Source organism: Heterodontus francisci, chromosome 20 (genome assembly GCF_036365525.1).
Source record: "Heterodontus francisci isolate sHetFra1 chromosome 20, sHetFra1.hap1, whole genome shotgun sequence".
In the NCBI taxonomy this organism is placed as follows: domain Eukaryota; kingdom Metazoa; phylum Chordata; class Chondrichthyes; order Heterodontiformes; family Heterodontidae; genus Heterodontus; species Heterodontus francisci.
Genome location: NC_090390.1, coordinates 60629353 through 60773531, shown reverse-complemented (window position 1 = coordinate 60773531; position 144179 = coordinate 60629353). Strand labels below are relative to the sequence as shown.

At 41.8% G+C, this 144179-nt stretch overlaps 2 protein-coding genes and 1 long non-coding RNA gene across 4 annotated transcripts; 1 reads left to right on the top strand and 2 right to left on the bottom strand.

Moving 5' to 3' along the window:
* Positions 1 to 45225: 45225 nt before the first annotated feature.
* LOC137380952 (uncharacterized) lies at positions 45226 to 47409 on the bottom strand. Its single transcript, XR_010977096.1, has 2 exons — positions 47370 to 47409; positions 45226 to 46323 (listed from the first exon to the last, which is right to left on the bottom strand). It is a non-coding gene; the product is annotated as an uncharacterized lncRNA (long non-coding RNA).
* Positions 47410 to 58000: 10591 nt separating this feature from the next.
* tial1 (TIA1 cytotoxic granule-associated RNA binding protein-like 1) lies at positions 58001 to 93134 on the bottom strand. Of its 2 annotated transcripts, XM_068052897.1 has the most exons (12): positions 93024 to 93134; positions 91545 to 91641; positions 82560 to 82709; positions 78561 to 78615; positions 74994 to 75081; positions 69620 to 69695; positions 64515 to 64623; positions 61819 to 61914; positions 61618 to 61702; positions 60243 to 60366; positions 59981 to 60123; positions 58001 to 59667 (listed from the first exon to the last, which is right to left on the bottom strand). In XM_068052897.1, exons 1-12 carry the CDS (start codon positions 93050 to 93052, stop codon positions 59547 to 59549), a joined length of 1173 nt encoding a protein of 390 aa, XP_067908998.1. In that variant the 5' UTR covers positions 93053 to 93134; the 3' UTR covers positions 58001 to 59546. The 2 variants fall into 2 exon arrangements, with proteins under 2 accessions (XP_067908998.1, XP_067908999.1); XM_068052898.1 differs by lacking the exons at positions 74994 to 75081; positions 78561 to 78615; positions 82560 to 82709; positions 91545 to 91641; positions 93024 to 93134 and adding an exon at positions 70156 to 70234.
* Positions 93135 to 110512: 17378 nt separating this feature from the next.
* On the top strand, positions 110513 to 124716 carry bag3 (BCL2 associated athanogene 3). Its single transcript, XM_068052896.1, has 4 exons — positions 110513 to 110888; positions 116047 to 116430; positions 117078 to 117590; positions 119539 to 124716. The coding sequence occupies exons 1-4, from the start codon at positions 110709 to 110711 to the stop codon at positions 120235 to 120237; spliced, it is 1776 nt and encodes a 591-aa protein (XP_067908997.1). The 5' UTR covers positions 110513 to 110708; the 3' UTR covers positions 120238 to 124716.
* The last annotated feature ends 19463 nt before the right edge of the window (positions 124717 to 144179 follow it).

The following is a 144179-nucleotide window of genomic DNA, read 5'->3' as shown; positions in this document are numbered from 1 at the left end:
TACCTCCTGTAAGGACTCCATTCCATTCTCCCAGTTTCTCCGTCTCCGACGCATCTGCTCTGATGATGCTACCTTCCATGACGGTGCTTCTGATATTATAAGCCCACCGACTCCCACAGCTACCTCGACTACACTTCTTCACACCCTACCTCCTGTAAGGACTCCATTCCATTCTCCCAGTTTCTCCGTCTCCGACGCATCTGCTCTGATGATGCTACCTTTCATGACGGTGCTTCTGATATTATAAGCCCACTGACTCCCACAGCTACCTCGACTACACTTCTTCACACCCTACCTCCTGTAAGGACTCCATTCCATTCTCCCAGATTCTCCGTCTCCGACGCATCTGCTCTGATGATGCTACCTTCCATGACGGTGCTTCTGATATTATAAGCCCACTGACTCCCACAGCTACCTCGACTACACTTCTTCACACCCTACCTCCTGTCAGGACTCCATTCCATTCTCCCAGTTTCTCCGTCTCCGACGCATCTGCTCTGATGATGCTACCTTCCATGACGGTGCTTCTGATATGTATCCAAAGGATCATCCTCCGCCATTTTCGCCACCTCCAGCGTGATGCCACAACCAGTCGCATCTTCCCCTCCCTTCCCCTGTCAGCATTCCGAAGGGATCGTTCCCTCTGCGACACCCTGGTCCACTCCTCCATTACCCCCACCACCTCGTCCCCGTCCCAGGGCACCTTCCCTTGCAATCGCAGGAGGTGTAATACCTGCCCATTTACCTCCTCTCTCCTCACTATCCCAGGCCCCAAACACTCCTTTCAGGTGAAGCAGCGATTTACTTGTACTTCTTTCAATGTAGTATACTGTATTCGCTGCTCACAGTGTGGTCTCCTCTACATTGGGGAGACCAAGCGCAGACTGGGTGACCGCTTTGCGGAACATCTCCGCTCAGTCCGCAAGCAGGACCCTGAGCTTCCGGTTGCTTGCCATTTCAACACTCCCCCCTGCTCTCATGCTCACATCTCTGTCCTGGGATTGCTGCAGTGTTCCAGTGAACATCAACGCAAGCTCGAGGAACAGCATCTCATCTACCGATTAGGCACACTACAGCCTGCCGGACTGAACATTGAGTTCAATAATTTCAGAGCATGACAGCCCCCCACTTTACTTTCTTTTTCAGTCATTTTTAGTTATTTTTTCTTCCTTTTTTTTGCATTCCTTTTTACATTTTTTACAATCTTTTTTTGCATTTATTTCATTTCATCTTAGTTTGTTCAGTTTGCTTACCCACTGTTTTTTTCAGGTTGTTTTTCTTCAGGTTTGCACTTGCTGATGTTCAATATTCAGTATATTCACACCTAATCTGTACTAATGCTTTGTCTTTCAACACACCATTAACATATTGTTTGCCTTTGCTCCGTGACCTTTTGGTCAGCTATGTGGCCTGGTCCAATCTGCACCTTCTCCTTTGTTATCTCTTGCCCAACCCCCACCTCACTTGTTTATAATCTGTGACTTTTCTAATATTTGTCAGTTCCGAAGAAGGGTCACTGACCCGAAACGTTAACTCTGCTTCTCTTTCCACAGATGCTGCCAGACCTGCTGAGTGAATCCAGCATTTCTTGTTTTTGTACCTAGTATTAGTAATAAGGATGGTTGGGTTTGGGTAGGAACTGTGTCCACATTGATGAGTAACGTATTTTTCTAATTTTGTAGGACACACCTTGACCTACTGGAGCCCAAATAAGTACACGCCCTGCACCCATGCAAAACTGGCATTATTAAAAAAAGCTTAATTCCTGGACCTGTGCTGCAGCAGATTGCAGTCAAACTATATAAAGCATGGTGCATGCCTCAGCAGAGGCCGAAAGGCATTGTGGATGCATCACTGCATCAAGAACTGGCTAAATTATGCCAGATTACTTCCCATTCTCAATCTTGAAAGGTACCTGCAACATAATATTTTAGGACTCTCATCATTTTAAGTGTCTGTTTAGCTCACAAGAACAGCTGGTTGTGCATTTTATCCTGAACTATAAGGGGATCTTCATCAGTATAAACTGTGATGTAAAGCAATACATAATTTATCAGCTTTTTTCAAAATGCACACCCACACATACATATTTGAAAATCAACTTTCATCCTAATATGGTTAAACATGCTACAAGAATTTTCAATAGGAAGGTGATTCATGTGTGCATGTTTCATCATTATTATTGTCAGCAAAAGTATACGATTCTATATACTTTATTGATTTTGCTAAACCATGATTATTGTTGAGGATCTTGTAGGCCTCTTATTTATAGTGAATTGTGAGTGAAAGAGAAGGAGATATGGTTGGTTGATTTTTTTTTAATACTATACTTCAGTGATACAAAATAGTGTAAAGTGAATAATACTAGAAACATTTTTCATCAGTAAGCTAATGGAATAAACTGAGACATATAATTAAAATTCAATAATTGAACTGGCCTTGTATTTTTGCCAGAATTCCATCCAAGTGAACAATGAGAAGACCAACCCCTAAAGATGTATATACAAAAATAACAAATGCTTTACTACATATCTCTCACAATAAATTATGTCAATTGTACTTGATGCTTATATATCTGAGTGAAAACAAATATTATGTATTTACTTGTGTACTATATCTGATTATTTCATTAATTAGCTTTTTATTCCACTTCTTGTTTTGTGTCCTTTCATCCATGCCAGTTTTTTGTTTCCGTTTCATATATAGCTTGTAATTCTGCACCATGGCACTTTGTAAGATGCAAACTTCACAACTTCTGAAATTTCCTACCTCATATGATTTCCATTCATCATCCACACCTGCTTTTATAATGGATTTGCCATATCAAAAATATATATTCTTTGACAATTCTGCAAGAATACGTTACCCTTCTGTAGTGAAAACCTTGCAGAAATGTGGAATAATTCAAGTAGGGTTGTTAGAAATATTAGATAAGCCAGTAGTGTTGCTGCAGCTTATACAAAATCTATCACCATATTGAACTGTTCGAAGAGTGTCATACAGTGCAGGTGGAGTAGAAAATTTTCATTGAAAAGGTGCACCTGCCATCGTATTGACATACTAGATCGGGCTCAATGGGCTGATTGACCCACTCCTGCTCCTATAGGTGAAGATATTTATTTCAGAAAAATATGCCATACTTAATTTAGTTGGATCTGCTCCCTAAGAATGGCCTGAACTGATGTTTTAATCTCAGCGTTCACCACCGTGTTAAATCAATTTTGGAAATACTTATTTGAAACTAATAATACCGAATAAATATAAATAACAAGGGGGAAAATCTTCTCTGAGCTCTGTGGATAACAAATCATAAACCCAGAACTTTTACCATTTTGTTGCACAAAGCACATCTGGGGCAGGATTTTTTCCTGCAGACTTCTGAACCCTACCATCAGGCTCAAATTGGGGTCAGAAGCCCACACTCTGTGGGAAACAGTCACTCAGTGTAATTTTCCACACAGCTGCCAATTAATGGCCAGCGGGCAGGCTCGCTATCTAATTGAGGACGACAAGCGAGCTCTCAAGGCTGGAGGGACAATCAGAGGCCTTCCAACTTGAAAGCGGCAGTAGGATGCCATGGCAGGTTAGTGAGGGAGAGGGCACTTGCAGTCTCTGGCTGCTGCTGTTTCCAGGCAGGCAGAGAGCCCCTTTAAGCCTGCCTGGAGTGCTGGCCACATCCCAGTCTGCTGCCGGGAGGCTGCCTCCAGGTAGCTGAACTGTCTCCTGCCACCTGGAGGCTGACTGGAAAGTCCCAGTCGGCCTCCGTTACAGGCCTAATAAGCCTTTAATTGGTTCAATTAGCTACCCGCCACTTGTGGGGGCGAGATGGAACTGGGGAACAGCAGGCAGACCAGCGGCACACAATTCTGCGCCTGCTCATCTCCATTTCTGGCCCCGACAGGGACTAAAAATCCAGCCCGTGAAGTCCTCCAAGGTCTGTTTTTTTTCTGGTTGGACCAGGTCAACATAACATAGTACCTCCCCCTTGGTAATTACCATGAAATTCAGCTTGCTGCAACTCCAAAACTACAATGCAACAAAAAGGAGGTAAAAGTGGTACCTCCTTAGGTCACATTTCAATGACCCTGCTGTAATTATATTTGCTGTTCATAGAAATCATAGAAATTTACAGCACAGAAAGAGACCATTCAGCCCATCGTGTTCACTCCAGCTGACAAGAGCCATCCGGCCTAATCACACTTTCCAGCTCTTGGTACGTAGCCTTGTAGGTTATGATACTTCAAGTGCATATCCAAGTACCTTTTAAATGTTATGAGAGCTTCTGCCTCCACCATCCTTTCAGGCAGTGAGCTTCAGATTCCACCACCCTCAGGGTGAAAAGATTTCCCCTCGAGCCCCTCTAAACCTCCTACGTCTTACTTTAAAACTATGCCATTATAGACCCCTCAACCAAGGGGAATAGGGCCTTCCTATACACTCCATCTAGACCACTCATAATTTTATACACTTCAATTAGGACTCCACTCAGCCTCCTCTGTTTCAAAGAAAATACTCAATGACCCTGCCTCCATTGCTGTCTGTGGAAGAGAATTCCACAGACTAACAACCCGCTGAGAGAAAATATTTCCCTTCATCTCTGTCTTAAATGGGATAGCCATTATTTTTAAACCTGAATGTCAAGGGGAAATGGTTAGATTCTCTCTAGTTGGAGATGGTCATTGCCTGGCACTTTTCTGGCACGAATGTTACAATCTCATCTTCCCTCATAACTAAAATTCTCCAGTCCAGGCAACATCCTTGTCTGCACTGAGTGTGAAGAAGGGAGTTTGGTAAGTGAGTGAATTTTAAGGGTTAATCTCTCAAGACTAGTTCTTGTTTTGTTTTGTTTACATCTAGCAAGTAATTGAAATTCGTGTTTCAGTTAAGAGGTAAGTTGAGGTAAGAGGTTTCTTACAGTTTTAAACAGGGGTACACTAACACTCTGAGAGTAGCTGTAGCTAGTTAATTAGGTAGCTAGCTAAAACTGGTTCCTGAGCTCTAGCAGAGCTCTAACAGAGCTGACACAGCATTGTTTTCAGGGTATAAATTCAGGGGTCTCTCAGTGCTGCTTGTCTGCATTGAGTTTTGCTGGAGGGCACAGAGTGTTAAGAAGGGAGTTTGGTGATTGAGGGAGTTCAGTAAGGAGGGGAACTATAAATTAAGAAGAAAATAAATTTGAGTGCACAGAGTATAAAGTAGGAGTTTTGTGCATGAGGGAGGGGCTCCTTTTTCCTTTCTTTCTTTCTTCTACCTTTTTTCAGCCTCCAGTAGCTGCCTCTCTCTTCGGTACAGGGGAAGAAGTTGATTGGCGAGTAACTGGTAAGTTATTTTACTTCTCATTGTGATAAAAAGTTTTAAAAATTACATTATGGCAGGTCAGCTCCGCCAAGTAGAATGTACGTCCTGCAGTATGCGGGAAGTCATGGACGCATCACGTGTCCCTGACGAACACATCTGCCGGAAGTGTCACCGGGTGCAGAAGCTTGAGCTCCGGGTATCGGAACTCGAGCAGTGGCTGGAGTCACTGTTGTGCATCCGTGACGCAGAGGACTATGTTGATAGAACATTTAGGGAGGTGGTCACACTGCAGGTTAGGAGCATGCAGGCAAAGAGGGAATGGGTGACCGCCAGGCAGTCTAAGAGAACCAGGCAGGCAGTACAGGAGTCCCCTGAGGCTATCTTGCTTGCTAATCAGTTTTCCATTTTGGAAACTGGTGACAGCGATGGTTCCCCGGGGGAGTGCAACCAGAGCAAAGTCTGTGGCACCATGGGTGGCTCAGCTGCACAGGAGGGGAGGAAGAAGAGTGGAAGAGCAATAGTGATAAGGGATTTGATAGTCAGGGGATCAGACAGGCGTTTCATCGGCAGAAAAAGTGACTCCAGCATGGTGTGTTGCCTCCCTGGTGCCAGGGTCAAGGATGTCACGGAGTGGCTGCAGGACATCCTTCTGGGGGAGGGTGAACAGCCAGAGGTCGTGGTCCACATTGGGACCAATGATATAGGTAGGAAGAGGGATGAGGTCCTGAAAGCAGATTTTAGGGAGTTAGGAAGGAAATTAAAAAACAGGACCTCCAAAGCAGTAATCTCAGGATTACTCCCAGTGCCACGTGCAAGTGAGCATAGGAATAGGACTGATCAATTGAAGACATGGCTGGGGAATTGGTGTAGGAGGGAGGGCATCAGATTTCTGAGGTATTGGGACCGGTTATGGGGCAGGTGGGACCTGTACAAGATGCACGGTCTACACCTTAACAGGACCGGAACTAACATCCTCACAGGGAGATTTGCTAGTGCTCTTGGGGAGGGTTTAAACTAGCTTGTCAGGGGGATGGGAACCTGAGGGGTAGCTCATATTGGAAGGAAGCAAAGCTGGTAACAAGAGGTAGAAAAGTAGCCAGTGACATTAGAAGACAGGCGACACAAAGGCAAGCATCAACTAGGCTTAGAATGCAGAATGTCAAGAAGGCAAGCTTAAGGGAACTCTACCTGAATGCATGCAGCGTTCACAACAAGGTAGATAATTTAAAGGCCCAAATAGAGGTAAGTGGGTATGATCTCATTGCCGTAACAGAAATGTGGCTACAAGGTGACTAAGACTGGGAACTGAATATTCAAGGATATTTGACATTTAGGAAGGACAGGTAAAAAGGAAAGGTAGGTGGTGTTGTGCTGATAATAAGGAATGGGATCAGTACATTAGTCAGGGAGGATCTCAGATCGGAAGAACAAAATCTGGGATCTGTTTGGGTGGAGCTAAGAAACAGCACGGAGCAGCAAACATTGGTAGGAGTTGTTTATAGACCACCAAACAGTCATGGTAGTGTGGGGCATAGCATTAATCAGGAGATTAGGGAAGCATGTGGCATGGATAATACAGCAACCATAAGAGGATATGAGGATAGTGTGGGAAAAAGGCATTGAAGTGGAAGATCAGCCATGATCATATTGAATGGCGGGGCAGGTTCAATGGGCTGAATGGTCTACCTCTTTTCCTATGTTCCTAAATCTCCTCTGTACCCTCTCTAGTGCAATCACATCTTTCCTATAGTGCGGTGACCAGAACTGCATGCAGTACTCCGATCGTGGCCTTAATAGTGTTCTGTACAGTTCCAGCATAACACCCCCAACCTTTATATTCTATGCCTCAGCTAATAAAGGCAAGTATCCTGTATGCCTTCTGGTCCACCTTATCTACCAGTCCAGCCACCTTCCTGGATCTGTGGACATGCACTCCAAGGTCCCTGTGTTCCTCTACACTTCTCAGTATCCTAACATTTATTATGTATTCCCTTGCCTTGTTAGCTTTCCCCAAATGCATAACCTCCCTCTTCTCCAGATTGAACTCCATTTGCCGCTGTTCCACCCACCTGACTAGTCCATTGATATCTTCCTGCAGTTTACAGCAACACGGGCAATTTTTTATTGTCTGCAAACTTATTAGTCATGCCCCCTACATTCAAGTCCAAATCATTGATATAAACCACAAACAGCTGAGCCCTGCAGAACCCCACTGGAAACAGCCTTCCAGTCACACTCATTGACAATTACACTTTCCTTCCTGTCTCTGAGCCAATTTTGGATCCAACTTACCAATTTGCCTTGGATCCCATGGGTTTTTGCTTTTGTGACCAGTCTGCCATGTGGGACCTTATCAAAAGACTACATCAAATATACTACCCTCATCGACCCTCCTTGTTACCTCATCAAAAAATTCAATCATGTTAGTCAGATACAACTTTCCCTTAACAAATCCGTGCTGACTGTCTTTGATTAATCAATATCTCTTGAAATGAAGATTTATCCTGTCCCTCAGAACTTTTTCCAATAACTTTCCCATCACCGCAAGGTTAGGCTGACTGGCCTATAATTACTCAATCTATCCCTTTCTCACTCTTTAAACAATGGTACAATGTTAGCTGTCCTCCAGTCCTCTGGCACCACACTTGTAGCCAGAGAGGATTGGAAAATGATGGTCAGAGCCTCTGTTATTTCTTCTCTTGCTTCCTTTAGCAGCCTAGAATACATTTCACCCAGGGATGGGGATTTATCCACTTTTAAAGATATTAAACCCCTTAATACTTCCTCACTCACTATGTTAATTCCATCTAATATTTCACACTCCTCCTCCCTGATTGCAATGTCGGTATTGTCTCTCTCTTTTGTGGAAACAGCCACAAAGTATTCAGTGAGGCCCATACTAACGTTCTCCACCTCCATACACAGGTTACTCCTTTGGTCCCTAATAGGCCCTACTCTTTCTTTAGTTATCCTCTTGATTTTTATGTACTTATGAAAAATCTTTGGGTTTGCCTTGATTTTACTTCACAATATTTTTTTCATACCCTCTCTTTGTTTCCTAATGTTATGAAAATGCTTCTATTTTTTAATACTTTTTGAGGACTCGTGGTTGAAGATTGTAGAGATGGATTCCTTTGGAGGACTGAAGTGATTCCATGGATGCTGGACTTAGTTTTTTTTTAAATCACTGGAAGGACTTTGTTTAAAAACACTTACTTGAAGTCACATGTCTTCAGCTAAGTAAACAGCAGGTGTCTTCTGACTTTGGGAGTTGTTTACAGAGAAGTGGCATATCCAAAAGTGTGTCCTTTACAGTCAGAAACGGGGGAATTTATAATGGGGAACAAAGAAATGGCAGACCAATTAAATACATACTTTGGTTCTGTCTTCACAAAGGAGGACACAAATTACCTCCCAGAAATGTTGGGGAACATAGGGTCCAGTGAGAAGGAGGAATTGAATGAAATCATTATTAGTAGGGAAATGGTGTTAGGGAAGTTGATGGGATTGAAGGCCGATAAATCCCCAGGGCCTGATAATCTACATTCCAGAGTACTTAAGGAAGTGGCCCTAGAAATAATAGATGCATTGCTGGTCATTTTTCAAAATTCTGTAGACTCTGGAACAGTTCCAACAGATTGGAGGGTAGCTAATGTAACCCCACTATTTAAAAAAGGAGGGAAAGAGAAAACAGGGAATTATAGCCTGACATCAGTAGTGGGGAAAATGCTAGAGTCCATTATAAAAGATGTAATAGCAGAGCACTTGGAAAACAATGACAGGATCGGAGAAAGTCAACATGGATTTACGAAAGGGAAATCATGCTTGACGAATCTACTGGAATTTTTTGAGGATGTAACTTGTAGAATAGTTAAGGGAAAACCAGTGGATGTGGTGTATTTGGACTTTCAGAAGGCTTTCGATAAGGTCCCACATAAGAGATTAGCATGCAAAATTAAAGCACATGGGATTGGGGGTAAGGTACTGACATGGATAGAGAATAGTTGGCTGACTGGAAACAAAGAGTAGGAATAAACGAATCTTTTTCCGAGTGGCAGGCAGTGACTAGTGGGGTACTGCAGGGATCAGTGCTAGGACCCCAGCTATTCACAATATATATTAATGATACAGATGAAGGAATTAAATGTAATATATCCAAGTTTGCAGACAACACTAAGCTGGGTGGGAGTGTGAGCTGTGAGGAGGTTGCAGAGAAGCTCCAGTGTGATTTGGACAGGTTGAGTGAGTGGACAAATACATGGCAGATGCAGTCTTCTTTGGCCTCCTTGTCTTGAGAGACAATGGGTAAGTGCCTGGAGGTGGTCAGTGGTTTGTGGAGCAGCGCCTGGAATGGCTGTAAAGGCCAATACTAGAGTGACAGACTCTTCCACAGGTGCTGCAGAAAAAATTGATTGTCGGGGCTGTTACACAGTTGGCTCTCCCCTTGCGCTTCTGTCTTTTTTCCTGCCAACTGCTAAGTCTCTTCGACTCGCCACACTTTAACCCAGCCTTTATGGCTGCCTGCCAGCTCTAGCGATCGCTGGCAACTGACTCCCACAACATGTGATCAATGTTACAGGACTTCATGTCGCATTTGCAGACGTCTTTAAAGCGGAGACATGGACGGCCGGTAGGTCTGATACCAGTGGTGAGCTCGCTGTACAATGTGTCCTTGGGGATCCTGCCATCTTCCATGCAGCTCACATGGCCAAGCCATCTCAAGCGCCGCTGACTCAGTAGTGTGTATAAGCTGGGGATTTTGGCCGCCTCGAGGGCTACTGTGTTGGAGATGCGGTCCTGCCACCTGATGCCAAGGATTCTCCGGAGGGAGCGAAGATGGAATGAATTGAGACGTTGCTCTTGGCTGACATACGTTGTCCAGGCCTCGCTGCTGTAGAGCAAGGTACTGAGGACACAGGCTTGATACACTCGGACATTTGTGTTCCGTGTCAGAAACCCTTCTGGGTTCCGAAGAAGGGTCACTGACCCGAAACGTTAACTCTGCTTCTCTTTCCACAGATGCTGCCAGACCTGCTGAGTGAATCCAGCATTTCTTGTTTTTGTTTCAGATTTCCAGCATCCGCAGTATTTTGCTTTTATTATATAGAGGGGCATCTGTTGTTCGCAGCATTTCTCCTGTAGCTGACGAAGGGAGAACAGCATGTCAATGGTCGATCTCTCTGCTCGAAAGCCACACTGTGCCTCAGGGTAGACACGCTCGGCCAGCTTCTGGAGCCTGTTTAAAGCGACTCGAGCGAAGACTTTCCCCACTATGCTGAGCAGGGAGATTCCACGGTAGTTGTTGCAGTCACCGCGGTCACCTTTGTTTTTATAGAGGGTGATGATATTGGCATCCGCTATTCACAGTATATATTAATGATATAGATGAGGGAATTAAATGTAATATATCCAAGTTTGCAGACAACACTAAGCTGGGTGGGAGTGTGAGCTGTGAGGAGGATGCAGAGAAGCTCCAGCGTGATTTGGACAGGTTGAGTGAGTGGGCAAATACACGACAGATGCAGTATAATGTGGATAAATGTGAGGTTATCCACTTTGGTGGCAAAAACAGAAAGGCAGATTATTATCTGAGCGGCGATAGATTGGGAAAGGGGGGGCGGGGGGAGTGCAGCAAGACCTGGGTGTCCTTGTGCACCAGTCGCTGAAAGTAAGCATGCAGGTGCAGTAGGCAGTTTAGAAGGCAAATAATATGTTGGCCTTCATAGCGAGAGGATTCGAGTACAGCAGCAAGGATGTCTATCTGCAATTATACAAGGCCTTGGTGAGACCACATCTGGAGTATTATGTGCAGTTTTAGTCTCCTTATCTGAGGAAGAATGTTCTTGCTAGGGAGGGAGTGCAGTGAAGGTTTACCAGACTAATTCCTGGAATGGAAGGACTTACATGAAAAGAGATTGGGTTGATTAGCCTTGTATTCACTAGAGTTTAGAAGAATGAGAGGGGATCTCATAAAACCTACAAAATTCTAACAGGACTGGACAGGCTAGATGCAGGAAGGATGTTGCCAATGCGGGGGAGTCCAGGACCAGGGGTCACAGTCTAAGGATAAGGGATAAGCCATTTAGGACTGAGATGAGGAGGGATTTCTTCACCCAGAGAGTAGTGAACCTGTGGAATTCTCTACCACAGAAAACAGTTGAGGCCAAATCATTAAATATATCCAAGAAAGAGTTAGATATAGTTCTTAGGGCTAAAGGGATCAAGGGATACAGGGAGAAAGCGGGAACAGGGTACTGAGTTTGGATCATCAGCCATGATTGTATTGAATGGTGGAGCAGGCTCGAAGGGCCGAATGGCCTACTCCTGCTCCTATTTTTCTATGTATCTCTATCAAGATTTATGGTGGTCAAGAGTTGGTTTCATTTTGAACACTGTTTTGAGTCAGTTGGAGGTCAGCCTGCTAGGAGAGATCAGTTCATCAGTTATATTCTGTTTCAGAGAGATCAGTTCATCTTTTTACACCTCTCTGAGAAACCCTGCGAATCTAGTATGATAGCTGAAACCCCGATGCTGAATTTTTCCTGGAAAGCCTGCCAGATTAATCCTTGAGGCCGCCTGAAAAGAACTGCCCCAGAAAGATCCCAGTGACAGCCGTCTATGCGTATTTAGGATGCCAGAATAAAGGGACGATTGACAGCATTCCAAATCTTCTCCTTTTCCTTCAAAAGTTAACAAGTATTTGGCCAAAGTATTCTTTTTTCTCTTTTTGGGTAAAAAGATCTCTGCAGAGAAAATTTATATATGTGTGTGTGTGTTGGGTAAATAGAAGGGAATATATATATATATTTACTGTCATATTTCAAACTGTGTGTTAAAGCGTTGCATCTTTATTGACTAAGTCTTGTTTTATAATAAATTAATAATTTTATTGTTTATGAAAGAAACCTAGTTGTTGTATTTTATTCTGAAAGAGTATAATTGGCCATATTGGTAACTGGGTAAACATTTAAATATATGTTGTGACCTGTAGAGAAGTGGAACTAGAGAAAGACAGTGCACTCCTCCGCCTTGCTCATAACACTAATTTCCTTCTTAATTTCACCCCTACAGTTTTTATACTGCTCTCAGTTTTCAGCAGTATTGAATTCTTGATATCTGTCATAAGCGTCCCTTTTTTTTCTTTATCCTCTCCTTTAAACTCCTTGACATCCAGGGGTCTCTGGATTTGTTAGTCCCACTCTCTTTGTTTAAGTGAACATACTTGCTCCTCCTTGAATGCCTCCTATTGATCTGGCTCTGATTTCCAGTCCCCTTTAGCTAAATCACATCTCAGCTTAGTAAAATTAGCTTTTTCCCCAATTGAGAACTTTTATTCCTGGTCTATCTTTGTCCTTTTCCATAACTACCCTAAATCTAACTGAATTATGATTTCTTCCACCGAAGTGCTCCCCAACTGATACCCCTTCCACCTGCCCAGCTTCATTCCCTAAAACTAAGTCCAGAACCATTCCCTCTTTTGTTGGGTTCATATGAACATACAAATTAGGAGTAGGCCACTCAGCCCCGGCTTGCTACGTACTGGCTAAAAAAGTTCTCCTGAATGCATTTTAAGAATTCTGGTCCCTCTGTTAGCATTAATGGAAATCCCAAAGTTTTCTCCAGGCATATAAATAGTAAAAGGGTAGTAAAAAGAGGAATGGGGCTGATTAGAGACCAGAAAGGGGATTTATTCATGGAGACAGAGGCCATAGCTGAGGTATGAACTGAATACTTGCATCTTCTTCCTTGGTAAAGACAGATGCAACCCAGGCAATATTGAAAGAAGAGGTAAGTCAGATACCAGAGGGATTTAAAATTGATAAAGAGGAAGTATTAGATAAGCTGTCTGAACTTAAAGTGGATAAAGCACCAGGGCCAGATGAGATGCATCCAAGGATACTGAGGAAAGTGAGAGTGGAAATCGCAGAGGCACTGGCCATAATTTTTCAGTCTTCCTTAGACTCGGGGGTGGTGCCCAAGGAGTGTAAAGATAAGCCCAGCAACTACAGGCCAGTCAGTTTAACTTTGTTGGTGGGAAAACTTCTAGAAAAGATAATTCGGGACAAAATCACATGGACAAATGCGAGTTAACTAAGGAAAGCCAGCATGGATTTCTTAAGGGAAAATCATGTTTAACTAACTTGCTGGAGTTTTTTTGAGGAGGTGACTGAGAGGGTTGATGAGGGCAATGCTGTTGATGTAGTGTACGTGGACTTTCAAAAGACATTTGATACAATGCCACACAACAGATTTGTGTGCAAACTTGTAGCTCATGGAATAAAAGGGACAGTAACAACATGGGTATGAAATTGGCTGAGTGGCAGGAAACAATGAGTAGAGGTTCATGAGTGTTTTTTGGGCTGGAGGAAGGTTTGTAGAGGAGTTCCCAGGGATCAGTGTTGGGACCCTTGCTTTTCCTGATATATATTAATGACCTAGACCTTGATATACAGGGCACAATTTCAAAGTTTGCAGATGATTCGAAACCAGGAAGCATTGTGAACGGTGAGGAGGATAGCGTAGAACTTCAAAAGGACAAAGACAAGTTGGTGGAATGGGCGGGCAGGTGGCAGATGAAGTTCAATGCAGAGAAATATGAGGTGATTCATTTCGGTAGGAAGAACATGGAGAGACAATATAAAATAAAGGGAACAACTCTAAAGGGGGTGCAGGGGCAGAGGGACCTAGGTGTATATGTGCATAAGTTATTGAAGGTGGCAGGACAGGTTGAGAGAGCAGATAATAAAGCATAATAAAGCCTGGGCTTTATTAATAGGGGCATAGAGTACAGGAGCAAGGAAATTATGTTGAACTTGTATAAGACATTAGTTCGTCCTCAGCTGACGTATTGCGTCCAATTCTGGGCGCCACACTTGAGGAAAGACATGAGGGCATTGGAGAGAGTACAGAAGAGATTCACAAGAATGGTTCCAGGGATGAAGAATTTCAGTTATGAAGATAGATTGGAGAAGTTAGGACTGTTTTCCTTGGAGAAGAGAAGGCTGAGAGGTGATTTGATAGAGGTATTCAAAATCATGAGGGGTCTGGACAAAGTAGATAGAGAGACAATGTTCCCACTCATGAAAGGATCGAGAACGAGAGGGCACAGATTTAAAGTATTTGGTAAGAGAGGCAAAAGAGACATGAGGAAAACCTTTTTCACGCAGCGAGTGGTTAAGGTCTGGAATGCTCTGCCTGAGAACATGGTGGAGGCAGGTTCAATTGAAGCAATCAAAAAGGAATTATACAGTTATATGAAAAGGAAGAATGTGCAGGGTTATAGGGAGAAGGCAGGGGAATGGAACTGAAGGAGTTGCTCTTTCAGAGAGCTGGTGCGGGCATGATGGGCCGAATAGCCTCCTTCTGCACTGTAACAATTCTATGCCTTTCACACTAATTCTACCCCAGTTAATAATAGGGTAGTTGAAATCCTCCACTATTACTGCCCTATTGTTTTTGCACTTCTCAGAGATTTCCCTACATATTTTCTCTTCTATATCTCTCTGTTTTGGGGTCTATAGTATACTCCCAATAGTGTGATTGCCCCTTTTTTGTTCTTCAGTTCAACCCATATGGCCTCATTTGATGATCCTTCTACCATATCATCTATCCTCACTGCTGTAATTGTTTCTTTAGTCAATATTGTGAGCCCCCCCCCCTTTTCTATCCCCTTCTCTTTCTCGTCTGCAAACCCTGTAACCAGGAATGTTGAGCTGCCATTCCCGCCCTTCTTTCATCCATGTCTCATTAATGGTTATACCATTGTTACGGCCAGGTGAGAAAGGTGTCTAGGAGTCTTGTACTGTCTTCACCTGGTCTTATTGTAACAGGGTTTAATTTTTAAACTCACTGTGTTTTGAGCTCCCCCTTGGTGAATCCTTGTTCACCGCTTTCCAATTATAAGGCAAAAAAATGAGCACACCAGGTTTTCTTAGGTTTAAAGAGGAAAAGTGAAATTTATTAAAACTTAAACTCTAATACAGTTAACACCAACAGATATACGACGTGCCCACGCTAGCATGCAAACGTGATACACACATGAAAATAGGGACAGAAAAGAGCAGAAGAAAAATAAAGTAGAGAGGTTTGAGGCAATATCAGAAGAGTTTCTTGTTTACTGTGCTTCGAGCTCACTGTAGTCCTTTTGTAAGTAGTCTTGCTTTTCGTTGGGGCCCAGTATTCTTCTTAAACCTTGTTCACTATAGGAGACTTTTCTGTCTTGGGGTTTGTGTATCTTCAATGGTTTCCGAAGCTGGTGAGAGCAAGATGAGAGCAGACAGGAGAGAGGTCTTTTCTGTCCAGGAGTAAAGAGCTTTCTGAGTTTCCAACACTCTGTAGCAAGTTCAAATTCAAACAGCCAGTTAATCATGTGACTAAATTGGTCTGACCAGGTCTTCTGTGTATTGGGGAAGCAAGGACTGGGTCCTTTGTTCCAACACTGTCTGCCAGCATGCAAAAAAAGTCTTTCCAGCGAAGGGCCTGGCAATTCCTTGTGATAGGCCCTCTTTTCTTCCTAGTACCAATTTTAAGTTTTAATGTTCATGTGGCAAAATAATGTGTGCCTCATTCTTGGCAGGTCGGGGTCTGCATGACAGCCATACTCCACATACTCCCACATATCCCCTTGCCTCTGTACAATCAAACTTAACTTCTGTGACATTCATGGACAAGAGAGCTGATTGAGAATATATAGAATTTAGAGTACATTTTTGGGTCATTGACTGTGTAGGGCTTTTCCACCTTCTGCAAGGATGCCTACAGAAAACCTGTTACATAGGTTTGGCATTGCCAGTGGAAGTGGTCACATTAACCCTCTTTTGCCTGCAGCTGCTTATACGCATGCTGGATTGCTGGCCAATATGGATGGTACTCTGGAAAGCCAAAGAAGGTGATGTTGCTGATATCCACCTGGCACAGTAATAATGTTCACTTCACCAGCCATGAAAAGGGGGAGCCTCATCCTGCGCTAGTCTGTCCATAGATTCTGTTTCATATCTCTGCATCGGTTACCTTTCACGTTCAGTTTTTGCCTGGCACATTATTCCCCCATTTTTCCCCCAAAAAATATACTTTATACATAAAAAATTTGCAAAAAATACATAACAAAACAGTTCAATTTCACATTCCGGAAAGTACAATAGAGATCAGATTCCTTCGATACAGAACATGAGGTGCCTCACAACTCTTGCCATTCCATTTTGTATTCAATGTACATTTGCATTACACAGCAGATACATTTTCGGTGCATATAGCCCAAGGGGTTTTACACAAGTTCCAGCCCCTTGGTTCACTATGCTGGGAGGGCCTTAGTGGCCTTTCACCATTGAGCCTTTGCAACAGCTGCCCCAAGCTTTAGTGCATCCCTCAACACTTTGTCCTGGACCTTGGAATGTGCTAGTCTGCAACACTCAGTCATATATTCCCGCATTCCTTTTCAGACTTGCAGAGGTTGCCATTTGGTTAGAATGCCTTTTGGACCTTTCTAAAGGCTGTAAGAATATTTCCTCTTTTAAGTTGCTGCACCCCTTTAAATTTCATCTACATTGCAACCTTCCAATCGCTCCATTTGGCTTACTTTTCTGCATAAAGCAAAAGCTGCAGTGGTAGCTATTAATGCTTATAGAAATGCGTTGATCCAAGAAAGTCTGCCTGCAATCAGCACACTTCTGACTATATTTGCACAGAACATGGCCATTTGGGACTTAACCTCGCATTGACCCAAAAATCTGCCCTCCACAGTCTGTTTAACAAGCATTTGATCTACAAGTCCAAATGAAAAGTTAGACTTTCTTCTTTTTGGAAAGAATAGTCACACTGTTGCTTAATTATTTACTTAAATAAAATCTAATATGGTATTTTATAAACTAAATTGACTTTTTTCAAGATTTATTTTATTTTGTAGAACATTTCTGAAAGAAAAAGTAGAATTGTGAAGTTAAAATGAGGAGTTTGAAGTAATGCAATGGATGATTTCACCACTAGTATTCACTTCCTCTTTCAAGCAAAAACTTGCATTGGAACTCTCAGCAGTTTGTAAAATAGTTTCTGTGTAATTTCCCTCATAGTTTCACAGGGTATTATGGCATAGTAGAGTTGAGTTGATATGTTTATATATCCTTAAACGAATGACGAGCATTTCTGGTGCTCCTTTCTTTGAATTGTTTAGTTAAAAGATATTCTTGATGCCCTAGATGAGTCTTTTAATGCTTAATTCAATCTGTGTTTTAAACTAATTAGTTGCAGATGAGCTATGCAGAACTGTAACTGCAAAAGACAGATGAACCAAAATACTGGCAGTTTGATATCATTCAAAGAGTTTTCAAGTTTTGAATGTCTAGTTCAGGCTTGCTCAGCTCACAGAACAATGACACATAGACAGGAATGGCCGGACACATGGCAGATGAAATTTAATGCAGAGAAGTGTGAAGTGATACATTTTGGTCTGAAGAATGAGGAGAAACAAAAGACAATAAAGAATACAATTCTAAAGGGGGTGCAGGAACAAAGAGACCTAGGGTTATATGTGCACAAATCAGTGAAAGTGGCAGGGCAGGTTAAGAAAGTGGTTAAAAAGGCAAACAGAATTCTGGGCTTTATAAATAGAGGTATAGACTACAAAGGCAAGGAAGTTATGATGAAATTTTATAAACATAAGAACATAAGAAATAGGAGCAGGAGTAGGCCATTCGGCCCCTCAAGCCTGCCCCGCCATTCAATAAGATCAAAGCTGATCTGCCCCAGACCTCAACTCCTCTTTCGTGCCAGCTCCTCATAGCCCTCAACTCCCCGAAGTTCAGCCTCAACTGGAGTAATGTGTCCAATTCTGGGTATCACACTTTAGGAAACATAAGAAGGCATTAGCGAGGGTGCAGAAACTGAGAACAGTTCCAGGGGTGAGGGACTTCAATTATGCAGATAGATTGGAAAAGCAGGAGTTGTTCTCCTTAGAGAAGAGAAGGTTGAGAAGAAATTTGACAGAGGTGTTCAAAATCATGAGGGGTGTGGACAGAATAGATAGGGAGAAACTGTTCCCATTTTGGGGAAGGGTCAAAAACCAGACAACACTGATTTAAGGTGAATGGCAAAAGAACCAATGGAAACATGAGGAAAAACTGTTCTACACAATGAGTGGTTAGGATCTGGAATATACTGCCTGAGAGTGTGGTGGAGGCAGATTCAATTGTGGCATTCAAAAGAGAATTGGATAAGCACCTAAAGAGAAAATATTTTCAGCCTCTGGGGAAAGAGTGGGGGAGTGGGACTAATTGAGTTGCTCTTGCAGAGCAAGGACACAACAGGCCAAATGGCCTCCTTCTATGCTGTAACAATTCTATGATTCTAAGGCAGAACATTCAACAGCTGTTACATGAATTTCAAACCATTTTTCTTAGCTCTTTCAAGGCCTATTTCTTACATCTGTAACAAGCTAGATACACATTATTCATTATCTATTCATTCTGTCTTATTTTTCTTTAACACTAAGTGCAATTGTAGTGATCTATTATTCTTGTAAGTCAGCCTGAAGAGAGAACAATCAATACTTGGTTACCTTATAAGCCTAAACAGACTTGAAATCGTAAATGAGAGCAAGTGATAAGGCTTGCATCCTCTATAAAAATAGTTTCAAACATTCACTCAGCAAATGTGAACTATAAGATCATAATTGAACTTATCCAAATTACTAAACCCTTCTGTTAAAAGCTTTGATGGAGTCTTCTGAATGGCTCTGGCCAGCCACACAGACTGTAAAGGTGCTATTTTGATTACGACGCCATGATGAGTTAGCTGATCTCAACCCTGATGGCTTTAGGGTGCTCCAACTGTCATCAGTGCCAGGATTAGGGAGTGAAATATCAACCAGGATCTCTGCTCCTCCTGAGTGCAAACCAAAACTACCCAAAAGAAAATGATAAACTTGTGACACTCTTAACTGACTACCATCAACTAGCACACAAATGAACTTCTACAGACAATACAGCCATAGAAACTAAACATAGTTCCCACAGAAGTTTCCTCTAGTGAAAGACTTACAATGACTTACTCGAATGAATAGAACTAAACCTACAATAAAAGCAAAACACTGCAGATGCTGGAAATCTGAAAAAAAAACAAGAAATGCTGGAAATACTCAGCAGGTCTGGCAGCATCTGTGGAAAGAGAAGCAGAGAAGAGAACTTTGAAGGTCCTTCATCAGAACTGGCAAAGGTTAGAAATGTAATAGGTTTTAAGCAAATTATTTATTTTTGATTTGATTATTTTATTTCAGTTTGTTTCATCATTCATTTTTTTACCATGTGCCTACCCACTGTTTTTTTCACATTTGTGCTTTGGGCCAGGGCTGCTCATGTTTCTGTCAATTAACACCCTCTCTGCACTAATGCTTTGTCTTTCAGCACACCATTAACATATCGTTTGCCTTTGCTCCATGACCTTCTGGTCAGTTATTCTCTGTGACCCTCTGTCCTATCAACACCTTGCCTTTTGTTATCTCTTGCCCCACCCCTGCTTTATTTGCTTAAGACCTATTACATTTCTAACCTTTGCCAGTCCTGATGAAGGGTCACTGACCTGAAACGTTAACTCTGCTTCTCGCTCCACAGATGCCGCCAGACCGGCTGAGTATTTCCAGCATTTCTTGTTTTTATTTTAGAACTAAACCTTCATTCTGTAGTCACACACAGTGGTCATGAGAAAGAGTGCATCATAAATAGAGTGTAACAGTTGGGAATTTGATGAGAGTGGGAATTCGGTGCAGAGCGGAAAGAAGGTGTTGCTTTTTGCCTTCAATATTTGTAGTGATTCGTGTAAGCTTGAAGAAGTAAGTATTTAAGATTTTGTAGTGTTTCAGTACTTAGTGCAAGTTAATATGTAGAAAAAGAAAAAAAACTTACCGCCCCGGCTATTTAAATGAGTCACTGCGCTTGAGATTGCGGCAGCTCTTTGGTGGGCAGCCATTTTTTGAGCTCGGCGGCGGGCTCTTACAATCCAGCCTGGTATGTTGTCCACCTGGTGCCAGGGTGAGGGACATCTTGAACTGACTTGAAAGGATATTGTAGAGGCAGGGGGAGGATCCAGTAGTTGTGATCCGTGTTGGACCTAACAACGTAGAGAAGAGTTGGAAAGAGGTCATGTTTGGAGAGTACCAGGAAATAACAGGAACTGAACGGTTACAATTTCTGGATTATTACTTGAGCTATGTGCACATTGGCGTAGGGAGGTAAACACATGGTTGAAGGAGTGGTGTGGGAATGAAGGGGTCCATTTCATGGGACACTTGCACCAGTATTGGGACAGAATGAATTGTAGTGTTGGGACAGGCTCCACCTGAACTGGGCTGAGAACCTGGGTTCTGGCAGAAAGGATAAATAGGGCAGTACAATAACTTTAAACAAGGGCTCAGGTTGAAAAGTGAGTATGAATAATAGTTCAAAAACAAACAAAAGGGGAGAGAGTAGAGTTACAGTCAGAAATTGTGCTTTTTGTACAGCTAAAGGAATACTAAAAGATGTAAAGAGATTAAATCAGGAGAGAGAAATAAGAAACATAAGAGCAAAACATTATAGCAGAAGAACAGGTTAGACTGTATGGCCCTATATACAAACATACAGTGTATATACTGAGTGGTGTGAAACAGGGCTGTGTTCTCGCACCCACACTTTTTGGGATTTTCTTCTCCCTGCTGCTTTCACATGCGTTCAAATCCTCTGAAGAAGGAATTTTCCTCCACACAAGATCAGATGGCAGGTTGTTCAACCTTGCCCGTCTAAGAGCAAAGTCCAAAGTACGGAAAGTCCTCATCAGAGAACTCCTCTTTGCTGACGATGCTGCTTTAACATCTCACACTGAAGAGTGCCTGCAGAGTCTCATCGACAGGTTTGCGGCTGCCTGCAATGAATTTGGCCTAACCATCAGCCTCAAGAAAACGAACATCATGGGGCAGGACGTCAGAAATGCTCCATCCATCAATATTGGCGACAACGCTCTGGAAGTGGTTCAAGAGTTCACCTACCTAAGCTCAACTATCACCAGTAACCTGTCTCTAGATGCAGAAATCAACAAGCGCATGGGTAAGGCTTCCACTGCTATGTCCAGACTGGCCAAGAGAGTGTGGGAAAATGGCACACTGACACGGAACACAAAAGTCCGAGTGTATCAGGCCTGTGTCCTCAGTACCTTGCTCTATGGCAGCGAGGCCTGGACAACGTATGCCAGCCAAGAGCAACGTCTCAATTCATTCCATCTTCGCTGCCTCCGGAGAATACTTGGCATCAGGTGGCAGGACTATATCTCCAACACAGAAGTCCTCGAAGCGGCCAACACCCCCAGCTTATACACACTACTGAGTCAGCGGCGCTTGAGATGGCTTGGCCATGTGAGCCGCATGGAAGATGGCAGGATCCCCAAAGACACATTGTACAGCGAGCTCGCCACTGGTATCAGACCCACCGGCCGTCCATGTCTCCGCTATAAAGACGTCTGCAAACGCGACATGAAATCGTGTGACATTGATCACAAGTCGTGGGAGTCAGTTGCCAGCGATCACCAGAGTTGACGGGCAGCCATAAAGACAGGGCTAAATTGTGGCGAGTCGAAGAGACTTAGTAGTTGGCAGGAAAAAAGACAGAGGCGCAAGGGGAGAGCCAACTGTGCAACAGCCCCGACAAACAAATTTCTCTGCAGCACCTGTGGAAGAGCCTGTCACTCCAGAATTGGCCTTTATAGCCACTCCAGGCGCTGCTTCACAAACCACTGACCACCTCCAGGCGCGTATCCATTGTCTCTCGAGATAAGGAGGCCCAAAAGGAACAGTGTATAAGAAATAAATTGAATTAATTTCAGGTGTAAATTCAACTTGACAGGTGTGACATAATAGGCATTACTAAGATATGGTTGCAAGACGGTCATGATTGGGAACTAAATATACCAGGTTTTAAGGTCTGCAGGAATGATACAGAAAATGGTAGAGGGAAGGAGTAACCTTAGTATTTAAAGATGAAATCACTTCAATGATAAGAGAGGATATATTGAGAGGTAAGCAGGCAGTGGAGGGTGTATGGGTACAAGTAAGAAATAGAAAAGGATTTAAGAGTGTAGTAGAAGTTGTGTATAGGCCCCCCTAGAGCAGCTGTGACATGGTAGGTTGTGTAAATGCTGAGATTAGACAGCATGCAGCAAAGGCACATTGGTTTTAATGGGGGTTTTTTAACTTTCATATAGATTGGGATAAGCAGACTAGCACATGCCAGGAAGTTAGTGAATTTCTTAAGTGTGTCTGAGAGTTTTCTGGAGCAATATATCCTAGAACCAGCAAGGGGGCATCCCACATTAGATTCAGCAATGAGTAATTAGCCCTTAATATCCTAACGATGCGTGAACATTTATCTAATTGAGATCATGAGATGATCGAGTTCAACGTAATGTTTGAAAGGGAGAAATACAAAACAGCTACTAATATTCTACATTTAGTTAAGGCTGACTTCAACGCAATGAGACAGAGACTGCCCACAGTAAACTGGGCAAATCTGTCAAGGGGTAAAATGACAGAAGATCAGTGGGAGGTGCTCAAAAGAGAATTTATGATACAGAACCAGTTTATACCCTTAAGAGGTAAATGCTCTACTTGCCAAAAGAGACAGCCATGGATGCCTAACGAGGTAAGAGACATAAAAATAAAATAAAAAGCACACAAAAATGCAAAAAATAGCACAAATCCTGGTGAATAAGAATGATATAAACAGCAAAATGTGACAAAACAGACGGTAAGAGCTACAAAAAGGAGTATGAAAAGAAACTTGCAATGCATATCAAAATCAACACAGAAAGTTCTACAATTTGTTATGATCCCATTAGGGACTGTTAACTGTTAAAAAGAGAAAGCTGAATTCCCAGTTAGAAAGAATAATGCCACAAGATTTCACGTTTTAAGCAAAAGCTTTACACGAGTTAAATAAAGCAGAACACGACAAACAACATTACAATTTGGAAACACATATTTTAAACTTAAAATCTTAACAGAACATGAAGATGAATGCTTTAAGCTCTAAATCTCAACGGAACACTCTCGTTTGACTGTTACGTACAACCCAAAAAATCCCAAAGTGTACCGCAGCTCTGAGGAATTCACTTCAATTTCCCTAATTTCTCAGCTATCTTTTGAGGTTTGAGATTTCCTGGGCATTCTCCCTCTAGCTTTGGTTAGGCAAATCCTCCAGTTCACCTTTAACACCTCCTGAATTTAGATTTCCCAGCTTGAGCATGGGCCTGCCTCAAAAGTGAAACACCTCTGATTCTTGATGGCCCATCTGCTCCTGAGTCCAACTGCATTCAAAGCCAACAGCTTTGTAAAAGCCAACTCCTTGTTTGAAACCACCAGCTTTCCAAAAGCCAACTGACTGACTGAGTCAGCAAACACTCCTAAAGCAATCTTACCTCAAATTTTTTAGTTTAGAGATACAGCACTGAAACAGGCCCTTCGGCCCACCGAGTCTGTGCCGACCATCAACCACCCATTTATACTAATCCTACACTAATCCCATATTCCTACCACATCCCCACCTGTTCCTATATATTTCCCTACCACCTACCTATACTAGGGGTAATTTGTAATGGCCAATTAACCTATCAACCTGCAAGTCTTTGGCGTGTGGGAGGAAACCGGAGCACCCGGAGGAAACCCACGCAGACACAGGGAGAACTTGCAAACTCCGCACAGGCAGTACCCAGAATCGAACCCGGGTCCCTGGAGCTGTGAGGCTGCGGTGCTAACCACTGCGCCACTGAGCCGCCCCGTGGTACCTCCCTAGCAACATCTATCTCCATAGCATAGTGGCACTCATGGGATGTTCCAGATAGCAATTTAAACTAAAAACAAGAAATGCTGGAACCACTCAGCAGGTCTGGCAGCATCTGTGGAAAGAGAAGCAGAGTTAACAATTCGGGTCAGTTCCGATGAAGGGTCACTGACCCTTTCAGATTTCCAGCATCCGCAGTATTTTGCTTTTATGCTAGCAATTTAAACTAATTATTTCCAACTCAAAATCTTCTCTTTGATTCCTGATGCTCACATGAATAATTGATATTGCTAACAATGACAGAACAAATTCTCCTAAACTTTCTGGTTCCAACTAAACTAATGTGGCAGGGGGATGGGAACCAAATGAGGAGGTCAGTGGAGAGTAAGGAGGTAGTAACTAAAGCCTGTAAGGAACTAGATAATGAAGTCAGTGTAACTAAGGGGAAGAGAAGACAGGGAGCAGATGATGAACGCAAAGGGACTGGTGGTCTGAGGTGCATTTGTTTTAATGCAAGAAGTGTAGTAGGTAAGGCAGATGAACTTAGGGCTTGGATTAGTACCTGGGAGTATGATGTTATTGCTATTACTGAGACTTGGTTGAGGGAAGGGCATGATTGGCAACTAAATATCCCAGGATATCGATGCTTCAGGCGGGATAGAGAGGGAGGTAAAAGGGGTGGAGGAGTTGCATTACTGGTCAAAGAGGATATCACAGCTGTGCTGAAGGAGGGCACTATGGAGGACTCAAGCAGTGAGGCAATATGGGCAGAACTCAGAAATAGGAAGGGTGCGGTAACAATGTTGGGGCTGTAGTACAGGCCTCCCAACAGCGAGCGTGAGATAGAGGTACAAATATGTAAACAGATTATGGAAAGATGTAGGAGCAACAGGGTGGTGGTGATAGGAGATTTTAATTTTCCCAACATTGACTGGGATTCACTTAGTGTTAGAGGTCTAGATGGAGCAGAATTTGTAAGGAGCATCCAGGAGGGTTTTCTAGAGCAGTATGTAAATAGTCCAACTCGGGAAGGGGCCATACTGGACCTGGTGTTGGGGAATGAGCCCGGCCAGGTGGTTGAAGTTTCAGTAGGCGACTACTTTGGGAATAGTGATCACAATTCCGTAAGTTTTAGAATACTCATGGACAAAGACGAGAGTGGTCCTAAAGGAAGAGTGCTGAATTGGGGGAAGGCCAACTATACCAAAATTCGGCAGGAGCTGGGGAATGTAGATTGGGAGCAGCTGTTTGAAGGTAAATCCACATTTGATATGTGGGAGGCTTTTAAAGAGAGGTTGATTAGCATGCAGGAGAGACATGTTCCTGTGAAAATGAGGGATGGAAATGGCAAGATTAGGGTACCATGGATGACAGGTGAAATTGTGAGACTAGCTAAGAGGAAAAAGGAAGCATACATAAGGTCTAGGAGGCTGAAGAAAGACGAAGCTTTGAAAGAATATCGGGAATGTAGGACCAATCTGAAACGAGGAATTAAGAGGGCTAAAAGGGGTCATGAAATATCTTTGGCAAACAGGGTTAAGGAAAATCCCAAAGCCTTTTATTCATATATAAGGAGCAAGAGGGTAACTAGAGAAAGGATTGGCCCACTCAAGGACAAAGGAGGGAAGTTATGTGTGGAGTCAGAGAAAATGGGTGAGATTCTAAACGAGTACTTTGCATCAGTATTCACCGAAGAGAGGGACATGACGGATGTTGAGGTTAGGAACAGATGTTTGATTACTCTAGGTCAAGTCGGCATAAGGAGGGAGGAAGCGTTGGGTATTCTAAAAGGTATTAAGGTGGACAAGTCCCCAGGTCCGGATGGGATCTATCCCAGGTTACTGAGGGAAGGGAGAGAGGAAATAGCTGGGGCCTTAACAGATATCTTTGCAGCATCCTTAAACATGGGTGAGGTCCCGGAGGACTGGAGAATTGCTAATGTTGTCCCCTTGTTTAAGAAGGGTAGCAGGGATAATCCAGGTAATTATAGACCGGCGAGCCTGACGTCAGTGGTAGGGAAACTGCTGGAGAAGATACTGAGGGATAGGATCTATTCCCAATTGGAAGAAAATGGGCTTATCAGTGATAGGCAACATGGTTTTGTGCAGGGAAGGTCATGTCTTACCAACTTAATAGAATTCTTTGAGGAAGTGACAAAGTTGATTGATGAGGGAAGGGCTGTAGATGTCATATACATGGACTTCAGTAAGGCGTTTGATAAGGTTCCCCATGGTAGGCTGATGGAGAAAGTGAAGTTGCATGGGGTCCAGGGTGTACTAGCTAGATGAATAAAGAACTGGCTGGGCAACAGGAGACAGAGAGTAGTAGTGGAAGGGAGTTTCTCAAAATGGAGACGTGTGACCAGTGGTGTTCCACAGGGATCTGTGCTGGGACCACTGTTGTTTGTGATATACATAAATGATTTGGAGGAAAGTATAGGTGGTCTGATTAGCAAGTTTGCAGACGACACTAAGATTGGTGGAGTAGCAGATAGTGAAGGGGACTGTCAGAGAATACAGCAGAATATAGATAGATTTTAGAGTTGGGCAGAGAAATGGCAGATGGAGTTCAATCAAGGCAAATGCGAGGTGATGCATTTTGGAAGATCCAATTCAAGAGTGAATTATACAGTAAATGGAAAGGTCCTGGGGAAAATTGATGTACAGAGAGATTTGGGTGTTCAGGTCCATTGTTCCCTGAAGGTGGCAACGCAGGTCAATAGAGTGGTCAAGAAGGCATACGGCATGCTTTCCTTCATCGGACGGGGTATTGAGTACAAGGGTTGGCAGGTCATGTTACAGTTGTATAAGACTTTGGTTCGGCCACATTTGGAATACTGCGTGCAGTTCTGGTCGCCACATTACCAAAAGGATGTAGATGCTTTGGAGAGGGTGCAGAGGATGTTGCCTGGTATGGAGGGCGCTAGCTATGAAGAGAGGTTGAGTAGATTAGGATTATTTTCATTAGAAAGACGGAGGTTGAGGGGGGACCTGATTGAGGTGTACAAAATCATGAGGCGTATAGACTGGGTGGATAGCAAGAAGCTTTTTCCCAGAGTGGGGGATTCAATTACTAGGGGTCACGAGTTCAAAGTGAGAGGGGAAAAGTTTAGGGGGGATATGCGTGGAAAGTTCTTTACGCAGAGGGTGGTGGGTGCCTGGAATGCGTTGCCAGCGGAGGTGGTAGACGCGGGCACGATAGCGTCTTTTGAGATGTATCTAGACAGATACATGAATGGGCAGGAAGCAAAGAGATACAGACCCTTAGAAAATAGGTGACATGTTTAGATAGAGGATCTGGATCGGCGCAGGCTTGGAGGGCCGAAGGGCCTGTTCCTGTGCTGTAATTTGCTTTGTTCTTTGTTCATCGAGGCCACCTGTGGTTTTATGGCTTCACCTCTCTAACCCTGCCTCTGTAAGGACTCATGAAGAGATTTTTGAACTTTAAATTTTCTCTTTGTGCTGGGAAATTGTATGAATAATTTAAGCGCCTGATGACAGAAGCTGCAGACACACCGTCTCCATCAACAAGTTACGAGAGATTTCCATTGTGTAGGGTCTTTACACTTCCCAATACAATACTTCCCATTCTAAATAAAAATGGGCCACCCTTTGATTTGTAACCACCCTAGGTTTGTTTGCCAGCTTCCCGAACCAGGTGCTTTCATTTGTCTTTTATAAAAAAAATCAATTCCCAAATTAAAAGTTCTTCTTCTTTGGCCTCCTTGTCTCGAGAGACAATGGGTAATCACCTGGAGGTGGTCAGTGGTTTGTGGAGCAGCGCCTGGAGTGGCTATAAAGGCCAATTCTAGAGTGACAGACTCTTCCACAGGTGCTGCAGATGAAATTGGTTGTCGGGGCTGTTACACAGTTGGCTCTCCCCTTGCGCTTCTGTCTTTTTTCCTGCCAACTGCTAAGTCTCTTCGACTCGCCACACTTTAGCCCCGCCTTTATGGCTGCCTGCCAGCTCTGGCGATCGCTGGCAACCGACTCCCACGACTTGTGATCAATGTCACAGGACTTCATGTTGTGTTTGCAGACGTCTTTAAAGCGGAGACATGGACGGCTGGTGGGTCTGATACCAGTGATGAGCTCGCTGTACAATGCGTCCTTGGGGATCCTGCCATCTTCCATGCGGCTCACATGACCAAGCCATCTCAAGTGCCGCTGACTCAGTAGAGTGTATATGCTGGGGATGTTGGCCGCCTCAAGGACTTCTGTGTTGGAGATAGGGTCCTGCCACCTGAGGCCAAGGATTCTCCGGAGGCAGCAAAGATGGAATGAGTTGAGACGTCACTCTTGGCTGACATACGTTGTCCAGGCCTCGCTGCCGTAGAGCAAGGTACTGAAGACACAGGCTTGATACACTCGGACTTTTGTGTTCCGTGACAGTGCGCCATTTTCCCACACTCTCTTGGCCAGTGTGGACATAGCAGTGGAAGCCTTTCCCATGCGCTTGTTGATTTCTGCATTATTCTTTGGCCTCCTTATCTCGAGAGACAATGGGTAAGCACCTGGAGGTGGTCAGTGGTGTGTGGAGCAGCGCCTGGAGTGGCTATAAAGGCCAATTCGAGAGTGACAGGCTCTTCCACAGGTGCTGCAGAAAAATTTGTTTGTCGGGGCCGTTACACAGTTGGCTCTCCCCTTGCGCTTCTGTCTTTTTTCCTGCCAACTGCTAAGTCTCTTCGACTCGCCACACTTTAGCCCCGCCTTTATGGCTGCCCGCCAGCTCTGGTGATCGCTGGCAACTGACTCCCACGACTTGTGATCAATGTCACAGGACTTCATGTCGCGTTTACAGACATCTTTAAAGCGGAGACATGGACGGAGACAGGTTACTGGTGATAGTTGAGCCTAGGTAGGTGAACTCTTGAACCACTTTCAGAGCATGGTCGCTGATAACGATGGATGGAGCATTTCTGATGTCCAGTCCCATCATGTTCGTTTTCTTGAGGCTGATGGTTAGGCCAAATTCATTGCAGGCAGCCGCAATCCTGTTGATGAGTCTCTGCAGACACTCTTCTGTGTGGGATGTTAATGCAGCATCGTCAGCAAATAGGAGTTCCCTGATGAGGACTTTCTGTACGTTGGTCTTCGCTCTTAGGCGGGCAAGGTTGAACAACCTGCCACCTGATCTTGTGTGGAGGAAAATTCCTTCTTCTGAAGACTTAAACACATGTGAGAGCAGCAGGGAGAAGAAGATCCCAAACAGTGTAGGTACGAGAACACAGCCCTGTTTCGCATCACTCAGGATAGGAAAGGGGTCTGATGAGGTGCCGCTATGCTGAATTGTGCCTTTCATATTGTCATGGAATGAGGTGATGACACTTCGTAGCTTTGGTGGACATCCGATCTTTTCTGGTAGTCTGAAGAGACCACGTCTACTGACGAGGTCAAAGGCTTTGGTGAGATCAATGAAAGCAACGTAGAGGGGCATCTGTTGTTCACGGCATTTCTCCTGTAGCTGGCGAAGGGAGAACAGCATGTCAATGGTGGATCTCTCTGCTCGAAAGCCACACTGTGCCTCAGGGTAGACACGCTCAGCCAGCTTCTGGAGCCTGTTTAAAGCGACTCGAGCGAAGACTTTCCCCACTATGTTGAGCATAAAATTAAAATTTACATCTGGAAAATTAATATGAACCATGAACCAGATAATCATAACAAATTATATTAAGAAAATAAGAGTGGTCAAGAGCAATCGAGAAAGCGGTTGGTATGCCATACATCCCAAGTAAACTAATATTGAGATAGGGACAGGGACTCACCAAAATTAACGTAAGCAAAGTAATAGCAACAATGAAAATAATGGCACTAAAGAGTGACAAACCCCCAGGACCACATGGTTTCCGTTCCCCGGTTTTAAAAAAGTGAGAGCATTGCAGCTGTCTTAACTACAATCTTCCAAAGTTCTTTCAATTCAGGAAGTCTTTCTTAGGTTGAAAAATTGTGCATGTTATTCTACCATTTAAGAAAGGGGAGAGAGGGAAACCAGGGAATTATAAACCTGTTAGCCTAACATCTGTTATCGGGAAATTACTAGAGTCTATAATTAAGGATAGAGTGACAACACCTTGAAAATTTTCAGCTGATCTGAGAAAGCCAGCATAGATTTGTAAAGGGTAGGTCATGCCTGACAAATCTGATTGAATTTTTTGAAGAGGTGACTCAAATAGTGAACAGGGGACTGTATATGGATGTCAATGGATATTATTTATACAGGCTTCCAGAAGGAATTTGATTTTAAAAATCCCCTATAAGAGACTGTTAGATAAAGTTGAAATTCATGGAATTGAAAGCAAATAATTGACCTGGTTAGCAAATTGGCTGAGTGGCAGGAGACAGAGGGGTGAATTTTACAGCATCCCCCCCACCCACCCCGCCGCTCACCCCCCCACACCGCCGCTCCCCCCCCCCCACCACCACAGGCCTCGATGCCGGGAAGGCCCGGCCCAATATTGCCAGTGGCAGCGAGGCCTCATGGTGGACCCCCCGCTTGGCAACGGGAGGAGAATTTACATATTTTTAAAAATGCAAAGTAACGAATTAACTACTTACCCACTCCCGCCATCCATCCTGCTCCGATATTGGTGCCGGTGGAGATCTGCTGCGGGACACTGGTGGGGAGGGGGGGGGCAGGTAAGTATTTCAGTGCAGGGGGTGGGGGGGAGCGAGGTCAAACTAATCTGATTGGTGTAGTGGATGGCGGGCAGGGTTTGAAGTTAAAAGTTTATGAACTTTGGGGGAGGAAAGTCAGGTACACAAGGTAAGCATTTTGGGTGGGGAGAGGGCAAGGAATGAACTGTATGGTTATGGGGGGGTGGAAGAGGGGCTAGAAACATTTATTTAATTTTTAAAAATTAATTAAAAATGCCTAAATCTTTAAATATTTATACGAAATGGAAAGGCTCAAAGCCCTTTAAAAATGGCATCGGTGCCTGCGCAGTGATGCCTGACGCCATTGCTGGGGACGGACCGCCCGCCCCCTCCACATCATCCGGGGGCGGGGGGCGGTGCAGTCCGCCTCCGCCATTTAAATGAACTGCTCTGTTCAATATCACAGCGGCTCTGCGACATGCGGTCTGCCATTTTTGAAGCTCGCCGCCAAAATCGTCACTGAGCTTATAAATTCCAGCCCAGAATGGGGAAAATGGGCAGTTACTCCAATTGGCAGAATGTGAGTAGAGGTGTCCTGCAAGGATCTCTCTTGAGGCTTCAACTATTCACCATATTTACTAATGACTTAGATGACAGATCAAAAGCCACATAATCTAAATTTGTTGATGATACAAAGATAGACAGCATTGTAAGCAGTCTAGACGGAAATGTAAAATTTCAAAGGGATGTTGATCGATTAAGTGACTGGGCAAAATGGCAGCACATGGATTTCAGTGAAGGCAAATGTGAGGTCATCCAATTTGGACCTCAAAAGGATAGAACAGGGTACCTTCTAAAATGGTGAAAAGCCAGAAACAGTGAAAATCCAAAGATACTTGGGGGTCCAAGTACATAAATCATTAGAATACAAGGGATTAGAAGTCATGCTTCTACAAAGTTATAGAAAGCCCTGATTAGACGATACCTGGAGCACTGTGAGCATTTCCGGCCACCATACCTTAGGAAGGATATATTGGCTGGAGGGAATGCAGCGTAGATTAACTGGAATGACACCTGGACTCCAACGGTTAAATTATAAGGAGAGATTATACAAAGTGGGGTTGTATTAACTGGATTTTAAGTTAAGGGGTGATTTGATCAACGTTTTCAAGATATTAAGGATAACAAATTGGGTAAATGGAGAGAAACTATTTCTGCTGGTTCAGAAGTGAACTTAGGAACCATTTCTACAGGCAAAGGGTGGTAGAAGTTTGGAACTCTTTCACAAATGGCAATTGATGCTAGATCAATTGTTAATTTTAAAACTGAGATTGATAAATTTTTGTTAACTATGTGTATTAAGGGATATGGGGCAAAGGTGGAGAGATGGAGTTAGGTTGCAGATCAGCCATGATCTCATTGAATGGCAGAACAGGTTCAAGGGGCCAAATGGCCTCCTCCTGTTCCTCTGTTTCTACAACTAATCAAAATAGGGTTACTTAAACAACTGCAATTATGAATTAATACAATCTGATTAAACATACATTACACTTCTGTATATACAATATCACAGAAGAACATAAGGCTGAATTTTCACCACAGAAGCAGGAAATAGGAGTCGAGTCTGTTTTTGGCTCAGAAATCCACCTCAGGTGGGAAACTGATTAAAGTTCAGATTTTCATGGGAGTGAGCCCCTAATTGATATGGAGATGGGTTCTCTGCCCACTTAGAGGCAGTGGGGGCATGAATGGAGGCGGGTCAGATGAAGTGTGGGACTCATTTAGACTCCCACGGCAGTTATCACTGAATCTGCTTGTTGTCCTGAGGGAGAGATCTGCACTTCGTGTGAAAGCTTTCCACTGCAGCAGTAGGAAGTGAGATGTCACAGGGGAACCGGAGGCTTGGTACCTCACTTCATCGATGCCGACCTGGATCTAATGTTGGAAGCCAGGAGGGAGGACCTCTTCCCGGAGGGTGGCAGGAGAAGGCCACCTCATCATGCAGCAGGGGCACCTCTCTGTTCAGCATCATCTCCCTCTGCCTCCAATTCCTCCTCCTCTCTTAACTCCTGCTTCTGTTCCTCCTAACCTTGAGCTGTTTCCTTCCAGAATCCTCAAGATCCACCCCTCTCTGAAGGACTGTATTATGGAAAGCACAGCAGACCACTACAATGACCCATCGGTTCATTGGCTGCTCAATTGTGTCCTGCTGAGCAGGTGGCATTGGCTGTATCAGTTCTGTGTGTCTGTCTAGGGCTCCCACAGAGGGATCAGTATCCATCGCTTCAAGGGATTCCCCTTGTCCCTTAGGATCATTCCACACACTTTGGGGGTTGGAGTGAAGATCTGAGGCAGCCTGGATTGGCAGAGAATGAAGCAATCATGGCAGCTGTGAGGAAAGTGAGCACACACGGCAGAAACACTTGTTGTGGTCGCAAATCAGTTGGGCTTTGAGGGAGTGGAAGCCCTTCCTGTTCATGAATCTTACTGGCCGGTGACTGGATGCCTTAATGGCCACATGGGTGCAATCGATGGTGCCCTGCACCTTCTAGAATCCAGCAATGGAGGTGAAACCCAATGCGCTCTGTCTCTGCGAGGCCATGTGTTTCGTTAAATGAATGTGCTGTCCAGCTCTGCAAAGAGGGTATCAGTGAGATACAGTGGTGTGCAGCCATTTTTCAGATGCCACTAAGATCTACAGCTAATCCTTGGAAGGAGCCAGAAGTGAAAAAGTTCAAGGCCACGGTGACTTTGACGGCCATTGGCAGGGCATGGCAACCAGTGCTGTGAGGTGCGAGGTCTACAGCGACAAGGGCACAGATGCCTGTGACCATCTGCCTGGAGTGTTGCAAGCTGCTGCAGCACTGGCTCTTGGTCATCTCCAGGTAGCTCTGTTTTCAGCAGTCAATCCTGTGTCTTCCTGCCCTTCTTTGCTCTACTGTATCCTCCTGATACTCAGGCTACTGACCTTCCTGCAAAGGATGTTGCCCCTCATCGCCACTGGGCCCAAAATATGACCGTCGTGCCCCCATTGCCAGCTGAAGCCTTTCTTCGGGGCAGCCTTGCCCCTGCTCTTCTGCTCCCACAATGCCAGGGGAGTGCCGACCCCATTCAAAGCCTAGGTGCTGTGTTCCCACTCTCCCTGCCACTAAGGGCAGCCCCTTACCTACTGCCCAGTTCCCCTTTGCCCTGCTCACTATCTTATGGGGCCAGGGTGATGCCCTGGAGCAGCATGACTGGCTCCCCACTCTTTACCCGCCTGCCTTCAGCTGGTCAGTTTTAGAAGGTGTGAGCAAGCTGTCCGCCTCTTTAAAACTTAGAACTTCAGCCGCTGACAAGCTCTAAATGAATTTTTAACTAGTTTAATTGGACTCAATTGGGAGAAGAGTGGGATTCCTGTCCCACCCTGGTGAGTGTTGCCAGCACTGGGATAAGAGCCTTAAAATTGACATGCTGCCTGGTGCCGGCATTTTCAGAGCGCCCCTGCCCCCCACCCCCACCACACCCCCATCCCCCCAACTTCTGGGGGCCCCTAAAATTCAGCCCATAGTCTCAACTAAGGAAAAAATTGTTTTTTTTTTAATCAGCAAAATGAACAGGAATACTTTGAAAATTTACATACGGAAGAACAAATGAAAACTAGGACTGGTGCAAATTGAAAGACTCGAGTCCATTTAAACCATGAGCATTTGGAACAGAAAATAAGTTTAGAAATTCAACAACAGCATACAAAAGTACACAACTAAAAACACAGGATCCTTTCTACCTCATTTATTAAACTGATTACTTATCTCATTTTCTGTGATGGGACTTTACTGTGTATAAATTGGCTGCTGTGTCTGTCTACGATAACATTGACTACATTTCAAAAATAATTCCTTGGCTGTGAAGTATATTGGGACCCTCTGTGGATATCTAAGATGTAATATAGGTGTCAATTCTTGCTTTCACTGAACCAATAAAACCTCAGTTCCACAACTTAGATCAAGAAACAAAATTGTGGAAAAGGAGTAGAAGACGTATTGAGGCCTCTCTCTGCAAGACAGCATTGGAAATTGTGATGGATACACTTATGGATATGTTTTGTGACTTGTTTTCTATCAATTATTGAATTTTTGTGTGTTTATTATACTAATAATGAACACATAATAAAATACATTTTGAGAGTAATAGTGTCAAATTTGGCAGCCATTATGCTGGGTCAAAACACTATGAAAGATAATTTGGGGTTAATTGCATTGTTAGGTGTACCATTGGTTAATTTTTAGTGAATGAAAGAAAAAGCATAATTCTTTTCGATTTATATGGTTTTGGACATTTAAGCTTTGTGCTACATCAATTTATATGCTTTCCAACACACTACAGCTACATTAGACACATAGACAGGATAGACATGTGCCAGATAAAAAAACATTTTATTATGTGAGCAGACTTCTGTCACAAAGTGGGGCATTGGGGCTTTTGGGGAAATTTCTATTTTGGTCTCCGGGCATGTTTCTCTTTCTTTATAACAAATTGTCATCTCTAGATATTACGTACACTGTTGAAAAGACATTATGGATCAGCAAAAGCATGCAGATAGAGCAAGGAAAATACTCTTGCTCACTCTTAAATTAAACCAAATGATTGGGTATCAATGATAGGAACAGAACATCTTCAGGCATCTTCCGTCTGGTGAGTTACATATACTTCCGTGCCACTGTAGCACATTCTGCCACTGCTGCATGATGTGGTATTGTGTAGCTCTGTTTTTTTTTGGTGTTATTCATCCTGCAATGTAGTGACATGGAACATAGCATATAGCTATTTCTGAATTAATAGGTCTCTTAGAAGTCTCATAATACCAACACTGCCCAGAAGGTAATTTCAATGTTAGACTCCATGAGGCAACCTGTTTCATTTTTCATTCTGTACACTGCCCAGAAAACTCAGCAGTCAAGGGTTCACACCAGATTTAGTCTCCTCTGTGCTATATGTAAACAGTTTTGACAACCAGGTCACCCAAAATCCAGTAGGTTAAAGTTATGGCAACATTATATTGGATGTTGCACTCTTTTAAAAATACTATGGCCTGGATTTTGCGGAAATAATGATGGCAAAACCCTCAGTATTCGCCGTCATTACTCCTCTGAAACTGACTGCAACTTCTGGAGTCTGCATATGCACAGTTAAATGCAGAAATCCAGAAGTTGCTGTCAGTGATTCTATGCTTCCCCACAGGTTGAAGATCAACCAAACTGCAATCAAATAGAAATCACTGAACTGATGGAAACTTGCCCTTTTACACTATTAGTCTTGCTGTAAAAACTCTTGAGGGGAAAAGAGGAAAACAACATTCAGCACAGTTACTTCTGACAACCATACTATTTTGTAGTCAGGTTCAGGTCAGTTGCCCAGTGTTTCAATCAATTCTGCCTTTAATCTTAAAATGTCACAGAGAAAATAAATTTTGTTTGATCTTAATAGGGGCATGTGACCAGTGATATTTTTTATTCCTTTTTTAATCGCTATGCCTATCAAAACCTGTGTTTAATTTCTCATTACCTTTTTTGTTATCAAATCAAGAGCTACTGAGTATGTTAATTAAGTTTTGTTTTGTCATGTCTGGATCAGTCTTTTCCTCTGATGTTGCAATATTCACTTCTGTTAATCTGGATCACTTCCTTGTGCTATATGTAGCCCTCCTTGTGTTCAATGATATTAGCCACTTGTGATTTATTCTCAGCAACCGAAAGTAAAAGACTTAATCATGAGGAAAAGCTTTGAAATTATTGAGAATCTTTCCCTATTCAGTCATAATATTTTATTTTATTGGTTTAATTCCAAAAAAGATGGAAATTAGCTCAGAAAAAATGGAAAAACATGACAATAATAGAGGAACAAATTGATGCAGAATTTTGTTCTGTCCTTGGAGACCGGCATTGAGGTGGGGGGACAAACAAAATGGCAGGGTGGTGCCATTCCTGATGTTGCCTGGGCCCTCTGCTACTTTGTCTGGGGCAAGGAAGGCTGAGAATGGTCTTCCCAGCCCACGACAATTGAGGCCCTTAAGTGGAAGGGCCACTTCCCACCTCCACTTCAATTTTGTTGACGGCGGAGGGGCCAACCGCCAGGTAATGCCTGACGGCTTCCTAGCGGGGTCAGGGGGTTCCCTACTTTGGGGGCAATCCAGGCATTTTGCCTTACTACCGTCAGGCTTTACTCTGTGCAGGTTGATCCTGACTGTCATTTCTTCAAACCTTTTCCAACCATTAAATTCATGCCTTTCAAACAACCATTTAGCATCAACCTTCATCAGCAACTGCAAATGTATGGACCTCAAACTTATAATATTGCTGCTGGCACTCTGTTCACGTCCATATATTTCAACAAACAGATTATCTGGTCATTATCATATTGCTGTTTGTGGGAGCTTGCTGTGTGCAAATTGGCTGCTGCATTTCCTACATAACAACAGTGACTACACTTTCATTGGCTATAAAGTGCTTTGGAGTGTCCTGAGGTCATCAAAGGCATTTTTATAAATGCAGTCTTTCTTTTTCTTTTAACAACTTACTTTAACATGGCTCCTCTATTCTAGACTTGGATATTGTGAGACAATTATAATTCTGCGACCACGTTTTGCACTTCTTTAAAAAAAAATCACACAATTTGTATTAATGTTTTCCACTAAACTTTGTCATTTATAATATATGGTAGAACTTAAAAACAAAAAGGGGACAATCACTTGGCTGGGAGTGTACTACAGGCCTCCAAACAGTCAGGGAGAGATAGAGGAGCAGATATGTAGGCAAATCTCAGAGAGGTGTAAAAATAATAGGGTAATAATAGTAGGGGATTTCAACTTCCCCAATATCAATTGGGATAGTCTGAGTGCAAAAGACTTAAAGGGGGCGGAATTCTTAAATTGCATACAGGAGAGCTTTTTGAGCCAGCACGTAGAAAGTCCTACAAGAGAAGGGGCAGTACTGGACCTAGTCCTAGGGAATGAAGCTGGACAAGTGCTGGAAGTGTCAATGGAGGAGCATTTCAGGGATAGTGATCATAACTCTGTAAGATTTAAGGTAGTTATGGAAAAGTACAAAGATGGATCAGAAATAAAGGTACTGAATTGGGGGAAGGCCGATTTCAATATGATAAAACAGGATCAGGCAAAAGTGGACTGGGAGCAGCTACTTGTAGGAAAGTCTACATCAGACCAATAGGAGTCATTCAAAGAGGAAATAGTGCGGGTTCAGAGCTAACATGTTCCTGTTAAGGTGAAGGATAGGACCAACAAGTCCAGGGAACCCTGGATGTCAAGGAATATAGAGAACTGGATAAGGAAAAAAAAAGAGGCTTATGGCAGATTCAGAGCGCTGAAAACAGCGCAGGCACTAGAGGAGTAACTGAAAGTGTAGGGGGGGTACTTTAAAAAGTGATTAGGAGAGTGAAGAGGGGACATGAAAAAACACTGGCAGGCAATATAAAGGAAAATCCCAATGCGTTTTATAAGTATATTAAGGGCAATAGGATAACCAGGGAAAGAGTAGGGCCCATTAGGGACCAAAGTGTCAATCTGTGTGTGGAGCCGGAGGATATAGGTGAGGTTTTAAATGATTACTTTTCATCTGTGTTCACTATGGAGAGAAAGACAATGTAGGTGTAGAGATCATGGAGGGGAAGTCATATACTTGAACATATTAGCATTGAAAGGGAGGAAGTATCAGCTGTTTTAGTGGGCTTAAAAGTGGATAAATCCCCAGGCCCAGATGAGATGTATTCCAGGCTGTTATGTGAGGCAAGGGAGGAGATAGCAGGGACTCTGACAGAAATTTTCAAATCCTCTCTGGCCACAGGGGAGGTACCAGAGGATTGGAGGACAGTGAATGTGGTACCATTATTCAAGAAGGGCAGCAGGAATAAACCAGGTAATTACAGGCCGGTGAGCCTAACATCAGTGGTAGGGAAACTATTGGAAAAAATTCTGAGGGACAGGATTAATCTCCACTTGAAGGCAGGGATTAATCAGGGATAGTCAGCATGGCTTTGTGAGGGGGAGATCGTGTCTAATGAACTTGATTGAATTTTTTGAGGCGATGACGAGATGTGTAGATGAGGGTAAAGCATTTGATGTTGTCTACATGGACTTCATTAAGGCTTTTAATAAGGTGCCGCATGGGAGATTGGTTAAGAAGGCAAGAGCCCATGGGATCCAGGGCAATTTGGCAAATTGGATCCAAAATTGGCTTAGTGGCAGGAGGCAGAGGGTGATGGTCGAGGGTTGTTTTTGTGAGTGGAAGCCTGTGACCAGTGGTGTACCGCAGGGATCGGTGCTGGGACCCTTGCTGTTTGTAGTGTACATTAATGATTTAGACGTGAATGTAGGAGGTATGATCAGTAAGTTTGCAGATGACATGAAAATTTGTGGTGTCGTAAATAGTGAGGAGGAAAGCCTGAGATTACAGGACAATATAGATGGGTTGGTAAGATGGGCAGGGCAGTGGCAAATGGAATTTAATCCTGAGAAGTGTGAGGTGATGCATTTTGGGAGGACTAACAATGCAAGGGAATATACAACGGATGGTAGGACCCTAGGAAGTACAGAGGATCAGAGGGACCTTGGTGTACTTGTCCATAGATCACTGAAGGCAGTAGCACAGGTAGATAAGGTGGTTAGGAAGGCATATGGATACTTGCCTTTATTAGCCACGGCATAGAATATAAGAGCAGGGAGGTTATGATGGAGCTGTATAAAATGCTAGTTAGACCACAGCTGGAGTACTGTGTACAGTTCTGGACACCACATTATAGGAAGGATGTAGTTGCCCTGGAGAGGGTGCAGAGGAGATTCACCAGGATGTTGCCTGGGCTGGTGCATTTCAGCTATGAAGAGAGACTGAAAAGGCTAGGGTTGTTTTTCTTAGACCAGAGAAGGCTGAGGGGGGACCTGATTCAGGTGTACAAAATTATGAGGGGCATTGATAGGTTAGATAGGAAGAAACTTTTTCCCTTAGTGGAGGGGTCAATAACCAGGGGGCGTAGATTTAAGGTAAGGGGCAGGAGGTTTAGAGGGGATTTAAGGAAAAAAAATTTCACCCAGAGGGTGGTTGGAATCTGGATTGCACTACCTGAAGGGGTGGTAGAGGCAGGAACCCTCACAACATTTAAGAAGTATTTCGATGAGCACTTGAAATGTCATAGCATACAAGGCTACGGGCCAAGTGTTGGAAAATGGGATTAGAATAGTTAGGTGCTTGATGGCCGGCACAGACACGATGGGCCGAAGGGCCTGTTTCTGTGTTGTATAACTCTATGACTCTATAATAATGTTTAAGGGGTACAGTCACAATTCTGTACTACGTCCAGAAACAAGATTAACCATTTTAATTTTTCCTTGTACATTTTTAATATATAACTAATTACAGACATTGCTGCTGCCCTACAGCACCATTATTAGTTATGGATAGACTTAATTGTGGCTTTGAGCCAGTACCAATTCTCCTATTCAACCTGTGTGCAACAGCAGCAAAGCTCTAATCGGGCGTTTTATTATATATAGACTGCTCACCTCTTTTCTCAGGATAGCCTTCTGCCAACTTTAAAATTTCCTAAACAAGTATTAAGCATTAAATTCAGATGGTCTCAGCTCCAACTGGTTTTGATTTAAGTTGTACTTGGTCTATAACAGCCGGCAGGCGAGCCTTGGGGACTGAGGAACTAGTAGGAATAATTATGTCCTGAATTGTCTTTAAAAAATATATTTCCACAGTTCACAGACCACACATGTAGTATTAAACATCAAATATCAATGTCAGCAAAACCAAAACTGTCCTCTACAGTTGCAGTCAGCTACCCTGAGCTCCATAAACCTTCAGAACTGCTACCACATTGCTGTGGATCTTGAGTCACATGTAGGCCAGACTAGGTTAGGATGACAAATTTCATTCCCGGAAAGGACATGAGCAGAACAGATGTTTTTTTAAAATGACAATCTGGAGTTTTATGGTCAACATCAAACAATTTCTGTTTGATCCTATGCCCTTTACTGTCATCCTCCATTGCTGAAACCCTAATCCATGGCTTCAACAACTCTAGAATTGATTTCTTGAATGGTCTGCTTTACCTGCTGTCAAGTTTTTGGATCTTTACACTATCCTCTCAAGTTCAGTGGTACCAGCCACGCTTATGAACAGGTTTCAAGCCTCCTAGGATCCCACATGTAACTTTCCTGCCCAATATCGAGGTAAAGAATTGTGATTGCAGCAGAGAACTCTTACTCTGTACACCAGTTCCTGGAATGCATGACATGCCACCAAGTGATTCTTCTTTCTTCAAAGGTGGCCACTGCTGGGACTGCAGCCCAGCCACGCCGTGGACCCGAGAGAGTGGATAAGTTTGGGTTGCCTCACCAGGAGGATTGGTTGTGCCCTGGTGAGGCTAGGGTGGTCATTTGGGGGGAAGTGGGCGTCTTGGATCGCAGGGGTGGGTTAGGAGGCGGGGGCGGCCTTCAATCGGACACCCTGTGCTCGACTGCAATGCCTCCCCTGGGGCACGGAAAGACCGGCAGCTATCGCTGGGCGGCCTTTCATGTCCCCAGCACACCCGCTTGCCACGGGTAAAATACCCGTGGAGGTGGGCAAGGGCCCTTAATTGGCCGTTAATTGGCCACTTAAGGGTCTCGATTGGCATAGGGCGGGCAGGCCATTTCCCACTCCCACCCCCCCGCCTGACCTCTGTAAACATGTCCGGAGGCGGAATTGGGGCGTGTAGGCCTCCCGGAGCCTGCCGCTCAATTTTACGCCGCCACCATCCGACCCACTGGGGCATCATAAAATTCAGGCTGTTAACTCAGTTTTGCTCTCCACAGATTATGCCTGACCTGCAGAGTGTTTCCACCATATCACTGTTTATTGTTAGTGTTGTTAGTTGAAGGATAACTATTCACTAGGACACTGGGGAGAACTTGTCTGTTATTCCTTGAAGCAGTGCCATAGGATCTTTAACATTCATTTGAGAGAGCAGATGGCTCCTCATCATATCATGCGAAAGATGGCACCTCCGAGAATGTAGCGCTCTCTCAATGCTGCACTGGAGTATCACCCTGGATATTGTACTCAAGTCTCTGGAGGGGGGCTTGGACCCACAACCATCTGATTCAAGAGGCAAATGCTATCACTGAATCACAATTGCAACATTAACAGAAATGTAGCTGTAAACTGGACAATAATGGAAAATAAAGTAGACCTCCAAATTGTGGAAGGGAAATGAAAGAGGAAATATATAGTCAGATTAGAGAGATGAGTAGGAATAACAAATTATTGTTGAAGTGGATTTCAATTATCCAGTCATCGACTGGGACAGTCAGTAAATGGAGAAAAGAAGCTAGAATTCCGAAAATATTAACAGAACTTGTTGCTCAAGCAGTATGTTAGGAGGCTTAGAAAGGGCTTCACTGTTGCTAAGTCTGGTTATGAGCAACGAAATAGATCAAGTAGTTAAACTAAATGTAGGAGAGTAGATTTCCAACCTGGAAAAGACCTCTGTTTTACATTTGTGTTGACCAGCGAAGAAAATAGGTCAATTTGAGACTGTAGTATGGTTCATAACACAAGAAGTGAATATTTGTTTTTCAGTGCATGTGTAGACAGAAAGTGACATTTTATAAAACACTGGTTAGACCTCAGTCGGAGAATAATGTCCAATTCCAGGCACCACACTTTAGGAAAGTCTTACAGAGGGTGTAGAAGGGATTTACTAGAATCATATCAGGGATGAGGGACTTCAGTTATGTTGAGAGAGTGGAGAAGCTGGGGTTGTTCTCCTCAAAGCAGACCAGGTGAAGAGGAGATTTGATTTTCATGTTGAAAATCATGAAAGGTTTTGATTTAGAGTAAACAAGGAGAAACTGTTTTCAGTGTGAATAAGGCTTGGTCACCAAAGGACACAGACGTAAGATAATCGGCAAAAGAACCAGAGGTAACATGAGCAAAAAAATGTATACAGCAAGTTGCTGTGATCTGGAATGCATTGCCTGAAATGGAGGTGGAAACAGATTCAAGACAAACTTTCAAAAGTAAATTGGATAAATACCTGAAGGGAAAACATTTACAGGGCTGTGGGGAAAGAGAAGGGTAGTGGAACCAATTGGATAGCTCTACCAAAGAGCCAGCAGAAGCATGATGGACAGAATGGCCTCTTTCTGTGCTGTGTCATTCTATGAGTATCTTTATTATTTCAGGTATCAAGGCAGGTAGTGAAATGTATGATTCACTGTTTTACACTATGTACCTGTTTTATTTAAGTCTTGGTCTGATAGACAACATATTCAGTCTGCCTTTTGAAGAACGGTGGTGCTGCTGACACTAAGAGCTGCCGGCCCGCTGATTGGCCGGCAGCTCACTGAGGCGGGACCTCCTCCCTCAAGTGGGTGGCAGTCCCGCCTCGGGCCAATTAAAGCCTGGGGATCCGTAAAATATGGGACGGATCCCCAGGCTGGGTGGGAGCGGGTTCGTCACCGACATTTATGTCGGAGTCTGGCTCCCATCTGCCCACTGTAAAATTCCGGCCACCATTTCAGGTCGATGACCTTTCACCACTGAAAAAACAGATTATTTGGTAATCGCAGTTTTGCAAGCACAGGCCAGTTGGGACCGGCCTGTACCCTGCCCGTTGCGAACAGCAGTGGGACATATTGTTTGATACAATCTGCCAGTCTTTGGGACGTACGGCCTGTGTACCTAGCATCACACTGGCATTGAAATTCATACATCACTTTACTCATTTGTGTGATAGGCAGAACGTCTTTTTGGCTTGACGGCAACATGTCCCTTCTGCTGTTCGCAACGGGCAAGGTACGGGCCGTACCCAACCAGCCCATGCTTGCAAAACTCAAAACACTGTGTCCAACATTAGATGTGATTACGCAATTAGACAACATTTGCTAAATAATCTTCAGTGTGCTAAGAATTACGCTGACAATCAATTTAAGATTGTCAGTCAGGCTCACAGTGTGGCACATTTGTGCGTACTGGAAGCTACATATATTAATACACAGGGCCCTGTTCTTTGCAGACAGAAAGAATATGTACAAATATTGTGCCTGTTTCAGCTGAACAAAATAAGTGATAGCCATTCGCTGGTTCAGTCCTCAGGGCAATGCCTTGACCAATCAGAGTCAAGCTGCCTGGTTTAAATTTTAAACAAAGCTTGGCAGTTAACTGTCAGTCACCGTAAACTGGTGCATTCACCATGGCAACACCTCTACCAATCAGAATTCACTTGCCAACCAATCAGCACTCTCTTCTCATGCAGTATAAGTTGTTGTTTTCCTTTACTTTGGTTATTCTTGCGATTGTCCTGATGAGTGAAAGACGATAAGCTTCGACAACATGTTTCTATTTTCAGCAATTCTCAAGTTCTGTACTACTAAATGGCAATTTAGTTTTTTAACAAATAGTTCATTTGTTGTTGTCTAAAGATACCTGGTTTGGTCTGTTTTATTCCGAGGGTTACTAGAGCGTTTGATTTGGCTGTTTTTCCGGTTGGGTGGGAAGCTTTAAATAATATACTGCAACCTGTGGAGTGACGGGATTGAATTGACAGAGCGTTGCTCCCAGCTCGGTCGTAACAATACTAAGTGCCATGCTCTGCCATTAGAAACTGGTCCTTCAATTATTAAACCTCCCATTTGTAACTCTTCCTAAACCACTCTTCTTTGCTACTTCTCTCTTTCAAAAGCCTCATGAAGATTTTTCTTTTTAACTGACTTACAGTTTTTACCTTAATTTTTCTAATCTCCCACTTGGCATCTGATTTATTCCCCAACATAATGGGACTATTAAAATACAAGTAGTTGTTTCCTAAATGTTGAATCTTTTATAATGTTGGGCTGAATATAAGATAATTTACAGTGACAATCCTCACTCCCAAGCACTTTTTAATGTTTTACAATTTATAATCTTTATTTCTTTTGTTGAACTTCCTATTTATGTTTACCCAAAACTTCTAATGTTTTTATTATTGCCACGATCATTCTGGCCAAGTGCTGCCATGGGACTTTATTTCTTTGATATATAATGACAGAGATCTATTTCTTTAAATTCCTTTTAGTTAAGTTTTACCAACTTCTTCAATAAAGGACAGAAATAAATCAGACTAAAAATGTTATACATTCAAAATGGCCTTTGGTAAATTGGTGAGCATCTTAATGATAGCAAAACTTTTCCATTTTAAAAGAAAGGGTTCTTCTTCTTCTCTTCTCTTCTTCTTCTTCTTTGGCCTCCTTGTCTCGAGTGACAATGGGTAAGCGCCTGGAGGTGGTCAGTGGTTTGTGAAGCAGCGCCTGGAGTGGCTATAAAGGCCAATTCTAGAGTGACAGACTCTTTCACAGGTGCTGCAGATAAAATTGGTTGTTGGGGCTGTTACACAGTTGACTCTCCCCTTGCGCTTCTGTCTTTTTTCCTGCCAACTGCTAAGTCTCTTCGACTTGCCACTCTTTAGCCCCGCCTTTATGGCCGTCCGCCAGCTCTGGCAATCACTGGCAACTGACTCCCACGACTTGTGATCAATGTCACAAGACTTCATGTCGCGTTTGCAGACGTCTTTAAAACGGAGACATAGACGGCCGGTGGGTCTGATACCAGTGACGAGCTCGCTGTACAATGTGTCCTTGGGGATCCTACCATCTTCCATGCGGCTCACATGGCCAAGCCATCTCAAGTGCCGCTGGTTCAGTAGGGTGTATATGCTGGGGATGTTGGCCACCTCGAGGACTTCTGTGTTGAAGATACAGTCCTACCACCTGATGCCAAGGATTCTCCGGAGGCAGCGAAGATGGAATGAATTGAGACGTCGCTCTTGGCTGACATACGTTGTCCAGGCCTCGCTGCCATAGAGCAAGGTACTGAGGACACAGGCTTGATACACTCGGACTTTTGTGTTCCGTGTCAGTGCACCATTTTCCCACACTCTCTTGGCCAGTCTGGACATAGCAGCGGACGCCTTTCCCATGCGCTTGTTGATTCCTGCATCGAGAGACAGGTTACTGGTGATAGTTGAGCCTAGGTAGGTGAACTCTTGAACCACTTCCAGAGCGTGATCGCCGATATTGATGGATGGAGCATTTCTGACGTCCTGTCCCATGATGTTCGTTTTCTTGAGGCTGATGGTTAGGCCAAATTCATTGCAGGCAGCCGCAAACCTGTTGATGAGTCTCTGCAGGCATTCTTCAGTGTGGGATATTAATGCAGCATCATCAGCAAAGAAGAGTTCCCTGATGAGGACCTTCCGTACTTTGGTCTTCGCTCTTAGATGGGCAAGGTTAAACAACCTGCTATCTGATCTTGTGTGGAGGAAAATTCCTTCTTCTGAAGACTTGAACGCATGTGAGAGCAGCAGGGAGAAGAAGATCCCAAACAGTGTAGGTGCGAGAACACAGCCCTGTTTCACGCCACTCAGGATAGGAAAGAGGCACCGCTATGCTGAATTGTGCCTTTCATATTGTCATGGAATGAGGTGATGATACTTAGTAGCTTTGGTGGCCATCTGATCTTTGCTAATAGTCTGCAGAGACCACGTCTGCTGACGAGGTCAAAGGCTTTGGTGAGATCAATGAAAGCAACGTAGAGGGGCATCTGTTGTTCTCGGCATTTCTCCTGTAGCTGGCGAAGGGAGAACAGCATGTCAATGGTTTCCAACAATTAAGCAAACTTTCAATTCCATGAGATTTAAGAAGGTTAACTTTTGTATTTGCGTGTTTTTAAAAAAGGCTTACTATGTGGTAGTTGGCCTCCTACACTGCTGTTGAGCTCCAGTCCAGCTCCCATCATTCATCACCTTCCATACAGGAAAGCTAAAGGTGATTGCTGAAACATCAAGTTTCAGTATTCTATCTCAGAAATAGCAAGAAGACTGGGAAGCCAAGGTTTTCTGAACAATGTGTATCTATGAACCCCTACTGTGCTGTAGATGAATTCTCATTTGGAATGTGATTTGATTGCTGGAATGGATGAGGTAACTCATTCCAAACTAAAGCTAAGTGTTTTATGCTTGGAAATTGATTCAAGATTAACCTGATCCTGCAATGACGTGGCTTGGCCTATATTAAGAGCTTTGGCTTGAATTTGGAGCCTGTTTTTAATCAGAGCCCAACTTTATGAATGTTGCTGCCATTTCAAAATGAGACCTGGGGAATAAATGCTGAGATGTGGGAAGTACACTGAAATACAGGTAAAGTGTGCAATATTAGAAAGAAATAAAAAATCAGTTCAAAACAAAGAAAATAGAACAAAAAATAGGGAAAGATTAGTAAGAGTGGGAGCAAAGGGGGAGCCAGGCATGCAGCAATTGTATTTTAAGCAATTAAATGTTTTTAATTTTCCTTTGTAGTGGTATGGGTTATCACAGTAATAAAGATAATTCTTTATATGTTTTGCTTCAGCATCACAGTAAGGCCCAGGGCACCAGGAATTATGAAATATAGAGGGCTGGATTTTACTGACCTCCCCCCAATGTCAGGGGTCGTGACGGGGGGGGGGGGGCCCAGAAAATGTCCCTGGGAGTGGCCCACCATGGGCCTCGACGCCGGGAAGGCCCGGACCCATAATGCTGGCGGTAGCGAGGCCACATGGGGGCACCCCTGCCGCTCTACGGCGGCATCAAAACTTAAATATGTAAATGTATTTAAAGGAATTAATTAAATACTTACCCACTCCCGCCGTCGGTCCCAGTGCCATATTGGTGGTGGAGATCCAAGGCAGAACATTGATGGGGAGGGGGGAGCAGGTAAATTTTCAGGACGGGGTTGGGGGGTGGTGGGGTGGGTGGAGCGGGGTCAAATGTTTTTGATTGGTCTGGGGGTGATAGGAAGTGGTAAAGTTTTTGGGTGGGGGGGAGAAGGCAAGTAATAAATTTGACGGTCACTGGGGGGACATGGGAGAGGGTTGGGATAACTTTAATTTTTTACACTCATGTTTCTTTAAAAATTTTAATTAAATTGAAGAGCTGGAAGCCCTTTAAAAGTGGCATCGGCACCTGTGCAGTGGTGCCTGACGCCGTTGCCAGGGACAGACTGCCTGCCCCCTCCGTATCATCGGGGGTGGGCGGTCCGCCCCAGCCATTTAAACGAGTTGCTGCATTTAATATCCCAGCGGCTCCGCAGAGTAAAGCCCGCGGCAAACTTGTAAAATGCAGCCCAGAGATTCTTTCTTAACACAAGTGCTCTACAACAAGAACTATTGTGTAGCTACAAGCTCAGATGATCAACTGATTGTTGACATGCAGGGTATTGTTGCCCAAGAACACTTCTGCTGGAACAGAAATTACTGCCATAAGTTATTGTTCTTCATGAATTTTTAAGAATTCTGGTAAAAAGTTCATGGGTTCCAATGAAAGACAGAAACAATAAAAAATCTTCTTAAATGATTTAACATGTTACTAAATTTTACCAACCATATTGAGCCACAGTACAAGAGTGTGGATTATCTTGTCTATTTACAATGCTTAAAAATTGAAAATAGTTTTCTTTTGTTGTTTTTGTACCTAATTCAGAATTACTGCCAGTGCTTGAAGAGTTAATGGCCAAAAATAATTAGCAGAGTTCAGTGAAAAACATAATTTATGTAAATATACAACCTGGAATATTAAGCACCAATACCATGTGCTACAGACTTGAGCACATAATCTAGAATGACACATCAGTGCTGCATTGTCTGAGCTGCCATCTTTCAGATCAGACATTAAATCTGCCTGTTCAGATGGATGTTTAAAGATCCTATGGCACTATTTTAAGAACAGGCAGTTCTCCCAATGCCCTAACCAACAGTCTTCCTCAATGAGATGCATCAGGGAGAGGGAAAGTTACCTGGACATTTTGTTCCAAGAGGCAGTCACTCCCCATGGGATAGGGTCTTCTGATTTGGTCAGTGGTCAGGGACAGGAGGATGTGACTGCAAGTAAGGCAGGTAAAGAGATCGAGAAAGCAGAAGTGGAGGAGGCTCAGCCCTTGAAAATGTCCAACAGGTTTGAGGTTCTTTCAGCTTGTATGAATGAGACTGAGGGCTGCAGGGTGGATGAGCTAACTGACCATGGCACTGTGGTACAGGAAGCCATTTAAGCAGGGGGAGTGAACAAGAATGTAGTGGTAGTAGGGGACAGTATTGTCAGGGGGATTGACACTGTTCTCTGCAGCCAAGAGCGAGAGTCCAGACGGCTGTGTTGCCTGCCCGGTGCCAGGGTTCCGGACATCTGCTCAGGGCTGGAGAGGAACTTGCAGTGGGAGGGGGAGAATCCAGTTGTCATGGTCCACATGGGTACCAATGGCATAGTTGGACTAAGAATGAGGTTCTGCAGAGGGAGTATGAGCAGCTAAGGGCTAAATTAAAAAGCAGAACCTCAAAGGTAATTCTCTCGTCTCTCTCTTTCTCTTCTCTTTGGCCTCCTTGTCTCGAGAGACAATGGGTAAGCACCTGGAGATGGTCAGTGGTTTGTGAAGCAGCGCCTGGAGTGGCTATAAAGGCCAAATATAGAATGACAGACTCTTGCACAGGATCTGCAGATAAATTGGTTGTCGGAGCTGTTACACAGTTGGTTCTCTCCTGCGCTTCTGTCTTTTTTCCTGCCAATTGCTAAGTCTCTTCAACTCGCTACACTTTAGCCCCGCCTTTATGGCTGTCTGCCAGCTCTGGCGATCACTGGCAACTGACTCCCACGACTTGTGGTCAATGTCACAGGACTTCATGTCACGTTTGCAGACATCTTTAAAGCGGAGACATGGACGGCCGGTGGGTCTGATACCAGTGACGAGCTCACTGTGCAATGTGTCCTTGGGGATCCTGACATCTGCCATGCGGCTCACATGGCCAAGCCATCTCAAGTGCCGCTGGCTCAATAGTGTGTATATGCTGGGGATGTTGGCCGCCTCTAGGACTTCTGTTTTGGAGATACGGTCCTGCCACCTGATGCCAAGGATTCTCCGGAGGCAGCGAAAATGGAATGAATTGAGACGTCGCTCTTGGCTGACATACATTGTCCAGGCCTTGCTGCCATAGAGCAAGGTACTGAGGACACAGGCTTGATACACTCGGACTTTTGTGTTCCATGTCAGTGCACCATTTTCCCACATTCTCTTGGCCAGTCTGGACATAGCAGCGGATGCCTTTCCCATGCGCTTGTGAGAACACAGCCCTGGTTCACGCTAATAATCTCTGGGTTATTACCTGAGCCACGAGCAAATTGGCACAGGGTACATGAGATTAGACAGTTAACTGCGTGGCTCAAAGACTGGTGTGAGAGAAATGGGATTCGATTCATGGGGCATTGGCACCAGTACAGGGAAAGTGGGAGCTGTACCATTGAACAGTCTACATCTGAACCGTGCTGGGATCAGTGTTCTGTCGAGTCGTATAACTAGGGCAGTAGAGGGCTTTAAACTAAATAGTGGGGGTGAGGGATCAAGTGAGGGAAGATGTGATAATTTAAAGAGAGAGGAGAAGACAAGAGAGCAAGATAGCAATAAGGATAATGATAATCAGGGTGTGACAGAAAGGGACAGTGCATACAAACTCAAGAGTGAGCCAGCAGATAAGACTAGAGGTTGTGAACTAACAGAGTGTGGGGAGGGTTCGGGAGAGATGAGATTTAGAAATTCAAAGAGAAAGGCCAACCCATAACATTGTGGGTAAAGACAAGCAGAATGGGACAGGAAGGGACAGAGAGTTTAACAGAAATTGTACATCAGCAAATAAGGCCATTGAAGGGAATAAAAGCAAAAAATGAAATTAAAGGTTCTATATCTGAATGCGCAAAGCATCTGCAATAAGATAAATGAACTAGTGGCACAAATAGAGGTACATGATTTAGATCGAATCACCATCACAGAGACATGGTTACATGGTGATCAAGGTTGGGAAATAAATATTCCAGGGTACACAATATCTCAGAAAGACAGTCAGAATGGCAAAGGAGAAGGGGTAGCACTGATGGTAAAGGATGACAAAAGGGCATTAGTGTGAAAGGATCTGGCCCCAGAAGATCATGAAGTCGAATCAGCATGGGTGAAAATAAAGAATAGCAAGAATCAGAAAACACTGGTGGGAGTCGTTTATAGGCCCCATAACAGTAGTTATATCATTGGACAGAGCATTAAACCAATTATTGAAGCTTGTAACAAAAGCAATGTAATAATTGTGGGGGAAATTAATCTTCATATAGACTGGGACAATGACATTGGCAGGAGTGGTCTAGAAGATGAGTTTGTAGAATGTTTTCGGGAAAGTTTCTTCGAGCAATATGTTGTGGAGCCAACTAGGGATAAAACTATCTTAGATTTAGTATTGTGTAATAAAGCAGGGTTAATAACCAATGTCATAGTAAAAGATCCACTGGGAAACAGAGATCATAATACCATTGAATTCCATGTTAGGTTTGAAAGTGACATGCTCCAATCACAAACAAGAATCATAAACTTAAACAATGCCAATTACATAGGTTTGAGGGGAGAACAGGCTAAGGTAAATTGGGTAAATAGACCAGAAGGTATGGTGGTAAATGAACAGTGGGAAACCATTAAAGAAACAATTGAAAATGTTCAACAAAAATACATTCCTTTGGAAAACAAAAACTCAGCCAGAAAATCATCCGTGGCTCACTCAGGAAGTTATGGATACTATTAGATTAAAAGAAAAGGCTTGCAACGTTGCAAAAAAGAGTAGCAAGTCTGAGGATTGGGAGTGTTGTAGAAACCAGCAAAAGACCACCAAAAAGTTGATTAAAAAAGGAAAAAATAGAGAGAGTAAATTAGCCAGTAACACAAAAAAAGATTGTAAGAGCTTTTATAGATATATCAAAAGGAAGAGAGGAGCTAAAGTAAATGTTGGTCCCTTGGAAGCAGAGACAGGAGAAATCATCAAACATGATCACTCCTTCCACCACCGATGGAGTGGCAGCAGTGTGTACCATCTACAAGATGCACTACAGCAACACAAAGGCTCCCTAGACAGCACCTTCCAAACCTGCGACCTCTACCACCCAGAAGGACAAGGGCAGCAAATGTTTTTCTTTATTCATTCATGGGATGTGGTCGTCGCTAACTGGGCCAGCATTTATTGCCCATCCCTAATTGCCCTTGAGAAGGTGGTGGTGAGCTGCCTTCTTGAACTGCTGCAGTCCATGTGGGGTAGGTACACCCACATTGCTGTTAGGAAGGGAGTTCCAGGCTTTTCACCCAGCGACAGTGAAGGATGGCGATATAGTTCCAAGTCAGGATGATGTGTGGCTTGGAGGGTAACTTGCAGATAGTGGTGTTCCCATGCATCTGCTGCCCTTGTACTTCTAGATGGCAGAGGTCGCTGGCTTAGAAGGTGCTGTTTAAGAAGCCGTGGTGCATTGCTGCAGTGCATCATGTAGATGGTACACATTGCTGCCACTGTATGTTGGTGGAGGGAGGGAATGTTTGTGGATGGGGTGCCAATCAAGCAGACTGCTTTGTCCTGGATGGTGTCAAGTTTCTTGAGTGTTGTTGGAGCTGCACCCATCCAGGCAAGTGGAGAGTAATCCATCACACCCCTGACTTGTGCCTTGTAAATGGTAGACAGGCTTTGGGGAGTCAGGTGATGAGTTATTCGCCGCAGGACTCCTAGCCTCTGACCTGCTTTTGTAGCCACAGTATTTATATGGCTACTCCAGTTTCTGGTCAATGGTAACCCCCAAGATGTTGATAGTGGAGGATTCAGTGATGGTAATGCCATTGAATGTCAAGGGGAGATGGTTAGATTCTCTCTTGTTGGAGATGGTCATTGCCTGGCACTTGTGTGGCGCGAATGTTTCTTGCCACTTATCAGCCTAAGCTGACATCAAGGTCTTGCTGCATTTCTACACGGACTGCTTCAGTATCTGAGGAGCCACGAATGGTGCTGAACATTGTGCAATCATCAGTGAACATCCCCACTTCTGACCTTATGATTGAAGGAAGATCATTGATGAAGCAGCTGAAGATGGTTGGGCCTAGGACACTACCCTGAGGAACTCCTGCATTAATGTCCTGGAGCTGAGATGATTGACCTCCAACAACCACAATCATCTTTCTTTGTGCTAGGTATGACTCCAAACAGAGGAGAATTTTCTCCCTAATTCCCATTGACTTCAGTTTTGCTCGGGCTCCTTGATGCCATACTTGGGCAAATGCTGCCTTGATGTTAAGGGCAGTCACTCACCTCACCTATTGAGTTCAGCTCTTTTATCCATGTTTGAACCAAGGCTGTAATGAGGTCCGGAGCTGAGTGGCCCTGGCAGAACCCAAACTGAGCATCACTGAGCAGGTTATTGCGAAGCAAGTGCTGCTTGATGGCACTGTTGATGACACCTTCCATCACTTGACTGATGATTGAGAGTAGACTGATGGGGCGGTAATTGGCCGGGTTGGACTTGTCCTGCTTTTTGTGTACACAATTTTCTACATTGCTAGGTAGATGCCAGTGTTGTTGCTGTACTGAAAGAGCTTGGTTAGGGGCATGACAAGTCCTGGAGCACAGATCTTCTGTACTATTGCCGGAATATTGTCAGGGCCCATAGCCTTTGCAGTATCCAGTGCCTTCAGTCGTTTCTTAATTTCACGTGGAGTGAATCAAACACCACCACCTGCAAGTTCCCCTCCAAGCCACACACCATCCTGACTTGGAATTATATTGCCGTTCCTTCACTGTCACTAGGTCAAAATCCTGGAACACCCTTCCTAACAGCACTGTGGGTGTCCCTACCCCCACATGGACTGCAGAGATTCAAGAAGGCAGCTCACCACCACCTTCTCAAGGGCAATTAGGGATGGGCAATAAATGCTGGCCTAGCCAGCGACGCCCACATCCCCATGAATGAGTAAAAAAGTGAGGAAAAGGCAGAGGCATTGAACAAATATTTTGTGTCTGTCTTCACAGTAGAAGACACAACACAACGTCCCATACCAGAAATAGGCAGTAATCTAGGGGCCAAAAAAAGTGGGAAAATTAAGGAATTCATATCAGCAGAGAAAAAGTATTGGAGAAACTTAATTGACTAAAATCTGACAAGCCTCCAGGACCTGGTGGCCTACATCCAAGGGTTCTAAAAGTGATAGCTGCAGATATAGTGGATGCGCTAGCTATGATTTTCCAAAATTCCTTAGATTCAGGAACAGTCCCATCAGATTGGAAGTTGGCAAATGTTGCACTGCTTTTCAAGAAAGGAGGGAGAGAGAAAACAGGGAACTACAGGCCAGTTAGCTTAACACTAGTCATTGAGAAATTGCTGGAATCTATAATTAAGGAAGTCTTAACAATGCACTTGGAAAAGTACAGTATGATTAGAACAAGTCAGCATGGTTTTTCTAAAGGGAAATCCTGTTCGACAAATTTATTAAGAGTTTTTTGAGGATGTAACTGGTAGTGTAGCTAAAGCGGAACCAGTAGATATAGTATACTTGCATTTCCAAAAGGCATTTGATAAGGTGCCACACAAAATGTTAATTGGCAAGATAAGAACTCATTGAGTTGGGGGTAATATATTAGCATGGATAGATGATTAGTTAATAGATAGGAAGCAATGAATGGGCATAAACAGGGCATTTTAAAAGTTGGCAGGTAGTAAATAGTGGAGTGCTGCAAGGATCGGTGCTGGGACCTCAGCTGTTTACAATATGTATCAATGACATAGACGAAGAGACAGAGAGTAATGTATATAAGTTTGCTGATGATACAAAGGTAGGTGAAAAGGTAAGCTGTGGGGAGGACACAGAGAGGCTGCAAAGAGATATAGACAGGTTAAATGTGTGGGTAACAAGATGGCAGATGGAGTTTAATATAGGGAAGTGTGAAGTTATGCACTTTGGTTGTAAGAATAGAAAAGCAGAATATTTTTAAAAGGTGTGCAACTTGTAAGTGTCAATGTTCAGAAATTTGAGTGTGCTTGTACAAGGAACGCAGAAAGTTAACATGCAAGTACAAGCAATTAGGAAGGCAAATGGCATATTGGCCTTTATTGCAAGGGGATTGGAGTACAGGAATAAGGAAGTATTGCTGCAATTGTACAGGGTTTTGGTGAGACCACATCTGGAATACTGTGTGCAGTTTTGGTACCCACATTAAAAAAAGGATATACTTGCATTAAAGGCAGTGCAGCGAAGGTTCACTAGATTGGTCCCTGGGATGAGAGAGTTGTCCTATGATGAGACACCAAGTAAATTGACATAGAAAAATTATCAGATGTGCTTCCTGTTTCTCTATACTGATTTCAATGTTTAATGAGATCTTTCAGTGTTCAACAAGATCTTGCAGCTGCACAAATCAACAAACTTACCCCATGCCAGTTAAACATTGGTTAAATGTACTGAGGAAAACATCTTTATATATTAATTTTGAAGGACGTCACTAATAACTTGTTTCTTTCATTTGTGAAAATTTTACGATTTCATAAGATGCTCAGTATCATTTGATTTCTACTGTGTTTATATTCTAAAAGGTCATTTCAGTTGACCTATGTTTACAAAATAAAAGTGACAATCAAATAACGTTCGTTGACTAAAGATCAAGCAGCAACAAAAACTGAAATATTAGTTGGGTTTTAGTAAGTTTCTGAAATCTGAATACTTGAATATTAAATTTTAAAAAACAATTTTTGCTACAAATAGTTGCTAAAGATTACTAAGATGACTTTTCAAGGTGAAATGCTTACTTCCATAGTCCACGATAAATATTTTTCTTTTCAGACAATTTCCTTGGTTGAAGGGCTCTTCCAGGTTGTGGATTCAAGGACCAGTCCATAACTTGATGTAAACTGATATTTTCAATAGAGTCCTTCTCCTTTGATTCTTTGTGAAATTCCTTGATCTCCAGCAGTTTTTATCCCCAAGAGTGGTGCGGGGAGAAAGAAGTGGAGGGGGTAAAGAGGCAGGAAAATTAACTCAATGAAGTTTCCAGGTTTCAACTCTTCCGTTTATGGCTGCTCCTCACTCAGCACCTGCTGCATCAGAAATGCGGAGCCCCATGCCCACTCCATTCCCCAGTCTGCCTCTCTACCCATCACCCCCAATCCCCAGTCCTGTCTCTCCCCGCACACTAAGTAGGAAAGGATGGGGTCTAAACCCAGGTTAGCAACAGTTCATTGCATTTTTGTGGAATCAAGTGTAGCATTCCTGAGCTGCCTGACTCTACAGAAAGGCAAGCTTTCTGGCCATATCTAACAGTATCTAAGGGTCTCTAAGGATAGTTGGTTCTGTCACTCAAGGCCTGGCACTCTACAGTATTTACAAGGCACAACTTTTGAAAATTTCAGCAGAAAGGTCACATACCCAAAATGTTAACTCTGCTTCTCTCTCCACAGATGCTGCCAAACCTGCTAAGTATTTCCAGCACTTTATTATTGTCAATTAGTTGGTTTGGACAGTAAAAGGTGCTGAACTTTATGTATTTGCTCTATGAGTGGAAGAAGTTTATTTGCTTGCAAATGGTTAAGGAAAATACCATTGATAAGTTTGTGCAAAATTCAATCATTTGCTTCGCTGTCTGTCAGAAAATCTAATTTTTCTAAATTCTCAGTGGATATGTGCACCTCACTTCCAAATCTAGGCACTGCTACAATAACCTCAATCACCCAGAGCAATGCCATAAACGATTTGACAGTTTGTTTTTAAAAACCTTTTTGGACTAAAGTAATTACTAAAGATATCGACATTACCCAGGTCAAACTTTGGTTGGAAGCCAGAATCACACAATAAATTTCTTTTAAAATTAAAAATTGCCTACAGTTAAAACAAGTGTAGCATTTGTACAAAAATACCAATATACACTATCACATCACCAGCATGGGAGGAAGAATTGTGTTTTTTTTTAAAGCCACATGCAGATCTTAATTGAATTAAAAGGTTGAAATGTAAGGGGGGGAAAAAAAAAATCAGTCTCAATCTATTGGTACAGCTTCCAGTGGTTACAAAAATGGTTTGATATTTGGAATCAATTTAATAAAAGTGGGATGAAAAGGGGAAGTGACGCTTCAGTTGCAGACAGCCTCAGTCAGACCCCACCTAGAGTACTGCATAGAGTTTTGGAAGACTGCACCTCAGGAAGGATAGATTTGCCTTGGAGAACATACAGTGCAAATTCACTAATTTAACCCCTGGTATCATTCTAAAGACATATTGGATAAACTTGGCTTGTACTCTCCTTAGCTTATAAGGTTGATTTAATCAAGTTGTTTAAAATGACGAGAATGCAGAACAGGGGGCACAATCTTAAAATAAGAGCTAGGGCCCACTGAGTCCATGCCAACTCTCCAGAGCTATTCAGTCCCACTCCCCCACTCGATACCCATAGCCCCATAAGTCTCTTTCTTTCAATTGGCCATCCAATTTCCTTCTGAATTCATTGTCTCCACTTCCACCACCCTTTTGGGCAGCAAGTTCCAGGTCATTACCACCCGTTGTGTAAAAAAAGTGCTTCCTCATATTCCCCCTGCACCTCTTGCCCCAAACCTTCAATGTGTCCCCTAGTCCTAGTAGTTAATGGGAAAAGTTTTTCCTTGTCTAACTTATCCAAGCCTGTTTACGTTCTACACCTCTATTAAATCTTCCCTCAATCCCCTTTGTTCTGAGACCACCACCAGCTTTTCCAATCTAACCTTGTAACTGAAATCCCACCCCCCCCCCCCCAATCCCTGGAATCATTCTGCTAAATCTCCACTGAACCCTCTCTAGGACCTTCACATCCTTCCTGAAGTGTAGTGACCAGATCGGATGCAATACTCCAGTTGGGGCCTAACCAGAGCTTTATGAAGCTTTATCCTGGAATAAGTTCTGTAATCCATCTTAACATACCATCCCCATTCACTGGTATCTTTGACCTTCATGAGCACCAAAAAGTTAAAACATGTTTCACAATGCATGCGATACTGGCTAGCACAACAAAAATACTCCAGCATCAGGGACTCCTAGGTCAGCAATAGCATGAATTCTGTGCGGAGTACAGTTGTCTCTGCTCCAAGTACTCCATAACACCAGAAGAGCACGCCTACTTCCAACAGGAACAGTCGTTTCCCACTCTTGACACCAGACATCTGCTATGTCCTCTAAATGAGAACTTAGTGATAATGTTCCATTTTTAAAAAGGTGAGATTTATTCCAAGATAATGCTTTGGATTGTGAGCTGGAACAAATGAAACCCTTACAGTAGTTTCAAATGACTGGACAAGTTTTTATTCCATGTGCTTTTTCTGCCATGTTCACGATTAAAGCAGGTTATTTTCAATATGGTAAAAAGTTTCATTGAGCTACCCACTTAATGAGCAACACATTGAATAAATAGGAGCCATATAAAGCAGTTTATTTTTAAAACCATTTTATTTTTTAGATACAGAATAATCCAGACATGACTAATGTCAATTACCTTTCAACATGTCTTCATAATCCACCCATTCCACACTCAAATGAGCTAGCATTTAATTTTTTTTACAAATGTGAATCGCACCAACATGCAAACCACTCAAAAATATCTTTAAAATGAAGTTTAATGAACGGTACAGATTTTGTACACCTTCAATTAACAAATGGCACATATTACTGTTAAAATTAAACAGTTGGCTCTGACATGATGGTATATCTACATTTTTAATTTTAGACTTAAAAACACTCCATTTGTTGGTGGCCTGAAGAAATTATGCAACTATTCAACCTTGCATTAATTGTATATGGTTCAATAAACCTGCATGATATTAACTAAGCACAGCAACAGAATTAGGTAGAAAAGCAAAGAGATCACAAACTATTCTTAATGACACTCTGCCTAAAGAAATAAAATTTAAGGCTTCAGTTTGAAATTTACTTTGTATAATTTTACATACCACATAAATGCAGTAGGAAAGATATATTAACATACTCTTGTGAAACACAGCCATACATTGCACATTCTGGGCAACCTGCTACTTCAATACTGTACAATTGAATAGCTTTTTTAATGCAAAACCTCTAACTGAATTGTGATAACTTTACACTAGAGCATGCTTTAAAAATCATATTGGTGTATTAAATGTTATCTATAGATATTTACACTTGTAACCTTCGCCCTAATCCCATGTCCAGGTGTATGCAAGTATGTCGAGCACATCTCCAATATAGCCAAAACAGTGCAAAAGGACTCCAGCAGTCCAAATATAGCCAGTGTTCCCTTCAGTTTCCTGATTTTTAGAGTGTAGTGCAACCCACTTTTTTTTTAATAAACTGTTGCCTTCATTGGGCTTCTCGTTCAATGCATAGGATGATGAAGCAAAGGAAACAATTTAAAGCCAAAGTACAGTTAAATTTGATGCATCTCAATCTATGCCTGTGTGCTGGCATTTCAGGATGGCCATGAATTAGAACTTCCCTGAAAACAGTAGCTAGTTGGTCCATTGCAATGTGAAATTCAGTTGTCATGCATTTATTGAACATTAAGCCTGGCTTTATGATACAAGGCTTTAAAAATCCCTTTATAACAGAGTATCTATGAAATTAATATTGTGGAATGCTCAACTAAAAGAAAGGATTGTCAAAAGTCTGGTTGACATTTTCCCACTATTTATTTTTAAACTCATACACAATAGCACTTCATTTTCAAAATAAATTCATCATTCTCGATTACTTCACTCTTCAAAAAAAGTTAACAGATTATATGCTTCCCCCCCACCCACCCACCCCTCCCCATCCCAAACAAAAAGAACTGGGAAACATTTCACATCCTCCACCATGAGCTCAGCTGTGATCGAATTTTTAAAATATTCAGCTTTAAAATAAATAGTCTATATTTTATTCATGGTGTCAGCGAACATTTTGATGTTTTGTCATTAGAAAAATCTGGCTTCTCATTTGTAGGTAAACAGAACGAGTCCCTGCTCACTGCGTCTGGTAACCTGCCATTCCAAAGCCAGCTTGGCTAGGTATAACAGCTGTACCCTGCCCTTGGGCTGGCTGAGCACTAAATCCACCGACCCAGGCAGCTGCAGACTGAGGCTGACTGCAAAGGAAAAAAAAGCATCAATGTGAATTTAAACTTAAAACTCCTTACTGCTCACAGCACATTAAATAAACATGACTTAATGCACTACAATACATTAATTTCCCAATAATCATTCAACAAGAATGCAAAGTACTGATTTATTTCATATTACTGCTAAAATAGTTCAGGGAAATTGGGACAGCCAGAAAAGACATTTACTGAACTATTCTACACCCAGGCTGAATCTTAAGTACATTTTTGCAGACACTTTCTCGACAAAAAGTTGACCTCAGTAGTGAGTTCTAACTGCTTTACCCAGTAAATTACTTACTCTACTCCAAATCCTTGCTGATTCCATGCTTGGCCATACATGCCATAAGAGGGCACCTGCCAACCATTGGCTACATACTGACCATACTGTTGAGCATTGCCGTACCACTGGCCCCACTGACCCCAGGGCTGAGCAAATTCCATCTGAATAAAAGACGAAGTAACAAAATTACTACAAATTAGCTGCTCATGATGCTCTGCAGTAAAACCAAAAGCTATGATATTCCGTGGTAAAAGCAAGAGTTATTAATATATCAGCTTACCTGTTGATACTTGTTGGCAGAATCGGTAGTCTCTTTACCCCAATAACATTTAACAATATGACCTTCAATAGCTGTTCCATTGACTGACACTATAGCATGAGCAGCACTATCATGTGTTGCAAACCTACAAAAATTACAAGAAAGTTAGCTTCTGTAATTTTTATTATTGTACAAGTAAATGTAATGCTTTTCACATGTGGTCCTGAAGCTCTGGTAATCAAGAAGCCCAGGCAAAGTCTGCCCCATTAATGTTGAAGTTTCTTATTTGCTGGCATGAATGTAGTGAACATATAGGTTGGAAAAGGGCCACTTTGACAGTTACCTGAATGGTGATTAAATTCTAACAAGCTGTTAATACCAGCAACTTGAGTTGGTGTAAATTAATCGTAATATTCATCTAAACTTTATATGAAGCTGCCTCAAGGTCCCATAGTGTACACACCTCTTACTCAAGGACAAAAAAAACTTGCACGCCCCTACTATACATCATATTGCCCATGTAAGCACAAGGCTACTTTTGCATCTAAATTTTCTTGTGCCTCTTGAAGATACTGGTTTGTGCTGGAATAGGACAATATCTCACGCAAATAGCCATTCTTGATCTGTAAGCCTGGAGTGTGGCATGACAGGAATGTCGACTGCAATTAAATCACCTCAATTGATAGCCACAATTACTGGTGATCCCTGCTGGAAAGTATGCAGTCAGTAGTTAAGAACCTCCTGTTCTCAAGTATCCAGTCTGAAACAGGAATCCTGATCAGTTCTTTTTAGTCCGGGGCTAGTTTTCTTAGTGCAGTCCTATCTATGATTCAGAAGAGAGCAAGGAAACATAACTGGGACCTTCCCCCTCTTTTATTTATTATTTTTATTTTTTATTTAGAGATACAGCACTGAAACAGGCCCTTCAGCCCACCAAGTCTGTGCCGACCAACAACCACCCATTTATACTAACCCTACAGTAATCCCATATTCCCTAACCCGACAGTAATCCCATATTCCCCATCACCTCCCTACACTAGGGGCAATTTACAACGGCCAATTTACCTATCAACTGCAAGTCTTTGGATGTGGGAGGAAGCCGGAGCACCTGGCGAAAACCCACGCAGACACAGGGAGAACTTGCAAACTCCGCACAGGCAATACCCAGAATCGAACCCGGGTCCCTGGAGCTGTGAGGCTGCGGTGCTAACCACTGCACCGCCCTTCTAGGCTTCCATTAATCCTGGACCATATAATTCACAGGAATGCAGTTTGCATGTGTAAACCAATGAAGCCACAGATTAATATTTAAAATCAGTCTCAAAGGTTAAGAATTGCTTTACATTTCAAATATCTATGTTTCAAGTACAACAAAATATTGTTCCAACAAACCTACCTGACAAATGAGTAACCCTTTTCTGGGAAAACTCTGATTTCCATGATTTGCCCAAATGGTGAGAAAGTCTGACGCATAAGCTGTTCTATAGGAGTTGAAGGATTATAAAATGTGCAAGAATGTTAGTACTACAATATACAAATATTTTGTTTCTATGAATGCTGATCGATTTGTCATACATTAAATCAATGCTGCCCATACCTGTTAAGCCTGTTGCTATACCTCCACAGTAGACAGTACAATTTGTGGAACTAGACTGATTGACTACTTCTTCAAATTTTAGATGTTTGGAACTACCTACAAAGAAAAAAAAAGTATCAGTCTCTTCAACCTGCATCAGTAGCATAGTGGTTATATTTCTGGACTAGTAATCCAGAGGCCTGGACTAATGATACAGCAACATGAGTTCAAATCCTACCACAGCACCTGGGGATTTAAATTCAGTTAACTAAATATTTGGAATAAGCAAGCTACCATCAGTAATAGTAACCAGAAAACTCATCCAGTTCACCAATGTCCTTTAGATAAGGAAATCTGCCATCCTTACTCACCTGGCCTGAGAGACTCCAGGCACACAATGTGGTTGACTCTTAACTTCCCTCTGAAATGGCCCAGCAAATCAATTTAGCCAACCACTACAAAAAAAAGTTTAAGAATAAAACCAGATGGGTCACCCAGCATCAACCCAGACAGCAGGAAACCCAGTCCCGCTGACGCTTCAAAGTTCTCTTCACGAACATTTGGTGACTTGTGACTTCAGCCGCCTAGAAGAACAAGGGCAGCAGGTGCATGGGATCACCATGCGCTGCAAGTTCCCTTCCAAGCCAGATACCATCCTGACTTGGAAATGTATCGCCATTCCGTCAAAGAACAGCACTGTTGGTGTACTTCCATCACACGAGCTGCAGTAGTTCAAGGTGGCTCACCACTACCTTCTCAAGGGCAATAAATGCTGGCCTTGCTAGCAATTCTCACATCCCATTAACTATTTAATAAATAACCCTGTAAGCAGATGTATACACAACATCAAGAGTTTTCCAGGAGATGGGAGAATAAAATCCATCATCCTAGTTGCATGCAAGCCAATAATTGTGTTGTATAGTACAATTACTTCTATGAATAATAGAATATCAAAAGTCAAAGCGGCTTATGTATGGTTTTGTGCCTTTCAAACTGGAGACAATGAGAATGCAATATCACTGAAAATAAATGCAAACAACTATTAGTCTTGAGCAAAGATGAGTTAGCACAGAAGAGTAAAAAAAAGTTTCAGGTAACAGGATTATATAAAAATGACAAAACAGAAATAGGCCATTTGGCTCAATTAGTCCATATTTATGCTTATCTGCTACATGAGTAATAGTCCTAATCCTGCATGCCCACTCTGTTCCACATCCCCTTTCCTACAATCTCATATCTAATCTATTAAAGGGAGACATGATCTCTGCTTCCATCTCAAACTCTATAGCCTCACAACTCGTGTGAAAATATATTTCTCCTACCCCAATTCAATCCATGTTGCCTTTCATTAGAAAGTTTCCATCTACTCCATCTCATTCCTTATTTTAAAACACCAATCGAACCACCCCGAATTCTAATGAATAGTCCCAATTTTTTTCTTGTCTGTGCGTTTCCCAACAGGCAGCATCCTGGCGAATCAGTGTTGTAACCCTGTTACCTCAACATCCTTCCTTAGTGTAAAGCCAAAATTGCTAACAGTACTCCAACTGCAGTCTTAACGAAGGTTTGATATAGATTCACAATTACATCAACTTTTTATACAGTATCCTCTTGCCATAAAACCCAACAGTCCATTGGCTTTTTAAAAATATTCACCAACTTGGTTTTTTAACAAGATGCTTTGATACCTTGTGAACCGCAGCCCCAAATCCATCTGCTTTTCCAATTTGCCCACAAAAGCAATTTAAAAAAAAAAACAAAATGTACCAGCTCAGAATTCCACCTGTCAATTTGTTTTGTGTATTCCACCATTTTATCAAAGCACTTTGGTTCTCAGTTATCTACTGCACTTATTTTAGTGGAGTCTTCAAATTTGGACATCACTTCCTCTAGCCCTATATCCAAATCAATGTGCACCATGAACAGAACCTATTCCATAACTGAATCCTCTAGGACAGCATTGCCCACTTCCAATCACCAATAAATTGCCCATAAATCCTGGCTTTTAAATCCAATTTGGTACCTTCTTTCCACCACCCACCCTCACTGCCAGTTCCCTAACCCCCAATCTCCAATATTCTTGTGGGGCATGGTGTCAAAGGCTTTCCACATACACTATGCTCACCCCACTGACTGCCCCCTGTGAAGAATGCCATTAGGTTTGTCGAGCACAAACTTTGTGGAATCAGCATTGGCAATTTCTAATTTTTTTCTTCATCTGGATATTTAGTCATTTCACTTTTAAAGATTTTAAAATGCTTACAACTAACTAGCCTGTAATGACTTGACTTAACTAGGTCTTTGAAAACGGCATACATTCACTCTATAAAGCTCCAAAATATAATTTCTTGGGCTCGTTACTTCATAAAGAATGTGATCCACTTACAGAAACTGGAGTCATTTTTCCAAGAAATTGTTGCAAACTGTTAATAAACCCCCTAATGTTGAATAAATATGTAAAAACAACTAAATGGTCTCAATTCATTGCAAGACCATTTGTTAAAAATTGTTTTGTTTTTGAAAGAAAAAAAGTAAACAATCAAGTTAGTAAAACTACAGGCTCCACTTCTTCACCCTTAAAAGTAGTCTTGTCAATCAATTGTGAACACAAATTCTCATCCATTGAGTAATTATGGAAAACCCAGAATCTGGTTAATGTAAAAGACAGTAAATTTGGCACCTTCAAAAACTAATATAAAATAGATAGAGAAACTCACTCTCTGGTGCACTCTTCGGAGCTGGTGGCTTGCGCGTTGCCCAGTTTGTTCGAATTTGCCGGCCTCCAAGCCACTGACCACCCATGTGCACAATTGCATTTTCTGCATCCTATGGACAACAGAAAGAATGTAGAAATGATGCAAATTCTGCCCCTTAATCATTATTTAAGGGTCACTGTGCTTCCAAACTATAAAAATCAGACTGACAGTTAACAGTGCAAACATTCATTCACAAATCCCTTTAGTGGAAGGGTGAACAAAAATGAGCATACAAAAATGATGCAGCAAACTGCTTCTAGGTCACTAGATGCTAAACTATTTCAATTTTCTATATCAATGCAATACTGTATGTGTCAATATTTATAGTTTAGCAACTGGCTTTTGAAAATTAAAAACATTTATGGTGGATCGTGAAATACATCTACAAATGTCAAGAATTTACCTTAATCCACAAGTCAACACAATCTCCACTATGTAAGAGAATCATTTCTCAAAGCTAATAATTTTTTTTTACTGCTATAGCATTTACTGAAATTGATAGCTTTTGTGTTAGCCAATGTATTAAGGGATATGGGGCAAAGGTATGTGGAATTAGGTCACAGTCATCATCTCATTGAATGATGGAACAGGCTTGCGGGGCTAAATACCTACACCTGTTCTTATGTTTACACACAACATACTCAAATTATTAAATTCTAGGCTACCCAGAGATAATCATTCCCAAAAAATTGAACAAAGAAATAAGAATTGAAATAATGAGATCACAACCAGATCAGAAGCTTGGGAATACAAAATTTCTGCAGATCAGGAATCCTACTGACAAGTTTGTCTAACAGCAAAATCTTAACTTTTGCAGATTTCAAATCCAAGCAATTCGTACTGAAAATTAAACTTCACAGAAATACAACATTTAGGGAACAGATCAAATTTTCACTATTTTCACAATATCCAATTATTGATTAGCCAGAAGGTAATCACAATTTTAACTTAACCTACTTTATATGACTTCTAATGCAACAGTCACAACAGAAACTTTCTATCTGAAGTTAAAAGCAGCAATATACACAGTGAACAAAGATGGTTCCAGAAAAGAACTCTGTGGGACTGTACTACCCACTACCAACTTGAAGCCAGATTTTAAAATTTCGTTTTTCTTTAATTAGCCCCACACCAAGAGGATGCATAGACAACACGCATGAGAATTTGTCAATGCTGTTCGGTAACCTGCCGCAATTTGCACAATAATCCTTCAAGTCCGTGTGCCTGTTCATCCCTGCATTCCTTGCAGGAGGCAGCCAACCTACCTATCCATCCAATCCTCCCTCAGCTGCGATCTAGATCAGTGACACAGCTGCAAACAAAAATCTGGACATTTTGCATGTTTAACAACCATTTTATAATCCTCAAATGAGTGCAGTAAAAAGAAATTCACAAAACGGCAGTCAGCGTCATCTAAATTAGCTGAGTGACAGGAAATAGTAGTGGTGAACGGTTGACTTTCAGACTGGAGGAAGGTATAGAATGGGGTTTCCAAGGGATCAGTGTTAGGACCCCTGCTTTTCTTGATATAAATTGATGATCTAAACTTGGGAGTATAGGGCACAATTTCAAAATTTGCAGATGACAAAACTTGGGAGTGAAGTGAAATGTGAGGAAGATAGTGATAAAAGTCAAGAGGACATAGGCTGGTAGAATGGACAGACAAACGGTAGATGAAATTTAATGCAGAGAAGTGAGTTTATTCATTTAGGCAGGAGGAACGTGGAGGGGCAATATAAAATAAAGGGTACAAGTCTAAAGCGGGTACAGGAGCATAGGGATTTGGGAATATATGTGCACAAATCATTGAAGATGGCAGGGCAGGCTGAGAAAGCAGTAAATGAAGCATATGGGATCTTGGGCTTTATAAAGAGAGGCATAGAGAACAAAAGTGAGGTGGTTATGGCAAACCTGTATAAAAGCACTGGTGTGACCTCAACTGGAGTACTGTGTCCAGTTCTGGGCACCAGACTTTAGGAAGTATTTGAGAGGGTGGAAAAATGGTTCACGTTAATGGTTCCAGGGATGAGGGACTTCGTTATGTGAATAGATTGGAGAAACTGGGGCTGTTCTCCTTGGAGAACAGAAGATTAAGAGGAGATTTGATAGAGACGTGCAAAATCATGAGGGGGCTGGGTAGAGTAGATAGGAGAAACTATTCCCGTTGGCAGAAGGATCGAGAATAGACTCCAATTTAAGGCGATTGGCAAAAGAAACGGCAACACAAGGAATTTTTTTTTAAATAAATGCAGAAAGTGGTTAGGATCTGGAATGCACTGAGTGTGTGGTGCAGGCAGATTCAATCAAGGTCACCAAAAGAGAATTGGATAATTATCTGTAGGGAAAAAAAAAGTTGGAGTTCAGGACAGAGGCAGGGAAACGGGACTAGACAAGTTGCTCTGGGATGGACACAACAGGCCAAATGGCCTCCTTCTGTGCTGTAACCATTTTATGATTCTAAGCCAATGAAATCTCAAATTAGCAGGGTGGCCTACTGTATTGGTTAAAGATAATCAACTACACATAATGAACAGTCAAAAAATTCAAAGTTGTTGCTGATTTATTTCAACACAATAAAGTCATTGTTTCACTTAAGATAGCACAATGTAAAACTATCCTTCAGATTTTTATCGTCAAAGAGAACGCTGAGCTTACAAAAATTTACCCAAAGTGGACATCAACCCACATTATAAAATTTTAGCAAATAAATACGCTACAAATATTACTGGTTTCAATCAAATTCTACAGAATTAATCTCCACTTGGAGAGGCAGGGGATTAATCAAGGATAGTCAGCATGGCTTTGTCAGGGGGAAGATCACATCTAACAAATTTGACTTAAGTTTGAGAAGGTGACTAGATGTGTAGATGAGGGTAAAGCAATTGATGTAGTCTACATGGACTTCAGTAAGCCTTTTTATAAGGTCCTACATGGGAGATTGGTTAAGAAAGTAAGAGCCTATGGGATCCAGGGCAATTTGGATCCAAAATTGGGTTAGTGGCAGGAAACAGAGGGTGATGGTTGAGGATTGTTTTTGCGATTGGAAGCCTGTGACCAGTGGTGTACCACAGGGATCGGTGCTGGGACCCTTGCTGTTTGCAGTGTACATTAATGATTTAGGTGCGAATATAGGAGGTATGAACAGTAAGTTCGCAGATGACACGAAAATTGGTGGCGTTGTAAATAGTGAGGAGGAAAGCCTTAGATTACAGGACCACGGGCTAAGCAGTGGCAAATGGAATTTAATCCCGATAAGTGTACGGTGATGCACTTTGAGAGGACTAACTAGGCAAGGGAATATACAATGCGTGGTAGGATCCTAGAGGGTTAGAGGGGCCTCGGCATACTTGTCCATAGATCACTGAAGGCAGCAGCACAGGTAGATAAGGTGGTTAGGAAGGCATATGGGATAGGGTTATCTTCCTTAGAGCAGAGAAGGCTGAGGTGGGACTTGATTGAGATGTACAAAATTATGAGGGGCACAGGTAGGGTAGATAAGAAGAAACCTTTTCCCTTCGTGGAGGTTTAAATAACCAAGGGACACAGATTTAAAGCTATGGGGTAGGAAGATTAGAGGGGATTTGAGGAAATGTTTTTTCACCCAGAGGGTGGTTGGAATCTGCAGCACACTGCCTGAAGAGGTGGTACAGCCAGGAACGCTCACACCATTTAAGTAGTATTTAGACAAGCACTTGAAACGCCATAGCATACAAGGCTACGGGCCAAGTGCTGGAAAATGGGATTAGGATAGGTGCTTGACGGCTGGGACAGACTCGATGGGCCAAAGGGCCTGTTTCTGTGCTGTATAATTCTATGACTACACCTTAATGCACTGGCTCAAACAACATCCTAGGTAGTAGTTAAGCAGGAAAATACCTCTCTGCAGTCCCACATGTGCACTACTGCTATTATCTATAAATTTGCTTTCACTTCTATTGGAGAGGAGATATCCCACCCAAAGAATGTGTGTGCTTTTTATTCATTATATTCAAATTGCAGAAACTGTGATTTCTGTATGTTTAAAAAATTTTCAAATTTCCTAAGTAAATAAATGCACTAACTGATGTGGCAGAGCATTACAGACAAAAATATACAAATCATTGGTAAGGCAGTAGTTAAGAGTTCTCAGTTGGGCATATTGGGAAACGAAGGTGGTGCAGAAAAGCTTCATTAGGACAATATCAGGGATTAGTGACTTTAGGTACGAGGACTCTAGAATTTTTTTTATATAAGATTTTGATGTAGGCAAATGCAAGTCAAATGCTTAGGGAGACAAATCAGGCCAAGTGATTACAGAATTAAAGGGAAACACTAAGCAAACCAAATCAAAGATCAAAATGTCATACTAAATAGAGCTCTCAAAACAATGTCTACTGCAATTAAGAAAGCTAAAAGGATATCAAGTTGTGCAAGGGAAGAAATTGAGTACTTTTTAAAAAAGATAATTTATGAAAGGCTTTGATATAATGGATAAGGAAAGACTGTTTTTTCAAAGCAGGAATTCAGTGATAAGAGGTCATGAATTTTAAACTGTCAGTAAGAACGAGAATAAAAATTCCTTTAAATTTGTTGAGAGTGTGGAATATTTTGCCTGATGGAATGTTGGACTCCATCTATGCTTTAAACTTTCATGTTTCCTCTAGAGAGAATTCTGAAGGGGCAGCATGTTTGATTCAGTGGTCACAAAACAACCTGAACAAGGAAATATAAACTGAGAAGTGGCACATTCAGGCAAGATACAAGGAAACATTGAGAAGGTGGGCTGTTTTTGCAACAGCTTACCAAGGGAGGTTGTAGGGCAAACACCTTCGATCTCGAACATAAAAACGGACAAACATCTGAGAGAAATACACTAATGGATACAATGTCTAGAACAGAAGGAATGGATCTACAGTTTGTTCAGCCATGTTTTCAATGACTTGGAAACACAAACATCGTGACAGTACTCTGCATGTCAGACGTTCAGCTGTTAAGTATACATCTTGCAATCTAAATATGGGGCGAGTGTTGAAATTTAGCGTTAATGGTTAAACTGTTGAGTAACTATATTAAATCCAGGAACTTACCAGTTTACTGTAGAAAGATACAAATCCATAGCCTTTAGATTTCCCTGTTGCCAAGTCTTTTACAACACGAGCATCCCTGTGTAAACAAATACAACTGAAATCAGTGAAAAAATGTAACATACCCCTGAACAAAATAAAAAAGGAACCACACACACTGTATTGTCAGCACAAGTCAACTTTGAAAAAAAAAGGGATTTTTATAATCCCACCATAATAACTAATTGTTCTATCCTGTTACAGCTTAACCTTTAGTGTAGCGGTAAATAGCAAACATGCAAAATGTAGAATCCTGAACTCTGTTTCACCAATTATACTGAACTGGAAACCACAAACTCAACAGATTTTAAACACTAACCCTCACTAGCACTAAACTGAGAAATAGTCTGTAGTACAAAATACAATTCAGATTCCAATTTTCCTTAACCATGCATTTCTATATAGAGCCTTTAATAATGTGTGTTCTACCTAGCCACACAAATATTTGAAATATAAAAATTCAGAAAAGAGAAAAAAAATAGGAATTAAAAAAGGCATACATCGCCTGTTAACTGAATTCTTTATTTTTCTTGGTATGGTCAATTCTCTACCCTCTTTTTGGACTGTGGGCAGCTGTAAATTTTGAAAAATTGAGACTTTCAGAAATTTAGTAAATGAATATGAAACTAAAACAATACTAAGCACACCAGTACGAACAACAATTACATAGGATTTGTAAGCACGTCAATAGGATTGGGAATACGAAATTCGCACTATATAGAGCACATTAAAATGTTAACAATCAAGTCTAATAAATTTATAAAAAAGAGAATAAATAGAAATGAGAAAAAAAACTACAACTGAGTTAATGAACTTCCAGTGTGCACAGTTCCTTGCAGTTAGCCATGGGGATCCTGTCCATTCTTAACAGCAATTCTGTAAAATAACCAGAATGCTATTACTTTTAATTATGACTCGAACTACAAAAAGCTGCACATTTCTCCATTATTTTCTGTAGCCTGTGTACAAGCAGTTTTATAAGTGCTCTTCTGTTGAAATTTACACTGATTTACTATTTAGATAATTGAAGTAGATGAGAAGTGCAAAAGCAGCAATACATACGAGACCAGTCATTACAATACAGGTAGTTGACAGTATATAAAGGATACTCAAAAGTGTAGGTTTAAGCGCAAACACAATTTAAAAATGGTGTTAATTTATGTATTTGAATGCATTTTTATAATGTAGCATGTACTGAACCTTGCATTTTTGATTAGAGGTGTCCAGAAACAGCAAGCACTAATGTTGATGCAATGGCCCTAGCATGCATCGTGAACACAAATATTTCCAAAGTCTGCCAGCAACACCTACTGGTAGAAAACTGGTACTACACAATCTCGATTGCCTAGTTGAGTAAATGTCTGCAAATTTATATATTGGCCCATAATTTGATGGAAAAATGGCTAGTTCACAGAGCATGCCACTATTAGTTCATTAAAAGAACAGCAATTTGTGGTAAGAGGTACACCGTGAGTTGTGAATTGTCACAAACTGCCGGATGATTTGCAACAGTTAGCCTCACAAAAACTGAATTTTGCCGTCAACCACCCCATGCACGTCAAGAAATTTTCTATATTTGTGCCATAAATATGAACTACTCGCTGCACAAAGTTAAGACTGCTATTTCACAGCACAATGGGGTGATTAATGATCCTGACGTCCCACTCGAGGCACAGAAAGGGAAACAACCGAAACTCAAATTTCACACCTCCAGGTTTTTACTCTTACTTCCCTATCTCTTTTCTCTCTCTCATCTAATCTTCCTTTCCCCTCGATTTCTTCCTCCATTAAATTTGACTCAATTCACCCTATTTTGTTCTGTTGTGTGTTGTATCTTGCTCTATCCTAAAACTTCATTCGTTAAGGAGATAACTATTGGTCCTGTCATTAACCAAGGTCTGAGATGTGCTATCAACTTACTTCCAGTAATTTGCAGTGCAAAAATATGGACCTGTAGGGAGACACTGAAAAAAAAAAACTCACTATACTCGCTATGAGATGACCCGCTCCAGCAAATTCTTGGGCCAGTGTTATGGACGTAATAATTAAGGCTAAAGTACTCCTGCATTCACTTAACCAATTGTACATACATGGCAGACTTTCCCGATAATGGAAATCTAATAGGTTAAAAACATTTAAAGCACATCATATTGGTATGGTAATTTAAATTATTCAGGCCTGGAATCCATGAACATATTTCTTGAAAAAAGCAAAAAAGAAATTGTAACTGATGGGTGTGGATTCCACTGTCTCAACAAATGCCCATTTATCATGCTACCTGGACTTCAGAGCGCTCAAGTTTTGCTACACAACCCGCTTTTTGCAGGTAAGGATATTAAATTGGTAGGTCGTCTGCTCTGATAGCCAAAGTAGGTCTTACCATCATCCAGACAAGCTCACCTATCTCTGAAAAAAACTGAACATACAAACTGCAGACAGGTTTCTTTGATTTGAGCTCAAGTCCTTTTGCACACACATTGCTGTGGACTGAACTGCAATGGCAGAGTTTCAAACTCAGACAGAACTCCCCTAACCAGTTACATTCATAGCCCTGCAGTCCCCAGTACCACCAACGTTCTGTGTTCAAATCCATACTCAAGCATAACACTCAAAGAACTTAAAATGCAACCATATTCTATTCAACTTGTTTAATTGAATATGTTTTAGTACAAAGCCCTACTCAAAAAGCAAATTGAAAGCAACTTAATTCCCAGCTTCTGATTCAGTTTCATAAAACACAGCTACTGGAAGAACTGAAAAGGCACTCAAATTTAAAAATGAAGTTGTGCAAATCAAGTCAACCTGGGATACGACCAAGATTGCCCTCAATCACCCAGATCTTCACAATACAAATAGTCAACAAATGAAACAAAACCACATAATTCTTGTAGCATACAATCTACTACGTAATTTTGCTTTCTCTTCAGTCATTATGTAGTGACCTACTTGCAAAGCATCCAACGGTCTATAAATTATTTCCTTTACAGCTCAACACAATATTCAGTGACAATATTTTAACAGTAGCCAAATCGATAACTGATTATTGCCCTTAAGGCAGAGTTGGTACGCACAAAATATCTGAAAATAAAACAATGCATGACATCAAATACAACAGTCCACTTAAAATTACATCGGAGTGAAGAATTCTAGCAGCCATGGATCTTACAAACAAAATCAAATCTTAAAACATTAGCCTAATTTGTTGGTAATCTACGTGGCCCTGAATATTTTGAGCTGTTTGTGGTACTATATCCATCAAATATGCTCCAGAGGTGTGAATGGTAGCCACTTTTGTATTAGCTGCTCACGTTGCTACTGACCAGGAGAAAGCTTGGGCTCTGTGCACAGGCAACAAAAACATAAATCAAAACTATGCTCACCAACAATCAGCCACTGAAATATCTAATACAACAGCCAACGTCATGGTCATTACACATGTAGTGACTGCAGCCAACCAAGAGTTTTTGTTTAAATTTCAAGCTCTGAAGTTTAAAATATTGATTGCATAAGAACTGCAGTTACATTACAATTTCAGCTGAAAAGCTGCAAAGATCACACCACCTTCAACTTGTAAACAATGGGGTACATAGAAAACAAGTACTACATAGAGTTGCAAATGAAAACTACTTTAAAAACCAGTTACACTAACATCTGACACTAAACTATTCCTTACGCAGATTTTAAAAAGAGTAAATTACACATTGTAAAATTTACAGAATTTCTGAAAAAGCTCTAAATATGAACTTTCTGAACCAGATTGCACAAATTACAATATGCTGATTCAAAGTAAACTGTTCAAGCACCCAGAGCCCATTAAAAATCCACAAATGTACATTAAATCTGAATGCAAATCACTTCTACTACAGTTGATATTTTTGATTAGATTCAATAAAGTTCCTAACCAACATAAAATTTGTGCCACTGTCAAATACAAGAACAGCACTTCAGAAAACCATATACCAGGAAAATAAACTCCTAAGCCTAGACAGAAAAATTTAGTAACTGAACCACATGATCTGCATATATTGAAATAATAGTGCAAACAATATTTGAAATCCATGGCAGTTATATACATAAACTCACAGAAGACCTACCACAATTTGGACAATACATGGAATTAGAGTATATATTGTATTTGATATCCAAGGCATGGTTGAGGGCATAAATGGAGACCTAGTTCTATCTGACTTCCATACAGCACAGATTTAATCAAAGCTTTAGAATAGGTTAGTTGGTATGCACCTTCCTACACATGAAAAAGCAACACAAATGGGCATTTTCTCCTTCAGAGAGTTTCTCTTGGAGCTGCTTTGGATAAAAACTCCAGCTCAAAGCAAAAAATATATCTTCTAAATCTATGGGTTATTTCAGGAAAATATGAACCCTTAGAACCACTGAATCCAGAACAAGTGACTGAAAGCAGCATTACTAGTGTCCTTTTGAAGTCCGAATGAAAAAGCTTATCGTAGCCGAGAAAAGCCAATAGATACTACATGATACAAAGTAGGTAGCGTGAAACACAGGGTTCACAGGCCAGGTCTAAAGTAAAAGGTGATCGCCATTTTGACTTAGATTTATAATACAAATATGATCAGACTTCTCTGAGTTAGCACTAGCTCTGTTCCAGCAGATACAAAAAGGTAACAAATACCTGAACTACCACTGTACCCCTAATTTTGATTTCATGAATTAGGGTAAATAGCGGAGGCGGAGGGGCCGCGGAGGAGGAGGGGGAACGGTTGTTCCTCCAATGCTATGCAGCAACGAAAATCTCCCATGCAAGTTGAGCACCAATCAATTCCTTTAAGTTACCACAAAAATTTTTTTATAGGGACCACACACTTAAAGGAATCAGCTGCACACTACAAAAAAAATTAGAGGGTACATTAAGGAGGTGGGGAGTTTGGGTACATCCAGAGATATCCATCTTCATCTGATTGCCCAGTAATTTTTAATGTGTGGCCAAATTTTGCCATCAATTTTCAGACCTGTCGTTCAAAACTATGATAAAATATCCCTTTTCTCCTTTTAGCAGCTCAAAAAAGTTACTAAACTATTACAAGTTACTTATTAGTCCATAGCAGATCCTACAAGACAGATCTCCTTCCTATAGATCTTATTTTAATAAACTTGAGTAAAATGACTTCAAAGAACTGGGAGAATGCTATTGCCTTTTCCTTATTAAAAATGTTTATATCCTCTTCACTTGGATTTGACAGAACTCAAGTGGGACTATCAGTTTCAGTGCTGAATTGATTTTTTTTTTTTAAAAACAGCTCTGATGAACAAAATGCTCAATGTGCAATGTTTGAATTTTAAAGAACTGGAAAATACTTACGATATTCTACCAAAGGGTGCGAATGCAGATTTTAGATCCTCTGTGGTTATCTCAGGGCTTAAGTCACCAACAAACACGTGAAAATGATCTGAGAAGACAATAGCAACAAATGCATATCTTCAGTTAAACTCAGTATCGTCCTTCACTATTCTTCCCTCTAAATTTAGATTAGACCATACAATGAGAAAATGAATATTTGAAATAAAATCAATTATATTACCAGTGTCATGGGAGTTTTTTTTCCCCTTCTGTTTTAAAAACTAAGGGGGACTGTGCACCTTTAAGGCACAGAGAAGCTTTTAGATTCTCTGGGCACGGTGTGCCAGCAGCAAGCCTGTTTCCTAAGCAACAGAAGGAGAGAGAGGAGGTCACACGCTTTATTTTATTAGTTATCTGTGGGTAAAGGCTGGCTAGAACCAGTTTAATCTGGAGACCAACCAAGCGTGCTCCATTAAGAAAAAATCCCCAGAAAGGAAATCTTCGTATCATTGGAGGTAGCAGATTCCTTTTTACTTCCAATCTTTAAGTCTCTGCCTCAGGACTGACTTTCTGTTGCCTTTGTTTTGCTGGGAGTTCTGGAATTTTCAGTAAAGTTTCTACTAAAAGACTACCAATTTTAAAATCCAAATAGACCTGCTGCTATACTCCTTGTTGCAAGAACTGTGTGACACCTGCTATAACCAAAGTGCTTTGAATGCCTATCCATTAAAGACTGTGCGTCAAATTCACCTGGAGACTTTGAGTGATATTTAACTATTCAACTCTGGGACACCTCACTGAAGCAGGAACATAATCCACTAAGACTTACAACCAGTTATTTTGTTATTCCCAAGAAACAGCTTTAATTTAAATCAAAATGAAACCGGTTAACCATTGGTTTTTGAATGTGTACATGTATATGAAGGTTAGGAGGAATAAGAAGTTATAAGGTTTTTAGACATAGATTCATCTCAATATTGTTTAAGATTTAGTTTATTAATAGTTAATTTGTTGTTGTTTAAAGATACCTGGTTTGGTGTATTTTACTCTGGGGGTCAATAAACTGTTTAATTTAGCTAATTTCCGGTAGTTGGGAAAACTTTAATATGCTGCGACCTGTCGAGTAATGGGACTGAATTGACAGTGCATTGCTCCCGCCTTGGTCCTAACACCAGCCTCCGAGGCTTGGTTTTATGTGGTGGGGGGTGGGAGAAGCTTGACACTGAAGACGACATAATATCCTATGAACAAAGCCTAAAAGTGATGGACTGCTTAAAGGGAACAGAAGTCAAAGGAATTGTCAGCAAGAATTTAAAACCAACTGTCATACTTCACTACTCTGTTGTAATTCTATGAGGATAAGTATCTGGATGTGATACTAGGATTGTCAGAAGGTATTAGAAGTTTTACACAGAAAACAGTTAGCTAAATTTTCTTGCAAAATTTGCTAGGAGCTAAAAATAACTTTGCAACGCTAAGTGTCAACTGAAAAGAATTTCTCTTCAGGGGTGTAGAGTTTGAGTCCCTTGCCATTAACATCTTGCTAGCAATATTTCCTTGACAACTAGTTATACGCCCACGTGGGAGGGGAAAAAAAACAGTAAAGAACAGATATATGGAACAAATAGGCATAGAACCAAAATAATGGCATGTAGACTTTCAGGTGAATAGTTTCAAATTAACAGAAGTGAACAGAATGTGGATAAAAAATGGCCTGGTGGGGGAGGGACAAAAATCAACAAAGGTAGTGAATACATTGCCAAAGAAGCGGTCTGATCCCTTCAAATAAGTAGGTTGAGTATCATGTTGAGATTGGAGTTTTGTTTGCAATGGGCAGTAGGCCAGGATTGATTAATGGAAATGGATGAATATTTACAAGTCTTGCTGCATTACCTTTAAGATTCAAGTTTCTTCTACACATCAATTCTCAGGAGATTGTATGGGAATTATATGTGGAAAGAACTAGTTTAGTTGGCCAAATGGCCTTCCTTCATGCCATGTTTTAAGCCCTAAACCAAACAAGACACAAAATGTAACAGCACAGATTGTTTGATCCAATTGTGCTCACTATAATTAACTTCAATGCAATTCTAATTTCATCAAGTGTTATGTAACTATCAGATCCAAAAAAGCTTGGGTAGTACTACAGGATAAGATTCTTTTAATTTTGGGGATTTGAGTTTGAATTTAGCCCAGATTAATGAATTTAAATATTTCACATCCACTCATTAGAAATGTCCTATGCAAGTTAATTTTAGGCAGTCTCAACCCAATTCCTGGTGTGCATGGACCCATAGCACAAAATTGGCAGTCTCATTTAGGGGTCACAAAATGACTGGTTTGCAATGTGGAAAATTTAATTAATCCTGCAGAAAGTGTTCTTCTGAAATTGGGTTTGAGCCACACTGCTGGAACAAAGAATGAGCTGCATTACTGAGAGTCTATACCTGATTCTAACATGAATGTCTAAAATGGAAAGAATCTTCCAATATGGTACATTTCTCCATTTGAACTGTTTAGTTTGAAACACTTTTATTGCAGCAAGTTAATAATGTAGGCACAAGCTGTGGACAATTATGAAAACAGCTGAACACTGTGGATTACATGTAAAAGGCATGGCAAACAGCTTCCCATTACTAATACCATTAGTTTACATTTTTCTAACAAGAATTCAAACAATATCCTGAAAGTATTCACATTCTCCCATACAGAACTTTCAATAAAATTATATAAACAGAAATAGACCAGCCTCTTCAATGAAGCAGCACAGGAATATTTGTATGGCCAATTTACTTATATCCTATAAACACCAAGTAGATTGGAAAACAGCCATCGATCTACTTCTATTTCATGCTGGTTGGATTCCAGAATCAAAATTTGCATATTTCCATTATACATCTTGAATTAACCATATGTAGTTTTGTAACTAAATATCAAGCTTTCAGGAAACAGCAAACAACTCCCAGAAAAAGAGCAATGAAACAGGAAGTCTTTTATCAATTCAAATGTTGCACAAATGTAAACGAGCATCAATAACTTATCCAGATTGTAAAAGAACAGTTGTAACATTTTCATCTTCCTTTTCTTTACACCCACAAAGAAACCAAAAACAAGAAAAACAAGTTTTCAAATTGGACAAACAAATTTGACTCAATATTCATCTGGAAAATGAGCATCAAAAATTTAGAAAATCTAGTCAGAAGGAAAAATGTTTTCATATCAATTCCAGGTACAAAATATGTGGATGACTTACACTGCATTACTGGGTTTAACATTTACCCAACTTAAATTCCAGCTCTTGCACTTAATTACAAATAGTGCTTCTCTCTTCCTCTTCAGGACCTTTCAGTATTACTCCATTCTTCAGTAGAGGCTCCCAGTTTAAGTGGGAAAAACTTGGTTGCAAAACTTTAAAAGTTGCACCGGAGCTCTTCAAAGCAGAGGGTTGAAATCACATCCTTTCAAATGTGAAAAAGCACTAGAGCTTGACACCATTGCTATACATATGTAACATTCTATTTATTGAAAGGCAAGTATAAAAATCAGCTTCAACACACTGAATAAAAATCAAGAAAACAAAATACTTACTAGTTGTATCTTTCTTCTGGCTACTTGGTGTTGTTGCCCAATTTACTTTGACTTCCTGAAAAGTAATTTAAAAGTGAAGCACTTCATTAAAGTCAATTAGAATTTGCTTATTCTTACACATGAATATACAAGCATTTGTAAGTTTTAACAGTACATGGTATGATGAAAAATATAGTTTTATTCCTACACTATAAAAGATGGAACCATAAAGATTTTTCAACTGACACCGAAAAAACCAGCATGGATTTGTAAAGTGCAGGCCATGTCTGAGGAATGATTGAATTTTTGAAGAGGTAACTAAAGTTGTTGACAGGGGAATGAATGTCGATGGATGTTATTTTTATGGGCTTCCAGATGAAGTCCGTCATAAGAGACTGTTAGCTCAAGTTGAAGCTCATGGGATGGAAGGAAAATTAGTAACCTCGTTAGGAAATTGGCTGAGTGGCAGGAGACAGAGTAGGGATAACAGGCAGGTACTCCAATTGGCAGAATGTGACTAGAGGTGCCTCGCAGGAACTTTTTAAACTATTCACCATATTTAATAACTTAGATGATGGGATCGAAAGCTATGTATCGAAATTTGCTGAATACACCAAGATAGGTAGCATTTAAGCAGTGTAGCTGGAAGCCTAAAATTTCAGAGATGTTGACTGATGTGAATGGGCAAAACTGCAGCAAATGGATTTCAATGTAGGCAAATGTGAGGTCATCCAGTTGGGACCTAAAAAAGGACAGAACAGGGTATGTTCTAAAATGGTGTAAAGCTAGAAACAATGGAGGTCCAAAGAACCTTGCAGGTCTAGGTACACAGATTAAAATGCCACATGCAGTATAGAAAAATAATCAAAAAGGCAAATGGAACGCTGGCCTTTGTATCTACAGGACTAAAATATATGAGGGTATAAGTCACGCTTCAGCTATACAAAGCCCTCATTAAACACCACCTGGAGTACTAAGAGCAGTCCTGGGCACCAAAGCTTGGGAAAGATATCCTAGCCATGGAGGGAGTGCAGCAGAGTTTACCAGAATGATACCTGGACTACAAGGGTTAAATTATGAGGAGAGATTACACAAACTATGATTGCATTCCCTAGAGTTTAGGTAGTTGAGATAATTTGATCCAAGTTTTCAAGGTGTTGAGGGGAACTGATGGGGTCGATACGGAGAAGCTATTTCTGCTAGGTGGGAAGTCTAGGATGAGCAGGTTTAGCCTACAAATTAGGAGCCAGACCTTTCCAAGTGGAATTAGGAAACCTCCTACACGCAAAGGGCGATAGAAGTTTGGAACACTCTTCCGTCCATGGCAATTGATCCTCCATCAATTTTAAATCTGAGATGGATAGATTTCTGTTATCCAAAGGTATTAAGGCATGGAGAAAAGGCAGGTATGTGGAATTAGGTCACAGATCAGCCATTATATGGAATGACATGGAACAGGCTTGAGGTGCTAAATGGTCTACTCCTGTTCCAACGTGACCACTGTGTAAAAGGTCTTATGTTCACATTTACATTACATTTCATTCATATTAGCTGTAGCTTAATAGGTGCATTATGGGAAGTTAAATGTATTTATAGAATTTACATTTCAGAAATAGGCCAATAGGACAGTGCCAGTATTTAAACTCCATACAAGACTCCACCACCTCATCTCCTGCCATCCTGCCCCCTTGGCCCTCTATTCACTTCTCCCCCATGTATGCAGCAAGCCTTCCCTTAAATGTGTTAATGCTCTCTATGGCAGCAAGTTTCACAGTCTCACCAATTTTTAAAAATTGCTATTTCTTTAATTGATCTGATGGCTACTTTATATTTATGGCCCCATGCTATGGGCTCAAGTGGAAAATGTTTCTCCACATTCACGCTCATCAAAACCTTTCATTCTCAAGAACTTTACCAAATATCCTTTTAGTCTCCTCTTTTCCAGAGAAGCCTGCTCAATCTTTGCTGGTAGTTGTATCCTCTAAATTCAGACAGCACTCTCTCAAATGCTTCAATATCCTTTTTGTAGTACGGGAGACCAGAATTGCACGTTGACTCCAACTGTGGTCTAACCAAGGTTCTATATAAATTTATCTTCCAGTTCGTTTTCTATTCCTCTCGAAATAAGTCCTAGAACTTTCTTTGTACTCTATGGTCTGATCAACTTGTATATTTGAGGTTAATAATTCAATGTGTTTTGGTTAGAATTTTTCATTCATTACTCAACGTTAATGTTATCCCCACGCTTAGATCGTCCAGATAAATTGTGATTCCTTTAGTTTGTATCAACAACGCTGGAAAGTTCCCAACTAAATAAAGCACCATGTAGTTATAGACAAGTTGAGCGAGTGGGCAAATGTATGGCAGATGCAATACAATGTGGATAAATGTGAGGTTATCCACTTTGGTGAATGGTTATAAATAGAGAGGGGAATAGGCAACGAGACCTGGGTGTTCTCGTACACCAGTTGCTGAAGGTAAGCATGCAGGTGCAACAGGCGGTAAAAAGGGCAAATGGCATGTTGGCCTTCATAGCGAGAGGATTCGAGTACAGGAGCAGGGATGTCTTGCTGCAATTATACAGTGCCTTGGTGAGGCCACACCTGGAATATTGAGCGCAGTTTTGGTCTCCTTATCTGAGGAAGGATGTTCTTACTATAGAGAGTGTGCAGCGAAGGTTTACCAGACTGATTCCTGGGATGGCAGGACTGATGTATGAGGAGAAATTGAGTCGGTTAGGATTATATTCGCTGGAGTTCAGAAGAGTGAGGGGGGATCCCATAGAAACCTATAAAATTGTAACAGGACTTGACAGGGTAGATGCAAGAAGGATGGTGGGGGAGTCCAGAACCAGGGGTCATAGTCTAAGGATACGGGTTAAACCATTCAGGACTGAGATGAGGAGAAATTTCTTCACCCAGAGAGTGTTGAGCCTGTGGAATTCGCTACCAGAGAAAGCAGCTGAGGCTAAAACATTGTAAGTTTTCAAGAAGGAGTTAGATATAGCTCTTGGGTTGAAAAGGATCAAAGGATATGGGGGGATAGCAGGAACAGGTTACTGAGTTGGATGATCAACCGTGATCATAATGAATGGCGAAACAGGCTCGAAGGGCCAAATGGCCTACTCCTGCTCCAATTTTCTATGTTTCTATGCAGTCAGAGTCAGAGAGATACAGCACTGAAACAGGCCCATTGGCCCACCAAGTCTGTGCCAACCAACAACCACCCATTTATACTAATCCTACATTAATCCCATTTTCCCTTACATCCCCACTTTCCCTCAATTCTCCTACCACCTACCTACACTAGCAGCAATTTACAATGGCCAATTTACCGATCAACCCGCAAGTGTTTGGCATGTGGGAGGAAACCGGAGCACCCGGCGGAAACCCACGCGATCACAGGGAGAACTTGCAAACTCCGCACAGGCAGTGCCCAGAACCTAACCTGGTTCACTGGAGCTGTGAGGCTGCGGTGCTAACCACTGTGCCGCCTCAAACTAGAAGCTACACAAACTAGTACATTATGATTGAAAAATCAACAGCTAGCTTTTACAGTTTTAAGAAAAACAGCTCCACAATTAAAACCACTATTGCTGGAGGCTCTTTCTAACAGAACTTCCCTATATTATAAGTAATCTCCAAATAGCACTTTAGCATTTCAGCTACTCAAATACAGTTAGAGTTTATTATAAAATTTGGTACCTCTTCACAGTCACAGCTGAGAACTAAGATCTACTGGATTATTCTTCAAGAAAATTTGACTTATCAAATGCTAATTACATACAGAACATTTTTTTTTTTTGAAGGGGCTAAAGCAGAGTTTAAATTTCACTAGATATTCTTTATAAAATTTCCTACTAACCTCTAAAGCCTGCAAAAAGCAAGCCAATGTATTTTACTGCGCTACTAAAACTAACTGTGGAATCAGACACAGGCATTGTTCCAAGTATTACAGCATTATTTTTATTTTTCCAGCTTAAATGCTCTCCTCACTCACCCTTTAGATACGATAGCTTACCTTACCCATTATTTTACGGCCATTCATTGCAGCCAATGCAGCTGCTGCATCCCTATGCTCGTAGAATTCCACAAAGCAATACGGATCATTGCTTGAATGCTGCAAAACAGAAAATCCAACAGAAGAGTTCACCCTTCTGCTTGCGGTTTGCTGAGAAGAAAAATTCATGAAAACTTAGTACAAAGAAACCAAATGAAATACTTACAGATCTACATTATAGCCTTTTACTTTTATAGCCAATCTGTCCACAAACACAAACAATTCAAAAGGAAATTACTGAACATTTAACAATCTCTGAACATTTTTAATGTTATACAGGGCTTCCCCCAGTTTTTAAATATAAAACAGTACTTTACTAATTGAACCCTAAAATCATTAGTAAAAATTGCTAACCTGTTGGCCAATTTCCACAGCCAATGGTTTGTGCGGCAAAGAATTGCAAAAGTTAAACCCTCAATATTTGCTGAGATCTGCTGCAATTGCTGTGACACTGATCTTTCCCCGTCTGTCATCTGTAATCAGGAATGGAGCTGAAAGTATGTCTCCAGTGAAGGGAGTTATTTTTATCTGGGAAGGTATATATGACTACTGCCACGAGTATCAGTTTTGTTTTTAGAAAATATTTACCTGTAAATCAGATTTGACTAAGAACAGGCAGGTGAAGCAGCTCGAGTTCATTAAATGTCTTTATGCAAATTGTAGTTGCTCACAAACTTGAATAGGAATAAATTCTACTAGATCATTAAGGCGACTTGACGACTAACCCTGAGCTGACTTCTATGAACTTTCAAAAATGTGTCCACTTCATATATTTCGGTAAAAATGCTACAAAATAGATGTAAAGTAGGAAACACTTCACAGGCTGTTTTTGAAAATTCAAATATGCTACTGCAATCTTGAGCTAATATGAACAATGTGATTACCCATCCTAACACCAAATGTGCCCTTGATTTGGTGTACAGTTGGTAAATGCTCTCAAGTTGAAATTCACGCACAAACTCAGGTCTCCAAAATAAATGAAACCCCCAACAGTTAAAGCCAAGTTCTCAGCAAATGGAGTTGAAGCATAAATTACTTTGCATCTCCAACATTATCAATTACAATTCTAGATTTTGCACGCTCCAAAATTACAATTTTGAAAACACAAATACACCTATAAACACTTTAGATCATTTTCAAAAAGAACAGCTGAATGATGTTTCAAACCCTATAATAATTAAGCTTACAAACTTAATTTCGACCTCAACACAAATGGACCACATGGTCAGTGCAGCAATGCTGTGTTGAAATAAAGTCACTTCAACATTGGTGTACTGATACAGTATCATTTGTGGGGACTAAAAAGGCTTTGGTTTACTAGTTTCATATCTCGCTTCTCCCTTAGTGACATAAATGAGTTAAATTACACTGAATATCTGCATGGGTAATTTTTGAACAAAAACTAGTAAACTCAAACTTTATGTACATTCTGAATACAATTTTCTATTGCAGAAACCAAAAAGGTCACAGTAGAATTTTAATTAGACTTTTCTTGAAAAATACAAAGACACTCTTCTGTACATTGAAGATAATTGCATTTGGACTAAATTTTTAAAAATGAATGGAACCATATATTTATTAGTCAAAGGAATTCTAGAAAATAGTCTAGGACACTCCAGGGAACTACACTTTGGGTAGGTGCAGGGGCAGAACAGAAATCTTAACAGGAACCTACTCCAATACTCAATATTTACTTCATCTGCATTTTGAGGCCCATGCAAGTGCGAGTACTAGATGCAGTGTAACATAGGGAAATGAATTGGTACAATGCAACATCACTCAAATATCTACACTTTACACAAGAACAACTGGTGGCAGGTTGCTGCAGTTTTACAAAAATCCCATAAGCAGTGAAAATATCTGTTCCTGGGTGGGAATCCTGCCAAATCACTCACTAAATATAGGTTTCATCTGAAGCATTTTTTATTTTCTGTGCAATAACCTGGACAATATGGTTCAGATGATAGTGTCTTCTTCATAGAGTGCAGCATTAATCTATTGTTGCTTTTTCACAACATTTACAATTATATTCTGATATTCTGACAAAGGGATGAGTTATAAAATTAGCATGGCAATTATGTCAACTTTTCTCACTGTCGCTTTTTGCAAACAGTCCAATCTTCCAAGCTTATAAAGACTAGAAATTATAGCCAAAGTAAGCCATTCATGTCAGTGTCTTTGCGCCAGCTCTTTTCTAGTGCAGTGCAAAACAAATCCCACTGCTTGCTTTCTCCTCACAGCACTAAATCTTGTTCCACTTGAAATGTTTATCCACTTTTCATCAAAAATATTCAATGGTCTGCTTTGACTGCTCACCAATTTGTGCACTAACTATTCTGTGTACAGAAATTTCTAACTTTTGTCTTCATTAAGGGTTTTAAATTGATGACGCCTCATTCCCATTTTCTGACTACAGGAAGTCTTTCCTTATTAAAACCCATCGAAAAAAACTTCTATTTACGTTCAATGTTTTTTACTTTAACGGAAAAAGTCCCATCATCTCAAACCTCTTAATTAAGCATCCCAACATCTTCCTTAAAGCGAACTACACAACAGAAATCAGTGCCACTCTGGAAATAATTAGTACAAGACACAACCTGAGCTTCCCCTCATTGTCTTTACAAAATGTCAATATTTCATAACAGTTCAGATAGCAAGTGACTGCTTAATAAGCACCATATAGAAAATATAGTAATAGCATTCATGCAGCAAAGCATAAATGAATGTTTAAAACTAATGAATGTGCTAAAGTGATACAATCCTTAAATCCCTTAACCAATAACAGTCTTGACTGTCAGTATTCTCAATCTGGGTCAGTTAGGTTCTGAATTCAAATCACCACTCCAGGAGACTTGAGCACATAATCTAGGCTGCCAGTCCAGTTTAGTACTGAGCAGCACTGCACTGTCAGAAATACCTTCATTTCGATGAGATAGCGAATCAAGGCCATGTCTGCCCTCATAGATGGGGTAAAAAATTCCACAGCACTATTGGAAGTGCAGAAAAATTCTCCCAGTGTCCTGACCAACATTTATCCCACATCTAACATCTAAAATAAATGATCGCCATCTTATCTCATTGCTGTTTCTGGGACTTTGCACTGCACAAAATATATTTCCCTACATTACAGGACTGACAACACAAAGTACTTCACTGACCATGAAGTGCTGTGGGATACTGAGGTCATCAAAAGTGCTATACAAATGCATGAATAAGTATGCAATAAGAGCCAATTTTAAAAGCCAAGCTCCAATGAAATTAACTGCAAAGTTGCACCACATAATTAACCACAAGCAAGTGGATTTAAAAACTCCTAAAATTATCTTAAACCTTAAAAGTCATAAAATTTGTTGAAGATAATTTTATCTGCATTACTGAGGTAACCTGGACAGGTAGAACTATTAAAAGATGCCCTTTATCAACTAGAATTCACTCAACTATCCCATCAATAAAATGAACAGTTACACCCCACAGATGACAGACTACATACTAGCTTCCGCTTGGTTATTACTACAAATTGTTACATAACTCTCCCAAGAAAGGTGGCGTGTTAGAGAAATTAAGAACGAACCTCACTCATAGGAACGCAGGAGTAGGCCATTCAGCCCATCAAGCCTCCCCTGCCATTCAATATGATCATGGCTGATCATTCACTTCAATGCCTTTTGCCCACACTATCCCCATATTCTCTTACACCATTTGTATTTAGAAATCTGTCAATCTCTGCTTTAAACATAGGCAATGACTGAGCTTCCACAGCCCTCTGGGGTACAGAATCCCAAGATTCACAACCCTCAGAGCAAAGAAATTTCTCATCTCTGTCCTAAGTGACTTCACCCTTACTTTGAAATTGCATCCCCTGATTCCAGACTCCCCAAACAGGGGAAACATCTTAGCTGCATCTACTCTGTCTATCCCTTTAAGTATTTTGCAGGTTTCAATGGGGTCACCTCATTCTTTGAGACTCTAGAGAATCGCTCTTCATAGGACAGTCCCGCCATCCCGGAAACAAGTCTAGTGAATCTTCGTTGCAACCCCACTATGGCAATAATACCCCTCCTAAGGTAAAGGGACCAAAACTGCATACAGTACTCCAAGTGCGGCCTAACCAAGGTTCTATACAATTGAAGCAAAACTTCACTACTCCTGTACTCAAATCCTCTTGCGATAAAGGCCAACATACCATTAGCCTTCCTAATTGCTTGCTGCACCTGCATGTTAGCTTTCAGTGACTTACTGACAAGGACACCCAGGTCCCTTTGTATATCTACACTTTCTAATCTCTTACCATTTAAGAAATACTCTGCACATCTGCTCTTCCTATTCGTTAGTTATTTTGTTTTTGGTCAATTTTGGTGAATTCTTGTCCAATTCGGTATTCATTTCCTGGAGATATCCAGCATACAAACCTCATCTACTGTAAATATTCAACATGTCCATCATTCCCTTTTCATGGAAGACTGATAACGGTGATAGTCAAAGAGGCCCAAATTGCTCTCAACTAAAGGCCTGCTCGGGTCGGGAAAACGAACCCGACCGATCCACAGTAGACCCGAGCCCAACCCAGCCCGAGTCCCTCCAATTTTGCCCGAGCCCGACCTGACTATCCCTTTACTTACCTTCCGACTGGGAAGCTCCATGAAGCTGCAACGCATGCATGATGACGCCTTGGTGACACCACTCACTCACTGCGCAGACTCAGTTTTATCCCGGACTCCCAGCTCAGCCAAGTTTTTTATTTTTAATACTTACCGGCAGAGCACTTACCGTGAGAGTCCGGCCCGACCCAACCCATGTCGTCGGGTCCTGGTCGGGTAGCAGGCCTTTACTCTCAAACACCCTCTTTCCTAATATAACTGTAAAAGTTGGGCTGATTTTTGATATTGCTTGCAAGCTTTATTTATACTCCTTTTTCTATCTCCTACTATCTGTTTTGTCACCTTTTGCTGTTCCTTGCAACATTCCCATTCTCCAGGATCTGTGCTTTTTTTTTTTGCATGCTCTGATTTAGTTTATCTCTCACCTCTTTAGTCATCCATTGGTTTTTTGGCAAATAGAACTCTTTTTCTTTAGGGGCATGAACTGGATTTGTATCACATTAAATTATTTTTGAACACCTCCCACTGATCTTGTCATTTTACCCATTCACAGATTTGCCCGGTTTACTGTGGACAATCTCTGTCCCATCACACTGAAGTCAGCCTCAACTAAATGTAGAATCTTAACAGCTGTTGCACATTTCTCCCTTTCAAACACTACATTTGAACTCGATGACATCATGACCTCAGTTAGATAAATTTCCATGCAGTTAGGATGTTAACTCAATCTGGTTCATAGCTGAATCTAATAAGGCATGCCCCCTTGTAGGTTTTAGGATATGCTGCTGCAGAAAACTCTCACTCAAGAAATTCACTGCCTTTCTGACGTGTGCTAGTCTGCTTGTCCCAATCTGTGTTAATGTTAAAATTCCCCATTAAACCACTCTGCCTTTACATCTACCATGTCACAACTGCCACCAGGGGGCCTATACACAACTCCCACTAATCTTGAAACCTTTCCTATTTCTTAATTCCAGCCATGAAGTCTCAAGCGCCTGACAACCTTTCATTACATCCTTGATTATTGAAGTAATTTCATCTTTAATCCTGAAGACTACTCCTCCCCTCTACCATTTTCCCTATCTCTTTTGTAGAACTTATAACTTGGCATATTAAGTTCCCTGTCATGACCATCTTGAGCATGGCACAGTAATGGTCACCATGTTGTAACCTCCCAGTTGAATTTACACCAGCAGTTTGATTTGTTCTTTGCAAACAGACAGAAGATAAAGAATGCTTATTTTGTCCACACACCCAAACCTGTCCTCCTGCTTTACTATTTTAAAATCACTTATTTGCTATTTCTCTCTCCTGCTTCACTTTAAATATCTTAGTTTCCCCCTTCTCTGTATTGCCTAAAGCAAAATTTCTGACTGTTGCTCGACTCTCTTCCCTTGTTATTGAACCAAATACTTTTTCCACCCCTCTCCCCAAACCCCTCCCCCTCTTCATTTACCAGTTTAAAATTCTAATGAACATCCTATTTATCCTTCCCGCTGGACCCAGCCCGATTCAGGTGGAGCCCGTCCCAACAGTCCAGTTCCATCCTGTCCCAGTACTGGTGCCAGTGTCCCACAAAATAGAAACCCTCTGTCCCATGCCAATCATTTAGCTATGTGGTCATCTCTCTAAACTGCTCACCTCTAGACCAATTTGCACGTGTCTCAGGTAATAATCCAGAGATTACAACCGTTGTGATCCTGCTCTCTAATTTAGCTCCTAATTCCTGGTACTCACCAAACAGGACCAATGGCCCACTCTTCCCTATGTTGTTGGTTTGAACATGGATCACAACGACTGATTGCAGCCCCCCTCTCCAATATCGTTTGAAGCCAGTTTGAGTTGTCCTTACCCTGACACCAGGCAGGCAATATGCCATGTGGCTTTCCTAATCCGGTTTACAAAGGATGCTAACTGCCCCTCTAATTAATGAATCCCCTACAGTACACTCCCCCCATCACCCCCTCCTCCCCCCGCCCTTTGAACTGCTCCAAGGTGCCATGGTCCACATTCTGGCTGTCCTTCCAACAATCTTTATTCTTATCCTCAGAGGTAGTAAGTACATTACACCTTTTGACCATCAGTTTATGATTTGATTGAGATTTGATTTAGAGAGACAGCACTGAAACAGGGCCTTCGGCCCACCGAGTCTGTGCCGACCATTAACCACCCATTTATACTAATCCTATACTAATCCCATATTCCTACCACATCCTCACTTGTCCCTATACTCCCCTACCACCTACCTATACTAGGGGCAATTTTTTTAAATAATGGCCAATTTACCAGTTTATGCGGATCCTCATTCTCTATCTTACCTGAATTCCCCTTATCGTGTTCGTGATTAGCTGCACTAACCCTGTTCTGAACCCGCACCTCGAAATGCGACCAAAGGCTCGAGCAAACTGTCCAGGTACTGCTCCTCCTCCCTTACGTGTAAGAGGGTCACCTACTCGTACTCCAGCTCAATGACTGTGCCAGCGAGATTCAAGACAAAGACACTGATGTGTTCGCTCAGAATAGTCGCAGTCCATCCACACAACTCCTCTGCCATATCGTGATCTAGTTTATATCTATTACTTACTGTCTCAAGTTTACACAAATCACAAGTAATAGAGACGAAAAGCAGCACTTCTTTTCCCCCTCTGCACCAAATTCCCAACTTCTGCACTGTTAGGCACAGAATACATCGTAAACAATCTCATTTCAAGGTTAAGATGTTAACATGGATTGGACTGTTTCAGTTTATGTTCTTTTAACTATGCACATTTAAGTGATGTTTTATTTTGGACCAAATGATATAAACCCACAAATAAATGAATTGGAAAATGCTCCAAACTGATTAGGTGAGGGACTGCATGGATTCAGAATATGACTTCTATGCATTACCACTGAAACAACTAACACCAAAAATGGGGATGAACATGCAATGATGTGTTCATCAGACTAATATAGAATTATAAATTTAATATGGCAAAAAGGTACTGATTAAGGGTCCCAACCTAATATTTCTGCATATTTTTCAAAACATTACTTTTGGACTTGCTGGATTACACATCCATTGGTCTTTATTAATAAAGTCAGTGCAGTGCATTCATGACAAAAATATAAATGAGATGTAAATAGGCACTTCATTGCTTTTTAGTTTATATCAAGGTACAGGTCAATTTATCCATGGTCAACCATTATTCGGCATTTGATCAAATTCAGTCAGCTCATGTTGAGTAACTAAGAGATTTCTCTTCCTACAATTTACCAGGAGGTAGCACCAGTTTTATGATGGACTAAATGTATCCAAACAGGTATTTTTGTAGTCATTAGAATATGTTAACACATTTGGTTGGCAACATTGTAAGTCATTTAAGAAGTGAGAAACCAACCTTGCTTCTGGACCAATGAGGTGACAATTTGTCTATAAGCTAACAAAGTACACGAACATGAATACAAAGTATTGGAAGATAGAATCAAATTTAATGCATGTTAGTATGGTAGAAAGTGCAATGATGGTGATGCTTGGAGCACCAAAGGAATTGAGAATGTGTAAGCTGCCATGCTGCTGACCTGAACTGTGCTGCTCTAGTAAGCAGCCAAATTAGCAAAAGGCACTTATACATAGGGAGTGGAGGGAGAAGTTGTCTCTTGGCTGCTGCAAGATGCCTTCTACCAGCCAGCTCAGAATAACACAGCAAGCTCATCTTCTTGTCTGTTGATGGAACATGACTCCTCCCCCCCCCCAACCACAGAAAAACTAGTGTTTGTGTGGCCTGGAAGGAAGATTAGTATTTCTTACCTTCAAGAAATTATTGCATAGGACTGGGTTTCCCCAGCACCCCTTCTCCCCCCAGTGACCATATAAACATTCCCATTACAAAATGTCCCTATCTATTTTAAATTATGCAACTGAATCTGAAACTTAAGCTTTAGAAACCAACTCTGTAAATTTTAATTATTTCCACAACAAAATCAGTTCAAAAGTTCTAATCCTTCCAGAAGAGTTCACTTAAAACTGTGCATTTACACAGTGGTACTGGTATTTCTAAATATTTCTATTTATAACTGAAAATAGTGAACTGATATTGTTTTATGAGTTTTTAAGGAACCAATCTTCTACTTGACATTCGTCAAAAGATGAAAAACTATATTGTTAACAGAGCACCTCATCTTGCACAAAACAAAAATAAATGCAGAAATTGGCCCAATCTGTAATAATGATATACTTTGGGCTACTAATAAGTGCAACAGAACTATTAGCTCCTCCAGGTGTGAAAACAAGCCTTCACAGAACAGAGTAAACACTGACATTGTACATTATATTATTTGAGTGTGTGTGTAATCATAGTGTTCTTACCTCTGTGATCATTTTACAACTTTTGCACGGACCAATCTGACTAAAAAGTTGAAGTATAAGAGCTTCTGTCACATCTCTAGAGAGGTTACCTACGTAGCTGAAAAACAATTACACATTTGAATGTTACTTACTATTGTTAGCAATTTTCACATTAGATTATCTTTGTACCTTGAAAAACAATTTAGCTGATAATCGATCAGGCAGGTTGTGACCATTCCTAATTAAAGGCAAGACCATGTGGTGCTCTTCATTTGGTTTACTTTTTCTCTAACATCATCGCTGGGAGGATTCAGATCATGTGAAACAGCGTCATCTCCTTGTTCACAGGCAACAGTCCAGTAAAATGTTGTTGAATAGTTCTTCTTGCAAAGATTAAATAAATTTTCCTGGAATTGCTAATTTGGGAGGGGGGAGGGGGCAGGCTGGAATGGCCCCTGGAAAAAAATCTAATACTAGCAAGCTATGCTGAAATTTCCAAAAGGTAGTATTAGAAGATACAAGTATCAAACATTTGTGTGTGCATACAAAAACTGTTTTGTTTATTCGGGAAACTGTTAACTGGCATTTCAATTGTTTAAATCTATCAAGTAGTAATTTATGACAAAAAAATGCCAACACTTTAAAAAAAAACCAAAGACACCAGTTTGAATCATGACCAAAACTGGATATATCCTCCAAAGTTTTATACAAGTACTGGAATCAGTAATACAAGTTATTTCTAGCACAAAAATCTAATTCCTATCATCACAATTATTAGAGGCAGCATCTTCAGTCATAGCTCAGAACCAACTTGGCAATCTTGCCCGATCTGTAACAGTAAATGCTATGGATAACTAGACCACACAAGTCTGCAAGGCTAACAAGCAATTCTGGAACAAAACGATCTTTATACAGATGGGACAAGGATGAATATTTACACTCCCTGGCCACTTACTGACCAGGTAGGTTAAAGGGATGAGCAGTTTTCGACACAAAACCCAAAAATAGATCAATGTGAACACTAACAAAATTAAAAATTTAACTTAAGAGTTAATACCTTTCCAACCATAACTTGAGCCTACCCAGCGCTCCCCTCTCCTCCTCCTTTAAAAAAAAACACTTTTTTGGACGAAGTTTTATGTCTCCTCTCCAGAGAGGGATGATATCCGGCATCGGGTACGAGGGCGAGCAGCGGCCGCGACGGTCGATTTATTCGGTGGCTCGGAGAGATTGCTCGTTACAGAAGGAAAATGGATTCACTCCCTCCGTCAGTCGAGTGCGACAGTCGGGGACAGGGGTCTCCCTAGCACATTCCCCTCCTCCTCCCTCTACCCCGATCCCGGGCCCACGCCAGGCCTTCGCCAGCCGCCAACAAAAAAAAACCCACACATAAGGGAGGGAGGGGGAAAGGCCACGTTTTAATTTCAAAAAACACGAAATGAGGCATATGTTAGGCGAAGTTAACGGTGTATGTTTCTGAGTGTGTGTTATTTTACTCACAGGGTGCGAGGATATGAATCGTCGTCCATGTCGGAAGCCGCTCCGCCGCCGCCCGAGCAGAGCTGCAAATGGCGGAGCCGGTGAGTCAGCCTAGTCTTCGCGCACGCGCAGCTGCCTCTCCTACCCCCTCCCCCACTCACTCTGCAACTTTACTGATACTTCACAAAGAACTCAAACTTTTTCATTCACCAAAAAAAAACCTTGCAATATCTCAATTCGATCCCCCCGCCCCGTCAAGAATCACTCCCTTCCCCCCCTCCCATGTCAATTGTTCCATCTAAGTCTCCGTTTAACCTGTTTGGTAATCATTAATTTTTTTTTTAATTCCTTCCAAGTGTTGCGCAGGAACCCAGCTCTGCAAGCACTCTGGGAGGTGTAGTTCTACTGATTGATTTAATTGAATTTTATTTCAGCAGAAACACAATTCCCAAGCACATTCCTTGAGACGAAACAAAATGCAAAATACGACAGATGCTTGGAAGCCTGAAATAAGAAAATAAAATGGTAGGAGCACTCAGGCAACACCTGTGGAGTTAACCTGTCAGGTTGGTAACCTTTCATCAGTTCTGAGGCAAGTTAATAGGCCTAAACTCTCAACTCTGTTTCTCCCTCGACAGGTGCTGCCTCATCTGCTCAGTATTTCCAGCATTTTCTCATTTTTAATTAAAGCCTGTGATTAGGTGCAGAGCAGCAGATGATTAAATGATAGAATTGATAATGCAAAGCAAAAAGAATTACGTAAATCAGAGAAACAAAAGATGTGTGAATGGTTTCAGTAGAATAGCAAAGAGAATGGCAAATCAAGCAAGCTCTCAAAGGAGAATCCTGAGGACCAGCTCACACCTTCCCTGTTCACAGTAGCTCTTCTGCATCCATCCTACACTACCAGCACCTGCTGTCTGACACAAAATTGGAGTGCTGGTTTAGATCTACTGAAGTTGTTAAAGTCAATGTTGAGGCCAGAAGGCTGTTAATTGCCTATAAGATGAGGCACTGTTCCCCTAGCCTGCATTGAGTTTCTTTAGATCAGTGTAGGAGGTCAAGGACAGAAGGGCCAGAGTGGGAGTAAGACAAAGAACTAAGTGGCAAACGAGCAGAAGTTCAAGGTCACTCTTGTGACGGAACAGAGGTGTTTAGCAAAGTAACCAATCGGTGTTTGGTTCCCTGCATTGTGAGTAGCAAATACAACACCCTGGATTGGAAGAAGTACAAGTAAATCACTGTCTCACTTGGAAGGAGTGTTTAGGGCCCTGTACAGTGGCAAGGGGAGATGGTGAAAGCACAAGTATTGCATCTTCTGCACTTGTACAGTAAGGCACCAATTGTGACAGTGATGGAGTATGATCCATCAAATGCAGAGGCTTTATGGGATGGAAGTTGACAAGGGGTCACAGCCATTGTTCTGGAAGAGGGCCAGAAGGGGTGAGGGCAAAAGTGTAGGAAATTGGACAGACACAGTTAATGAAAAGGAGAACATTTTGGAAGCACTGATGTTGTAGGTGACAACATAGAGTCATAGAGTTATACAGCACAGAAACAGGCCCTTTGGCCCACCGTGCCCATGCTGGCCATCAACGCTATCTGTTCTAATCCCATTTTCAGGCACTTGGCCCGTAGCCTTGTATACTATGGCATTTCAAGTGCTCATTCTAAATACTTCTTAAATGTTGTGAGGGTTCCTGCCAATACCACCCCTTAAGGCAGTGTGTTCCAGATTCCAACCACCCTCTGGGTGAAATTTTTTTTCCTTAAATCCCCTCTAAATCTCTTGCCCCTTACCTTAAATCTATGCCCCCTGGTTATTGACCCCTCCGCTAAGGGAAAAATGTTTCTTCCTATCTAACCTATCAATGCCCCTCATAATTTTGTATACCTCTATCATGTCCCCCCTCAGCCTTCTCTGCTCTAAGGAAAACAACCCTAGCCTATCCAGTCTCTCTTCATAGCTGAAATGCTCCAGCCCAGGCTGGAGAATGGTGAATCTCCTCTGCACCCTCTCCAGGGCAATCACATCCTTCCTATAGTTTGGTGCCCAAAACTGTACCCCCACAGTACTCCAGCTGTGGCCTAACTAGCATTTTATATAGCTCCATCATAACCTCCCTGCTCTTACATTCTATGCCTCGTCTAATAAAGACAAGTATCCCATATGCCTTCCTAACCACCTTATCTACCTGTCCTGCTGTCTTCAGTGATCTATGGACAAGTACAGCTAGGTCCCTCTGTCCTAGGGTCCTACCATCCATTGCATATTCCGTTGCCTTGTTAGTCCTCCCAAAATGCATCACCTCACATTTCTCAGGATTAAATTCCATTTGCCACAGCTCCGCCCATCTTACCAGCCCATCTATATCGCCCTGTAATCTAAGGTTATCCTCCTCACTATTTACAACACCACCAATTTTCGTGTCATCTGTGAACTTACTGATCATTCCGCCTATATTTACGTCTAAACCATTAACGTACACTACAAACAGCAAGGGTCCCGATACCGATCCCTGCAGTACACCACTGGTCACAGGCTTCCAATCTCAAAAACAACCCTCGGCCATCACCCTCTGCCTCCTGCCACTAAGCCAATTTTGGATCCAATTTGCCAAATTGCCCTGGATCCCATGGGCTCTTACCTTCTTAACCTATCTCCCATGCTCAAAAGCCTTACTGAAGTCCATGTAGACTACATCTACTGCTTTACCCTCATCTACACACCTAGTCACCTCCTCAAAAAATTCAATCAAATTTGTTAGATATGATCTCCCCTTGACAAAGCCATGCTGACTATCCATGATTAATCCCTGCCTCTCCAAGTGGAGATTAATACTGTCCCTCAGAATTTTTTCCAATAGTTTCCCTACCACTGATGTTAGTCTCACTGGCCTGTAATTACCTGGTTTATCCCTGCTACCCTTCTTGAATAATGGTACCACATTCACTGTCCTCCAGTCCTCTGGCACTTCTCCTGTGGCCAAAGAGGATTTGAAAATTTGTGTCAGAGCCCCTGCTATCTCCTCCCTTGCTTCACATAGCAGCCTGGCATACATTTCATGTGGGCCTGGGGATTTATCCACTTTTGAGCCTGCTAAAACTGCTAATACCTCCTCCCCGTCAATGCTAATTTGTTCAAGTATATCACAATCCCCCTCCCTGATCTCTACACCTACATCGTCCTTCTCCATAGTGAACACAGATGAAAAGTAATCATTTAAAACCTCACCTATATCCTCCGGCTCCACACACAGATTTCCACTTTGGTCCCTAATGGGCCCTACTCTTTCCCTGGTTATCCTATTGCCCTTAATATACTTATAAAACGCATTGGGATTTTCCTTTATATTGCCCGCCAGTGTTTTTTCATGTCTTCACTCTCTTCACTCTCCTAATTACTTTCTTTAAGTAGTCCCCCCACCCCCCCCCCCCCCCCCCCCCCCCCACCACCACACACACACACTTTCTATACTCCTCTAGGGCCTCTGTTGATTTCAGCCCTCTGAATCTGCTGTAAGCTTCCTTTTTTTACTTTATCTAATCCTCTATATCCCCTGAAATCCAGGGTTCCCTGGACTTATTGGTCCTACCCTTCACCTTTAAGGGAACATGTTGGCTCTGAACTCTCACTATTTCTTTTTTGAATGTCTCCTACTGGTCTGATGTAGACTTTCCTACAAGTAGCTGCTCCCAGTCCACTTTGCCCAGATCCTGTTTTATCATATTGAAATCAGCCTTCCCCCATTTCAGTACCTTTATTTCTGGTCCAATTTTGCCTTTTTCCATAACTACCTTAAATCTTAGAGTTATGGTCACTATCCCCGAAATGCTCCCCCACTGACACTTCTACCACTTATCTGGCTTCATTCCCTAAGATTAGGTCCAGTACTGCCCCTTCTCTTGTAGGATTTTCTACGTGATGGCTCAAAAAGCTCTCCTGGATGCACTTTAAGAATTTCGCCCCCTTTAAGCCTTTTGTACTAAGACTATCCCAGTTAATATTGTTAGCAAATTCTGGGAAATAGTTAATGAGAACAGAAAGTGCTGGAAATACTCAGCAAGTCAGGCAGCATCTGTGGAGAGAGAAGTGGAGTTAACATTTCAGGTCTGTGACCTTTCCTCAGAACTCATTTTATTTTAGTGTGGTAAATGGTTGTTTTTCAGACTATAGGATGGTTTACCCCAAGGGTCAGTGCTGGACCACTGCTTTTTTGATATATAAAAATGAATTAGATGTTGGAATACAGAGTAAAATTTCAAAATTTGGCAATGATACCAAACTTGGAGGTGTGGAAAACAGTGAGTATGCTGCTAACTGACTGCAACAGGACATAGATAGGCTAGCAGAATGGGCAGACAATGCCAAATGGAATGGAATACAGTGATGTATGAGGTGATGTATTTTGGCAGAAAGGATAGGGTGAGGCAGCATAGATTTAATGGCACAGTTCTAAAGAATGTACGGGGACTGAGGGATCTGGGGGAGAGGTTCATGTGCACAGATCTTTGAAGGTGGCAGGTCATATTGAGAGAACAATTAGAAAAGTATATGGGATCTTGGGCTTCATAAATAGAGGTATTGAGTACAAAAGCAGGGAAGTTATGTTGAACCTTTATAAAGCTCTAGTTAGGCTCCAACTAGAGTATTTCATCCATGTCTGATCCTCACACTTTGGGAAGAATGTGAGTGTCCTTGAGCGGGTGCAGGGGAGATTTACCAGAATAAGTCCAAGGATGAGGGATTTTAGCTACAAGGTTAGGCTGGAGAAACTGGAATTATTCTTGGAGCAAAGATGGTTGAGGGGAGATTTGATAGACGTATCCAAGATTATGACAGGTATAGGTAAGGTAGATAAAGAAAAGCTGTTCCCATTAGCTGATCGTACAAGGTCTAGGGGACACAGATTTAAGGTTTCAGGCAAGAGATACAGGGGGAATGTGAGGAAGAACTTTTTTATGCAGAGATTGATAATGACCTGGAACTCACTGCCTATGAGGATGGTGGAAGAAAATTGAATGGGCACTTGAAGGAAATAAACTTGCAGGGCTATGGGCATAGAGTAGGGGACTGGGACTGACTGGATTGCTCTAAGAGAGCCAGGATGGACTGGATGTACCAAATGGCCTCCTTCTGATCTGTTATGACATCATCTGAACAAATGTGGCAGAGATGGAGAAACTAGAAGATGAATGGAGTCCTTACAGAAAGCAATGTGGGAAGTGGTATAGTCAAGGTAGCTGTGGGAGTCAGTGGTCTTATAGTAGGTATCAGTGGGCAGCCTATATCCAGAGAGGGAAAAATGAAGATGAGGAAAGGGAAGAATGAGAGGTGGACCACATGAAGGTAAGGGAGGGGTGGAAGTTACCCCTACCCGCCAGAGATTGATTAATCCTCCCTCTCCCCACCACCCCCCCCAATATTCTTCAAGCCAACATGAGGTGGGTCCTGTCGGACAGTGATTGAACAGGAAGTGTTTTCTGTGTAGTGATACATCTCTGAATTTTGGCAAAAAATCATCATAGGTTAAAATGACTCATTGCAGTCGTGAGAACATTAAAGGGCTCCCTCATCACTGGCTATTGGGTCACAGTAGCAGGGATGTTCTACGTTTCTACAGGGTTTCTAGCAGAAATGTCCAGGGGATTCATCTTTCATTCTGGGAGACACCCGGAGAGTTACTGTTATATTGATTTAACCTAAAAGAGACATGGGTTACTATCCTAGGAGCATGATCGAGTAAATATAGTTTAAGATTCACGTTGTTTCAATGCTATGGTTCCTAAGGTGGTGGGACTACAGATTTTCATGCTGACAGTGCTTGAAATAATACCTCCCACAGGATGTGGTAATTAGATTTGGGCCATGGTTGATGGGGCCCCAAAAGAAATGCTTCCAAAGCAAGAAGCAAACCCATCTTCACCTTGCTCCTGGTACCAAGGAACCTCTTCATTTGCAGCCAGGTACAAGGAGCAAGGGTTACTGTATGAACTTGGCTGCTAAACACCCTTAGTACAGCTTGTACCTTTGCATTTACTGGAGGATGACCTCCAGCCAAAAAATAGGACCACACTAATGTTTCCCACATTCTGCAGTTGTACTTCCAAATTCAATAGCAAAGAGAGCACTGTTGACCAAATGTTCCACTGTGAATAATGAACCCATTTTTCTATCACTACTACAATTTCCTCTTTAATGACAAACTGCTGTATGCCCGATTTTTTACTCCCAGCCAAGTGCGTTACACACCAAGATCTCTGGGCAAGCTTTCCAAGTACCAGGTCACATACTCAATTTAGAGAGCCAACTGTGCAACAGCCCCGACAAACAAATTTCTCTGCAGCACCTGTGGAAGAGCCTGTCACTCCAGAATTGGCCTTTATAGCCACTCCAGGCGCTGCTTCACAAACCACTGACCACCTCCAGGCGCATATCTATTGTCTCTCGAGATAAGGAGGCCCAAAGAAGGACTCAATTTAGGACAGGACTCCCATCACAAGAATCAGTGTTACCCAGGGGCCATCTCAAACCCATATTTGCTATTCTCACAAAATCAGAATGAAGAATGCATCAAGTTCTTTCTTGTTCAGGCCAACTGGCCTCCCTTTCTCTCCTGACTTGCTTCTGCTCGTGTTTCCTGTGCCACAAAAATGAAGACACTTCAAAAATACTTCATTGACTGTAAAGAGCTTTGAGACATCCGGTGGTTGTGAAAAGAGCTATACAGATGTAAGACTTTCTTTTTCAATGTTAAAAGCCAGGTTTCCTGGGATGGTAACATTGGAAGACAGGAAAATTAACAAAGCAGGCCTGTGCCACAGTTTGTAGCCACAGGCAGCATCAGCAAACACGCAGAGAATGAGCTTTGAGTAACAAAACTGAATAGACCGGGCAGGTTAAAATGACGTGTTGAGGCATCAGGCCACAATGCTGACTTCAAACAGTGAAAAGCAATCCATAATGATTTTGCAATAGGCTCTGGATGCTCATGATTCTCAGGGGAATGCTGTCTGTGTGGGAGAGACACATCACGGAATTGTTTTTACCCTGTTTCTTGCTCAGCTGATCCTTGCTATCACTTGTGACTTGCTTCACTCTTTGTGTGCTCTTTTCTCATTCCCTGCTCATTAGCAACTGTGGCTTTTTTGGATTTTTTTTCTCTCGTGCCGCAGTTTTTCTTTCTGGCTTTGCACCTTCTTGCTTCCCCCAATTTCTTCACTTCAGCTCCATATTTTTTTTCCTCAATCTACTTCCTCCCATCCTGGTTTGGTTGCTACATGCCCTAATCTCATGTGTTGATTTGATTGGAGCCTTCATGGCCCAACACATGTAGTTGGAGCAGAATACAACATCAGTCACATTCAGAATTCTGGATAAAGTAGACAGTATTAGAAATTTTAACAGAGGGTGCTTACAGTTATCAGGACTTTATTCAATTTTATCTAGGATTCGTCAAATGTTTACATTCTGTACTATGACATTATAAAGTACCCAGCAGATTAAAGATACACAGAATTTGTAGGGTGGAATTTAAGATTTCCTAATGTGGTGAATACCTGACCTGCTCTGCTGATTTCCTATTGTTTCTACTGGCATTTATATAGTGCCTTTCGTGGCCTCACTATGTCTCTAAGCACTTTACAGCCAATGACGTACTTTCGAAGTGTAGTCAGTGTTGTAATGTGGGAAACGTGGCAGCCAATTTACAAGCAGAAGATCCCACAAACAGCAATGTGATAATGGTCAGATAATCTGTTTTAGCAATGTTCGCAGATGGACCCCCCCCCCCCACTCCCCCCCAGCACGACCCAGCTCTTCTTCAAATAGTGCAGAAACAGCATGTGATAGAGCTAAGCGATCCCACAACCGATAGATCAGGTCATAGCTCTGCAGTCCTGCCATATCCAGTCGTGAATGGTCGTGGACAATTAAACAAATAACCAGAGGAGGAGGCTCCACACACATCCTCATCCTCAATGATGGGTGAGCCCAACATGTTAGTGCAAAAGATAAGGCTGAAGCATTTGCAGCCACCTTCAGCCAGGGGTGCCAAGTGGATGATCCATCTCGGCCTCCTCCTGAGGACCACAGCATCACAGATGCCAGTCTTCAGCCAATTCGATTCACTCCATGTGATATCAAGAAACGCCGAGGGTGCTGGATACGGAAAAGGCTATGGGCCCTGACAACAGCCCGGCTGTAGTACCGAAGACATGCTTCAGAACTGGCCTCACCCCTAGCCAAGCTGTTCCAGTACAGCTACAACACTAGCATCTACCCGACAATGTGGAAAATTGCCCAGGTATGTCCTATCCAGCCAATTACCGCCCCATCAGTCTACTCTTAAATCATCAGCAAAGTGATGGAAGGTATCATTGATAGTGCTATCAAGCTAACACAGCAATAACCTGCTCACCGATGCTCAGTTTGAGTTCTGCCAGGGCCACTTGGCTCCAGACCTCATTTCAGCCTTGGTCCAAACATGGGCAAAAGAGCCAAATTCAAGAGGTGAGGTGAGAGTGGCTGCCCTTGACATCAAGGCAGCATTTGACTGAGTGTGGCATCAAGGGGCAAAATTGAAGTCAATTGGAATCGGAGAAAACTCTCCCCTGGTTGCAGTCATACCTCCACAAAGGAAGATGATTGTAGTTGTTGGATCTCAGCCCCAGGACTTCACTGCAGGAGTTCCTCAGGGCAGTGTCCTAGGCCCAGCCATCTTCAGATGCTTCATCGATGACCTTCCTTCAATCATAAGGTCAGAACTGGGAATTGTTGCTGATGATTGCACAATGTTCAGTACCATTTGCGATTCCTCAGATACTGAAGTCATTTATGTCCACATGCAGCAAGACCTGAACAATATCCAGGCTTGGGCTGATAAGTGGCAAGTAATATTTGTGCCACATAAATGCCAGGCAAGGACCATCTCCAACAAGAGAGAATCTAACCATCTCCCCTTGACATTCAACAGCATTACCTTCGCTGAATGCCCCAGCATCAACATCCTGGGGCTTGCCATTGACCAGAAACCTAATTGGACTCGCCATATTGGGCAATTAGGGATGGGCAACAAATGCTGGCCCAGCCAGTGGCACTCACATCCCATGAAAGACTTTTTTTAAAGTGCCATGGGATATTTTACATCCACCTGAGAGGGCAGATGGGGCCTCAGTTTCTTTCTGTGTGGGAGAGATGCATCAGGGTTTGTTGATTTTTACTCTTCTATGGAATGCAATCTTTGGATATATTGTAACAGTGAGGCACAAGCAGTGCAAAAAGACATCAAAAATCAAAAAAAAAGTCCACATCAACAATAGCTCTGGGAGGAAACACAAATCCACTGTGAGAAGTAGAGGGAAAATATATCTATATTTTATAATGGAACAAAAGCTTTGGAGGAGCAAAGATAATAAAGAAAGTTACTTGTATCTTAACCAATTTTTGTAAACTGATAAATAATTAGCATTACAAATACAAAATGATTTTATCTTTCCGTATCAGTAAGGTATATAATTACTTTGTGTCAGGCATGTCATATATTACTTCAGTAAATTTGCTGTATTGGAACAATTGGCAAAAGTACTGTCATGTTTAGGCAGCAGTGAGACCGACAATAAACATCATAAGCTGTACTCCAGGCCTCATGAGCAACATTATGGGAGATTTACGAGTGCTGATAAATAATGCTTATAATCCTAAAATGTATTTGCCAAGTGCTAGCATTTTTTTAACTTTCTAATTGTCTTTATATTTCTGACTTTTGTTTTTATTATCAATGTAATTTTTCCCCAAAAATATTCTATAAAAAGGCAAAGTGAGAACTTTCTTCTCGTACGGGATTGATATCACCCCCTGGTGGCCTGGCTTTGAATAAATATTAGTCCTGACACTGAAAAGGAGATTTTACATGAATCAAAATCAGTTTTGACCCATCTAAATTTGGTTTAATGTCGCTAATTATACATGCCATGCAAGCTCCCAGACCACTTTTGGCCTAGAGGGTAAGCAGGTGAGGAATCGTGCTGTTATCAGCCCTTCAAAGGCTGCAGGGCATAATTGAAGGTATGTGATCTCATAAGAAAGAACTTGCATTTATATAGCACCTTTCACCAACTCAGAACTTCCCAAACTGTTTTACAGCAAATGAAGTGCTTTCACTGTTGTAGGAAATGCAACAGGCAGTTTGCACACAGCAAGGTCCCACAAACAGCAATGGTGAAGAAATGATCAGATAATCTGTTTTGTTGATGTTAATTGCGGGATAAGTATTTGCCAGGCCACCAAGGAGAACTTTCTTGCTCTAAAATAGTACCGTGGGTTTTTTTTTTTGCATTCACCTCCGAGGACAGACAGAGTCTCAATTTGTCTCACCCAAAAGACAGCACCTCTGTCACTGCAGCACTCCCTCAGTACTGCACAAGAGTGTTAATGTAGATTATGTGCTTAAATTGCTGGAATAGGGCCCACAACCTTCTGACTCTAAGATGGGAGTGCTACCAACTGAACCTATGCTTCAGGCGGGATAGAGAGGGAGGTAAAAGGGGTGGAGGAGTTGCATTACTGGTCAAAGAGGATATCACAGCTGTGCTGAAGGAGGGCACTATGGAGGACTCGAGCAGTGAGGCAATATGGGCAGAACTCAGAAATAGGAAGGGTGCGGTAACAATGTTGGGGCTGTACTACAGGCCTCCCAACAGCGAGCGTGAGATAGAGGTACAAATATGTAAACAGATTATGGAAAGATGTAGGAGCAACAGGGTGGTGGTGATAGGAGATTTTAATTTTCCCAACATTGACTGGGATTCACTTAGCGTTAGAGGTCTAGATGGAGCAGAATTTGTAAGGAGCATCCAGGAGGGTTTTCTAGAGCAGTATGTAAATAGTCCAACTCGGGAAGGGGCCATACTGGACCTGGTGTTGGGGAATGAGCCCGGCCAGGTGGTTGAAGTTTCAGTAGGGGACTACTTTGGGAATAGTGATCACAATTCCGTAAGTTTTAGAATACTCATGGACAAAGACGAGAGTGGTCCTAAAGGAAGAGTGCTAAATTGGGGGAAGGCCAACTATACCAAAATTCGGCAGGAGCTGGGGAATGTAGATTGGGTGCAGCTGTTTGAAGATAAATCCACATTTGATATGCGGGAGGCTTTTAAAGAGAGGTTGATTAGCGTGCAGGAGAGACATGTTCCTGTGAAAATGAGGGATAGAAATGGCAAGATTAGGGAACCATGGATGACAGGTGAAATTGTGAGACTAGCTAAGAGGAAAAAGGAAGCATACATAAGGTCTAGGAGGTTGAAGAAAGACGAAGCTTTGAAAGAATATCGGGAATGTAGGACCAATCTAAAACGAGGAATCAAGAGGGCTAAAAGAGGTCATGAAATATCTTTAGCAAACAGCGTTAAGGAAAATCCCAAAGCCTTTTATTCATATATAAGGAGCAAGAGGGTAACTAGAGAAAGGATTGGCCCACTCAAGGACAAAGAAGGAAAGTTATGCGTGGAGTCAGAGAAAATGGGTGAGATTCTAAACGAGTACTTTGCATCGGTATTCACCGAGGAGAGGGACATGAGGGATGTTGGGGTTAGGGACAGATGTTTGATTACTCTAGGTCAAGTCGGCATAAGGAGGGAGGAAGTGTTGGGTATTCTAAAAGGCATTAAGGTGGACAAGTCCCCAGGTCCGGATGGGATCTATCCCAGGTTACTGAGGGAAGCGAGAGAGGAAATAGCTGGGGCCTTAACAGATATCTTTGCAGCATCCTTAAACACGGGTGAGGTCCCGGAGGACTGGAGAATTGCTAATGTTGTCCTCTTGTTTAAGAAGGGTAGCAGGGAAAATCCAGGTAATTATAGACCGGTGAGCCTGACGTCAGTGGTCGGGAAGCTGCTGGAGAAGATACTGAGGGATAGAATCTATTCCCATTTGGAAGAAATTGGGCTTATCAGTGATAGGCAACATGGTTTTGTGCAGGGAAGAGTTTCATCTGTTGACTTTTTTTTATTAAAATAAAACCACCCGCTCTTACCAACTTAATAGAATTCTTTGAGGAAGTGACAAAGTTGATTGATGAGGGAAGAGCTGTAGATGTCATATACATGGACTTCAGTAAGGCGTTTGATAAGGTTCCCCATGGTAGGCTGGTGGAGAAAGTGAAGTTGCATGGGGTCCAGGGGGTACTAGCTAGATGGATAAAGAACTGGCTGGGCAACAGGAGACAGAGAGTAGTAGTGGAAGGGAGTTTCTCAAAATGGAGACGTGTGACCAGTGGTGTTCCACAGGGATCCGTGCTGGGACCACTGTTGTTTGTGATATACATAAATGATTTGGAGGAAAATATAGGTGGTCTGATCAGCAAGTTTGCAGACGACACTAAGATTGGTGGAGTAGCAGATAGTGAAGGGGACTGTCAGAGAATACAGCAGAATATAGATAGATTGGATAGTTGGGCAGAGAAATGGCAGATGGAGTTCAATCAGGGCAAATGCGAGGTGATGCATTTTGGAAGATCCAATTCAAGAGTGAACTACACACTAAGTGAAAAAGTCCTGGGGAAAATTGATGTACAGAGAGATTTGGGTGTTCAGGTCCATTGTTCCCTGAAGGTGGCAACACAGGTCAATAGAGTGGTCAAGAAGGCATACGGCATGCTTTCCTTCATCGGACGGGGTATTGAGTACAAGAGTTGACAGGTCATGTTACAGTTGTATAAGACTTTGGTTCGGCCACATTTGGAATACTGCGTGCAGTTCTGGTCGCCACATTACCAAAAGGATGTGGATGCTTTGGAGAGGATGCAGAGGAGGTTCACCAGGATGTTGCCTGGTATGGAGGGCGCTAGCTATGAAGAGAGGTCGAGTAGATTAGGATTATTTTCATTAGAAAGACAGAGGTTGAGGGGGGACCTGATTGAGGTGTACAAAATCATGAGAGGTATAGACAGGGTGGATAGCAAGAAGCTTTTTCCCAGAGTGGGGGATTCAATTACTAGGGGTCACGAGTTCAAAGTGAGAGGGGAAAAGTTTAGGGGGCATATGCGTGGAAAGTTCTTTACGCAGAGGGTGGTGGGTGCCTGGAACGCGTTGCCAGCAGAGGTGGTAGACGCGGGCACGATAGCGTCTTTTAAGATGTATCTAGACAGATACATGAATGGGCAGGAAGCAAAGAGATACAGACCCTTAGAAAATAGGCGACATGTTTAGATAGAGGATCTGGATCAGCGTAGGCTTGGAGGGCCGAAGGGCCTGTTCCTGTGCTGTAATTTTCTTTGTTCTTTGTTCTTCTTTTGACAGTAATTGAATACAGAGCAGGGGTATTCAAACACAGACCTCAGTGAGGTCTAATACACAAACAGGCCACTACACCTGTTGGGACAAGGTCACCAAACAAAACTGTTGCTGGAAGTGAATTTCCATGGCCAAGTTGAGTATGACATAGGGATAGAAATTCGTCTTTGCTGGCTGGACAAAATGGACAGTGTTGTATCAGCCATCCGTTCTAAGTCGCTGGATTTTAATATTGGGAATCATGTGGGTGGGGGGGCAGCAAGACATGTGGCAACCTTACCCCCCACCCCCCATAACGTCACCAGCATTAGGCCTGGGCAATTTTAACTCCCGAGCTTCATTTGAATAAGATTAACAGTCTTCCCACCCACATGGGGAATGGGCAGTCTTCCCAATTTTGCTGCGGTGGGCCATACAAGGTATATTTAAAGTGGGATTGCACCTCTTAAAGGAGGTTACAGTCCCTGTTTTCAGATTCAGTAGCAACACTGTGGTCACAATTCTGAAGGCAATAATGAGTCGGAGGGCTGTCATTAGGTATTCTGATGCCTCTCTGGATGTTTTTAATGGATGACGTGAGAGCAAGGGCTGAAGTCCTGTTCTCCCTTGACTTGCAGGAAGATAGCCAGGCTGAGCATTCATCAAGCCTGGGCAGAGATGGCTGAGAAGGTCATTCCCAGTTGCAACATCCCCAGGACCTAGGTCTCTATTAACACTATCTACCAGCACTCCTTTCATCCTTCCCTCTCTCCCAGCACCCCCAATAATTTCTTCACATCCTTCAAGTTAAATAGCAAGGGCCTACTACAACCGCTCTCTTTCTGATTCCAAACACACTCACCTCTTCCTTTGTTTTCTTCACATCATAGGCAAATAGCATTCTCTTCTCATATCCAAGCACTCACTTTACATTCCACACACTTGCCTTTACATTCCTCACCTCCTCCCCAATTACATCTTGCTTTTTCTGCAGCAGATACATTATATGCAGAAGTTTTAGACATCTCCACTTTCCTTTTCAATAGCCATTCACTAATTCTCATCCTCTCTTCCTGCAGCACAATACAACATATAAAGGGGAGGAGCAAGACCATGTGACGATTACTTCGCATTGTAGCCCTCACTCAAATGGAGCAGGAATCCCCGGACATTAGTAGTCCAGCAAAAATCACAAGCATTGATGAAGGTGTGGCTGGTGGCTTAACTGAGCAGGGTGTCTGAATATTACTTGTAATTCTCCTCAACAAATCATACATTTAGCCAGCTTGACAACTTCTGGATGCATTCTGAGACTGTCAGCTGATAATGCCCAACCTCTCAGTATCGTCTTAACTGTTGTCCCTTTTATCTTTCTTCTGGGTCATTCTCAGCACTTGGACCCTGCAGAAGTAGACAATTCAAAGGAAGACAATCCACCTGAGGAGGCACTGTCACACATTGCATCCCTCCCAAACACTAGCTCAGAGATTGGCACTCCAAATAGGTTAAACCGTGAGCTGGATGGATTTGCACATGGTGAAACATCCGGCATGAGTAGGCAGCAACAAGCACTGATGGTAGGGACAACCCAGAAGACCGCTTACTGGAGAGTGAGGTTCTCTGCCAGTACTGGATGGTGATGAGGACTTCAGAGGCCCACCTATGAAAACTGCTTGACAAACAATTATGCCAGAAGGTCTGCTAGTTTCAGAACTACAGCTGAAAATATGGAGGCATCCACTCTCAGTCTCTGTGGCATCATCTCGAATTGCATCAACACTTTGCAGTCTACCTTAGAAAGTGGGGCCACCTTCATGGATGCTACAGTGTGACCTCATAAATGGAGTCAATGTCACCAACCTTTTCAGCTTTGATAAAAGTTCAAACAGCTGCCATGCTCCATCTTAGGTAAGTTGAGTGTCACAAAATAGCGTTGTGATAGCTGCCTGGGCACCTTGCACAAACTTGCATTATCCTGTTTCTGAGATTGGAGACCAGCTGCACATTGATTGAGTGGCATCCCTTCCTATTCACAAACGCTGGTGTTCCAGTGCCCTCATGGCAAGATCTGTGCACCCTATGATGCTTTGGATGTAACGGAAGACAGCCACTGCTGGGTGATGTCCTCTGGAATAAGCCAGTGGCAAATGAAATTAAAGGCTGTAGTGACTTTGACTGCCACTGGCAAAGCAGGGCTCCCTCGTCCAGCAGGCAGCAGGTCCTGTTGCAGGAGACAGCAGAGGTCTGCAATATCCTGCTTGGAGAACACTGATGCTCACTTAGATCTGAGAAACTGACTCTTGGCCATTGCACCCGAAGTTCTGGGCATGGCCTCCTACCAGCAGGGCCCCTTACCTGCTATTATCAAAGAGGTTCGCCTGCTGCTCATGCTGGTTGCTGAGGAAGCTGCTGCTGCTCCATTGTTCCATCTCTTCCTCTGTCTAAATGAAATTGGCAATAATAGCACCCATTAAAAGCAGTTAGAGCCTACTGGGGAGTGGGGGGGTGGGGGGGGGGGCACGGGTAAGTAAAGCAATGATGTCAGAAAGAAGCTTTCTGGAAGCTGGAAACTCTTGTGCTTCCAGTGGCTTGGAGAGACCAATAGTCGCATTAAAATTATGTTGGGGTCCTAATGGCATCATAGGAATCCGATTTGTATGTCTTCATGAAGCTCGCACATGTCTTGACTGATTAAAAAAAACTTGTGTGGTTAAAATGGCTGCCAGCAGGAACAAAACGGTGCGTGCTCTGCAGCGACTTTACCTGTTCACCCACCCTGTTCCTACTGGGTGGAGTGAGTTAAAATTCTGCATGTTAAATTAATAAATTAAAATATGATGCAGAACTACACTGAGGCTTGTCTCATGTTTAAACCAAAATACATGTAAGCCTGTATATTGTAGTCTGCACGGTGATTATAGTGACGGTGGTCACCGCAGAACTCAAAGAAACTCTCGCTGAGAGATCTAGAAATCTCTGTGGTGAGGACTTTACCTCTCTGGATATGCAATTGATTGTAGTGGTGTTTAATGAGGATTCCTGGTGGGGAGCTGCAGTGATGTCATCAAGCTGTCTAAACAGCCAATCACATTAAAGAATTTTGACAACTAGAAAACCAGGAAATTGAAAGCACTAATAATCAATCCACTTTTAAAAAATTTTACAGACTGCAAAACAAAGATTGAGGCATAAATATGGGGTTGAGGTAGAAGTTGAAATGTCATGAACAAACTTTTTTTTTAAAAGTATATAATTATTTTAAATATCTAGTTTTTAAAAAATCTAGTACTTAATCATAATGGAGAAATTTAACAGCATTCCACTATTTTTTTCAGGGCCCGAGCAGTTGTTCAGCAGTAGTTATTATGCACATCACCATTTAAAACCTAGTTACGCCTCATTGAGCAAGGTTTAACTTTTTATGGGGTCTCTAACGGTGGTATTGGGGAGGAAAAGGGTAAGTTCTCACCACATCAATTGATTTCACTGATTCTCAGCTCCAGTGGTGGGTGGCACATGGGAGTCGGTCCATGGTGCAGCCTGTGGCAGATTAATGAGTGACAGACCTCAACTTCAGGATTTTTGTGTTAATCTGCAATTGTGCTAAATCCTGAAGTGGCGGTCAGATTAAGAGGAGTAATGACCGTGAACACTGATAGCTCACTGCCAAAAAACCCTCACATTCCACGTCATAGAGCGAAACATCTAACTTCATCTTGACCAATAGATTGCTTTTACAGTGTTCTTTCCTTTCTCTGTTACTTGACTCTCTTGTAAAAAGCACTGTTACTCCTCACCAAAACAATAAATGATTCTATTTTGTTGTTTGTTAGTTCAGTTATATACATATTGAATAAACATCAAATTTAGCACTGCTGTACTGTTAATGTTATTTCTTAAATTGGACCCAATGTTTTTGGAAATCCACCTTATATGGGCATACTTCATTCAACCAAAATGATACTCAACCAAGTCATTTTATGATTTATAACCCTTGTAAGAAGTTTATATCACTTACTGAAACTTTTACCATATTAGGGTATAGTAGAGTTTAGAATCGTTTTCTTCAAAATTACAATATTTCATAAATTCATAGGGATGATCATTGATTGGAACTGGTAAATACTGTTGCTGGTCAATATTTAAGAATCGTGAATCTCCTCCCAGTTGTAAAGAAAGCAAATGCAGAAAATGTAATCCACCTTCCCAGCAACTACCCCCGGGTTACTGCAGTTCGCGGACAGTAATAGTTCAGGAGTCTGGGTTAATCATCTCTCCCAGTCGCCTTCACAGGAGCAGAGAAAGAGCTAGAATATTCCAGCCCTGTCGACTCTTATTGCTCACTGCTCTCAGATCATATTCTAGACACTTTCCAGTCCACCCCTTGCTTCCCCGCGTCACTCTATAAATATTACAGAGAAGGAAGCGGAGTGCAGAATGGCTCAGTTCACTGTTCCAGGCTTTGCGATGAAGAATTCTCCGAACCAAACGGCCAGCACCGACGCTCTTCCTCCCGGCTGGGAGATTAAGATTGACCCTCAAACCGGGTGGCCCTTTTTCGTCGATCACAACAGCCGTACAACAACGTGGAGTGACCCAAGAATGGAGCTGCAGAAGGTCAGTGCTGTGTCCCCTGGGTTACAAATCCAAGTGGAAGACTAAAGAGCTCCCCACCCCCTTTTCTTTCTGGTGCAAACCTGCTTCTGAGTACGTTTTAAAAGGGATGTTCTGGGCAAGTTGTTGAGGCGCTTTCTGAAGCTTTAATTAACCATGTGGAATGTATTGCATGGACGTGCCCTGTACGGAGAGACTGCAATGCTCGCCTCCTATCTCCTCTCATTAATACAGCAGTCTCTCGGTGCTGACTGCATGCATCCAAAAACAAACCACAGCACAGGGTTTTTGTGACAATTTCTATCCATTTTCAACCATTGTAACAACAATCCATTTTGGCCAAACATTTCCTTTTGGAAATAATGATTGTCTACTCCAAAAAGGAGAAGTCTTTTTTTTGGCGTCTCCAGTACACTAATGCTTCCATAATTTTACGAGAAGTAGAATTTAAACAATATTAGCAAGTCTGTTAAAGTTAGCCCAAAACAACATGGCATCCTTAATAATTTCAAAGATTAAGATTGTGTTTTGGATGACGCACTGCAGTCTAATCTGATGAAACATCGGCTGGTTAACCTTTAACTTTCAGCCTCCGTAAGGTTTATTTAAAGTAATTATCTTTGCAGCGTTCAATGTGAAAGCTAGCATGGTTCGTTTATATAATCCCCGAAATAGAAAACTCATTTTAAAATCCGAGTGAGATTATGCTGGTGCATCTGAGATAGGTGCTTGATGGCCGGCACGGACACGATGGGCCGAAGGGCCTGTTTCTGTGCTGTATAACTCTTATGACCCTATGTTGAATTCACTAAGTGTCTGGTTGGACTCAATGGAGCCTGGCAGCTGACACCTTGTTTCGCTGACTGAGCCAGTTGTCAGGAGAAAGTTTGGAGACATTGGGGATCTTATGGAGCTGCACAGCTGTCAGATGTTAAAAATGGTGCTATGCTGGTGGTGACATCCAGCATAGCTCGTAGGCATGTAATGAAGTTTCTGCCATGTGAAGTAAGCAACCAGAAACCGATTTACTTTTCCAGTGCTGTGCTCATAAATTTGAAGTGCCTTTCGCATGTACAAAACTCACGTTCCTACTTTTATATCCAAGTGCAAAATCAGGAGGAACACTAAAGAAACACATACAACGAGTGTCATTTTAAGATAAAGCTGAATTATTTACAAAAATTGAAAGAAGAGACAACAGGTTTTAATTTTACATAGATTTGAAGATATACTACTGTAACACTTAACTACCAGGAAAAGAGCATTGTAGCTTAATTGATATTGCTGCCTAAGAAAATTTGTGTACACCTTTTTCCCCATTATCCCTATTAAATGCTCAGAACTAAAACGTATTGAGAATGAGCAAGGTTATAAGCAAGCAGTTGATAGAAAAAGTTACTCTCTCAATCTTGTATAAATATTTCATCAAATAATTTTTTTCTATGAAAAGTAATGGTACCTAAATATTTTTATGATGACCTGTATGCTGAACTTTGCTCTTTAAAAATATTCCGCTACTTTTCTCCTTAAAGGATACTAAATATCCACTGACAAATGAGAGGATGATGCACTTAGGGCTATAAATGCCTTTATGACTGCAGTCATTGAGTGCGACAGGCAAGGAAACACTATTCAAACATGTTGGGTTGGACAGTATCCATATTTGCTATCCTTGAGGAAGACATTGCTTGAATGTGATATGCTGCGTAATGGCTCTGATGAGAGCGAACTGAACACCGGCAACTTCTGGTGTAGGTGTGCCTGAGCTTCAAACTTTGACCTGGTTGGGAGTCTTGTGCTGAATCACTGAGCTACTAGTTCAGGGAAAGCTTTGCTTAAGCGCAACGATATTACTCTTTGATTCATTTTCATACATAAAACTAGCCTGAAATCTCTGTTGGGAAATGGATATCATACAAATTTCATTTAGCCTATGATGTCTTTGCAAGTTTTAGCTCCACATTGGAGCAATCTACTCAAATCCTATTTATTTTTTCCTTCTACCTTTTAATATTTTTCTTTAAGTCTAATTCCTCTTATATGTCATAATTCAGTTGGATTCAGTAGTCACTTGTGGTAATACCACAAGTTCATATTCTAATAATCATTTGGTGAAAATAAATCTAAGCTGTTTGATACTTCTAGTAAATTAATCAATTTGGAGATTCAGGATTTAAAAGTCTGTTGGGAAAGTTTTATGGTCAACAGCACTAGGGCACCAATGTGGCCTACTACAGGGTGTTAGAGAAAGGAATCTCCCCCGTGATTCCTAAAACACTGAGTCATTGCTCTCAGCTTGAATAGAGACTAAAAGGAGATCTTCGCTCAGAGGAAGGGAAATTGGAGTTGAATAATTGTGGATCACTCTTAAATCTAGGCTGATTCAAATAACGAGAGCTCAACAAGATAGGACTTACAGAAATGTGGATGCGAGTGCAGAATTAAAGCTTATAACAATAACAGCAGCATGCCTTTATATTGTGGTTTTAACATAGAAGTGTCCCAAAGCACTTTACAAATCAAGGCAAGGAAACAGATGATGAACTTTGAAGGGGAAAATTAGGAGGTGGGACCATAACCTTGGTCAAATGGATGGGTTTTGAGGACATTTTTAAAGGTGTTCCAGGAAGGTGATTCAGACTGCAAGATGGAGGAGGCTGAAGGCTCTAGCACTGTTGTTGGAGCAAAAGGGGTGGGAAGAAGCATACAGGCTGAAGTTTGAGGTCTAGAGGGTGCAGCAGAGAATACTGAGCTTGTAGAGTTTGCAGAAATAAGGTGGAGTGACGACCTTAAGAACAGGAGTAAGCCATTCAGACTCCTTGATCTCTATACCACTGCCATTCATTTAAATCATAGCTGATCTGTACCTCAATTCCATTTACCCGTCTTTGTTCCATATCTTTGATGCACATAGCCAACAAAAATCTATTGACTTCAGTTATGAAAAACATCAATGAACCTAGAATGCTCAGTTTTATGGGGGAGCAAGTTGCAGATTTCCACAGCCCTTTGAGTGAAAAAGTACTTGATTTCACTCCTAAATGATCTAGGTATAGGTGCAGTAAAAAATTAGGGTGGCAAATGGTATGTTGGCCTTCATCACAAGGGGGTTTGAGAACAGAAGTTGCTGCAATTGCATAGAGCCTTGGTGAGACCACACCTGGAGTATTGTGCACAGTTTTGGCCTTCTTATCTAAGGAAGGATATACTTGCCATAGAGGGAATGCAACGGAGGTTCACCAGACTAATCCCTGAGATGGCATAATTGTTTTATGAGGAGAGATTGAGGAAACTGGGCCTGTATTCTCTAGAGTTTCGAAGAAAGAGAGGTGATCTGATTGCAACTTAAAAAATTCTTACAAGGCGTGACAAGGTGGATGTGGATAGGATGTTTCCCCTGGCTGGTGAGTCTAGAACATAGTCTCAGAATAAGGGGTAGGCCACTTAAGACTGAGATGAGGAGGGGTGGTGAATCTTGGGAATTCTCTACCCCAGAGGGCTGTGGAAGCTCAATCATTGAACATGTTCAAGACAGAAATCGATAGGTATCTGGATACTAATGACATCAAGGGATATGGGGATAGCGTAGGAAAGTGGCATTGAGGTGGATGATCACCTATGATCTAAATGAATGGCGGAGTAGGCTGAATGGCCTACTCCTGCTCCTATGTTACTATGGTCCTAATTTTTAAATCAGGCCCTCTAGTTGTGGATTCCCCCATCAGAGGAAATAATTTCTCTTTATTCACCTTATCAAATCCATTAATGATTTTAAATACCTCGGTTATATCACCCCTCAGCCTTCTAAACTCAAGGGAATACAAGCCAAGTTTATGAAACCTGTTTTCATAATTTAACCCTTTAAGACCTGGTATAATTGTGGCAATTCCACGCTGTGCCCAAAACTAAATACCAGACACCAGATGGGGTCTGAACAAGGCCCACTACAACTGAACTTTCCACGGCGTGTAGGTTTACCCATTAATAACTCAGCCCAGTGAGGATTTGAGAGATATGTAGATGAGAACAAAGATTTTAACTTGACTGCACTGGAGACAGGGAGACAATGTCGTTCAGTTAGGATACTCTGAGCAGCTGTTAGTGCAGGACAAGATGCAGCTGAGGTTTTGACAAATTGGAATCGGAAGTACAACAAAAAATGATCAAAACAATGGTATACAGCATAAAGTGTAACACATATTACTTCAGATATTGCACTGTATAAAGTACATCCTCATGATAAAATAGTGCAATCTGTAACTGCTATTAGTGCATTGAACCATATTGTGGGATAATGCTTAAAATTGAAGTAAACATTTACTTCATTTCTGAGGAATGAGTGAATCTTAAAGAAAGAATTTCATTCAGGACATCCATACTCATGTGATTATCATTCGACATAGGAACAGCAGTGAAAATCTTTAGAGGTGCATGATGTGATGCATCAAAAATGTTGACTTGTCTTGCCAGTTTCCAACAGTATGTCTAACAGCCCTGTATAAAATCATAGCTGCCACCCGTCTATCAACACTTATTTTACCAGTGTACCATGTGAAGACAAGTGCATTTTACAATGGATTTTATTTTTTTTATCTGCTTTGTTTGCACCAAGAAGCACAAGATTGTTTATCTGTACATTTATATCTGTATGTGGCTAAATATGAATAACATAATAGTATTATCCCAGAGTTAGTCTGTGTACCTTAAAATACTACAAGTTTTCTATTCTGGAGAAATATGTAATTCATCCAAAACAGATTTTGAGCAAATAAAACAATTGCTTTACCTGTCATTTATGAAGCACACTTACTACATATTATTTTCCACAAGAAGTTATTAACATGCTTAATTCAGTGTCTGACCAATCTTCAAGATTTTAAATTTTTTAGTTTAAAGTTTTCAAATAGGTCCCCAAGGCAGATACTATGTGGTGAGGGTACAGTATTAAAACATGTATTGATTAAATGTAATGGAAAATGGGCTGAATTGGTAAAATAATTCTCAGATTTTTGTTTAGTTTTTGTCACAGTTTAATTGTTTATAATCCAATTTTTTTATAGTAGTGTGGTTATTTACTGGTTCTTCTGAACGAATATTGCATTCATATCAGGTCAGAGCAAAGATTGAACAGTAGTACTGAATCTGTACTTTCTGTTTCTAGGAAAGGCAAGTTTTTTCCAATGGTCCGTATCCATCAGGGTATCACCAATCATCACAAGATATCCCAAAACAGCGGCATGGAATGGAATTTGGCTCTACAGGCCCTCAGCTTCGTCCAGGCTACATTCCCATCCCAGTAATCCATGAAGGAGTTCCTGAACATTATCAGCAGAAATTACGCTATTCACCTCAGCAGCCTGACTTGCAGAGACTTAAAACTGAAGGCCGGGCACACTCCCCAGTACGGGCACAGTCTCCATCCAGGCTCTCAGCACGAGCTGAGTCACCAGCTGGGTCTCCATTAGAAGCCACACAGGCAGATAAACAAAGTGGACAAGCATCAACAGCTGTCACTATCCAGGCTCCTAGCTTGCAAGGGTCAGAGGTAATTTGTCTATTTTTCTCAAGATTTTATTTCATTATGCATTTGCTGTCATGTACTGGGTCTGAATGACAGGACTAGTCAGAGTCCTGTCAAAAATGAGGGAGACTGATAAATGAGGTAGCCAATAATCTAAAACCACTGCTTTGCTGAACGAATATAAAATATACACATAATTTACAAAAGCTTTATTTTATCTGTCTTAAACTCAAAGTAAAGGTTACTTTTGATATAACACTTCTTGTGTTACAAGGCAAATTACAAAGAAATCACCTGTTTTCCTTCCAAAAAGCTAATTATGGATTTATTTTTAGACTCATGTTTTAGAGTCTAAAAATAGTCGACTCATGATGTGATATTCTTGTCTTTCTTCTGTTTGCTCCAGGTCACAATGTGTTCCATTAAGAGTTTTACATGCTTCTTTTGTATTTTAGTAGCTATGTTTTAAATTGAAACAGTATAAATCTTGCAACGGCATGTAAACATCAAAAAGTGAACTAAGTATTTTTATCTGATCAATATGCTGTCAGCCTATATTTTCATCAGTCTGATTTAAATTATTCTTTGATTGGGTGATTGAAGTGATTACATTTACAAAGCAAAAAAAACCTGGAATTTTTAATAACAGTGACAATCTTCCTTTATTTCAGAACTCACAGTTCCAAATTAGCCCCCAAACATTTTCGCCTCAGCAACATGGTCGGTCAAGCTTAGGAAGTTCCCAGCTACCTTCAGGTTATATTTCCATACCTGTGATCCATGAAGGAAAAGGGGTAAAGCCAACACAACAGGTGTATCACCCTGCTCACCAGACACAATACCCAACACAACAAACGCATCACCCAGTGCAACAGGCAGAGTACCCAACCCAACAAGCACCTCATCCAGTGCAACAAGCTCAGTATCCAACCCAGCAAGCATGTCATTCTGGCCAACATGTACAGTATCCTTCACAGCCAACACAGTACACTGTCCAGCAGCAGCAGCCAGTTCCCTACAAAGTTTCTCCTGAAGATTGGGGAACAAACAGAGCTGGGGCACAATCACCGCTAAGAATGGCTCAGAAGGGAGCATCAAGTCGTGAGAGCTCTCCAGCCCGAATTACTTCACAGGCTCGACCGCAGTCACCCATCTGGACCAATACTGGTGTGGACAGACCACAGGTAAGCTGATATGTTTTTGATAAGTACAAAATTGTTTGATCGTGTAGCAGTAATAATGTACTTCAGCATATTTGAAACAAAGTCCACATTTTTTCTAAACTAAACAGCAAGTTAAGCTAACAAGAAAAGGTTACTTATATGTGCATAGCCCATATAACAAATTGGGAAAATGTCAGTTGGCTGTGCTAAGAGGTTGATCCAGTTAGGTGGCTACAATCTCATCAAGAAAATTAAAAGAATCCATGGTGGAGTGAATGCCTTAAATTTAGGATCTTTGCACTGATTGGACCTCTTTGTTCTTGCGGTCAGCTGCCTGATCTCCAGTAGAGATTGCTGTATCTCAGTAATTTGAGCTGATGCAGATCTTGACATGACGTACTGAAATATGGGTAAAATTAAAACTATAGTGTCATGGTTGTAACAGCTAGTATTTCATAATTGAGAATTCATGGATTGTAATTATTGAGACTGCAGCAGCAAAGAATGAAAATAAATTCCTGCACTTATACAGTGTCACATTACATTGAAACTTTTCAAAACATGTTGCACCACAAGATACTTTGAAAGCACAGTGACTTGTTACATAAAGGAAATGGCCCTTGAGATTTCCAAGATATCTACACTGCTTGGAGGACCTGTAAAACAAAACAGAGAATAGCTATAAGTGAAAACTTTCAGGCTTGAAAGGAGATACAAATGGGTTGCACAGGAGTCAGTACTGTGATTTTTGCTATTTTTAATGAACTACTTGGGTATGGTGTCATAATCAAAATCTCCAAATGTGCAGATGATAGCAAAATTGGAAGGCATGCAAATAATAAGAAACAATCAGTCCCCAGATTTAGGATTTTTTTTATTTAACAGGACCAGTAGTTGGCAGATCCAATTCAGTATTGAGAGAGAGACAATATGTGCTACATGGAAGTTATATAGAGAGTTAAACAACAAACTGATATGGGCATTTAAGCGTAAGTCTATGACTAAATTTGTCAGATCATCTGTCAATTTTCTCCTCTGATGGTGCAGAAGCAAGTCACATTTCTGAGTCATACAGACGACAAAGATGCCAGGTTTAATTCCTGGTCGATGACTATTTCAGCTAAGCAGCAGTAGGAGCACTGCAGATCAAGAGGCTATCTTGGTGCTCTGTAAGGCATATAAGATATGTCAGATTCATCTCTTTACTGTATTATGGTCATCCTATCAGAGGAACAATATTATTGCACCAAAAAAGATGCAGAGGTGAGAAACAAAATAATTACAAGTTTCAGGAATCTTAAGTCATCAGGATAGGTTAAAAAAAGTTAAAATTGTGTCTTCAAAAAAAACTTAAAGTGAACTGGATGAAGTTTTGATAATTCTAAAGAGGATTGTCAACGCTGATCCAGGCAATTTTTTCATGATGGCGAAGGCTCCATTAACAGGGGTCACAAGTTAAAAATAGAGAAGTTAGGAGTAGGTAAAGAAAGACACACAAAATTTTTCCATCTAAAATGTAAGGGACTTGCAGAATAAGTTAGCAGGGAAGGCAATTGACGCAAATGGAAAAGATTCCAAGGGTGGATTGAGGAACATGGTGAGAAGGCAGGTAGGTCTAGATGGGCTTGTTGTATTCAGTAGTCTTTTCTTATCGTAAGTTAGTGTTATGACACAGAAAACATGAGAAATTGTGGAGATATTTTGTACAATGGACTTGAAAGGAGTAAACATTAATTGGCAAACAGTGTGGTCTGACACCAGTATAGTTACAGAGCTCAGAAATCCAAAAATAAAAATGCACAAATCACAAGTAACTTGTAGGTTGAAGTCATTCATCCAATCAGATTCCACAAAATTAGTCACAAGTGCCATCTGAAGTATAAAAATAGTAATGAAAGCATAAGAGTGTAAAAGTCCTGCATGTATTGAGCTAATTACCCATGTAATTCCCCTCCCCCAACCATTATAGGTTGCTCAGCAATGGACACAGCATCAAGAGACACCCAGAATGCAACAGGAGAGCAAAGCTAATTCCTTTGGGTCAGAGCGTCCTGCAGCATATATCCCAATTCAAGTTACCAGGCAGCAAGCACATAAACCTCAGCCTAAACCTGAGAAAACTGAGAAGAAAACTCCACCCTCTGCACAGAACAGCACCCAGCAAGAAGAGGGTGCTGTCCCTGAAAAAAAGCCTATACCCAATGAAGAAGCTCAAAAGCACCCCGGTTTGGTAAAAGTAGAGAAAATTTTTCAAAATGTTCAGAGGCTTGAGGAAGATGTAAACTTATTTGAAGGAGCAGGAACAGATAAACACTATCTGATGATTGAAGAATTGCTGACCAAAGAGCTGCTGGCCCTTGATTCAGTGGACCCTGATGGTCGAGATGATGTGCGACAAGCGAGAAGAGATGGTGTTAAGAAGGTTCAGAACCTTCTAGAAAGGCTGGAGCAGAAAGCCAGCATGGGTCCAGAAGCCAAAAGCTTTTCTGAACCTCAGCCAGGAATAACTGAAAAATCAGCTCAGATGGATTATACAGAAGGTGATAAAAGGTACACAAAAACCAATGCACAAGAATCAAAAATGGAAACTGACCAAAGTGAAATGAACCCAAGAAAACCTGGTGATGCTTGCAACATTAAAGGCATTTCTGATAATAATGAACTTTAGTCCTTTAATATCAAAAGTGCATCGTCCAGTCATTTTATAAATCGTGTTTTATGAATGCATGCCATCAGGAACCTTTTTCGTAGTTTTGTGCCCCAATATTATTTATCTGCTATCAATACAAGGAGAGAAAATCATGAACAACAGAAGCTTAATGGTTGAGAAATGCAAGGCTTCAGTTACTTGTGATCAACTTTGAAAAAAAATACATTCTTCTGTGGGTTGCTGAAGAACTGTTAAACACATGTTAAGTACACCTCTGTGTTTTGCATTGTTTTCTATATATAATCTCCCTAGCCAGGATAACATCATGAGCCACATGATGGTGAGTTAGAAAGCCTTATAAAATACCAGAGTCCTATTTAAGTTATACACATTAAGTGTTGCCTGTGAAGTAAAAGTGTCAGTTTAGTCACTGTTGGGCACTTTATGAATAAATATGTTTAAATACATAAAACATTGATGGAGTATGAGTATAGCAATATAGATAAAGGTTTCTATATACTACAAAGAAAGCAATAAATTCAGATTGCATTTGCATTGTGTGCAATATTTATGTTTTGTAAGCAGCAAGAAGTCACAGTTAATTTTAAGCTTACATATGTTGCGCCCAAAGAGTAATTTGCCTACCAAAAGTAATGGATTTTAAAATGCAGGTAGTACTGGATTAATTGTTAAAGACATTTTAAAGTATATTGCGTTCCAATCTTTCCTTTGAACTGCGGTCCAGTCGCAGATATTTATTGGTGTTTTTGGGCACAAGATCAAGCTCATTTGATAATCCATTTTGTTTACAAATGGCATTGACTGCCACTGTGTATCTGACTCCTGCCTGCAGGAATGACAGGGACAATGCAGAGCACAGGTCAGTGACATTTGTTTAAAAACAAATGTTGGCCAGAGTTTAATGTCACCAATAAATTTAAAAGATTTGTCAGTTAAATATGGGTTTTTGTAAAGTGGATCTTTTAATAGCTGCACTTGAAGCTAGAATATGTACTTCTTGGGCATTGCACTGTCACTGTTATGTTGCAGTTATACCTTTTTGTAAAATATGCCATTGATACGAGGGTATGAATGTTTTCTCTAGCAATGGCACAATTTTAGGTACATTTGATTGGTAAAGGTTATGACACTGATTTGACCCCAGAAGGAAAGCTTGGGCCTCCCCTGCTCTCTCCCACCCCTTCCCTCCACCCCGCCTAACCCCTTCTGTGCCATCCCTGACTGCTGGTGGCTGCCTCTGACCGTCACGATTTTAACAGGCAGACAATTGTTTCTCGCCAAATTCCAGGCCGTTTTGGTTGGGAAGCTGGCGAGCCGCATTCAAATGGGGCCAAGCCATTAACATCAGCTGAGGCTGCCTGTTGCCGCTCCCAGACTAGCTGGCCACTTGCTTAGCTGCTTTCCAATTGGGAGTAAAATAGTGACCCTTCTTTGAGGTCACAAGCTCCCTTTTAATCTGACCACTCCTAGAAGACAAGAATAAACACTCCACTTGATATAGAGAGATGCATGGTTTGTAAATTCACAATCATTTAAAAAATACATATTAATATTAAAATGCCTTGGCAAAAATTGTTTTTGTACATATATATTCTCAAACGCATGATGCAATGTCATATATCACATCAGAATGCATAATCGTGCTATTTGCAGGTGACACAATTGTAACGCATTTGGCACATGGCTCTTCTCCCACCCCAGACAGAAAAGTCTTGCCCAAAAAACTCTAAATGGAGACTGTGCCTTTTTTTTTAATTAAAGAAACCAGTTCTGTTTTTGCAACATGCAGTACAATAATTTTTCCACTTAATCTTCATGCACAGTGGCTGGAATGATACTGAAAAATAGAACCACATGTACATACACACGACCATTTATGCTCACTGCAACAGCCCAAATCTTCTATATTCACAACAATGACAAGCACACTGGTGGAGAAAAAGAGCTATTTCTAATTTACTCTCAGTCACAATTTACTGTTTGCAATCTGGTTTGATACATTAATGGTTGTTTTGCTATTCAGCAGCTATCTTAAAACTGAGCAGTTACACAGATGATTGTGTTTAAAACTATCTCTTCATGCCTACATAACAGGAGTCATTTCATTTAAAATAATTCCTTATAATTTGAAACAAAAACAGAAAATGCTGGAAATAGCAGGTCGGGCAGCATCTGTGGAAAGAGAAACAGAGCTAACGTTTCAGGTCTGTGACCGTTCATCAGAACTGAAAAATCTAATAAGTTTTAAAGTAACAGCGAGGCAGGGGGAGGGGAGGAAAGAAGAAAAGGGGAGGCCTATGATAGGTTGGAAGGCACAAGACATTGAATGACAAAAGGGATGATGGTGCAAGGAAAACAGGGATGGTAATGGGACAAGTAAAGAAACAAAAGATGGGTCTACAGGAGGTGTAAATGACAATAGCAGGATCATTACCAACAGCTGCTGTTTGAAAAAATGGAAGTTATGTTTATATTCTGAAATTATATTGAACTTAATGTTGAGTCCGGAAGGCTGTAAAATGCCTAATCCCAAACATGAGGTGTGTTCCTCAAGCTTCTGTTGAGCTTCATTGGAACAGTGTAGGAGGTTGAGGACAGTGAAGTCAGTTCTTCATTATAATCTGAAGTGCTTTGAGATGTTTGAAAGATGTGATAATGGACAGTGTATATGCATGTCTTTTTTTGCATGAATGTCATTAAGAGAAAGGAGCACAAACCACATCCACAATAATCAATGTACTGCGTTCTCTCTTAACTTTGGAATGCTTTCTTTTGACCGTAATGATATAATCCAACCAACAGTACTAGGTTGATTTCCTTGTGTACAGAATAGAAAATAAAGGCAGAGGTTAAACAAACATTGCAAATACTAGAAATCTGAAATAAACATAGAATTGCCATCAAAATGGGCTAACATTTTAGATGTTGTCTTTTGATGAATTGTTATACCTGAAACACCGAACTCAGGTGATGATTAACTTCTGTGCATTTTGAGAAAAATAAAGGCATCACATTAATGTATGTAAAAATATTTGTACCTGCAACATGAAACCATTGGTAGTACCCAAATAATACTAGTAATTTATTGGATATAATCATGTTTCTGAGAACAAAAGAACAAACTTGCATTTAAATACCACCATTCACATCCTAAGGATGGCCCAAAGTGCTTCATGGTCAATTAAGTACCTTTGAAGAGTAGTCACTATTGTAATGGAAGCAAACATGGCAGCATTTTGTTCACAGTAAAGACCCACAAACAGCAATCAGACAAATGACCAGATAATCTGATTTTAGTGGCATTGAGGAATAAATGTTAGCCAGCGCACTGGGATCTGAATAAAGCTTTGGTCTCTTTTATGTGCACTTGAACAGGTAGAGATGGGGCCTTGGTATAACATCTCATTTGAAAGAGGCCAACTTCAGTTGTATGGCAGTCCCTCAGTACTGTGCTGATACATTTGGCAAGGCTATTATTTATAAATATTAATGATTTGACATCTTATTCTGATGTTTATCTGACCCTCCAGCATTTATAATGATTTTTTAAAAATTGTTTTAGGCCATGTTGCCAGCTCCAGGCCAAATTTAGTTCTCAAAATTTAAATAATTAAACTGTTGCAGCAATGAGACTACAAATCTCTGCAGCTTCTCTTGCCAGAATGTTAAAAATAAGCGAGAGCTCGAAAATCTAATTTATAATATGCTTGTCAAATAGTTTCACTTGCTCATGACTATCCTTATTTTGTTGACTGTATGCAAAGACCAGCACGTATTTTCGTTTCTGTGCAGAATGCTATCTCTTTCAAAAATAAAAAATAAATCCATAACACATATATAAACCAGTGACCTGTTCTTTTGGAATGAGTTTCATGTTACCCAAGTAAAAATGTATATTGGTCCTGCTGATTTCAATTTTCTATGCATTCACAAATTGTAAGCAAATTTAAAAATATAGAAAATGCTTCTTAATGAGACGATTGATGCGGTCAAGAATATGTATTTGGTTTTTGCTGTTATGTAATAAAATGTATGGGGAATTTGTCTGCCTGAGGAAATATTTGTAGTCATTACAACAGAGAGACTTGAATACAATTGTACTACATTTTGAAAGACCATCAATTGAAAGATGCTGATACATTTATAAATGGACTCATCCTCAGTATATGCCAAATTGATTTCCCTAAACATTGTTTATAGTAACAAATAGTTAGAAGTGAAATTCTTAGTTACTGTGTTATTTGGCATCCTGAAGCAAACTTTTTCACTGACTCATTTTATAGGAACAGGTTTCTTTCAGACATCTATGAGTGTATATCATGTATATCAAAGTAGTTATAAATGCACTTTTTCTGTATCTGCACTTAAATAACACCAAAAATTAGTATTAACTCCTGTTGTGGATTCTATATGTAATGCTGCTATGTCACATAAAGTAACTGGTATGACGTATAAATGTAATAAAGCTATGTTGAGTGGAATGCAGGACGTGAGTTATTTTTGGACACATAGGTCTAATGGAAAGTACTGGAACATTCATGGAGTCTCTGTAACAAATGCCTTACCCTCCCTTCCACTGCAAATCAGTGTTTCATAAACTGGAAATGTTTTCTGAAACAGCACATGAATAATCAGTGATAAATCTAGTATACTTTAAACTTCTAAGTACATAGCTTTTTTATACAGTATATGTAAACTTAAAAACCTCCCATTTTATATTCTAATTACATTTCAATGAATTTCAAATGCAGGAGTTTGCTGCAGACTGACTACCAACATTTACTTAAATTTGGCTTGTTACACCAGGACAGAATGTTTTGTAGTTTTCAGTCAGTAATGCAATATCCAGAAAATGAAAGTGTTGACATTATTTTATCAAGATGTGGGTGTTCCATGATTAATTTGGGGTTTATAATCCTTGATAAATAAAAACATTTTAGTTAGTTTCTGTACACCGACAATCTAGAAATTAATCCATGCCCAGAAAAAAGTTTCACTGCCAGCACAATGGGAAAATTAGATTCGAGTCCCACAGAGTCTCCCCCCACCCCCACCCCCCACCCCCACTCTGGGTGAAGTGAAGCAATGGCAAAGGCCTGTCAACAAGTCACTTACACTCTCTGAGCTGGGGAATGGTGTAAGGTTCTAAGAAAGTACGAGAAATTATTTTTGTACATTTTAAGTGGTGAGCCTTAGTTTGCTGCCAATTTATGATATCAGTATTGCAATCAAAGTAGCTTATCAAGTATGGAGACACTAGGGTTAATTTTAACCTAACTCGCCAGGGTCAGAAGCTCAGCTCCGAGTTGAATAGGATGCTAAGGTTATGGGCAGTCTAGTTCAATCTGAGACAGTGACCCGGAGGGGGCTGAGATTGGTGGCAGGGATACAGAGCTTGCGGCGGGGGCTGAAGGCAATGGTTTCAATCTTCCTAACGATTAACTGGAAGGATTTGCAGCTCATCCATGCCTGAATACCAGAGAAGCAGTTAGAAAGCAAAAAGGCAATGGAGACAGATGGTGGAGTGGGATATAAAAGCGACGGCTGATCTGATCCCATTGATTTCTCCTAAGGTTGGTTAGGTTAATCTGAGTAACTGATCCTGAGCCATTCCCAATATTCTCCCAAATAGCCTTGGCTCAGTTGTAGTACTCTCACCTCTGACTCAGAAGGCTGTGGGTTTAGAATTAGAATTAGAATTAGAATATTACAGCGCAGTACAGGCCCTTCGGCCCTCGATGTTGCGCCGATCATCTGACCTACACTATTCCATTTACATCCATATGTCTATCCAATGACCACTTAAATGCCCTTAAAGTTGGCGAGTCTACTACTGTTGCAGGCAGGGCGTTCCACGCCCCTACTACTCTCTGCGTAAAGAAACTACCTCTGACATCTGTCCTATATCTTTCACCCCTCAACTTAAAGCTATGTCCCCTCGTGTTTGCCATCCTCATCCGAGGAAAAAGACTCTCACTATCCACCCTATCTAACCCTCTGATTATCTTGTATGTCTCTATTAAGTCACCTCTCCTCCTCCTTCTCTCTAACGAAAACAACCCCAAGTCCCTCAGCCTTTCCTCGTAAGACCTTCCTTCCATACCAGGCAACATCCTAGTAAATCTCCTCTGCACCCTTTCCAAAGCTTCCACATCCTTCCTATAATGCGGTGACCAGAACTACACGCAATACTCAAGGTGCGGCCTCACCAGAGTTTTGTACAGCTGCATCATGACCTCGTGGCTCCGAAACTCGATCCCCCTACTAATAAAGGCTAACACACCATATGCCTTCTTAACAGCCCTATTAACCTGGGTAGCAACTTTCAGGGATTTATGTACCTGGATACCAAGATCTCTCTGCTCATCTACACTACCAAGAATCTTCCCATTAGCCCAGTACTCTGCATTGCTGTTACTCCTTCCAAAGTGAATCACCTCACACTTCTCCGCATTAAACTCCATTTGCCATCTCTCAGCCCAGCTCTGCAGCCTATCTATGTCTCTCTGTACCCTACAACACCCTTCGACACTATCCACAACTCCACCGACCTTCGTGTCATCCGCAAATTTACTAACCCACCCTTCTACACCCTCATCCAGGTCGTTTATAAAAATGACAAACAGCAGTGGCCCCAAAACAGAACATTGCGGTACACCACTAGTAACTAAACTCCAGGATGAACATTTGCCATCAACCACCACCCTCTGTCTTCTTTCAGCTAGCCAATTTCTGATCCAAAGCTCTAAATCACCTTCAACCCCATACTTCCGTATTTTCTGCAATCGCCTACCGTGGGGAACCTTATCAAACGCCTTACTGAAATCCATATACACCACATCCACGGCTTTACCCTCATCCACCTGTTTGGTCACCTTCTCGAAAAACTCAATAAGGTTTGTGAGGCACGACCTACCTTTCACAAAACCGTTCTGGAGTGGAACCGTTTAGGTTCCACTCCAGAAACTTGAGCACAAAATCTAGGCTGATTATTCAGTACAGCACTTCAGGAAGTGCTGCATTGTTGGAGGTGCCATCTTTCAGATGAGACATTAAACCAAGGCCCAGTTTGCCTCTCAGGTGGACATAAAAGATCCCATGGCACTATTTTAATGAAGAGCAGGTGCGGTCTCCCTGGTGTACTGGCCAATATTTATCTCTTAATTAACGCCTCTAAAAACAGATTATCTGACCATTATCACATTACTGTTTGTGGGACCTTGCTGTTCATAAATTGGCTGCTGCATTTCCTACATTACAACAGTGCCTACACTTCAAATGTACTTCATATGCTTTACAGCCATTTGGGACAACTTGAGGTCGTGAAAGGAGCTTTATAAATGCAAGTCTCTTTCTTTCATTGGCAGAGGCCTGTTGTGAGATTTACCTTGGGAAAATTGCATAGCATGGAATAAACACAAAGGTGAAGAAAAAGTAATTTAATAAAAATCAGACCAAGTAAATTAAATAGATGTGCCCATGTGACACAGTGTGCCAGAGGTCTGTGGTTCCATGGATGTACTTCACAACCAAAGTATAAAATAAGGTATAAGATTTCTAGCACTCCATGAGAGAAGGCCTATTCTATTCTTGCAATTGCAATGCTACATCTCTTTCCCTTCAGTGAATACTTTGTGGGATTCTGAAACCAGACCTGTGGAAAACAGAGCTTAATTATTTTTATTCCCAATTTTGCCCACTATATCCCTTTTTGTCAGTGAGAGAAGCTTACATTAGTCAAGATTAGCCAAGTAACAATATCTTGTACCTGATGCTATTGATGGTACGCACTTGTTAATATTAACTTGCATTGAGTGAAATTGAACATCAACCCACTGACTAGGTAATTTGCCCCCTTTTTTTGTTGAACGGTAGAATTATTTTATTAATTATTAATAGCAATTGGTAACGAAAAATATATTTTCCCAGCAGTTTGTATTTGAATAAGGATCGGCACAAGGTCATGTCGTTCTTTGTGCAGGACATGAAAGCTGTATCCACTGCATGCTGAGAATTTGCCAGTTACTTGGCATTAATATTTTGCGTGAGTATTCAATGATAAATATTTACAATTCTTACAAGTTAATGAATAATGAATAAACTTATGACAATGTTATAAAATGTTCATTTTTTTTGCTTACACATAACACCTTCTGGGATTTTTATTGCAGTACTTTTATCAACACATTGATCCAAAATGGCTTGCAAGTCACAGGTAATTTAAAACTTCAGCCAATAAAAGTCCAGGCTGTTTATATGACAAAAGGGAGAAGGGAGCTAAATGCAGTACTGTAACACAGTCTTGGGTTTCAGGTGACTTCCATCAATCAATATGCTACAGTTGCACAGTATTCACTGAACGTTTTCATTGTGAGGCATTGCTTTAGAACTCCTGTTAAGCAATCCAATGTTCTATGTTAACTTAACCTTTTCCCTTTTTGTTTCATTTCTTACCCTTTCTTTTTTGAGTTGATTATCTGCCACTGGGGAAAGGAGGTGATGGCCTCTTAAGACCAAAAGTTCATTTTCCAGATTCTGTGTGTTCATCTGAGCAGCCCATCTATAAAATAAAACATAGCCATTCACATTGAAAAGTGGATTTTCTTGTTCCTGCAATGAGGCAACAGGAGCTGAATGAGTAATGAGCTAGCGGTTTTGAAACAGGCTGGCCTTGCATCCATCTTCTGAGTTTGATCTATTGAAATATTGGGTTTGACCTTGGGAGCTCACAAATGGGAATTCCAGCAGCAACTGTTAAAGGGCTGTTGCTATTTTTTAAAAGGAGGTTGTTTGGTGTTTGGGCACCCATTCATATAATGCTGGAATCCTTCTAATTTAATTGAGGGGAATAGATGAAGGGAAAAAACAGGTAGCAGTAGTGACAGCAGATTGGAGGGTTGTTCTCTCTGGGGCAAAGGGTAAGACTCGACACAGCAGAAAATTGCCAGTGCATGAAAGGAGGGTCCCATGTCCTCAGCAACTAGAAGCAGATGAGAAAAAAAGGTTGGCATCTTCAGAAAGATGTACAAGATAAAACTACTCAGCATTTGCCCACATAAGGTATTTGGGTAAAGTAAATATGCCAGAAAAGGTTTCCCTTCAACCTGATAAAGCTTGACTGAGCCCACATGCAAAGCAGAGGCATCCTTTTAACTCAATTCCACGCATATGCCCATGTTACTACAGGGAAAACTGTAGTCACTGTTGTGCCCACAAAGCAAGCTTCCAACAAAACTTGTTCCGTGATACATGCTAATTGACTCACGCACAACTTGAGAAACAGAGAGGGCACTTTGCGATGAATGTCTTGGCTCTTGAGATTTCCAGCATCTCTATACTATTTATCTAGGACATGGTGGCATAAAAGAGGCAGTAGCAAAGTTCCAAAAGAGGAGTGTCCCACAAGTTTAAGCTGTTAATCAGATACAAAGGGCTGGATTTTTCCAGCCCGGCAGTGAGGTCCAAAAACGACGGTGCGCATGCGTGTGATCTTCTGCATGGAGCTGCCGTTATATTTAGCGCGGTGGCTCATTTACATGGCTGGGGCAGTCCGTCCGTCCTCGATGAGGGGGCAGGCGCTCCATCCCAGGCAATGGCGTCCGGTGCCAACCATTTTTAAAGGGCTTCCAGACCTTTGGTTTAATTTAAAATTTTGAAGTTATAGGGGAGATTAAATTAAAGGTAAATATTTATTAAAAGTTTCATTCCCATCCCCCAATGACTGAACAATTTATTTATCGTCCTCTCCCCCAATAAAAACTTACCTCGTGATCCCGACCTTCGCACCCCCTCGAACTTTATTAACTTTCACCTTCAACCACTTCCTACCATCCCCTTCACCAATCGCAATGGTTTTCCCCTCATTCCCCCTCCACCTGCTCTGAAAACCTACCTGCTCCCCACTCCCAACCAGTGTTCCACCTTGGATCTCCGATCAGCTGGCGCAACAAGGTAAGTATTTATTCATTTATTTGCATACATTATCATATTTTAATTATGTTACCGGCACCAAGCAGCGGTCGGTAATTTGGGGTGGGGCCTTTCCAGCGTCGAGGCCTGTGGTGGGCCTCTCCCAGAGGTATTTTCTAGGCCCCCCTCCCCCCGCCACGATCTCCGACATTGGAGCCCCGGTAAAATTCAGCCCAAAGACACCATTTTTGAAATCCTGAGGCCATAATGAATAGGGAAGGTTAAAGTGAAAATGTTCTCTAAGCTCAGGGCAAGTACCATCCAGCTCTTTTGTTTGGTTTCCTTTCTCTCTCACAGCCTCACATAGACAACATTAGAATGACACAAACATCACATACCATAACTTGTAATGCAAGTTCTGTTGAACGATATATCTTTGAGCCAGCATTCCAACCATTTGTCTTTTTTATATTATTGTAGGCCTGGAAGTGCAGCCTACTAGCACTGCCCGTGGCCCAGAGCAAAACAGCACTCTGTGCCCTTCCGAACAAGTGTTTGCAAGCACCAGTACAGTTATACACATTTCAGAAAATATTGGACCTGAGGCAAAAATTCCATTTAGGTCACAGTGCACAGGTGAAGAGAAGCAAATGGTGATGGTACAGAAGTACAGGTCGGCGCAACATCGAGGGCCGAAGGGCCTGTACTGCGCTGTAATGTTCTATGTTCTATCAGGAACCTGATACTATGATTGTTACATGATGACCATCAATAATCTTTAGGAATTTCGGTAGAGTGGTGGCATTGGGAGTAAAGGCCGGCTCGGGTCTCAAATGAAGCCCGACCTGAGCTCGACAGAACCACATCCGATCCAAGCCCGACCCGGCCCGAGTCCTTTCATTTTTCCCATGCCCGACCCGACCCGACCATCAGTTAACCTAGCTTCCGTTTTTCACTTTGTTGCTTTTCTGCACAAGCTTAAAAAAACAGTAACTAAACAACCTTTCAAGTCCAAAATGTACATTAACAGTGGAGCCATGTACCAGAGGTGGTGATAGAGTGTGTCTGACCCAGCCCGACGTGACCCAAGCCCGAATGCCGGACCCGGAAGAGCGACCCGACCCCAGCCGAACCCGACACATGACGTTGGGTCCCGTCGGGTTCGGGTCAGGTAGCCATGCTCTAATTGGGAGGCCATGTCATGCTGCTGTTGCTATTCAGGGGAAAAGCTTTTCAGGGGAAAAGAGATGAAACAACAGGCTATGATATCCAATGCATCAGTCACCTGCGGGATTTCCACTCTGGGGTCACTCCGGGTCCCGACCTTGCACCATGTCGGTAACGCGCACACATTACGATTTTTTAATAGAAATGAGCCAATTGGCCTAGAGTCGCATTCACCACTGACATGGGTAGGAAGCGGGACATTGGCAGCGGGGGGCCTGATTTAAATGGGAGGCGGCAGCCATTGCTGAGGTTGCCCTTTGTCCAAGGGCTGGAGGAAGGAGCAGACAAAAGGGCAGTGAGAAGGGAGGCCAACCCCTCACCCCACCTCCAAGCCAGGGCAGCCCCCCTTTCTCTGATGCCTTACTGGAGGTGCTGCTGGTGATGGTGACTGAGCGCAGAAACATCCTGTGCCCTGCCAGTGACAACAGAAAGCCTGCAAGGGCTCACCAAGAGGGCATGGATGAAGGTGGCAAACCAGGGCAGCAGCAGAGGAGTGGTGAGGAGGAACCAGGTGCAGTGCGGGAAGCGTTTTAATTATCTTGTTCTGTCTGGAAAGGTGAGTCCAAAGCTAGTCCCAGCTGGCATGCCTCCTGGCCACCAGAGTTCAAAATAGAGAGCACATTGAGTTCTCCTGACCACAGGAGAGATATGTGCTCAGCAGCCTTGATGGCCCATAAGCACAGGACAGAGCTCTGGAGATGTTGGACAGGAGGTTGGAGTTGCAGACTGCAGCAGTGTATGCGAATGAAAAGCTGCAAGTGGTCAGGGAGCGAGGCATTGTCTTAATTGTATCTTTATTCACCTTGCAGGCCAAACAGGACTTGCACCAGGGAGAACAAGAGGGCATGCCTGGATGGCAGGATGCCCAAGCTCGCACCGCTGATGCGCTTTGAGGAGCTGGCCCTTGATTTGGCCAGAGTGTCAAGCTACAGGGACACTGGGGATGGAGAAATGGGGGTCTGCCGTAGACAGGGTGAAAAGATGTCAACATCTCCAGGTTCAGGGAATGCATGGCAATGCTCCCTGTGCAATGAGCTGTCAAAGCATGAGCTGTCATTTCATTATTTTAAGAAGCGTGAGCATCTGTTGACTGTCCCAATCTTTCATAGCCATCTTCTCTTACATCTCCCACAGGGCCAGCTGTAGAAGGACAGGAGCCCACATCACAACAACAAGTTCCCGAGGAGTCAAAGGAGGAAGAGGTCTTGATGCCTGCACCATCACATCTTTCTAGCACATCCTCCACCAGTGCAGATACTCACACCTCGGTGGGTCCTCAAGTGTTCTTATAGAGGGCGGTGAACTCACATCACATCAGAGCAGGAGGATATGGAGTTACCCAATGCTCTGGGGAGTCATGGGATGAAAATGGAGGGGTCCATTCATCTCGTGCTGCACAATATCTCAGTGCTTTGAGCACATGAACTCCTCCATTGAGAGAGTGGCCAACCTCATGGAGAGCCATATGCGGCATCACTCAGATTGGATAAAGGAACAGCGCACTGACACGCACAGAGTGCATGCTGAGGTCGGTAGCATTGACTGGTCAGTGGCCCAATTGGTGCAATGAAGCACGGAGCGGATGCCAGCTGCAGCCCAGTTGATTGCTCCCTTCAGTGATCAAGGGCATCATGAAAGAGCTGAGGAGGCAATAGATGGGGATGAGGGAGTCATCACTCACAGGGATCCGTCATCACCATCCGTCTCCATGATCCCTCCTGTGGGCACAGAGTCACGCCCTGTGACAGAGGCTGCCCCTGCAGTGATGCCAGTGTAGCAGCCTTTGCAGGTGCCCCACTGGTACCTCTACAACGAGACTGACCGCCATGGGCATCTCAGTCCCAGACAGGCAGTAGTGAGTAGTCTTCCTGCACCTCATCCTCAGCCAGAGTGGAAGCACCTCATAGGAGTGGCCGTAAGCACAGGCCTCAACATCGGTAATGTCACTTTGTGGGTTACTTGGGTGTCTCTGATGTAAATACTTCAATAAAGCACTGAGCATGTTGTTGCACTAAGGCAGACTTGTGTGTCTTCATTTCAACATGGCAACGGCTGCCGCGAACCCTCGGATGACCCTCAATGAGGGCACACGTCAGCGACCACCTGCCTGGACAGGTGCAGCCTTCTGTGGCACTAACACACTGATATGTCCAGGTAGCTTCTCCGTTGTCAGTAGACCCTCTGCTGAGGGTCTCTCCTTCATTGCCTTCCTGCCCCTCTTTCCTGGCCCCTGCTGCCTGTGGGTCTGCCACTGCTCCTGGAGATGCCACTCCTCATTACTAGTCGACCCTATCTTGGAAAAACTTAATCCCATAAGTTTCCTTCCTTTCCATTGGAATGTGCAGTCTTCCTGAGCTGTCCTCTCATGAACCTGTGAGGCCCGTATGCAGAGGAACCTGTCAATTCCTCTTGAACAAAGAGGCCTGCCTTAAAATGCCCTTGCCGACAGTAAGGTGAGATGACACCAAATTCTCCAGACTCTCTGCAACTGTGTTTGATGGCTTTTCTAAGCCTTCCCTATTTGATGGAGCCTCCTGCTGCTGCCCCTATGCTGAGTGGCTTCTCACACAGTTTGTGCCTCCTCCTCCCTATCGTGGATCCCATGCCTCCAAATGAAAATTCCGTTCTGGCCCTTAATGAGTTGACAACAAGCTCTCAGGTAGGTTGGCTCTTCCAGTTCTCGACATAGCCTTTTAAACTTGGAGCGTGACTGTTCTACGTCGGGAAACTGGCACGCCAACGCGAGGGGTGGGTTTAAGCACCTGACGACCCCGAATACGCCCTTTTAAACAATTAAAAATCTCGCCCATAGGGACAGCACATCGGCTGATACTGCAATTGCACCCAATGCTCGGCTGAAAGGAGGTGAAGGCAGAGAAGTTGAGGGAGGAGATGACCTTGACTACCATTGGCAATGTATTACCTATGGTACAGGGTGGCTCCGGATGACATTATAATGGATGGCACAGCTCTGATCGTGGCTTTCCACTGACCTAGGAGCCAGATTGCCATGCTGACTTCACTCCACCAATTGTGTCTACACACCCATTTGGCAGTGACCCAGCAATCTGGCGTTGGTGACAGCTGATCTTCCTAGCATGCCTTCTTTTGCTTTATACCACTTAAACCATGAAATACTGTATTGGTGGGCTTAAGAACCAATCTCCTTCATTAACTTTAACTTGACTTGCTGAGCACCATGCAATTCTGTAGCTTGTGCTTCCAAGTGTTGTTGCCTTTTAATCGTCTTTGAAGGTTTCTAATATAGGAGCTGCTTTTTCATGTCCTTGTTTTTCCCAGGACTGCTAAAGTCAGCTTTGTAGTGAATTATCATAAAACAAGGATTCACTTACTTAAGGTTCCAAAGAAACATTTATGGAAATAAAAGTAATTAAAAATAACACAGTATGGAAAATACATAGAATTTACAAAAAAACAAATGAGAGCCAAAATGTACTGTAAAATTGAAAATTTAAGAAGTCTCTCCAAAGCCTTTGCTGCTTAGAAGCGTTCCATTGAACATGGAGATTCCTGCAACCCGCTCTAGATGCTTAAATGAAGCACAAATGGAGGGAAAATTATGCTGTGCATTCATTCAATGCATTAGTGTACTTACGCTCCTGCACATTTTTGCTGAGAGCACTGTAGGGCTAGCCAGAAGACCACACTCAGCATAAACCCAATACAGATCTAGCTATATAGATCTCTACCTGATTCTTCTACCACTGATTGTCATTCTGCTCCTGTGACACTGGTCACAGTTAACAGAAAATTTACCCATCTCTGACACTTCTTCAAATGAACCACGAATTTGCGCACAATTAGAAAAGCCTTTCTTGTTCGATTGATTGGAATCAGATGAGCAGGGCTGCAAGTTTATTTGTCACAAAAGAATGCACTATGTACACGTTTTGAACAGCAGATTTCAGTGCTGTTCCTTGAAGCCAGGAGTTTTCCACTAGTGGAGTAATTATAATGTAGCAACTTATGGCTGGTTTTACTGCCAGCTGACTATATGCAGCACAAATGCCCATTACAAACAGTTATCGCTACAGGTGTTAACTGCCAATTAAGCAGCAGTTCTCAGTCATAAGCTAAAGTGTCAATCATAGATTATGTTAAGCCTTTTTGTGCGATGATTATCTAGACTGTTAGAGCTAGACAAAGCTAAAATAAAAACAGAAAATGTTGGAAATACTCAGCAGATCTGGCAGCCTCTGTGGAGAGAGTAACAAATTTCCCTAGACAAAGCTAAATTGGATTGTAAATTTCCTGCAATGGTTTACACACAGTGCTCGGTAAAAAAAAAGTTACTACCAAAGTGTAACTCTTTTAACCCAATATACAGGGCTGGATTTTCCCAATTAGGTCGCAATCTCGATGTCGGCCTCAATTCTGGGTCGGGAACGTGAAAGTGGCTGTGGCGGGTCGTTGGTTAAGATCTTCCCAGAGGCAGCCAATTAAGGAGCCGTCTCCAGGAGCCCCATCTAAAAAGGATGACAGGTGGACCAGGAAAGCAGTAGGCTCAATAGGAGGGCCTGCAGTGAAGTCTGGACAGCGGCCCCACTGAGACAGGCTGTGAGGGTGCCTCAAAATGTTGGTCCTCCCTGCGGCATTGAGAAAAATTAAAAATCACACATAGCCACAACTGTCAGACCATCATTGTGAAGGGGAAAACCCTGCACAGGATGGCTTGCAGTCACAGCTATGACCATTGCATCCCAGTGGGGTGATGACCCCCCACCATGCCACTAGGTGACCGCCTCCAGTTAAATGACAGGCTCTGGCCTCAGCAGAGGCCCTGCCACAGTCGAGACGATTCCCAGCAGTGGCGGCCTCGCTCCCCCAGTTGGCCCATTAGTGAGCCTAATTGATTAACTGCCAGTAGCTGACCCGATGCGTTCTTTTCCACTTTTGCTCCCGGTCCCACCTACTAACCTGCTGCCATGGGACTGAGAAAAGCCAGACCACTGTGTGTAAGAGATTGCAGGAAACACGCATAAACCAGTATTTCCATAAACTTGCCCCAGAGGAAGAAAATGGCAACAATGTTGAAGGATGTTTCACTATTTTACTGATAGCAAATAGAATACTAGAACAGCGAGAATGGTCAAGTCGCTCATTTCTTATTGTTAAGGTGATCAATTAAGAATAATCTGAGTTTTCCTTTGATTGGGACGGCTTCACTTATAATAATATGTTACACTCTCAGCGAGTCCTTTGATTACATATTGCTGAAGTCCCCTGATGATGAAGCAACTTTATCTTCTCAGTAGCTGAGCCCCACAGACCAGGATGGTTACAAATTTGAGCACGTTGATGTCAGCCAGGTCAATGGTCGGAGCATTACAATGTGGCCTGATCACCCTTGGGGATAGCAGCCAATGGTCCTACACCTGCTCATTATCTAGGTAATCTCTACTGCAAGTGTCTTTTTGTGAAGATTAGATGAGGACAGATCAGAATAATGTTGCTCACCCCCTAGCATAGCTGACCCATACAATCAGCATCCTTCAAAAGAATCCATGAGAGATAATGAGCCTGTGTGTGTGAAACCGTTGCTATCGAATGAAATCCTTCATTAAAGTTGTGTGCGAGAAGGCTTTAGTACAATGAGAAATATTTGTTGTGTGACATTACAAATGCTAAACCTTAAACTATGTATCTATGATCAACCTCCAAGACATTTGTGAATGTATAATGTTCTAAAAGGGGCGCTTACGAAGTGAAAGATTGGGGGCAATTTTTAGGGGTACAAATCAGGTGGGTATACTGACCAGCACGTTTCCCCTTACTTTACACTGGCACCATTTTGACATTGTGCACTTCCTATTTCACCGAGGCTCCCACTAAAGGCAGGTTGGCACCTCATTAATAGAATGCAAATTGGGTGCCATGATGCAATTAGGATCTCGACGCGCTGTTAACAAAATGAATAAATCCCCACCATTGCCCAACCTGCAAGTTAAAGTCCAGCAGGATTAGTTCCAGAGGCAGCAGGCTGCAGGATTTAAACAGGTAATGAGCTTGAGGCATTCAGGTCATTAGCACTTTTGTAGTAGTGAGTTTGCTGGAGTTTGAACGATTTCTCACTTTGGATATTGCTCACTCACCCTTAATAAGCAGTGACATCTTATTTTGGGCACTGCTCTTGGCCACAACCTTCTGACTCAGAGGCAAGAATGCTACCACTGAGCCATGGCTGACACCTACAATTCTTAGAACCCATATTGGCATCAGGTGGCAGGACCGCATCTCCAACACAGAGGTCCTCGAGGCGGCCAACATTTCCAGCATATACACCCTACTGAGCCAGCAGCGCTTGAGATGGCATGGCCATGTGAGCTGCATGGAAGATGGCAGGATCCCCAAGGACACATTGTACAGCGAGCTCACCACTGGTATCAGACCTACCGGTCTTCCATGTCTCCGCTTTAAAGACGTCTGCAAACGCGACATGAAGTCCTGTGACATTGATCACAAGTCGTGGGAGTCAGTTGCCAGCGATCGCTAGAGCTGGCGGGCACCCATAAAGGCGGGGCTAAAGTGTGGCGAGTCGAAGAGACAGCAGTTGGCAGGAAAAAAGACAGAAGCGCAAGGGGAGAGAGAGCCAACTGTGTAACAGCCCCGACAACCAATTCTTTCTGCAGCACCTGTGGAAGAGCCTGTCACTCTAGTATTGGCCTTTATAGCCACTCCAGGCGCTGCTCCACAAACCACTGACCACCTCCAGGCGCTTACCCATTGTCTCCCGAGACAAGGAGGCCAAAGAAGAGAAGAAGAAGATATTGGAATGTACTGCAGGGCTCTCCTTAGCCCACATATGCATTGGAAATGGGACGAGAATGCCAATTGTTCTTTCCTCAATGATCCTGGAAGCAGCCAAGTTCTTTAAATTTTGTAAAAGTATCAGTCAAGGCTGAAGCAGATACCTTGTAGTTCTATCAGCCACCCTGTCGTGTTTGCTGTGGTTGAGCAGTGCAGGTATTCTGGATTGCCTGAGAATAAATGCATCATGATCACTCCCTGGGTATCATGCATTGATAGACAATGTGAGGTGTACATCAATCACAATCTGGACATTCAAGGATTGAAATCCCTTCCTCTTAACAGGACTTTCAGAGAGGGCCCTTATAACTACATGGGTGCAGGGCTCTCTGAAAGATGGTGCCTGCACACCCTGTAGCAATATAGGGAATCTGTATAAGGAAACTATGCTGTTCAATACTATCCCTTACAATCTGTGGAGGTTTAAAATGTTCCAGTGTACAGTAATTAAAAGACATTAATAGGTTCCATCGAACAACTATCAAGGAGATGTGGTTGCAAAGTGACCAAGTTTGGGCACTAAATGTTCCAAGGATACTTTTAGAAGAGATAGGCAAAATGAAATAGGAGGATTAGTCCTGATAATAAAGACAGTAGTGATAAAAGATCTTAGCTCAGAAAATCATGAAGTAGAATCAGTTTGGGTGGAATTTAGTAAGAGGGGCAGGAAACAATGATGTGAACAGATTATAGGCCTCCTAATAGTAGTTGTAGTGTAGGGCTGCGTATAAATCAGGGAATTAGAGGTGCGGGTAACACAGTAATCACAAGGGATTTTATTCTTCATATCGACTGGGCAAACCAAATTTGAAGCAATAGTGTGGAGGATGAGTTCATGGAATGTATGCAAAATAGTTTTCTAGATCAGTATCTCAAGGAACCAACTAGTGAAGAGGTTATTTTGGAGTTAGTATTGTGCAATGAGAAAGGGTTAATTAATAACCTCATAGTAATGGGGCCTCTAGGGAAGAGCAACCATAATACGATAGAATTTTTATTCAGTTTGAAGGTGATTTAGTTAACCTGAAACTAAATTCTTAAATCTAAACAAAGAAAACTATGTAGGGGTGAGGGACATGTTGCCTAAGGTAAATTGGAAAATTACATTAAAAGATATGATGGTAGACAAGCAATCACTAGCATTTAAAAATTAGTACATAATTTGCAACAAATATCCATTCCTTAGAAGCTACAAAAATCCCACAGAAAAAGTGCTCTAACTGTAGCTAATAAGAGAAGTTAAAGATAGTATTAGGTCAAAGGAAGTTGCCAAAAGAAGGAGTAAACCTGAAGATTGGGAGGATTTTAGAATTCAGCAAAGGATATTGTTACGACCAGGTGAGAAGGGGTCTTGGGGTTCCCTCTCAACCTTTGCCTGGTTTAACCGTAACAGGGTTTAATTTTAGAAACACTGTGTTTTTAGCACCCCCTTCGTGAATCCTTGTTCACTGCTCCAATTGTAAGGCAAAGAAATCAAACAGGTTTCCTTAGATTTAAACAAGAAAGGTAGAAGTTTATTAATCTTAAACTCTAATCCGGTTAACGACAACGAATATGCGAGGTGATCACACTTGCATGTATACGCGATAAACACACACGCAAATAGATACAGAAAAAGCAGAAAAGAGTAAAGGGGAAAAGTTTGAGGCAATATCAAGATTATAATTACACTACTTTAAGTTTAGTGCGGAGTCTTTGGTTGCCTGTAAGTCCTGCAATTCGTTGGGGCCCAGTGCATGCTTGAATTTGTTTCGATGTCAGAGTCTTTTCTCTCTTGAAGTTTATGTGTCTTCCGCGGATCTGGTGGCTTGGGAAGAATCGAGAGAGAGACAGCCAGGAGAGAGGCTTCCTTGTTCCAGCTTCAGTTGCAAAACTGCCTTCTGTTCCTTTCTGCATGGCACAATTCAAAAAACCCCAGGATGCCCAGCAGGTTAGTCATGTGACTAGCTCCTTATTTGGCACAGTCCCTCCTGCGAGGTTTGTGGATTGTATTATCTTAGCAGGCCCTGGAATGCGCTTCCTTACACCTTCAATGTCTGGTGATCAAAATCCATTTGGGTTAATTGGATCAGGAAATAGTCCTTTCTCTCCACAAGCAGCATCTCTTAATATGCAAATGTCCGTCCAGCCCAAATGTCTGGTTGGCAAGATGTAACGAGTGGTGTGCCAGAGGGATCTGTGCAGGGGCCTCAACTTTTTACAATTCATATAAATGACTTAGATGAAGGGACCGAAGGTATGGTTGCTAAATTTGCTGATGACACAAAGATAGGTAGGAAAGTAGGTTGTGAAGAGGACATAAGGAAGCTACAAAGGGATATAGATAGGTTAAGTGAGTGGGCAAAAATCTGGCAGATGGAGTATAATGTGGGAAAATGCAAAGTTGTCCATTTTGGCAGGAAGAATAACAAAGAAGCATATTATCTAAATGGTGAGAGATTGCAGAGCTGTGAGATGCAGAGGGATCTGGGTGTCCTAGTGTATGAATCACAAAAGGTCAGTATGCAGGTACAGCACGTAATTAGGAAAGCTAATAGAATGTTATCATTTATCATGACGGGAATTGAATACAAAAGTAGGGAGTTTATGCTTCAGCTATACAGGGCATTGGTGAGACCACATCTGGAGTACTGTGTACAGTAGTGGTCTCCTTATTTAAGGAAGGATGTAAATGCGTTGGAAGCAGTTCAAAGAAGGTTTACTAGACTGATACTTGGAATGGGCAGGCTATCTAATGAGGAAACATTGGACAGGCTAGGCTTGTCTCCGCTGGTAAGAGTAAGAGGCGACTTGATTGAAACATATAAGATCCTGAGGAGTCTTGACAGGGTGGATGTGGTAAGGATGTTTCCCCTTGTGGGAGAATCTAGAACCAGGAGTCACTGTTTAAAAATAAGGGGCCGCCCATTTAAGACAGAGATGTGGAGAAATTTTTTCTCTCAAAGGGTCGTGAGTCTTTGGAATTCTCTTCCTCAAAAGGCAAAATCTTTGAATATGTTTGAGGCAGAGGTAGACAGATTCTTAATAGCAGAGGGTGAAAGGTTATCGGGGGAAGGTGGTAATGTGGAGAAATCAGTTCAACCATGAACTTATTGCGTGGCAGAGCAGGCTCGAGGGCCGAGTAGTCTACTCCTGCTCCTAATTCGTATGTTCGTATCTCTTTAACAAGTCATTTCTTCACTCCAGCAACAGTTTAAAATTGATGTTCATATGACAAAATTAATATGCCTCATTCTTGGCAGGTGGGGGTCTGCATGACAATATTGATTAGGAAAAAAGAATATGGGAGTAGACTAGCAAGAGGCATAAAAACAGATGGTAAATGTTTATCTCGGTATGTAAATAGTCAGATTAGTGAAAGTAAATGTGGGTATTAGAGACAGAGAGAGAAATATTATAATGGGGAATAAGGAAACGGCAGGGACAACAAACAAATACTTTGTATCCTTCTTTATGATAGAAGACACAAAAAATTCCAGTAATCAAAGGGAACCAAGGGTCTAGTGAGAATGAGGAAATTAAAGAAATTAGTATAAGGAATAGTACTGGAGAAATCAGGGGACTAAGTGGTGACAAATCCCTTGGACAAAGCCTCCTAGACTTTCAAAAGAAGTAACTGCAGAAATAGTGGATGTATTAGTTTTGATATCCCAGAATTCCTTAGATTCCAGAACAGTTTCAAAGGATTAGAAGGTCGCAAACATAACCCAGCTAGTAAGAAAGGAGGAAAAGAGAAAATGGGGAACTATAGACCAGTTATCTAACATCAGTAATTGGAAAAATGCTAGAAACTATTATTAATAATGTGGCAAGAGTGCACCTAGAAACCATAGTATGATTAAGCAGAGTCAACATGAATTTATGAAAGAGAATATTGTTTGACAAATCTGTTAGCGTTTTGAGGATATAACCCATAAGAGTGGAGATAATGTATTTTGATTTTCAAAAAGCATTTGATAAGGTGACACACAAGATGTTGTTCAAAAAATTAGGACTCATAGAATTAGAGCTAATATATTAACATGGATTGAGGATTAGTTAATGGACAGAAAAGAGAGAAACAAATAAACGGGACATTTTTAGGTTGGCAGGCTGCAAGGATCAGTACTTAGGCCTAAACTATTTACAATCTGTATTAACAACTTAGGTGAGAGGGACTGAGCGTAATGTATCCAAGTTTGCTGATGATACAAAGTTAGGTGGGAAAGTAGGTGGTGAGGAGGATGCAAAGAGGGATATAGACAGTGTTACGAAAGTACTTCCATTTTTTGTTAAATTTTGAGGACTTGTGTTTTAAAACTGTAAAAAGGATTCCATTGATGCTTGTTTTTTTAAAAAAGAAGTCATCGTAAGGTCTTTTGGATTTGGTTTGTAAACAACCCTTACTGGAAGTCACCTGTCTTCAGATAAATACCCAGAAGGGGCTTTTTGACTTGGAGAAGATGTTTACAGAGAAGTGACAGGTCAAGATTTATAGGGGGCAGGAGGCTTGACTCTTGAGATATTGTTTTGGTTTCGCTTTGAACAGTCAGTTGGAGTTTTAAAAACTGGCCAGGAGAACAGTCACCCCAGGTCAGCCTTTTCCATCTCTTTGAAAAGCCTGCCAGCTTTTCCACCTCTTTGAAAAGTGAGTGTAAGAAATAGAGCAATTGATGCTACATTCGTGCTGAAAGGCCTGCTTGAAGCCCCTGTAGTTGCATTTCTCCTGAGATGCTGGAAAACCTGCCGGATAAATCCTCGACGCCACCTGAACAAATTTCTCCAGAGAAAATCCCAGTGACAGATGTCTACCCATAATTGCGACGCCAAACCAAAAAAGCGACAACTGACATCTTTCCATATCTTCTCTTTTTCTTCAAGTATTAGCAAGTACTTGGCCAAAGTATTTTTTTCTCTTTTTTTGTAACAGAGCTCTAGAAAGAAAATCTCTTTTTTTTTCAGTTAACCAGTGTGTGTGTGTGGAACAAAAACAAGAAATGCTGGATTCACTCAGCAGGTCTGGCAGCATCTGTGGAAAGAGAAGCAGAGTTAACGTTTCGGGTCAGTGACCCTTCTTCGGAACTGACAAATATTAGAAAAGTCACAGATTATAAACAAGTGAGGTGGGGGTTGGGCAAGAGATAACAAAGGAGAAGGTGCAGATTGGACCAGGCCACATAGCTGACCAAAAGGTCACGGAGCAAAGGCAAACAATATGTTAATGGTGTGTTGAAAGACAAAGCATTAGTACAGATTAGGTGTGAATATACTGAATATTGAACATCAGCAAGTGCAAACCTGAAGAAAAACAACCTGAAAAAAACAGTGGGTAAGCAAACTGAACAAACTAAGATGAAATGAAATAAATGCAAAAAAAATTGTAAAAAATGTAAAAAGGAATGCAAAAAAAAAGGAAGAAAAAATAACTAAAAATGAAAGTAAAGTGGGGGGCTGTCATGCTCTGAAATTATTGAACTCAATGTTCAGTCCGGCAGTGGATGTGTGTACGAGGAGCTGTGTGTTAATGCTTTGCTTCATTAATGAGTACGTCTTGTTTTATAATAAACTGATAATTTTGTTGTTTATTAAAGAAACCTGGTTGGTGTATTTTATTCTGTGATTAAGAGTAGAGTCTATGGTTGACCATATCGGTAATTGGTAAACATTTAAATACATGTTGTGACCTGTGGAGGAGTGGAACTAGAAAAGACAGTGCACTCTTCCCACCTCATTGTAACAGGTTGGGTGGGTGGGCAAGAACATGGCAGATGGACTACAATGTGACGAAGTGTGAAATTATCCACTTTGGTAGGGAAAATAACAAAGCAGAATATTTTTTGAATGGTGAGAGAGTGGAAAATGTTTGCATTCAGAGGAGCCTGGGTGCCCTTCAATATGAATCACAGAAAGTTAACATTTTGGTACAACAAGCAGTTAGGAAGCAAATGGCATGATAGCTTTTGTTACAAAGGGATTGGCGTATAAGAGTAAAGAAA

What these genes read in the sequence shown, in the direction of transcription:
- bag3 (XM_068052896.1), top strand. Translation starts at nt 110,709, where the DNA reads ATGGCTCAGTTCACTGTTCCAGGCTTTGCGATGAAGAATTCTCCGAAC. An exon ending in CAAGAATGGAGCTGCAGAAG is followed by an intron (nt 110,889 to 116,046) that starts GTCAGTGCTGTG and finishes TTCTGTTTCTAG; the next exon opens with GAAAGGCAAGTTTTTTCCAA. An exon ending in CTGGTGTGGACAGACCACAG is followed by an intron (nt 117,591 to 119,538) that starts GTAAGCTGATAT and finishes CAACCATTATAG; the next exon opens with GTTGCTCAGCAATGGACACA.
- tial1 (XM_068052897.1), bottom strand. Translation starts at nt 93,052, where the DNA reads ATGGACGACGATTCATATCCTCGCACCCT. An exon ending in GCACCCTTTGGTAGAATATC is followed by an intron (nt 69,696 to 74,993) that starts GTAAGTATTTTC and finishes TTGTTTACACAG; the next exon opens with GGATGCTCGTGTTGTAAAAG. An exon ending in TATCTTTCTACAGTAAACTG is followed by an intron (nt 64,624 to 69,619) that starts GTAAGTTCCTGG and finishes TGTTGTCCATAG; the next exon opens with GATGCAGAAAATGCAATTGT.